Consider the following 107,196-nt stretch of genomic DNA (forward strand, 5'->3'; position numbering starts at 1 on the left):
ACTTTTAAAACCCATGCTCTAGGGGGAAAAGGTTAGCACTAGCCTGGGAGCAAAAGAGTGAGTAAAAGGAGGGAACTGTAATATAAACATGAACAAGAGGCACATTTAAAAGGGAATTAACAGCAATAAATACAAGATCCAATAAACAGAATGTAGGTCAAGCAGAAGTTAATCAAACAAAACTGAAATGAACAGAGGTTTCAGCGTGACACTTCAGGATGCTGACAAACAAACCAAGTTTAATGCAGGGATTGATTGCCGTGTGTTTCTCTCCAAATGAAGCTTCTTACCGAGCAGGTAATTAGGAAGTGAGCAGATGCTAGTATTGAGCGCTCCGAGCGCCTGAAAGAGAGGCAGTAATTGTTTTCTGTTGATTACAGGGCCTTTTGACAGAAAAATGGGTCACTGCAGCAGTGACCACTGGCTTGCCTGAGAAGACCTTCCAGGACACTGTTATAACAGTTAATAGTGGGGAAGTGAGAGGATCTCCAAAGCTGATTTCACGTCCACATGTAAAACACGTGGCTGTATAAAGTGCCAACATGCTTTGCTTTTAACATGAAGTAGCATTTATGCAACTTATATACTTTTTCATATTTATTAAAGTCATGGTTTTTGCTGTTATTTGCTCTCATATGACCAATAGTTTGGTATTTATAATAATCTGACAGGTTACTTGTGTCACTGTTACACTCACATACTTTCACTTTAAACTATAGAGTTCTTTTTTTGTCCTTTCCTTTCTTTTTTGTCTATTTCCTTGTGTCTGCTTCAGTATTTCAGTGGTAAAATTTTGCTTTTTTGTTTAAAATAGTGTGAAATGCATTGTTTTTCTTAAATAACTATACTATTACTAAAGGTATAATTTTGTGAAATCCCATAGAAGGAGCTCTAAGCTTTTCTTTTTGTTCTTTTTAAAAATAAAAAATGCATTTAGCTCATGAAGAGTAACAACTTGTCCTGTACATGGATCGGCATGGAAGACACCCTAATTTGCTTTTGTTGAATACTAGCTCCATCTGCTGGTTACAGTTTCACCACTTCTAGATATCAGCAGGCAGTCCTCCCTTACAGCGACCTGTCAGACTCTTATGTTAAGGAGAATTCGTTAACTTTAAAGGTTTGCAGGCTTGTCGCCGCTTCATCTCTGTGACGTACTTTTACCGCTATCACAAAAGCAAACGCTTTAATTTATGCTTGGTAATGTAGCAGATTAAGAGCTCAAAGATAAATACAGACGCTCCTTGTTCTTTTACTGCACTTCAACTCCTCTTGGTTGCACTAACTGTTGCCCTGACAACCTTATGTCACCCTGTGAAAGTTACAATATCCCTCTGTCTCAGCTCCGCTCATCTGCTCAGCTGATTACGTCTACAGTATGTGACCCTGAACGGCCCTTTTATCTGACTGTGAACCAATTTGGCTTCCTTTCCCTGTAGAAAATCTGTAATCTATCCATGACTTCAGAGGCATTATATGGCCTTGGATTCATTTCCTGCAGACTTACTCTAATCTAGGGAACTACTACATCCCTAACCTTAACCTTAAGGCATGCCGTCACCTTTAAATTTAAGGATTTATGTTATAGCGACTTGTTTATGTTCATGAAAGGAAGCCATGTGCCCAGAATGTAACAATGTAAACAAAATGAGGTCCCCACAACATGAGTAAGACCTGCTCACCACACACACACACACACATTTTCTTGTCTATCTTTGTGAGAACATTCAGCAGTGTGATATATTTTCTAGCCCCTTAACCAAGTCCTAGGCATCCAACTAAGAAGTGCGTTTGGTTCACTTGTTTAGGCTATACTTTAAACCTATTAAATTTACTTCTAAAACAGTAAAAGCATAACAGTGCCTCAGTATTTTGCTTATGTTGGAAATGTTGGCATAAGATCCCATATACACATGTGGATTTTTCTGTCACTGAAGGAAGTCTGGATCTGATTATTGTGAGGCAAAATCTGAAGTTATATAAAAAAGAGGATTTTTTTTTTTATATCGTGATGATGAATCAATTTATATGACGTGGTCTTGCCAAAGACGGGTGTGGTCTTTTGTGAGGCTGTAGGGAAATATTTATATAATCATATTTTTTTCTATTAAAGAAAAGGGTCTGATTCAATGTGGTCCCCATTAAGACATCATTTAGGCTATGAAAAGATAAGAAGGAATAAATTGCTTTACAATGTTGTGGTGTGTAGATCCTGTTGACCCTGTCCTATTAATGCTTGTCTACTGAGGAAAGAGGTCCAGGCAGTTTTACTGGAATGCCTATCAGCGGGCAGCTGGCTTGTTAAATACTCTCCAGAGATTTGGTTTTGGGGTTGTTGTTTTTTTACAAACATATGGCAGTTTGTTTCCTTTTTTACTCAAACACAACAACAATGCTTTTATTTGTTGTCCTCCAAATGGAGCAGCGGAGTCATAATAATTAACATTTTTCACATATGATGTTCTGTTGTTGGGAGGGAACAAAGGACGTTTGTTTCCACAGCACTGCAAAAACAACTCACATGTCTGCTGATTCAGAGTTTGCATAGGATATGATGTACAAAGCTAAACTAAATCCAAGGTCAGCGTTTCATAAATGCTTTTCCCAGTCTTTTAAACTTCATCCATACTGGAGAAATATTCTTGAATCTGGAAGAAGTAAGAAAAACCACAGTTATGTAGCGAGCTGGGCCGTGGCTTCTATTTTGTGGCAGATCCTCCCCCTCGTCTGGAAGCTGTTGAATTTTTCTCCAGATGTGGCGGCCCGATCTCTTTAATGATACACCAGAGTGCAGTGCAGGCGGAGAGTTAACAGAAGTAGAGGTTGAAAATAACATAAACGAGACTGCTCGAGAAGCAGGGCTGGAAAGTAAGCTTGTTGTTTAAGTTTTATGTTTGACTACTGTCGAAAAACAAGACTTATTTTCATTTAAGGAGATTTAATTTACATTTGGGAGAGAGAGGCAACATCTGCAGTATACATGCAATTTATTGCACAATCGGGAAGATGTCTCAGTTTTCCAGCTTAGCTCTGAATCTCCATTTTTTTCCCCTAAAAGGCAATCTCTGAGATTATCCAATCTTTGGACAGCATCACTGAAATGGAGAGAGTCAGTAGTAGGAGGTTTTCATACTACTGTAAATGTGATCAGGATGCCACACAGGCTCTTCTGTCATGATGAGATGTAGCTAACTGCAGCTGAGAGTGTATGGAAGAAGAGCTATTTTTATATTTCAGTATCATTTTACTTTTAAAAGTTTGCAGGTTAAGTAAGATTTGCCGACATGCTGCGTGTGTTCTCTAATAATCAGTGACCAAGACAGGAATTTCCTCAATGAGACATTTGAGACCTGCAGGCCGACTTGCTTTTTTTCTACTCTCACATTGCCAATTTCCTAAACGACAGGTGTCTTTGACTTGGTCAGCCTCCAGAGAGAACAGGTTGCACAGCTGTCTGGCACACACTTGCATGTGCACACACACACACACAAGTAAGAAAAGAGAGAGAGAAAATGAGGCATTTAATGAAAGATGGCAAACAAGTTTTTTTTCTTTGCTTTGGTGCACTCTGGGTTTTTGTTGGACAGCTTTGGCACTGAGGTGCTCCTGTCATGTCTTTTGTATGCGCAAGTGGACCAAACAAAAGCTTATTGAGGAATCTCTGGGAAGCCTGAGCTGTTGGAAAGGAATGCCCTCTCTCATGGTCCAGCACTTTAATCTTAATCATTCACTGGAGGAGGGGGGCTCCTGCATCAGGGTGACAGGAATTCACTCACTGTTGGCCCCAATAAAATCTATTAGGTGAAGAAGGGAAATAGGCTGGTCATGTTTCTGATACAGACAAATTGGACTAATTCTTCCTGTTAGCCTTTCAAAATGACTCCCTATCTTTAAAGGGAACACGTGAATATTTACGTATATTTCCCTTTTTTGGGGATTGGTTGCTTAAATCCATGAGAATACACAGGCAGATGTTATTTTTTTTAGCAGTAGACACAATGGAGGATGTGTGTTTCCCCCTATAAGAAGGCGGAGTTTTCTCCCTGGGGTCCTGAGCCAAACTTGGTTATGTAAGGGATACACAGTTTCTCATCTTGATTTGGAGTTACTCGAAAGTTTACTGCCGTTTATTTTAACAACCTGTCTGTAGAAACATTTTAAAGAAAAGCTTCGTTTTTTGCCAAAGAACTGCCTTCCTATCGTAAAACTAATTGAAGACTGACCTTAACCACTGCCAAGGACCACGCTTTTGTTGGTTAATATTCAACTGCAAAAGCGCTTGCCGTGCCTCAGGAGCAATTTGGAAATGAGACTACACTAGCAGCCCAGACACACGGACATGGGCTCGGGTACAAGCCGAGGAAAAAGAGTCGCACCTGCTTGTGTCAGCGAGGTAAACGTGACCAAAACGGGGACCGATGTCGCTTCACCTCAAAAGGACAGCCGTCTGTTCAAGCCTCTTAAAATTCACTCAGTTTTGCGCAATGTGCGTAACCGCGCGCAACCTGACTGCCACAGCGAAGGGCAGGATTCGGACTTTTCTGGGAATGAGGAGGATATTGATGGAGAACTGGACACAGTTATGGCAGATTACACAGAAAGAGAGAGCGCTTCGGTAAAGAAGACCCCTCCGAAGAAGACGTTCATCAGATCCAAAACATACGGACTGTGTCATTTCAGCCAGGAGGACGCTGAAGACGACTTCAGCTCTGCTCCGAGGCTCCGAGCGTCAGGAAGAGACCAAGAGCCACGTGTCGCACACAGTGTGTCAAGAGATGTAAACAAGAAGGGCAACTCTGCCTTCGCACACGTTAAAAAGCACACATCTGGGTGTACCACCGAGCACAATGTAAGGACTTTTAAATTTCTACTTTTAAGTACTTTTGCCAGATTGTAATCCAGTTTATGAGAACAAAAGTATGCTTTTAAAGTAACAATAACCGCGAGTTATTATTGAATGAAACACATAATATCCATCCTTCCCTCTCTGCTTTATGTCAGTCCTCCTCACAGGGCTGTTTGACAACAGAGGCTTTGTCGGAAGACGTCCCCACATCAGAACAACAACCGTAAGTAGGCAACTTAAATAAATTATTCATTCCTGACCTCAGTGGAGGAAAAATGCGCAGAGCCAGATCAAATTCACCTTAAAGGAATCGAAATACCAAATCCATTATTCTCAGAGCGTATCAGATACGCCAGATGTTTGCAAGCAGGGGAGAAACAGACAAGTGTCTATTGTTGAAGAATGCCAAAAAGAAAAACATTCATATTTCCAACTTTATTCCAACTTTCTCACAGCGCCATTTTTGTTTTGTTAGTTTTGTTTTGTTTGGGCCTCTACACTCTGAGCGTTGGGTTAAACTGTTTAAATATGTGTCACATTTTCTGTTTGTAATCTTCACCTTCCTGATGTGGGTCTCTACATTTCCCAGGACGTTTGATAGCTGCCATGGCTCTTCTCTCACCACGCCAGTCATCCTGTATGATGGATCAGAAGAGGAGCTGATGGATACCATTGAAAGAGAGTTTAGTTGACCCTCCGAGCTAAGAAAGCTCTTTTAGCAAGCTCTCATGACAGGAAACCGTTTGTATTCAAAGAAAGGGAACCAGGGTTTATTCTGACAAATTTCCTGCTTGCTGGAAAGGCTGCACAATCTATATTTATGCAGGGTTGCCAGGAAAAAAATAATGAACACAGTCTGTGTTGAACTTAAAACAGCATCACTCCCAGTCTGTGCATTTAGCCAAGTCTTATTTAACAAGATGCAGCAGTAATTACAGAGTTAAAACACCAGCTTGAATATGTGCCAGGAAGTTCTCCTCACACTCACAAGGGTTGGGTTTCTGAAGCAGGTAGGGTGTTACTGTCCAGCTCGACTCCTACTGAGCACTCATTTGCTACCTATTACTAACATGGTTTAACATGTCTGTTTAATGAGACAACACAGACCCTTTCTGCCAGTTCTGTAAATGTCAGCAGGAGAGGTACATGCTTGTGATCTTTTAGCAGTAAAGATGGACTTGTTTCCACCAGCGGTTTTGTGTGAGCATAAAGTGTTCAGGGCTTTAGTTTCTCATGTAGCAAACCCTGCCAAGGTATGAGCAGAGAATGTTTACCTAACATTTCCTTCCTGACCGCAGCTCCTGCACTTTCTCCACCCTGCGAGAATGTGGCTACAGAGAGACTTTTAGTTGGGCAAAGTCTGTTTCTGCTGACACAATTCAGCCATTGAAACACTTCAAAATAAAAGCCTGCTGCCACTTAGTGGCAGAATGCAGAAGTTGTGTGCATGAATACAAACGTGAAATTTTATCAAACTTTTTAGAGGAAATTTCCAATATGAAAATTTGGAAGCAGAGTTAAAAAAAATTTGTGTGTGTTTGAAATAAAAAAGCAGAAAATGTCGAGTTGTTGGTCATGTGACTACTCTGGGAGAAAACGTGTCTGTAGCTGCTCTGTTCTGCTGACTGAGTTATCTGCGTATTGTAATAATCTGCATCAGGCAAATCAAAGTGTCAATCTGTCATTTATTCAGCGCAGTCATCGCAGGGACTGTAGGCAGACTGTACAAAATAAAATATTAATTTGTAAAACAATAAAGGAGAAATATAGCACTTTAAACAGCATGGCATTCAAGGTCTTTTTAGCTAGTCATTTGCTTTTTCGAAGGCCTGTAGAAAGAGATCCTTCTCTGTAAGAGCTTCAGTAGCTTGCGAGGCAGGAGAGGAAGTTGATTTCGGAGCACCTCGTTGTTTCTCACATTCTTTGCAATGTAATCCTCACAAATCCTGTCAGGAGGAGGAAAAAAAAGCCTGTCAATTCTCATTTCTATTTTGGGAGACGAATGCATATTTAAAGTAACGTGCCCTACAAAGCAGCAGATACTTAGGACAGCAGATATTTTACTTGTCTCTAACAGAGCTGCTGCAGGACAAACTTGTTTGTAGCAATAAAGTGAGAATCACGGTAGGTCAGGCAAGGCTGATGGCGCCTGTGAAAACTCCGCCTCCATCCCACTTTACATCCTATTCATTTTGCATCGGACTTAATAAGTGCTGCAATGCTCTGTGTCGTACAAGGGATCTCGCTTTTACTTTTCTTGCCTTAGTTTTTTGACATCTTGCTGGTAAAGGTATCACAGAAAGTTTTTTTACCTAAACAGGGGATATGGTTGCGTCTGAAAAACAAGTGCATCATTGCAGTGACCCTGAAAAGAAATGCACAAGGTTTACATAGATTCACATCCATAGACATATTTGTAGTCTTCATTTATTCACAAAACTATGTTCATTAGATCAGTTCCTTTAGCAAACATTCTCCGTAGGTTTTTTAATGCCTCATTGTCAGGTGTAGACTGCTCTGTAGAGAGAAAGAGACCTGATGCCTTACAAAGCAAGATTAAGGGCTTAGTTAACTTCATGGTTAACGCTGAGTTTTCAGTGTTAGAAAGGCAGTTCACTTCATGTTAGGGTACACTGCCACGGTAACTTGTACTTCAGACCTAAGGGGAGTACTACAAATCAGGATTAATGGGTTAATTTGCGAAGTCTCGAAATGGGCTGACTTTTTTAGTAATCTATGTTGAAAACACCCAGACAGGAACATGTTCGGTTTGAAATCATCATAAAGTTCCAATTTTTTCCCTATTCTATTAATTCAGTTTGCTTCAGTTTTATTTATATAAAGTACTTAGTGTACTAGAAACAATCCCACAACACTCTATGAGCAAGTATGTGGCGACAGTCGGAAAGAAAAATTCCCTTTTAAGAAGAAGAAATCTCAGACAGAAACCAGGCGTAGGGAGGGGTGACCCTTCCACCATGACCAGAAGAGGGAGAGGGGAAATTTAGAAGGGAGCCAATATAGGGCAGCTCATAAGGGAGAAATATGGTCTCTCTTTCAAGTCCCTGTCAGTACACTCTCTGCACCACTTTGGATCAATTGGCTTTTCAGGGAGCTTTTGGGGCAACCTGATAATAATGAATTAAAATACAGGAGCCTCAAAGTAATAAAGCATTAAATGAAATGTAAATTCTGATGATTCTGAAATTTTACAAATATTTTATACTCGATTTTAATCAGTTGCTAACACTCGTTTACACATCTGGAATTGCAGCTACTAGAACACAGAGCAGAAACTGTTCAGGCTTTTTATAACCAGGAACACTTATTCAATCAATAAAACCTGCTTCACTTTGATCTGCAGACAAACTAACTAACCTCTGATATAGCTGTGTTGAACTTGCTACCTCATATAGCACTCTGACCTGCTCTGCAGGTTATGTTTCAGTTAAGAGATAAACAGTACAAAAATACCACCTGATCACAAATCAATTCTCTGGAAAACAGTGTCACCATTCCTGGAAGAGCCCATGTAAAGGCAGATCTATAGTTTAAAAAGACTGTTTAAAGTCTATGTTTTTTTGTTATAAGCATTAATAAAAAACATAGATCGTCAAAAACAAGCTCTAATTTGCATTGGCTGCAGCCATTCAAACCCACTTACACAGTGCTGCTTCGGCTGCATTTGTGTCACCTTTAGCCGATATTATATGTTCAGATTTTTCATATTTTCCTAATATGAAGAAAAAGTTTGCCCTTTCTTTCTGAAATATGCCACTGTGCTACCAGCAGACTTGTCCATGTCTACGATTGTTGTCTTTCATGTCATAGCTTGGAAGCGCTGGGTTGACTTAGTTAATTACCACCTTTGTTTGTGTCAGTGGAAGTGAAGCCAGATAAGCAAATGATAACTGTGCACGTTGAACTTGCTTCGAAGTACAAGCCCCTGCAGTATAGAGTAAACCCTGTTTAAATTTTACATAACATACATGTAAACAAAAACATAGTTTTCATGTTGCACCTGTGTCATGATTTCCAAAGACGTGGAAAATTAAACTAACTTCACCTTTGTTTTTAGCTTCTACATGCGTCTCCCTCTGATACTTACAGTGTCAACAAGCAAGATGTAGTCACAACTTCCACCAAACACAATCACATCAGCATCTTTGCCTGGATTAGCTGTGTGCCACAACCTTAAACAGGAGAAGGTACCACTTAAAATCTGATCACAGTTTACAGCAACGCTTTATAACGTTTGTTCAGAGTAATAAATATTACATTCATAAGTTGTTACCTTGGCTTATTCTTAAAGGGATGCTCTAACTCTTTCCACTTCTTTGTTTCGACATCAAGCAACCACCCATCACCTAATCGAGCAAGGTTTGTTTTACTAAGAAGAAAACAACTAGAGGACATAAAAGGACCAAAGCAGCAAAGGAAATAAACTTGAATAAGAGGATGCATTTTCTTACTCATTGGTTTGCAGTCAACACTCAGACCTCCAAACAGGAACAAGGTGTTGTCTGATACTGCTGTGAGTGTGTGCCATGATCTCCCCACCGGAGTTGGGGACAACGGGATTCTGGAAAACCGATTTGGCATGATACACACAGTTAACTTAAAAACTCACTGTGAGCTCAGGTTCTGCATACACCACATGACAAGGTACAGTATAGCAATGACACATGGCTACATACATTTCTGACCATGTCCATGATTCAAGGTTTAAGCAATGGATGTCATTTGTCCTGGTTTCCTGCATTTAAAAAACAGCACAAGTAACTTTCTCTGATCAACACAACATGCATCCATAAACACTACATCGAAAACCAACTGGGACTCTTACCATAACTCTACCTCCACAAATGTATCCTCTGTAACCGAGCGCAGCACTGCCATGGGCTGCCCTTGGAGCAGGAGCTCGGCCCTGCAAGCAAAAACAGTGTATAGTACTGTGCAAAAGTCTCAGGCTACTCCAACATTTCTTTATTTTTTTGCTTCCAGGGACCCAGATGTTATTGGAATTGTTTTTAAAGTTCTTGATGAGTTCTCCAGACTTTCTGAAAGTCAAAGTTACCTTTTCTGTACAACATTGAGTGTCTAAGAGCATTTCAACCAATGGTGTTTTCAAAATAGATAGCATTATGAACACAGAAATGTACTACCTGATTTTGTTTCATTTACTTATTTTTTAGCCATTCAGTGATAGACTTTCTAATGTGATCATTGTCCCTGCTGCATAACCCAAGTATGCTTGAGCTTTGGTGCACAAAACTGATGATCTGACATTTTCTACTCAATCTGCTCTCCATTAATTTCGGTAAGTCATCCCAGTCCCCAGACCATCACACTACCACCACCATTTTTGACTGTTCTGTATTGAAATGCTGTGTTAGTTTTATGCCAGATGTAAAGGAATTCAAACCTTCCAAAAAGTTAAACTTTTGTCTCACAGAATATTTTACCAAACATCTTTGAGCTCATCAAGTTTCTCCTTGGAGGTCTCCCATGAATGCTGTTTTTGCCCAGTTTCTTTCTTATTGTTGAATCATGAACTCCTAACTGAGGCTAGTGAGGCTGGCCTCTCTCTCTAGATCTCTAGATGTTTTTGTGACTTCTGTTCTAACCTCCTGGATGAGTCATCAATGAGCTCCTAGAGTAACTTTGGTCAGCTGTCCACTTCTGGGAAGGTTCACCACTGTTCCAAGTTTTCTCCGTTTGTGTATAATGGCTCTCATCGTGGGTCACTGGATTCCCAAAGCCTTATAAATGGCTTTTCAACCCTTTCTAGACTGACATATGTCAATAATTTGACTTTTCAGTTGTTTCTGTAGCTTTTTGAGATCTTTTAGCCAACTTCACTTTGTTAGACAGACTATATTTCAGTGATTTCTTGAGCCAACAGGTCTAAAGGTCTTGGGGTTTGATAGTGAAATTGAACTCAGATTGCGGTTTATCACAGTTAACTCCTTTTTAAAAAGGGGAAAATTCTGTTTTTCAGGTAGGTTTGGATAGCCTTTTTCCCTTAATAAATGAAATCATAATTTAAAAACTGCCGTTTGCGTTTACATTGGTTATCTTTGTCTGAAATTCCAATTTGTTTGATGATCTGTAATGACAATCATGTAATATGAAAGTAAATCAAATATGCAAAAAAAACAGCAAAAGGGCAAACCCTTTTTCACACTGTACATGGTAGCATTTCTTACAGATTGCACTGGATAAGAACAACACGCATAGGTGATGATGAAATATTGCATCAGCTGTTTCTGTTCAGCTGTGTAAGCATGCCCTGCAGGAGCTGCAGTCAAAGATGTTCCACATTTCTTATACACTGTCTCATCAAAGTGTTGTATAAAGATTGCATGTGCTCAATTTTGGAACATTTTGAGAGCAACAGTCAAACATGCCTAGCCTTAGGTCTTAATAATTATCTTTTATTTATATTTCCACTTGTGAAGTTACTAATTAAAGTTTTATAGCATCAGGGGAAAAATCCCACACATGAAATTCCTGACTTCAGTCAATACCAGCATGAATTAATCTCAAACTGACTCACGTGGGTCCGCGGTTCACTCCAGCTGGACTGCATGGGGTCAAATATGTGAACTTCATTGTTCCATCCCCAAAAGACATCTCCCACCTGGCAATAACAAAAGAGCTAAGCAGGTGTAAAGAAGCTAACTTTTCTAACAAAAACCTTCAAAAAAATCTCACAGAGACAGCTAACAGACTTGTAGTGAGTAACAAAAAACCTACCCATGAAGTTTCATCCACAATAAAGCTTCCACTCCTCCGGTCGAGATCACTCAGTAGTTTGTGACCATAACCACCAAAGTAGGCGAGCCTGGAAAAATATCACACAAAAAAATAATTTCCAATTAACATAAAATTATACATCCAATCAAGAACAGACGTAACGCTGAATAGTTTTCAAAACTCAACACAGGTTGTGTTTTTGTTCGGATGATGACTTTAAGATAAAGAATGCTAAAAAGATGTTGAAAGCCTGACAAAACCTGGATTTAACGTCAAATCCAAAAACAGTAAAACCAAGATTACAAGATTAACTTGTTAACAAAAAATGTTGATTGTGTGGACATCCAAATCTGCTCGGAAATTGGTGCAGGAAACAAAGACACATGGATAGCCTCTTCACTTCATGTATCAAAGTAAGATCAAACACCCAGCATTCAATTTAAAAAATGAAAAAGACACGGAAACCTAATTTATCTATTTATCTGTCCATTTTCTTTCACTTTTCCAAACCAGCGTCATGCGGGGAAAATTCAGTATCTAATCCTCAAAATTTCTTTAGTACCAGTTTTTGACAAGTAATCTTAAAAATAGATTTTAGTTCACAACTACTGATTTCCTGTAGTGATTTATGTGGTAACAAAATGCTGAAAATTAAACTTGATTAAAATTTCACTGTGCTCACCGTCCATTGTAAACCCAGCAGGACAATTTGTCTCGGGGAGAGGGGGCTGAGCCAAACTCATGCATTATCCTCTTCCATGTATATTTCCCATCTTCCAGGTTGACGCCGTACATCTGTAGGATGAGAAACACTGATCAAATCTTCATTCCTTTATCTCTTTGCTGCATTTATTTATCAACATTTAACATTTTCTTTCAGCGTCTTTCCGGTCTTTCCACCTTAAGTTCATGCCCATAGATACTTCTGTTTCGCACAACATTATAAGGTTTATGTGGAGTTTTTGACCACTAGAGGCACTACAGAGTAATCTTTAAATGATCAATACTTCCAGCTACTGATCATGGACACAAAAAACATAAAATGTACATTATTTTTAAAACACTATCTCTGCAAATTTTACATAAGGAAAGAAAGCATCGGGAGTGCTTGCTAAACCTTAAGCATTCACACAATGTAAACATAACTATGTTTACAAAAAAAACACGTGTCATTAACAGTCACGTCCTCAGATATTAGTCAAACCTGATTGGTCTGTCCATTGTCATCACAACCTCCAAATATGTACATGTGTCCATTCATGTAGCAGCTGCAGGTCCCAGACATGGGGGGAGGGACGTCCCCATCCATGTGACACACCTTCCTTCAGAAAAAAGGAAAAAGAAAAGAAAAATGCAGAAAAACTGCTTATATTCACTCACAACTCAGAAGTCAAACAGCCCCAGGAGAGTGCTTGTAAGTTCAAACATAGCTGAAATGTCATATGACTCCAACACAATTTCCACGAGTTGAAAAACAGAGTGAAAGTCAGGGCTTAACAGGCATTGGTATTTTTTGTTTTGCAAACAGAAGCAAGCAGGAATTTTTTCAGTCTTCTTACCAAATACCTGCGTCTAGTTCATACACCCAGATTTCATCATTAGGTAAGAAAACTTCTTCCTCAGCAACAGACTGGAAAGAACAAAATAATTAAATAAATTAAGCACTTTAGCATAACGTCTCATTTCATTTTTATATTTTCATTTGTCTCCAGAGAAGTGTCAGGTGTTTGAGTCAGAAATGAAAAACAAAACGAAATTAAATTAAACTAAAAAAAATATTTTATATTAACAGATGTTTAATCACTACTGACTTATTAACATATAAGAAGCATTATAATACAGGTGCAGGCGGTGGAGTTAGGTCATGTGGTTTGGGAAATGAAAGCAAAAAAAAAAAGCAAGAAGCTGTTACATATAATAATGCACAGCAGTCCTCATTTATTTATGAATGTATTTTTATTTTTAATTTTACTAGGTATAAATTGGCATATACAGTTAATGCCACCATTTAAATATCACATGTTTAATACAGTACTGGAGAAATTTCCCTTCTCTTCCTTGTCATTTGTGTCTTTTATGTTTCAGTGTTTTCTCACCATATAGCCTCCCCACACATACAGGAGATTGTCATGCAACACAGCAGTATGTCCGCTTCGTTCCCGGGCGACCAGCTCCGAGCAGTGCCTCTCAAAGGCGGAATCCATAACTGACTGCTATTTACACACAGAGACGTGAAGGCATGCACTTGAACCTAAAAATCACACAAAAAAGGAAAAAATGTCTAAATGTCTCACCTATGCTCAACTATATGTATTTACGAGAACAAAAGCAACAGCTAACTGTGAGTAGAAACTCGAACCATCCTACTGTCTTCGGTTTATGCTAAATATTATTTGGGTATGCGAAAAGAAAAAAATGGTAGTCTACTAATTCAACCGACAAAAGCTCGGAACAGGTTAATACATAACCACAGTACAAAAACACTGAAAAACTAACGTTTAAATAACCATACTTAGTGCATACTCACGGGACGCAACGCGCTGTTAGCTGTCGGATATTATTTCTTCATGTTTTTAAACCTACATATTTTGGACAAGAAAGCCTCGGTGCCAAATACTGTAAACACAGCTACAAAATAAAATACTACTTCCGGTGAACCTCTTCCAGCATAAAATTTCTATTTGGTTTTTTTTTTTTTTTTTTTATCTCACAATAACTCGGAATTTTGAAGTTATTGAGTCAAAATTTCGAGATATTAAGCCAAGAATTTTACTCTTGGACAGCATTTTGTCTTGTTATTTATTTATTTATTTTTGTATAGATTTTTGTTTTGGTTTTGTTTGTTTCAAAAGAAGACCCAGAAAGGCACAGTTGTTCAGCTTGTACAACATGGACAGTTTCTCTGTCCATCCATTCATAAGCACTAATAACCAGTACTTATGACTAATTACACTATATAGTCAGTAATATATTCAAAAGGATTTTTTTTATAAACTTGAATTAAGGCCAAACAAACAAATATTTTCCAAAATCAATTTCGAAATCAAAAAATACCATGAGACAAATCTACAGTTTTGGAGCAGAATTGTTTGTGTCATCGATACAGTTAATTTGTGGCAATAAACAATTACTAACGTATGGTTCACTATGGTAGCTTACTGACAAATAATGAAACTACTATGTTTTATATAATTATCACAGTCTATAAATGGCAGTAAAATATAAGGTGACACGTGATAGAGTAATTGTATTCTGTTTTGTCAAATCACTATTAACATGCTAAGAAATATACAATATAAACAATGTAACACCTTTTGCGCTTCGTTTTGATAACTTCTGTTATTATTGCTATTATTTTTGTTATTCATAAATAATTTATCCTTAAAAAGCTAGGTGATGTTTTATGCATCTTTAGCCTGTATTAAAAAACACAATAATGGAAATTAGAATAGACTTAAAAGAGAAACTCACAGTCAAAAAAAACATAATTTTGTGAAAATGATTCGGCAGATTTGTTTTCAAGTTCGCTTTTTTTAATAAAATAGAGGCGGCCCCTAAGACGGAAGTGACGACACTTGCGGAAGTTTGCGGAAGTTGACATTTAGCGCCAAAGCTTGAGTCGGAGCAGAAATAATCATGGATGTTGCACGCAGAATAAAGACGAAAGTGTCTTCTGGCTTCAAGATGAGAGGACTTATACTGCGCCCGTATGTATTCTTGTGTAGATAAAAATGTTTTTTTTCTGCTTTGAAAACTTTCGAAAACACAACGACGTCTTTTGTTTCATCTTGAAGTTACGAACAGGCAGCTCGCTGTGCAAGCCTTCTGTATTTTGCCTTATTAAATACAGAAAAAATGTTTTTAAAAACGAACAAAGAAAGCTTTTTACACTTTTGTTAGACTTCATTTTTATTGGATGTGCACATATAATTCGATGTAGTTGGACCGTGTTTAGTCATGTAGTTGTTATCTTTGTTTATTTATTTGTTGATTGGCTTCTTCTTGTTCTGCGCTCCAGTGAGGCCAGCAGGTACCTTGTAGAGGTGCTGGAGTCCGTCAGTCATTCTGAACTTGATGATATTATTGAAAGGGTCTTGGATGCAGTGGAAAAACAGCCATGTGAGTGCAGTACAGCTTGTTGTGTGCTCCTATGTTTGTGCTCCCATGTGAGTTTTTTCAGACTGTGACTGTACTGATTTTTCGCGCAGTGTCCTCCAGCATGATCGAGATGTCCGTGGTGGAAAGTGCCGTGCAGGATTGCACTCAAACTTGTGATGAAACAATGTAAGTTTAAAAAAATAGCATTGTTCTAATATTTTTGGAAGGACTCGGGGTGTCCTTTGTACATCGACTGAAATGAAATATCCACTGGACTTATTACTCATGTAGAAGCTGACACAGTATGCTTAATTAATTGATCATAAAGCATTTTAATATAATGAATGCCGGTAAAAACTAAATGCTGGGACAGAAATCATTCAGTTGCAGGTTCTTTGTAGAGTAAGGTTGGGATTAACTTGTTTACTTATATGAGTCGTCCCTTCCAGAGATAATATTTTCAACATAATTGGAGCCTTTGATGTGCCCAGATACATTTACAGTGTGGAGAGGAAGAAATTTGTACCGTGAGTAAAACAACTTTGGTTTTTTTTTTTTCTCTTTTGTTTTAAAGTTAATGTAAATTATTGTTTAAATATAAATGTTTCTGCCGTTTTGCAGACCGCAGTGTGTCTGGCAAAGATTGTAAAGCTTTTATTTTGACTTTTGACTTCCATCCAGCATCAGTATGACCAGTCATCCAGCCCCCAGTCTGTGTGGCCTGGCCAGAGAAAAAGCTGAACTCTTCAGGGAGCGCTATACAATCCTTCAGCAAGTCAGTAAAATCTGTCTCATGATTCCAGGCTGACCTGCTGTCTTTGCTGCCATTTTTAATATGTATAGTGTGCATGTCGTATTCATTTCTGCAGCGAACACATCGCCATGAACTCTTCACCCCGCCAGCGATAGGAGCTGCTGTTGAAGAGGGTCAAAACAAATTTCAGGTATCACATCTAAGCTACTGTAATGGACACTGTGTTAAACGTGTATTACCTCATGTCAGCTATTTAAAAAAACAAAACAAATTTAACTAACCATTTTTAGCATTATTTGTGTTTCCTAGCTGAAGACGGTTGAAGCATTGCTTGGTAGCACAGCTAAACTGGGAGAGGTGATTGTACTTGGTATGATCACACAACTGAAAGAGGTTAGTGATCCAGATAAATATAAGAGATTATGTTTTGTTTTGTTTTCCATTTCACTGAATGCGATGAAAATTGTGACTTTATGTTCAGTTTGAGGATTTTGTTGTTGTTGTTGTTGTTGTTGTTTAATCTGGTTCATTTAACATTTGAAAACCATTCTTTTCAGGGTAAATTTTACCTGGAGGACCCAAGTGGAACAATACAGCTGGACTTGTCCAAAGCAATATCCTTTGATGTTAATAAAAGTCCTTCATATTATGCAAAATCACATGGAATATAAAAGATAAATTCCTTAGCTCCACTCTCACCAGTTTCATAATGGCCTCTACACAGAATCCTGCTTTGTACTGGCAGAAGGTAAGATAATTACTCTAGTAAAAATGGCAAAATGTGGATTTTATACACACATCCAAGCCTATTTGTGAATTTGCAACTCACGGTTTGTTTTCTAGGTTGGTACGAGGACTCTGTGTTCCACGTCAATGGTTTCGGGTTCCCACCAACAGAGCCTTCATCAGCCACAAGGTCAGAGGAAGAGTAGTTGTACTACAAAATATACATTTTGACATTACATTCTAGTATAAAGTATGAGTTTCTGTGTGTGTGAGATCATGTTCAGACTAAAAGTTAAGGAGCTTCCAGTGAAGTGAAGTCAGTTTAACTTGTCTTCCTTGTTAATTTGTGAAAATGCCACTGAATTAATATGAAGGCAAATACTCTTTAAGTTGGAGATCATCGTCATTATAAGCTACACAGACATGCCAAGATCACACTTCTCAACAGCAGACTATAAAGACTGAATACAGTCACAGTATGTTACAGGAGGGCTTAGTTCCCCAGCCTTATTGTAGTCAGAATGCAGGACTTAAAAATGTTTTTTTAGGAAACTTTTAAAGTGTATAATTTTAATTCAGTTACCATCAGGGGATTGTTAAGAAACAGCATCTTATGAGAACACGATGAGCAATTGTGGATTTGGGCTGTCCTGCTTGGGTCCACAGTATTATTTCATGTTTTACTTGAATTCCTTGATAACTACGGCTCTATTATATGAGGTCCCCAGAAAATGATTCTGATTCCTTGGTGTAATTGTTATATTATTTCCAGAGCATACTACGGAAACATTAACTTTTTTGGAGGTCCATCTGCCACTTCAGTGAAAACGTCCGCAAAGTTGAAGCAGCTGGAAGAGGAGAATGAAGACGCCATGTTTGTTATCGTCTCCGATGTCTGGCTGGACAGTGTGGAAGTGATGGAAAAGCTCAACATCATGTTCTCAGGTCTGATAGTGAACTTTACAAGTCAACAGTACACTTTTGCGTGACACCAGTAACATTTTTGATGTCATTTCTAAATTGCAGGATATGCTGCCATGCCCCCCACCTGCTTCATTTTCTGTGGAAACTTCTCTTCTGCCCCGTATGGGAAGACACAGCTCAAATCACTCAAAGGTAAAGTCTCATAACACACTGAACATCTTGAAATCTCTGCTTGTGAGTTTTGACAGATGCTCTAAAATTTTATTGACATAGTTTTTTGTGTAAACACTGTATGGATCAATTGACTGGCCGTGATATGGAGCTCACGCTGAACGTAAGCACAGCGATTTCCTGTCACGTATGTCCTGTGACAATTCCAGGAATGTTTATTTAAACAAGACAGCTGTGAAACGACGTGTCCTCTGCTGTCCGCTATTATTTTGGTGTCTGAATCCTGGTGTGTGTCCTCAAAAAATTCCTCCGTGGAATGAAAACATTAGTGCCCCTGACATACTGCATACTCTGACCATCTCATACTTCAGTGCACGTTATTTATGGAGCAAATATGGCTGCTGTGCAAGTCATTAACTGTTATAGGAAACAGAGAGTGAATAAAGAGCCACAAGCCAGTGTTATTTGTTTAAAACGATAAGAAGAATAACAAGCTGCTGGAAACACTCCTCAGAGATTCTGGTCCATATTGACATGATAATATCACACACTTGCTGTAGATTTGTTGGCTGGACATCTCCCATTCAACCACATCCCAAAGGTGCTCTATTGAATTGAGGCCTGGTGACTGTGGAGGTCATGTGAGTACAGTAAACTCACTTTCATAGTCATATCTTGTTGGAAGCAGTCATCAGAATATGGATACCCTGTGGACATGATCAGCATGATATTCAGGTAGGCTGTGGCATTTAAAGTTGATGCCACAGCAGAAATCGAGACTCGACAGACCAGGCAACATTTTTCAAATCTTCTGTTATACAATTTTAATCCATTGTAGCCTCAGTTCAGTTTTTAGGTGACAGGAGTAGCAATCAGAGAGATCTTCTGCTGCTGTAGCCCGTCTGCTTTAAGGTTTGACATGTAGTGCATTCAGAGATGCTCTTAAGGATACAGGGTTGTAACAAGTGGTTATTTGAGTTACTGTTGACTGCCCATCAGGAAACAAGCCAGTTTTGTCCAGAGTTGGTTGTGTGGGAAAATCCCAGTGGATCAGCAGTTTCTGACCAGCTTTTTTGGCACCAACAATCACATCTGCTTAAATCACCTTTCTTCCCTATTCTGTTGTATGGTTTAAGTCTTAAATGCTTCCACATGCATAAACGCATTCAGTTGCTACCATGTGATTGGCTGATTAGATGGATATTTTGAATAGCTATACATATATAATCGGTCAATGCTAAAATCTGTAGAACATCTGAACAATTTAATAAAGGGACAAAGACAAAGGTTTTCAGAGGTTTTACTCATTTTTTTTATTATTATTAATTTTGTTTATTGTTTTTTAGAGTCACTGAAAGCCCTTGCTGATGCTATATGCTCATACCCCAGCATTCATAGCAGGTAAGCTCTAATAGATTTTTCACTCTGTTCTGCTATTGTTTTGTTTTCTACTTACTCATGTTTCAGTGTGTTCATCTTAAACCCGCAGTAGTCGCTTTGTGTTTGTTCCCGGTCCTGAAGACCCTGGTCCAGGCACCATCCTGCCACGGTAAACCTTAATAGACGCTTAGATTTCAACTTTACTCTGTGAGATTTTGATTCGAGTGGTTTGAACAAATGTGGGTAAACTATGTTTCAGACCTCCCCTGGCAGACCACATCACAGAGGAGTTCAGACAGAGAGTGCCATTTTCTGTGTTCACAACTAATCCATGCAGGTGAAACAAACATGTGGCTCTTATTTGATGCACAAGTATCTGCTAGTGTGTTTAATTAAGCTTGGAGTACAGGTTTTAGATATGATTTTGAATAGTTTTAGTTAAAACCATGCAGATACATAATGTAATGATGCATATTTCTCTGACAGGATTCAGTACTGCAGCCAGGAGATTATCATTATCAGAGAGGACCTGGTCAACAAGATGTGTAGGAATTGTGTCCGATTGCCCAATAACAATCTTGACATTCCAAACCATGTGAGTTTCAACTTTTCTTAACAAACCTGTTCATACAGGAAGAATCATCACTTCAGCATTTATCATGTTGTCAGAGGTTTATAAGCCTTTGTTAATCATTTTTTGCTAATATTTTTAAAGCAAAAAGTAGCTTTTAGTAGTGATAGTAGTATTTTTCTTTTTCTTTCTCTTCTCAGTTTGTTAGGACAATCCTATCCCAGGGTCACTTGACTCCACTGCCTCTGTATGTCAGTCCTGTATTCTGGGCCTATGACTTTTCCCTACGAGTCTACCCGGTACCTGACGTCATCGTCTTCGCAGACAAATACGACCCCTTCAGCATCACTAACACAGACTGCCTCTGTGTCAACCCGGTATGAATGAATGACAGATTCTTTGTCAGAAAATCGTAGAGGATGCTTTCTTCTAATATAAGTAAGCAATATCTTTTTTTAACCTGTTTACTTTGTCAGGGTTCCTTCCCAAAAAGTGGATTCAGTTTCAAGGTGTACTATCCATCCAACAGGACAGTTGAGGACAGGTGGGGTTTTTCCTCTCTCTTTGTTTTTGGTGTATTTAACAGTGACAATGGTGGTTTTAATGGTGATTGTGCTCAAACTAAACAGTTTTCTTATTTCTTCTTCACAGCAAACTTCAAGGGCTGTGAAGAAAATCCCGGATTTGCAATTTGACTGTACATTACTTTTGTATGATATTAGATGTTGAAAATTGACTGGTAATCAAATAATTTTATGGTCTTTGAGTCTTTGTTCTATGAGGAATAATAAAGTTTTTATGCTTTGTACTGAACTTTCTGACCATTTTGTGTCTATTAGGGCTGCCACAAACGATTATTTTGATAGTCGACTAGTCACCGATTATTTATGCGATTAGTCGACTAATCAGATCATCATCCACTGGACGTAAAACTACAGCTTATTGCACCAGCAGCATCTGCTCTTATATAACTATCATTAGCTTACAGCTTTAAGCTTTTAAGGTGCTAACTAAAAATAAAGACAAGATGATAGTTTATTCAATTTTAATGAAATTTGCAGATTGTTTCGGTAAAGTTTAATAAACTCCTTGCTATCTAAAATATAACAGGACACCGGAGTATATTCTCCAGCATCTCACACTTCTGATAATCAGCTGTCTGCTTGACGTTTATTCAGCTGTGTAAAAACTATAACTTTAATCTCAGCCAAACCGATTTACTCAGGAACAAATAAAATACAAAAAAAAAAAAAAGCCAAACAACAACATTTTTAATTTATCTAAGTGACTCATATATATTTAACCTGAGTCGCGAAAGACGGCGGTGGGTTTGAAAACAATTTGCCGGGAGTCCGGTGTTCTCACGGCGCTAGTGACCTAGCCCCCGGCTAGCTATCGAGCTAGTGGGTAACAGACGTCTCCGAAAACGTCGGAGCGCTTTTGAAAATATGTGGTGTCCTGATAAACTGAGCCGATATTTGAGGTTTACACAGCTACATTCTCGCCTGAAAATATGTTAAACGTTTATTTTGTGACCCAGAAAGAATAATAAGAGTAATATTAAAACTAACTAGCTACCGCCATTGTTGGAAACTAAGCTGGGCCGCGCTATGAATTCTGGGACACAGCTGCTTCTTCTTCTTCGGGGTTTAACGGCAGCTGGCATCCTTGTACATGCTTTGCTGCCATCTTCTGTTTCAGTCCGTTATTACACTCTTAAATCCTGCTATTATTCCTGCGTCTTTTGCGATCTTACAAAGCTTCAAACGACACGTCGACTATTAAATCAGTCGTCGACGATTTTGATAGTCGACGTAATCGTGACTAGTCGACAAATCGTGGCAGCCCTAGTGTCTATGCATTGAATTGCAACTTGAACCATCCTTAGTAGTCAGTAGCATTAAGTTAATAACATTATCAACTCCTATCTGTTTTACCCTCTATAGTCACTATATCGTAGCTTTGTGAAATATGTTTTTCTAAAATTGTTTCAAAAGGACCGACACATTTTTATATGTGCAACCAATTTTACTCAATTAATGTGCAAGGTAAATACCAAAGAGTGGCTCTTGTGATAGATGCATCCTGTCCCTGATACAGGCATATATGCTGTTGGATTCAGCACAGTCAGAGCTTTGAGTTCTGCTGTAGCCTCTCCCATTCAGCTTGGCAATTTATTTATTTATTTTTATAATTTTATCTTTATATAACATCCATTTCATATGAAACTTTAACGAAACGAAAAGCGTTGTTGCGCTTTGTTCTGCGTTTGGGAGTCTTAAATTTTGGGGGTACTTTTCCACCCTACTATTAATGAAAACAATTAAATGTGGAGACTTTTATTTTGAAAAGAAAAACGTCTCCATTTGATTTTGACCTAATTGTGTGTACCTGTTTCTTATATGAGAGTTGTCCTGTAGCAGTAGTGACTTTGTAGTAGTAGTAGTAATTATAACAATAATAATATAAATAATAAAACCTTTAGACAACGCAGGACGGCCTAGCCCGTTAATTCCGACCTTATAAAGATGGTGGATTTAAAAAGTCTGTCATTTCCGGTCGTGCCCCCCAGAAGATTGTGATGACCTTACATAAATGGCGCATTGCTACTGAAATTTGCAAGGAACCCTAGTATCTGATAAGGTAAAGCGATGACAGGACTGGCTAGATTTTGTGTAGGATATTTGAATTCTGGTTAGTTTAGACAAACGAGGTAGATATATCTGAGCGATATTTAGCGCACAGTTTTCGGTGTGTTTTTCTTCTGCAGAGGGAAATAACTGTTTGGTGCTTGCTAGCACGAATTACAGCAAAGCAATGAAGAGAATTTTAGACAAATATATGAATTAACAGCATTTTGTTAAGCTGTTATTCACTGTAAGTCTTCCATGTAATATTAGAGGTATGCTTAAATGCCAGCGTTGGGCTAGTAGCCTAAATAGTTAAGGTAGAAAAGTAGGTCAGCATTTGTCGTGCTACTTGCTAACATGATACAATCCGCTGCCATGGTAAATGATGATGTGACTTTGACCTAGAAACAAGCAAATCTCTACTTGACACAGAGAGAGCATGTTCTATTTTTATGGCTAATTTTGCTCACCTCCACTGTTTTAAATGTGGGTCATTTCCTTGATTGTTTGTTTTTGCTTGTTTTAAAGATTATTTTTGGCCCGGGATTAATGCGTTAATAGAATAATCCTATTGGCAATAACCTAGTCGATTTCTCAGTACCTTACGTCTTGCTTTGATAGGAAACAAAAGAGGCTGGCATGGCAGAGGGAAGGGCAGAGATGGAAGAAGACAGGGGAGATCTGCCCAACGGAGAGGATGACAACGACTCGGATAGAGATGAAGATAACAGATTAGTTGGTTGGATATTACATGAAGATATGGATGAGGACGAGGAAGATGAGGAAGTGGACGATGAGCAGTTATTAGACGCTGAAGCAGTTGAGCAGGACGCCCCAGCTGAGCGCAGTGGTCATATAGCAGTGGTTGACAGAAACATCATGTATGTGTGGGGTGGATACAAGGTATGCTCCTAAACTGCATTGCCATTATGTTTCTGTATCTTTCTGCCGTCTCCATAATTGTCTAAATTTCACTGTGTTCATCCTCCTGAACAAGAATGCTGAAAACCATGGATTCTTCGACTTGTATCTGCCGAGAAACGAGATCTGGACCTACAACATGGAGTCAGGAGTCTGGTGAGGGCATCTGGCTTGCAAGCCAATCATACCTCTACTTTGTAATTGTGTACAAAAATGAATATAAACATATATATATATTTATTTTTTTCTATTTACAGGACAAAGCATATAGCTGGAGGTAGCCTCCACACATCGATGTCAGGCAGCTGTGGGGTGTGTGTTGATGGAGTTCTCTACCTTTTCGGGGGGCATCACGCCCGGGGAAACACAAACAAGGTAGGGTGTGACTAGGGTTAGACTAAATTTCCTATCTGCTTCTGGTGTTTTTAAATAGGTGCTTGCATCACATTACCTTAAAAACATATCAGCCAGCTGTGCGAGCGGACAGTCTTTACAAAACGTCTTTGCTCGTATAGATTTACCGCTTGCCCTTGAGAACTCCCAGCCTTGTGTGGGAGGAAATGAGGGATCTTAAAGGACTTCCGCCATCATCCAAGGACAAGCTGGGCTGCTGGGTTCAGAAAAACCGGTAACAGGATAAGGGTTTTTTTTAATGTAGTTACTCATTGTGCTTGAGAAAATAAGGCTCAGTTTCACCAATCCTTCATTTCTTTTGACAAACATGTTTTTAGATTAACTGTGAAATGGTTTTTTTTCCTATAAAAAGAGTAAAAACAATAGATTGATCTTGAGTTTACTTGAAAGTAAAATGGCATTAATTTTGACACAATGATGGTCGTTGTTTTAGAAGTTTTATTACTGTATAGTTTACATACTCTAATTGTAGAAATGAATGTTGTGGTAATTTTTGGCTTTTAATGATTTCTTTTTCCAGGATGGAATGATTGTACGGCAGACATCATTAATGACTGAGTGCACAAGTTTGAATTTATTTTGGATTTCCTCTAATCCAAACAGGGTCAAATACATACATACACCCCCGCTTAAAATTTGATAAACTCTCCTTTGACTAGATGCTGTTTCTAGTCATCAATACTTGCTTCATTGTGGTTGGTGACACTAGCACTCCAGCAGTTTCCAGTTCATGGCAGGCTTGAGCCTTGGTGGTTCCTGGGTTGTTCGTAAACATCCTAACCAATTTCCTCTTATCTGAAGGTGACAGTTTGGTTCTTCCTCTAGACACTGGACAAAGTGGTGACACATCTGAATGTGTGTGAATCTAAAATTTTCCTTCTTATATCTTCTTGAAGTTTCACATTGTTCTGAGTATTGGTCAATCCAATGACTGCTGTCAGGCAAATCCTTTTCAATGCTGCACATAGAAACTACCCGTTGTAGTCAATCACGATCACTAATGAGGCCTTTGCCTTCAGAGCCACTTATTAAAAGATTTAAGTGAGTTTATATATATGTTTGAGCTTGTATGTATGCTTTTGACACTGTGTGGATTAGAGATTTGTTTGTTTTTTAAGTCATTAAAGACACATGTACAATCCTTCCACGCTGGAAAAACAGTCCAAAGAAATCATTAAAAGTCCAGAGTTCATGCTCATGATAAATCTGTGGTCATTTCTGATCACAACACAATGAGAAATGCATAAGAGAGATCATTTCTGTAAGATTTTAAATATGTAAGTAATTTGTCTGAATGATTGCAGAATTATCTACTTTGGGGGCTATGGCTACGCTGCACAGGGCGCTCATCGAGGGACTTTTGAATATGATGAATCCTCTTCTCTTGTGGTCTGTAAAAACAAAAATCTTATGACAAATGATGCATTTAAACAAAACTATTATAAAATTGTTTTGAAATCCATTAGATGCTGTTTTTGCTAATTAAATGTACTTTTGATAGCTGGAGCTTCTTGAATAATTACGGCTTAATATCTAAATGTATCCCTCTGCCTTGTCCTCTTTGTTTTCACCGCTACAGTGGGACAGCCCTGGGCGAGGCTGGAACAACCACATCCATATCCTGGATCTGGAGACGTCAACGTGGAGTCAGCCAATTACCACGGTAAAAACACTTCCTTACAACTTCAGCACATTCGATTTTATGCATACACACAAATGCGTGTGTCACATTGCCCTGCAGTAAAACTTGGAAACATCCTCTGTAATCAAACAGCCTCTCCCTTTTTCTTCTAATTAAAAAAAAAAAAAAAAAAAAGAGAGATCTTAGTGATCTTTAAACAGTATTTTCAATTTGTCTTGGTTTGGCCTGATGCAGGGGGACACCCCTTCACCCAGAGCAGCTCATGCCTGCGCAACAGTTGGCAACAGAGGCTATGTGTTTGGTGGCCGATACAAGGTAAGCATGGGCAAAACGTGAAATTTCAAATCAAAGCATCACTTTTCTTCTTTTTTTTTTCCACTCCTAAATTATGTGCATAAGTGTGTGCACTCATTTAAAGATGAAGATGTTTTCAAAATAAACAAATGTACTTTTGTTTTGTTCACAGAACTACAGATTAAATGACCTGTACTATCTTGACCTGGACACGTGGGAGTGGCATGAAATGTAAGTGCTTCTTAATGTGCTGTGGTATGTAATCCACACTATAAAGGTTTTTATTAATCAGATTATACATATTATACGGATCATAGCAAAGGTTTTGAATTGAATCTTTTTTTCTATTTTTTTTATATCACGTTTCGAATTGCAAGACTATCTGATCTGATTATTCCCCTGTGACCCACTCTGCCTTGTTCTAGGAGCGTTCCCCAGCAGGGTCCAGTGGGCCGTTCCTGGCACTCCTTCACTCCTGTGTCACCAGACCACATCTTGCTATTTGGAGGTTTCACCACAGACAGGGAGACGTTGAGTGAGTCAGACACTCGACCTCAAGGAGCAAATAATCAGAGGTCCTAAAATAATACCTGATCTCAAAGAGATTATTTTTCTGTCTTTTAGGTGATGCTTGGCTGTACAGTGTGAGCAAAAATGAATGGAAGCCTTTCAAACACAGTCACACAGAGAGCCCCAGGTGACCATCTCACGTTACTGTGAACAGCTGGCAGTGCGCTGGCAGTTTTTCCTGAGCTAAAATGTGGACAATGTTTGACTTTGTGATTTTTAGGCTGTGGCACACAGCGTGCGCTGGTCCAGATGGCGAAGTGTTTGCGTTCGGAGGGTGTGCCAACAACCTGCTGTCGCAGCACAGAGCTGTAAGATGGTCATCATATCTCAATTTAACCTGCAGTTAATGCAAATTTTCACTTGGTGAATTAGATTTTTTCCTCCACTTCACAGGCACACAGCAATGACCTGCTGGTTTTCAATGTTCAGCCCAAATCATTAGTTCGGTGAGTGCATACAGATTTGAAATCCATTTCAATTTATTTTGCCATCACGTCGTGTTCATCTAACTCTCCAATTTCCAGGTTCTGCATGGAGACTATCCTTCAGCACAGGGAGCGTTTGTCTAGCTACTGGGACTGTTTGCCTAAACACCTCCTGCACAGCCTCAAACAGAGAATGGCACGTGTCAACACACTGGGCTCTTAAGAGGACAATTAGAGGACAATATGTATGCGTGGAAGGGATACATGCTTTCTGAAAGCAGGTAGTCCTTTTCATGTCAGTGGATACTTTCATACATAAAAACCTCTCCAAGGAATGCTGAACGGCTTCGGATTTGTTAGAAATGGGTCCCGCCTGACGCATGATGGTTCACAGGCCATCCTCAAAACTGTTAATCACCTTTATAGATGTTGCCGGGACAACCATCATTGTTGAGTGGTGGTGGTGATGCGATAGCACAGAGGAGAAACCTCTCACTACATTTGGGATTAGCTTTTTTTTTTTTTCTCTCTAAACATTCTTTGCCCATCTTAATTTTGATGAGTCGTTTCGACAGTAGTGATGAAAAGCTTAAATGATGGCGTCGTTTTCTGTCCAGATTAGATGAGTCTTATGACGACAAACGTGAACTAAAAACAAAACTTAAATTCATTAAGACAGTGATTCTGTATCAAACAACAAATTAAAAATAAGTTTGCTGTAATTATTACTATAATTTTTGAGAATATCTTGAATACAGTGTTTATTGATGTTGAATGATTTTCCGAAGTTCTCACAGACCTAAAACTCGTGCTTGATGCTACACATGACTATCTACTTTAAGGCACAGAAATGCTAACTTTAAGTTTTTATGTGTATATATGATTATTTATGTGTGTGTGTGTGTGTGTGTGTGTGAGAGTGAGAGAGAGAGAGAGATTCTGTACGTTCAAAGAGGTTTTTAAAGCCTGAAATTGGAGAAAATAAATTGTTGAAAGTGGCTACTGTAGCATACGAACTTAATTTAATCAATAACTCACTGCAAGTTTATTGGGGCTGCGGCTTTGTTTGGAATTGCCTGGTTTGCACAAAATTCCCTTGATTGATTTAGTTTGTTTGTTTGTTTTTAAGTGTGGGATTAAAAAGGCATATTATTACTGCAATGCATAATTTGTACTCAGAAAATAAACACATGACATATTCAGCTTTGTTACATGTTGTGGTTCACCAAATACAATCTCAAGAATTCTGAGAAAATAACCACCCATGTCTGAAATATAGGTGAAGTCGGCAGAGTCTCAGTGAACCGGACTGAGGTGCAGTTCCGTGCTGAAGAAATGCTGTAAATTTCAAAAGTCTCTCCGGCTCGTGTCTTCTATCCTTCATTTTTTCTTGGCAGCCAGCAGGTTTGGAGCAGACACCTTGACTTTTCCTGGCATGTTTCTGGATAGGTCAGAATCCTGCGGCAGAGCGTCGTGAGAAAAGGGACAGTTTGAATTGTAACACAAGGGAAAACTGTGCTTCCATGCCGTAACAGTTTCAAACAGTTTTCGATAAGATTATTCTATTTTTACAGTTTGTTGGGTGGAAAATGTGAAGTTAAAAAAAAAACCCTGAAACATCTGTTTGACCCTAAACGTAATCCAATAAAGATTCAGCAACAGGTGAGATGACCTACAAGTGAGGCGACTTTATTAAAATGCTTCTTATTTTGTGTAGCATTCCTTGATAAATGACTGGATTGTAGTTATTTTCTAATGGATACTAACTATGTAAATTTAGCAACACAAATTAACAGAAAGCACTCTTTAAAGGCAAGAAGGTTTTTTGTACCTTGACGCTGCGGAACAGGTCTTTTTCTCTTGGTGACACCTCTTTGGCTTTCATGAAGCTGAACACTGCAGTGCGTGCAGCTGGTAGGAGCACGAACAAGAATTTACCATCAGCTTGAAAGAAACTATCTTTACAGTAATGTCAGTCAAAAGCTTTCCGAATTACCTTTGCCTTTTTTCTGAGAACCTGGTGTCAGTTTCACTTTGTGTCTGCAGAAGACAAGCAAGCAGTTAGGCTTTGGTCTCTTCAATTTGACTAATACAAGGAAAAGCTGATACCACTCACTTGTAGTTGGAAAGAGCAGTGTACGGAGCGCAGACTGGCACTGCAAACAGCATCACATCCTCCGGATGCGGCTGGCCTGTTAGAGAGGTGAGCAGATTCTCTGCTTCCTAAAGTAACAGACAAAAAGAAATCCTTTAAAATCAAGCTATTCTTTTTAGTAGTATTTTTAAAGGGCATACAGATTTCTTTTTTAGGATTAATAATCCATATTTAAATATTTATACTGCAAACTTACCTCTGCTCCAGGATTGTCCTGGTCCACCTCATCTTCCTGAAAGAGAAGAAAGCTTTGTTGAACCTTTCCAGGTACCGGTCTGTGGCCATGAGTCACCAAACAGCCACAGATAGGTTTGTTCTAAATACAGTATTGTGTAAAAGTCTTGAGCTACTCTTAATTTCTTTATATGTTTCTTCTAAGGAGGCAGACTTTGATTATTTTTTTATGCAGATAACTTTGTAAACATTATTATACATACACATACTGAATCCTTTCATTACCTTATCCTCCTGTTCTGCAGCACCTCCCTCCTCTCCGGGCTGCCTCTTCTCCTCCTCCTCCCCTGCACCCTGCTCTGCTTTCTTCCCAGCAGTCTCCACATTACGAGCTTTCTGATGTTGTTTTTGAGCGGCCGGTTTCCTGACGGGCTCCTCTTTCCCCTTCCCTTTCTTTCCTTTCTTCCCTTTATCTTTCTCCTCCTTCGTGGAACCAGCTGACTAAGGAAGCAAAGCAGCTGAAATGTTATTTACTGCGACACCATCGAGAACCACGTGCGCTGCAAGTACTAGTGCCAGCTGCATGTAAGGGTTTTTCTATTCATTCTCACCCCAAGCAGCTGCATCATCAGCTCTCTGTCCTCTTCATCCTGATCTTTATACTTTTCTTTGATCTTCTTCAGTTTGTTCTGTAATGACAGAAGAGTGTGGCTGGTACCTTTAGCCCATTTTTTAAACTAAATGTAATCTTATAATCTTCTCATTTAGTAAAACTTCAGCTCTCAATTAAAAAAAAATACTAAAAGGTTTTAAGACCTCTGATGCTTGCACAGCACAAAAAATGCCAACTTCATCCGTCCGTCTCACCTTTTGACCTCTCTTTAACGGCTGCTGAGAGGGTCCACTGCCACTTTTGGACCCCTGATCCCCCACCGGTCCACCGGATGACTTGTCAGGCTTCTCCTCAGTCTCACAGCCCTCCTGTTTCTGCTGCTGCTTCTTCTTCTTCTCTTCTCTAAGGGAGGAGGCAAAAACACAGCAACCGGTCATCTTTCTCTGCTCATGCTGTCATCATCCGCTTGTAATATAAAACAGGATTTTCATTTGGGTTATACGCTCACCTTCTCTGCTTGGCAGTCATGTGTTTTTTCCCCTGTGAATCTACGTCATCCTGAAAGTCAATGAATAAAAAATTGCTATTTATTGTACTTTAAATGAGATGGAAAAAACTTAAATGTCCAAAGATGGTAATATTTGCCTGAGCAGTTGTTTCTTTTTTGAAGCCGGAATTCTGGGAGCTCCTAGAAATAAGGAGAAATGTTATTAAAGTACTTTTAATTCTGCAAATATACATCTGTTTGGCTTTTCTTTTGCTTGGTTAGTGGTACTACCTGCTGGGTTGTAAATGAGAGAGGGTGATGGTCGTATCTGGAAAGCTGAATTCTTCACTCTCTTCTTCCATACCACTGTCACTCCGCTCTGACACCTTCGCTCCTGTATCTGCTGCAGAGTCTACTTCTCCACTCGCGCCATCATCCTCCTCCTCTGTGTCATCCTCCTTTTTCACCTCCACCTCCTTGGTCTCTCCATCGTCTGCTCTTTCTTCACCCTGATCTTCATTACTGCTGTCATCCCCTAGAAAGGCAGCAGAAATGGCTCAACAAATGCATATAGATAGATATAGACAGAAATTACATCATTGATGGCTTCTTCCTACCTATGAGCTCCTCTCCCTCATCTAATAGCTCGGCAGTTCTGGATGTGGCCTCCTCCATGTCTTCCTCTACGGTTCTCACCTTCCTCTCCCCTTGGTGCCGAAACACACTCTGATCATCCACCTGTAAAAAGCAGAAGAAACATTAGCGAATTCTTTAAAAATGATAAAGGCTTGAAAATACACTCACAGCTAGTGATGGTACTCACCTTGAAGAGGAACCCAAAGCCCATAATTAAGTAAGAAGGTGGCAGAAAATTTTTCTTTCCTAAGGGAAAAAAAATTACAAAAATGAGTCCCATCGTATCTCTTTGTAGTCGGTCTTTCGTGCATTCGAATTCTGCTCTTTGATACCTCTGATCATGAAGCTTCCAGTTGTCAAGTACTCGCCAGTGGGAGCGGTTTTAGACACCTGGGGGAGAACAAAACACATAATACCACTTATCAATTTATTAATAAACAATTATACTATAAAAAACACCACATGCCTGTAAGTTCAAAGGTCCCAGAGAGTGTTTAGACTTTAGTATGGAGCAATTTTGTGAGTGTATCCCTGATTTAATTACTGCAGTCTTTGACTGCTAACAGGATGGCTGCTTTAAAACTAACATATCTGTGAGTAGCTTCTCATTTCTTAAACAGCCATGTCCAAAGTCATATCAAAATATATCAAAAGACGTAATTATTGGCCTGCTTCAAGCAAAGGAAACAAGTAAGGAAACTACAGAAACTACAATAACCTGGAGAGATTAGTGGTTAACCATCTCTTAGGAAGAGGGATTGTAATCAGTGATCGCATATCAAATCAGAAAAATACAACAGAAGAGCTCACAGCTTTGATTAATAGTGAAAGTAAGAACATTTCCATGCGGACAATGCAAAGACAACTGGAGACTAAAGAATTAAAGTAGGAAAACCACTTATCAGTGTGGCTAATAGGGAAAGGAGTCTTCAGAGTGCTAGGGAACATAAAGATTGGACTCTGGAGCAATGAGGAAAAGGTCATGTGGTCTGATAAGACCTGTCCTGAAGTGATGGGTGCGTCGAGGTAAGAAGCAAGGCGGATGAGGTGATCCACTCATCGTGCCCAGTGCCTACCACAGAAGCTTGTGGGAAAATGTTATGATCTGAGGCTGTTTCAGTTGGTCAGGTCTAGATTCACCAATGAGGCCAGCTGACTATCTAAATGCACTGAATCACCAAGTTTTTCCTTCTCTGATAGCGCCTGTATATTCCAAAATGATAACGTCATGATTCATTGGGATGAATCGTATCACTCTCCTCAATGATAATACATACATAAAAAACATGAAGAGTTTTCTAGACTCACCTGATGATGATGAACCCACCAAGCACTGGTGACAATCTTGGCATCCCAAGCAGCACTGTAGCACACAGCCATGGTGCCAGCTTCTGTCAGAGTACGGGGAGGGATGGGATTCCCTGGAGCAAGACGATGAGCAAGTGGAGGGTATAAGGAGAAACTAGTTTAACTCAGAGAAACCTAAACTAGTTTAGTGGGGGGAAATGCATTGAAAGCTGCATTTTAAGTTTACCTGAGGGGTTTTTGATGACACAACTAGTTGCTCCATGGAGGTCAGCATGAACATAGATGTCACCTGAGAAAGTATAGAACAAGTGATAAACCAGATTTTGACGGTATTTATTTTCCAAGAGAAGTGTGTAGAAGCTTCCTTACCAGCCCGGAGGTACCGTTTAACGATCATCTCGTTCTGCTGCTGGTCCCTTCCTGCGATGACGAGATAGTTCTCGGAGCTGATGAACCACAAGAACTTTTCAAACCTGCCAAACGGGAACAGACAGTTAAAGCAGACTCAACAGATCAAGCACATTATAAAGTTCCCACACATACACATCCATGTCTTACCAGTAGACTTTCCTGGCCTTCTGAATGGTGGTCACTGTCTGGACTTCTTTCAGGGTCTGCTGTGTTTTTTTCTCAGCTGATTTCATGGCCTTTAGTGACATTAAGTTAGAAAAATTATCAGTAAAATCTAAATTTAAGTATAAGAGTATAAAGTATGTTATTCTGTTATTTCACAACAGATGTAGCCTCAAGGCATTTTATTGTAGCGTGAAGACCTGGCAGTAGTAGAAAGAAACTCATACAATCAGTTGACCCCTTGTGAGCAAGCACTGTTCACAGTGGGAAGGAAAAACTCCCTTTTAACAGGAAGAAACCGCCAACATAACAAGGTACAGGGAAGAGCAGCCATCTGCCGTGACTGGTTGGGGGTATGGGGGGAAAATAAAAAGAGCAAACAGAAAAAGGACAAGAGAGAAACTGTGAGAGAGAGCCCCAGAGTTTAGTGATAACTTATGATTAAATACAGCAGTGGTGTACAAACACGTGGGAAGCAAAAAGAGATGAGTGAAGAAGAGCTGAAGGTGACGGCTAGTCGGCTTGAGTACATTCATTTCTCTACTGCAATTAGTTCCAGGTCATATGCCAGGCAATGGTAGCATTTTATTTAGTGGTGGTCGCTTCAGTCGCCCCGTCTCAGAAGAGATAAAAATGTATCTCACACCTACCTCCCATCACCAGTGGTATCATGCGCTTTGTACAGTCAGTGGTCGCTTCCAGTGTGGACAAAGCTTAGTTGATGGTTCAGGGTAACCTGATCCAGCCCTAACTATAAGCTTTACTAAAACAGGAACGTTTTAAGTCTAATCTTAAAAATAGAGAAAGTGTCTTGGCTCCCCCGCATAAAAAAACTGGGAGTTTGTTCCACAGGAGATTTTTTTAATGCATAAGAAAACAACGTTCCTTAGAAGAACAGATCTGGATCTTGCTTCCTGCTGATCGTACAGTCACATCATGGCATATGGAAAAATGAAAAGACAGTTTTCTTACTTTATCTGCTGCTTCAATGGTTTTCTGTTCCTTTTTTTCAGCGCTGCGTTTGGAGTCGTAGTACCTAAAAAAACACAATAATAAAGTCTATCAACTTTCCCCACAGAATGCATTATTGTGTGCACATCACACATCAACCTACTTTTTGGCATTGGCATAAGCAGACAGCCCAAGATCCACATCCACCAACATGGGTTTGTTCCTCTGCAGCTTCTTGTTCTGTCCTTTGTCTTTATTTTTGTTTTTCTTCCCTTTCGTTTCCACAATTTCTTTCTTTTCTTCCTCTTCCTGATCCTCCTCAGAAATATATGGATTCCTGGATGTGACACAACACAACACGCGTATATCAATCTGACTTCACATAAAAATTACGACATTTAAGTTCATTGCTTTTTGGGGTGATCTCACTTTAAAAGCATGGTGATGTGGTTGGTCTGCAGCTTGAGCTCTTTGATGGCACAGGCCACGGGGTCTCCAGCAGCTTGTGCTTCTTTGACAAGAACACCGATCTCAGTCCAGTCCACCTGATTGGCCAGTGCGCTGCGCACCACCTGCAGCGCCCTCTCCACCACAGGCAGGTTCATCTCCACTAGTTCACCCTTTATTCTGTCCACCTCCTGCAGCACACAGAACGAGATTTCAGTCACGATCAGCTGAGTGGTTATTGTCCTCAACATCTCCTTGTGCGTACAAGCAAGAATTATTATGTAAAGCCTTTGCTGCTAACCTGTGCTTGGTGCAGGGCCTCCAACCTCTGCTCATGGTCCTTCTTAACATTTTCCAGCTTTTTCAGAGCCTGTTTCTCCTGCTGCAAGGCCTTCAAGTCAATTTTTTGACTCTCCATCTTGGAAAAAAACTCATCTACCACCTGTGTCAGATTATTGTGGTGGATTAGTCTTTATTTTTCTTGAAAAAATAACTTAATTATGATCCCCCAGGTATGTAGCTGCGCTAACATGTACCTTGTCAAAGGTATCAAACTCCAAATAGGGGCTTTTTGCATGCTGGGCAAAAAGGAATGGATGGAATTCATCGTATCTGCAAGTAGACATCATACACATGAGCTAAACAATCCTTTACTTCACAACCAGATGAAAAAAGGTACACCTTGATGTAAAAGCAGAGTCATACGTGAGAAGCTCTTCACTGGGTTTGCCAGGAGTTAAACTTGGTTTCTTCTCAGTCTTTTGAATGATGTAACCCTTGTTATAATAAAGAAGAGTTAGTGAATTCAATCAGACAACTACAGAATCTTAATCTAAAAACTGCTTACTTTGCCACTGAAGTTCTCAGTTTTTTCCATGTAAGTTTCTGCAATCTGCAGAGCCTCCAGGATTTTAGGAGCAACTGAAGAAAAAAGCAGGGAGACCAAATTTAGTTGGAGATTTATAGAAAAATATAAGAGAAATAAAATAGTCTAACTGCCCTACTATACCTTGGGCAGAATCAACTTGACTGTCAATTTTGATAGAGCCCGACAGTCCTGCTTCTATCAAACTGTGCTCTATCAGAGTGGCTCCGTATGCTGTGGATGCGTTAGGAAAGGAAAAAAAGATTCATAGTCTTTCTACATGTTGAAACAAAAGATTAAACTTGTGTATCTTTTGCCTGGATACTTACGAAGGTGAGGATTCAGGACCCTTTTCACTTGCTCCCCATTTGGTGCTTTGCTAAGGATTTCAGTCAGCCTAAATAAAAAAAACAACAATAAATCACTGATATAAGGTTCTGAGTTTTGTTTTGTTTTTTTTAACTAAATTTTGAACCATGTTCAGTTTATCCAGAAACTAGTAAAGAGGTCCTTGCCGCTCCAAACTGATGAGAGGTTCGGGGGGTCTGGCGCTTTCCACAGGGTAGCGCTCTCTCACAGCAATCTTAACGTCTTCTGCCTCTGCTGTCCGAAACCGCAGCAGATTCAGGATGGTGTACTCATGATCTGCAAGGATGATGTTACCCTGAAAATGGAGATGAACACCCCGACAAATAGGCATAAACAGATATGCGGTTGCACGTAAGTAACAGGTTTTGAATATGAACATGAAATGTAAAAAGCATCTGAAATGTTTTCTGACCCTGTCATATAGTTCGATAATCAAGTGGTAGGCAGCTTCATCTGAGCCAAACTGGATGTCGACAATCCGGTCAATCCCAAGCTGCTTAATCTGAGTCAGTCGGCGTGTCTTCAGGTGTTTTCGACACTGAAAAAAACCTCTTTAACATCAGTTTCATCACAACAAGTGATCCAAAAACAAACAAACACAAATGTAGTATATAAATAAATCACAACAACCACAAGTCATTGTAATGACATTTACCGTACAGATCCATCTATTAGGGACAGGCAAATCAATACAGTCACTGAATTTGTGCAAGTAAGGATACTAATTAAATTATTTATCCACAGTGAAGCCAAAGGGACAATAAACTCATTACATCACAATAAATATCCTAAAATATCAACACAATTATATTATTTTATGTTTTTTAAATAGTCTTACTTTCATCGCAAATCCTGAAGGCATCATGTTCTTGGGCCATTCAAAGTCTGTGGAATGAATACGAGTCCCAGACTCGATCAGGAGAACAGCTTTGCTGTCAGGCCTGCCGATGCAACACTCTGTTATTCTCACTGATTCAAAGTGCTGGAAACAATTCAGTAAATTTACTGTTTAATTTTAAAGTACTTTACTTGAGTACTTCCATTTCCTGCTCTGGTAGGAAGGAAAATATCATAAGTGTGCAAATGTATTGCGCCGTCCCTAATTTCTATATACTTTTCCAAGTATATCAGACTTTACTGACTGACCTAAGGCTCTTTCAAAGTTTCCCTTGGAGACTGGTTGCCTTGTTATTTATTTTCAGTTCAGTCCTTGTACCTGACCATTTTCACAAGAATGTTGGTTTTTGTTGTTGTTTTTTTAGGCACTTGACACTGATCTAACAGGCCAACACATAACTCAAAGGATAAATGAGTGATGTGTCTAAAATCAATTTTAAATTCTATTTTTAACTCTGTTACTAGCAACCTGCCACAAAAGCACACATCTGTCCCCATTTCTGTAGCTGAAGCTATGCAAAATACAGACATCACAGTTTGACGGGCATAAAATTGTGTTTTTCCACTAACAAGGTGATTACTAAGGAACTATTAGTCAAAAGAACAAAAGAAGAATTGACAAGTCTAAAAAAAACTATCTACAGCAGATGAACAGCAACTGACTGGGACACACTTGAAACATATTTCCGAAGACGATGCATTCACTGAAATGTGGCAACTTGTGTATGAATGCATCAATTGTCATTAGCATAAATGAAATGCAAAACCTAACAATGTCATTCTGCTGCATAGCTAGTTTTGTGATGTTTCTGTTGTATTTACTAGCTTTATTCATTATAAAAGAGAAAAACTTTCAGAGGACAGTTTTCTTACTTTTGCAAACGGATGAGATACGTCTTGTTGTCGATGTCATACACATTATAGACTCTCATGCCAATGTAGCTGCGGAAGAAAGAGGTAAAACTTCATGAATAACTAAAAGTGTGTGAATATGCAGTGGACAGCCAGTCAGACGAGAGTTAATTTTAGCTTAGCTTAACAACAAGCACCTACTTGGCATTGATCTCGGCAATAACGGCCCTGATATCCACAGTAGTAAATCGTGTTTTCATCGTGATTTTAATTCAGGGTACAGCAACAACAAAAAAAGAACTGTTCAAAGTGATAGGGAAAATATTCACATTTCTACAGCAAAATCGGCAAAGACAACATGCAAGTAATTCCTGAACATGCGCACATATGGCAGTTTTACGGAAACTGGTAAGGCACAAAAATGATCAGGTCCACGCCTTTTGCGCACAGTGGTCGTGAGTGAATAGGACTCTTATCTGGTAACGTTATTCTTGTTATATGAATGTAGGTGAAGCGGCTGCTTTGCTCCAACGGGACTTGTTTCTGTATGCTTTTAAGCTAATGGTCTAGATTTTACCAATAAATGTGCAACAATGATGCACTACTCAAACTGGCTCATTGACGTAAAAAACAGGGCAAGCTTTCGAAATGAGTACAAATCACCACCTAACACCGACTGGATTAAGAGGGGGAATATTGCGGACATGCAGAATAACAACCCGCATCTTAACGAAAAAGCATCCGAACTAGCAGCTGCCATTCATCTCTTGAAAAAAGGTAAGAAATCGATTTGCAGCTATATATCTGGGCCTGCTGCGAATAATTCAGCTCGAGTGGCACTTTTCATACGTGACAGGCCATATTTTGTTGTTTCTTTTAATTCAAACCATGTTCGGACTGATGTGAGGGAAGCAGCTAGAGTTTCCAGTTTCCTCCTTCAGGTCAAAGTGGAGGGCGAAGGCGTGCTCCGTTACCAGGGCGACGGTCAGCTAACAGGATTCACGCTAACGGCGCTAGGCTAGCACCCTCAATGCGACTTCAATGTCCTTTTGACGCAACAGTACGCTAAAAAAATATATATATATATATATATATATATATTTTTTTTTTTTAAACTTATGAGCGAAATGAAGCATCCACATATGCATGTTGTGGATAGTCGACGCATAAGTGGTGTCTAAAACTCAAAGGAATGCATCGTAAGTAACTAGTTAGGAGCTGAGCGGAGTGATGACAGGTCTGTCTGGGTTACACATCGATTACGTTTCTTTACAAATGTCTTTTATGTATTTGCTAACTATGAGCTGTTTTAACTGTAACTGACTAAGTAAATGTTATTGTTAGTTATATGTTTTTCCCCATACATTAAATCAGCATTATACCGATAATTGGTAACGTTAGAGTTGACCTACACGCCCGCCCGTATTTGCCATTTCTATTGCCAGACATGCAGCGAGACAGAGAGAGAGACTATAAACAGTAGTCAGTAATTAAAATAAAAAAATAAAAATAGACAGCCTATATATTAAAAAATACTTTTCTTATTAATTTTGGATAGTTAAGACATTAAAAATCAGCTTTCTTAGCAAGAAAGAGCATTAAAAAATGATGTTATCTGGTTTGAATTTAGCTATACAGATTGTCAAAGCTGCAGTCACACAAAAGTAAATCTCCTTTATAGACGACACGAAGTGATTTTGCTCTTGTGGGTTCTTTCGTGTATTTATTATGTGTGTGAATTAGAAAAAGACAGATACAAAAGGCGAGACTTCCACTTTTGACATTTCCATACTACAGACGTTACAGCTTTTGTTATACAAAATGAGTTGGTACAAAAGATGAGGATGCAAGGAGTAGAGGTAGTGAAGGTAGATGAGTTGGGATCAAGCGTCCAAAGCAAGGAGCAGTGACCAAGAGGTGACCAAGAGAGTTCAGGCAGGGTGGAGAGAAGTGATAGAAGGAGTAAAATAGTTATTACCAGTTAGTTAAAATCATTAAAATTAAAGCTACATTTGTAAGTAACAAATTCTGAAAGACCCTAGTTTCTATATGGGTAATAGGTTGACCTCTGCATTCATAACACACTGACTATCTTTGGGTTTTTGACTGTTGGATGTATGAAAAAAAAAGATTTTATACCAACTTACATGTTTGATAAATTAATAGTCTTCATTGTTTTCTCACAGTTTTAAGACAAAATGTCTTCAATTGGATGTTGAGGGCTATAAATTAGAGAATGACAGCTCCTTGTCTCCCACCAAAATTATCATGGGCTTTATTGTCCAATGGGGCGTGTTCTAGTTTTTACTGTCTGTGGAGCACAGGATTCCCCTCTAGATTAGGCAGACTTGTTTTTTTCCTGTGCAATTACACACACAATTTAAATTATTCATAATATTAATATGAGAAATAATGTATTCTTGTTTTTTGAAAACCTTTTATATGTCTTTTTTATGAATTGTTGCAGGCTACAAAATAATCAAGAAAATTGGGGAAGGCACATTTTCAGAGGTCCTGAAAACTCAGAGCTTAAAAGATGGGAAGTTTTATGCATGTAAAGCCATGAAGCAGACAATAAACAGGTATGTACTCTGGAACTAGCTGTCAGTTAGTAATGTGCAGTTCCCCCATACTCTGCTTTGTAAGGGCAATTGATACATAAGTCAGCAGTTGAGTATTCTGTTCACAATAATGCACCAATTACGGTCATTAAATCTGGTAAGCCTGGTGTAGCTCACTGAATTAAGAAAGCAACCCATATATGTAGGGGTATCGCCCCAAGGCCATTTACTGAGTGTCTTCCTCTGCACTCCCTCCCAGAGTTCCTGTATTATCGCAATAAAAGCTAAAAAAAGAAAAGAAAAAAAAAGTACATCCTCTGTCATATTAAATGTGCTAATGGTTTACTCTGTTGTTAAGTCTTGAGCAGGCCAACAATCTGCGGGAAGTCCAGGCAATGAAGAGACTGAGCCCTCATGCAAATATTGTCCAGCTACATGAACTGATTTTGTAAGTGTTGCCTGTCACGTAGTTAAATGTATGATATGGTACGTCATGTTAATTTAACAAAATGTTTCAGTGACAAGGAAACTGGAAGGGTATCTTTGATTTGTGAGCTGATGGAAATGAATATCTATGAGTATATACAAGGTAAGTTTAAATCTGGCAGGGAGTCACTTTAACTTTTAGGCTCACTTTGTAGCTGTTTAAGGATCAAAACAGTTTTTATTCCTTGCAGGAAGAAAAACACCTCTGCCCGAACATACAGTAAAGCACTACATGTACCAGCTCTGCAAGTCGCTTGAACACATGCACAGGTAAAAAGGAAACACTCAAGTTCACATGAAATGATTAAATAAAGGCATTATTTGGGTATCCTGAGGCTGTGTTCTCTTTTATAGCTGTGGGATCTTTCACAGAGATGTAAAACCAGAAAACATTCTTATAAAGGTGAGATGCATCATTGCAGTAATCAGACTTACAAGAATGTAATAGTTGCACTTTTATTTTCAGTGTCATTTTTAACATATATTTGTGCAACTTGCAGCAAAACATTTTGAAGCTTGGCGATTTTGGCTCGTGTCGGAGCGTGTACTCGAAGCCCCCGCACACAGAGTACATCTCCACACGCTGGTACAGAGCCCCAGAGTGCCTGCTCACTGACGGGTATTACAGCCTCAAGATGGACATTTGGAGCGCCGGTTGTGTCTTCTTTGAAATCATGAGGTATCCTGTGCAGCACAGAATTTCACCTGTAATACTTGAAGTTTGGCTAGAGGACATTGCATTTCAATTAAACTTCATTCCTTGTACAAGAGCATTGCCTTTGCCCTTCTTTGCATTCTCAGCTTTCTGTGTAATTCGACCTCCTGTCTTCCCACCCCCAGCATAAACAAATGTGAAATGAAACCTGTGTGAATGGCTTTGCTGTGTCAATAATACCTGTGTGTTTCAGCTTGAATCCTCTCTTCCCTGGAACCAACGAGTTGGACCAGATTGCCAAGATTCATGATATTTTGGGAACACCAGATCAAAGTCTGCTCCAAAAGTTCAAGCAGTAGGTGGTCATTATGTTTATTACAGTTCATTATGGTAATTACATGTGACCGAAAGCGGCACAAATAAATTGTGAATACAGGTCCTTCCATTAATGCTTGAACTGTATAAATATTTTAGATTCAGCTTATTTTTTTTACAACTTTAAGAAATGTAATGAAGTACTCCAAGTACACTAGGGTGGGAGCTAGGGCTGAAAATACATTTAAACTCTGTTACAAACTTCATCCAAATTACACACACAAATTTATACCCACTCCAATTATCACAAAATTCTGCATGGCTTCATTAAATATGCTAAGGTTATTACACAAAAAATCAGCTAATCAGTACAGAAGTTTAATGTGCTCAGCTATGCTTGTCCCGGTGTTGTAATGTCTGTGCAGGTCTAGAGCGATGCATTTCAACTTCCCTCCAAAAAAAGGCACTGGCATCTCATGGTTAGTCCCCAGATGCCCAGCTCCAGCTCTGTCTCTCCTCTATCAAATGCTTGCCTATGACCCCGATGAACGAATCGCTGCTGAAACAGCCCTAAGGCACACATACTTTAGGGAAATAAGGTGAAGTGCTTAATTGTATTTATGTATCTTAACTGATAACTAATATTTTCCAGAAGTTAAATTATAGCCTTCCTTAGTGTCAAAGTCACAGTTTGAGTGTATTGCTTAAGGGTTTTAAATAAATATGCTCTTGTGTTTCTTCTCCTAGGATGGCAGATAAGAAGGCCGAGAGTCTTCACAGAGTTTCTGGGACTATGGATGTAATCGGAAGTTGTGTGACACAAAACTCAGTTGACCATATCTGTCGACCAGCTCGAGTTGGGAAACAACTGAGAGGGAGACACACAAGACAAACACCTTTAATGAGTGTAAGCTAAAGCTCTAAAAGTTGGCTCCAATAAAATCCACCAAATTACATCTGATACTTTCTCTATTTCCAGCACAACATGAAGCATGTAGCAGACACCCTCATCCGACGGAACATCCCTCATTATCCAGCAGAGCTGCCCAAGCTCAACGTGGTTGTACCGGGACCGCAGATCTCCTTCCCAGTCTCCACTATGCCTGCATTTACAGTCACTCACAGAGGCACACTGCCAACTATCACATCCAAAAAGTGCCAGTCACAGTTGGCCAAGGTAAACACCAGTATGACAGACACCAGGATTTTCACATTTTTGAATTCTTCATTATACCTTCTGGGAATAACATCTACCAAGAGCATTACACAAATGCAGTAAAATAAAAAAACAAAAGGCATATTAATGGTCACTAGAAAAAAATGTGAAGAATCAAATTAATACCACTAACCAAGTGCCCTGATGATGCTTTTTGATATGGCCTTTCATTTGGCTGCATCTACTCTCTTCACAGCCCCGGGATGACTCACACCATGCAGCTTTCAAGACCTACTATATGCCACCTCTGGATAGAAAACATGGAGGCTGCTGAGAGCCAAAAAAACAGGAAGTATTACATTAAGAAGAAAAAAAAAAGAAAAAAATAAAGCTACTGGCTAGACCTGTACTGAAATGGATAACTTGAGAAGACACGTCTGTAAAACATCACAACTGTGCTTGAGACGCGAGTCACAGAAGACCATAAAACCTGTTATCTCAACTGCAAACTGACAACTGAAATTCATAAACGGCATATTCTTTAATGCCGCGGATTAAGAGCATGGAGGTTTAGTTTTACTCTTAAAAACTGAACACACTGTACAGTGGGAACTTCTTGTAAAGCAATACGACACCTGCAAAAAGCAGCCACTTGGGCTTGAGCTTTATTATTGTACAACTTTGAATCAAATGATTAAGCCAATTTTAACATCCCCCCCCCAAAAAAAAGAAAAGTGCACACAGATGTCTTCAATTTGCTACCCTGCTCTGACCTCCCAGCTATTTTTACAAAAACCACTTTTAGAAGTTTAAAACGTTACTTGAATGAGACTGAGACTGCCTCTATATAATTATAGTTTGACTTCACTGTAATACTCTGGAAGTTTCAACAGCTGGGTTTTTTTTTTTAAAGACAAAGGGACATTTCAAACAAATCTCCACTAACTTTGTTGACTCATATTTTTCCAGAAGCTGACATAAATATTTTTGAGGAAAACCTGAGATCAGGGAATTCCCCCCAGTAAGATAGGAGAGGTCCAGTTGGAGAGTGCACTACCTTACCTGGAAATCTTCACATTCCACACAGTAGCTTTGATTAATCTGCTGGGATTCAAAGTTGTAAAAAGTAATAAATGTGAAAACATTCAGAGGTGGTGTTAATTTTTTTTTTTTTTTATTTCTAGAGATGTGATGGAAGTCCTTGAAATAAACAATTTTTTAAAAAGCCCAGTCTTCCTGTACAAATGTCAAGAACAAGAACTTAAAACAGTCCTCAGCATCAGTGTTGTGGTTGGAAACAGATTTTGCACAGTTATGCTTAAAAACTGACTGCAGATTAGGTTTAAAAAGGATATTTGAATGTTTGTTGGATGCAAAAATGTAGCTTGGCCAGTACCTCCATACCCCTTCGCTCGAGGGACTGTTGCTTTTCATTTCTCTCAGAGCTGTGAGCTCTTTAAATCAGACTGTGACTCAGTCTGCACATCATTGTGAAACATTACTGGAGTAAAAAGAAAAACTCATCAAGCACCATTTGTATAATGTTGTATTAACCACTGCTCAAAGCTCGCATATTATCGACAAACTCCTGATGTGCTGACAGAATAAACTGATGAGAAAGTGGGTAATTTAAGCTCCATCAGCTTTCCATCTAATGCAGGGGTCACTTATGGCATTATTATCAGTGCATTAAAAATGCATAACTGTCAAATGGAAAAGCCTCCTCCTTTGTTGTGTTTGTCTGTTTTTCATTAGTTAAAATTTCAATCTGGAGAAAAATAATAAAAATTAAAAACAGCAGTTCTGAAGTTGAGCAGCATTAAGATTCAAGTATCTGCCAGACTTCCACTGGAAATTCCACACAACACACATTACAGCTTTTTGTTATACCAAATGAATTAGGCGTGAGTGCAGGAATGAATGAAAACGGCAAACAGTGTATTCAAGATTATTTTAATATTATTAATATGTATACTTTAGAAATATAACTATCAATGACAAAACTTCCACTGGAGTAATGGTAGTTTGCTTAGGCCCCCATCAAATCAATTAATTACAATATACACATTATGATACAGAGCAGATTTAAATCTGAAATAATATTAAAATAAATGCTCAATAGATAAAGGTTTTAATTGTATTTTTTTATCATTTTCTTGACCTACTGTTAGCCATCTGTGAGTTCTGAGCACACCCAAAAAATGTAAAGCCATATTCTTCTATAAACTAATTTAAGTGCAAACCTTTTTTTTTTTTCTTTAAAAAGACTATGATTGCAGCATCCAGCTATATAGATTCAGAATTCAAGACTGAGGATGGTAAAGCCAAGTGGAACCAGGCAATCCTCAACTCTCTTTTTTTGTTTCATTAGAGAAGTTATAAAACAAAAAAACGACAAAGTAGCTAACAAAAATCAGTGCAAAGTCATCAACGGGGAGATTCTATTCAAGAAAAGAGAAGTGGTGGGTGAATGTGGATGGATGCAAAAATTTCAGATGCTTACGCACTTGGTCATAAAAGGATAGTTCTTCTAAAGTTCATATTTTAGTCAGTAACCCTAAGTTGGGTTAAATGACAACATTAAAATAAAAAAGATGATTATGAAAATTAAATGAACTATCCCTTTAGTCTCAAGCCACAGTTGTCTGGTTTGCATCTAACAAAGCCAAGCATTAATTCCAGAAAAGCCTAATGAGATTTGACACGCGCGCACACGCACGCAAACACACACGCACAAACAAACAAAAAAAAGATTTAAAAAAAGAATTCTAAAATGTATTAAAACTCGAGAACAAAAGCACAATAGTCCACAATTGCACCACACCTTTTCCTGTTCCATTCCTTCTCTAGGTCGAGTGAGTGATAAAACAAAAAACAACAGAAAAGCCATTAACAAAACTGGGAGAGGGAGGGGTAGAAAAGAAAAGGAAAACTTGCAATGCTTGCAGGGTGAAGAGCAGCATCAGACTCTGGGTTGCAGGGTTCTTTAGCAGCAGAAATATTGTGGCTATACTACTGTTCCACTGGGAGAGCTGGCTTGGTTTTGGGATGACAATAAACCCTGAAAAAAGGAAAACAAGGAGATTTGCATTGGGAAAGTCCACATACTGAAGCAAAGAAAGGAAAAAAAAAAAAATCAAACAACAAACAGCTCATTAGAAAATGCGTCCCATCTTTCCATATTCCAACCGATGCAAGAAATGAAGAGCCTGTGCACAGCGGTTTAAATAAATGCTTGGTGTAATAACATCCGCGATAAAGGCACTTCACTTTATAACTAGCCTTATGACCCTCCTGATGGGACCTTTATGAACATTTGACATTTTATTACAATGCACCTGGATCCTTAACACAGCACACTTCTCTGTAGCCGTGGGTTTTGTATTAAAAAAATAACTTTTCCACAGCCTCAGCATTAAAGCATTTTTTAACCATATGTCTTTTCAATACAAAGTAGACTTTTAGTTATGCTGCATATTCCAGACTATATGTGCAATTCTGGATATGCAAGTGTGCACAAACATATTTTGCTGTAAGCGTGTGGGGAAGTGCAGAGAGCCTGGGCAAATACAGAGCTATTAGCATAAAGGGTGAAATATGAGCAGGGTTGGGATTCAATAGCAGTTTATCAAATCCAAACAGTTTCAGTTTAGGTCTCCGATCAGCTGGCCTAAACTGGTCGCAGCTTTAATGAAGACTAACAATGATTAAGCCAACCTGTTCACAACCTGCATCTCAAACCTGAAAATAAGATCTAATGTTGATAACTGATATCACAGCTCAAACATACCGACACCACAAAATTCACTTGCTCAAAATGTTAATTTGATAGATAATTGTCTTCTGGGCAACAAAAATCAACATAAATAGTGGTTGCAGAGTGATAATGTCTTCATCACAAAAAAGTCAGTGGACTGAAGAAAGCACATTAACCAAGAGACAGCTTAAATGGAGCCTTTACAGAATTAACAAAGTAAGTGTCACTAATGGCAAGTCATTTTAACTGGAGAAATCAACAGACAGCACTAGCAATAACGGAGAAGCTGCTTATATCACCTGCATGATTTGATCATTGCTTTGCTAATGGGAAATAAAAACTCTAAGAGATAAAAACGAAAAAAGCAAAAACAAGTGTGCACGAGATTTGAGAGTGTCTGAGCTTGATGAAATTTGACCATCTTGCTGAACGGGAAATGCATCTGATGACAAGAACCCAACCATAACCCTCTGAATGTGACCACATATGCAAATGACTTGTTGGCTATGCATTGCGAGATCATTATGGCGAACCAATGAATACATCTTATGTCTTCCTTCACCTGACAGGTCCACAGAAAATTCTATCTTATTATATAACCACAAACTGTATTGTCATAGCATAGGATGTTTTTTTTCTCCCACTGAAACTTGGGCATTGGAAAGCAGGTGTACATTAAACCAAGTCTTATAACTTATGTTTATTACTTCAGTGGCAATTTGACTATAAAAGCTATAAATCGTATTCCAAATATCCACAGTTTAACGTATGCGTTCAAAATAAGTTTAGTTTCTTAACTGCTTTATCGACTCATAAGCGCCATCATTTCAAATTTCCTCCCATTTCCTACATTAAAAAGAACTTACCACTTTGCCTGGCCTCGCCCATGTGCAAATAAATCCCTCCTGACAAGCAGTCACTAAACAGTCCTCTAAAAATATGAGTACAGTCAGTCTCTCGTGTGCTATTTTTTTACAGATGAGGGGCTCGAGGAGGGGCACGTCCTCCATGCGCGGGCACAGCAGAGTGCCCAGAGTCTTGGCAGGGTCTGTTTTGGTTTTTGTCAGCAGGTTGAGCTTGTCGCTACTCTTGCTGCTGATGTGACCCATGCTGTGGTTGCGTTTGTGGTCCTTCTCGTGGTGGCGCTCCTTCCGATCATGGAGTGACAGTGTAGCAAACTTACTCACACCTGTAGCGATGGCGCTGTCCATAATACCACTACTGATTCCACCGCCACTGCTGGCTTTGTTGGTATTGTTTGCCGTCGTTGTTGTGGTGCCAGCAGAATGGGGAAGGCTGTTGGAACGTGGTAAAGTAGTAGCGATGGAGTTAATGCCAGGAGTATTGGCACCACTGTTGTTTCCATTAGTAGTGTTACTAGAGGTGTTAGTGATTATTGTAGCACCTGCAGGAGGGCTGGTAGCATTCATGACATTAGTATGTGTCCGTGTCCGTGAGAGGGGAAGATGCGGGAAAAGGATGTCCTCAGTGAGGTCCCATAGGCACAGCTGAGTGTCCTGCCCCACTGAGCCAAACCGGTATGTAACACTAACAGGCCGGCTGTCTGTGGAGTTACGCTTAGAAAGTCGAGACTGTGTACTGTTGGCCCGGTCTCGTCCAAAGTGGATCATCTGATCCTGGAAGTCCTCATCGCTGCCACTGAACTCCATCGGGTCGCTCTCCTCCACACTTGTGGTGTAATGGTCAAAAGCCACCACACTCACCCACGACTTGTGGCCGTGACCTCGAGCAATGACCCTGCAGTCCAAGAACGACCACACAGTCACTAGATCGTCCTCTCCACCCGCAACTATATATTTTCCATCAGGGCTCCAGCACACGCACAACAAACCACCAAAATAGCTCTTCATGGTGCCGTGAAGCTCAACAGCATCAAAGTTGAACACCCGTAGGAAGCCGTCTTGGCTTACACAGGCGAGGAACTTCCCATCTGGAGAGAAGGCAAACTCATTCAGAGCTCCCTCTCCTACAGTCCATTTAAGGAGAGGGTTCCTCGTGGATTTACTCTTGCAAGTGTGCACAGAGTAATTCTCTCCCTGTTTGAGTAGCTGGTAGTGTGGCGCTGTGGTGCCGCAGGTATGCTCCACATTGTACAGGTACATATTCCCACTGGCATGAGACACTAGAAACAGACTCTCTGAGCCTGGCACCCATTTCACACATGTTACTCTGGACTTGTCTATTAATCTCTGTCAGGAGAAAAAATAGGTTGAGGTTTGAGAGGCAGGAGAGAGCAGAAGAGAAGGGGAAGACAAAAAATAATAATTTTAATACAGTAAAATTGACGTTGGTATGCTCAACAAGCTTTAAGTTTTTAATACAACAAGCTTTGGGCCATTTGGTAATGTTATTAGTAATTTTTACTTGACTTTTTTTTTCATTAAGATGCATTAAATACATAAGAATATCAATGCATTAATCACACAAAAAATCTTATCAGTTGTAAATTAATTGTGGAGTAGAAGATAATCAATTCTGTGGGATTGGATGACATGCAAGCACCATATTGTCACTTCCTGGTTCCTAAAAAAAAATATGTACGGTGACGGTAAGGTGCAACCTTAAACAGTACTACAAAAATAGTACATAGATGTTATTCCAACCTGTGTCCTTTAGACTTACCTCCTCATTGAAGAGCTTGCTTGTCTCCTTCTTGATAGGGTCAATGAGCTGTACCTGTCCTGCTGAGAAACCCACCAGCAAGGACACGCTCTCTGCTGTAGCTGTGAGGTGGTTGAAGTCATGACACGTGGGCTGCGTTCCCTTGTAAATGCGCTTGTCTATGGGCTTGCTCAAGTCAGCGGCCTGAAAACAGAGACCGAGATTGCAAGGGGGGAATGAATGCATACAGATTGCAGCAACCTTCAAATATCTAAAATGCCCAACTACTCTACTGCATGGCAAAGTCTATACTTAGTCACACTACCAGTAATAAACCATAGCAGCTGAGAGTGCCGTGTTTTATATCAAACTATCAAACCTTTAAGACTGAGGCAGTGCGTTTTAAATCAAGCATCTTGAACCGCGTATAAGACAAGTGCCTGGAAGCAAAATACTAAACATTGAAAAACACACAGAAGAGCATGAAGAGCAAGGGCATGCCTTTTCTCTATAGAGAAACTGATCAAAAAGCAGTTGTTTTAGCCATTTTAAGGAAACAGTATTATACTACTGTAAAGAAGCTGCAGTAAATACATTGCAGACAGTTAATATAACACAACAGTTAAATTTGTTAATGATTAACAGTTTGAACAACTGGTAGAACGGAAAATTCTTTTCAGGGTAAGGTGATGACTCAGGGGTTCCTCCATTTCCATGACATGCGACTGTTTTTGTCTTGCCTCAAAGAGCAAACGTGTCAATGGAGGTCTTGATCAAGAGTCCACTAAAAAGTACAAAATCACAAGACTTCTGCCTCACAATGGCAGAAACAAAGGCTGAAAGAAAACTTCATCATGTTACAATACAACTAAACATACCTGCTGTATTACACATTGGCTTGAGGGCTGACATGCAGATGTTTTCCAAAAACCAGTATGTGCCAACAGTGATGGCTACTGTACAACTCTAGCTACTGTACATTTCTAGTTTGTGTTTTTTGTTTTCAAAAAGTATGTCTGCTACAATATATCAGAATACATTTCTTACTTACCAAGCCTTCCAAAATATATGACTTGAAGTAATTGCCAACTGTGTAGTAACCTGGCATTTAACATTTTCTAACTATGTTAACTTGCACATATTAAAAACCCTGAGGTCACACGAGTTTTTTCCTTTTCCCAATTGCTTCAAACAGCTCAAATATATGGCAGACCTTCAACCAGGATACAACTATTTCCCTCTGAAAAAAAAATGGCTACACATGACATGTTTGTGTGTAAATATGGAAAATGCTTTTATACCCAGGTTCAATTGAACAAAGAGCTCATTCAATCTGTGATGTCAAATCAGGTATCCGTTAATAACCACATTAAGGTGCGACAACATATTTTTTATCAACAGTAACGTGGACAGTTAATTTTGATACTCAATGACAGCGAAGACCTGTATTCATATTAATTGCTATGTGATTTCCACATTATGCTCAACTATGGGGTAGCAGATCACAATAACACTATGTGCCCATTGATTGTTATTAAATACCAAAAATATACCAAATCAGCTCAGTTTGATTAGCTCAGCCTCTCAAGAAGAATTCTTAAGCCAAAATCAGAGTGCCATTACGGCAGCAGTTAGCCACATGAATCCGCATCACCGTGATTGTCGATATCTGTCAGTCAAAAGGTCTTCTACAGGTGTCAAGGGTGGCAACGTAAATCTGTCAATGCTGACACGGACAGTTTTATTACAAACCAAGCCCGTTATAAACACCATTTAAGCTCTGTCAACTTGAACCGTTACAGTAGGTCAACTTCACCAACATGATATTTGCAAAACTACAAAAACCCGCCATCAAGTGTAAAGAGAGTGACGGATAGGAGACGGGAGTTTTAGCCCCTGGCCTCGGGGTAGCTACTGGCTTGCTAACGTTAGCCAGTTACGCTGGCTAGCTAACTAATAGGCTAGATTTGAGCTAAGTAGCTAGCTGCCAGCTAATTTCAAAGTCAAGCACCTGTCAGAGTGACTTGACACGCCTAAACTCCTGCAACACCTCACACAGCACTGTGGCATTTTAACTTGCAGCATAGCGAATTTCCTCAGGCATAAGCCACATTAGCATGCTACCTTTCTAACGCCTTTGTAGATGTAGAAGTAGAGCTCACGGCCCACATTGAAACAGATCCTGTCGCCGTTGCCTGACTGGTCGTTGACGTTCACGAAAGAGACCTTGACGGGGTTGGAGCCTTGTGAATTGAAAGGCACCCTATTAGGACGGCTGTATTCGGAGTGAGTGAGAAGTTTGTAGACGCCTTCCCGAGTGGTGAACTGAGTTTTAATTTCGTTCATCTCCTTCCCTCCTCCCTCCGCCGCCATCTTTGAAATTAACATTCATCCCTTTCCCCCAGGCCGGATCTTACGCACGGATGTGAGCGGCCGTTCCGACTCTCCCGTTCCCCCCAACGGCTCACGGTGGAACTGGTGGAAGGGATGCGACTGGTTTCAACAAGTTGTGACAGCTTTATCTAAGACCTTGCATTATCAACTTAACACAGAAGTTTGATTCAGCCACAGATTTTAATTTTGATTTTAATTTTCGCCCGTGAGTGAACATTTACATATCTCGAAATTTCAAATACTCAGGAATAAGTTTATTTATCAAATCAAAATCAAATCAAATCACTTTTATTGTCACATCACATGTGCAGGTACATTGGTACAGTACATGTGAGTGAAATTCTTGTGTGCGAGCTTCACAAGCAACAGAGTTGTGCAAAATACAATAATGTAAACAAGCAAAATACAAGAATGGCTACATCTGAAACTAATAAATATATGTACAATATATAATAGTATATGCATTTCTGGATGTGTATACTAAATATTTTTCTACGTGTGTGTGTGTGTGTGTGTGTGTACACATATTTTACAAATTAAATAGAGTAAACAATAAATAAATATATAAAAATATACAGAGTTGAGACATGTTCAAAACAGTGGCATTACTGTACAGTAATACATAATGTTGAAGTTCCAGTAGTTAAGGTGAGGTGTCTATGACGTGTTCAGCAGTCTGATGGCCTGATGGAAAAAGCTGTCTCTCAGTCTGCTGGTACGGGACCGGATGCTGCAGAACCTCCTTCCTGATGGAAGGAGGTTTATTTATGTTATTTATTTATTTTTGTTGTTTTTAGTTTTTTTCAGAGACGGAAACAAGCTCCCATAAACTAGGCTTGATTGTATTAAAAAAAAATAAAAAAATACATTTTGAAAAATAAAAAAATACAAGTTTTAGATATTTGCACTGTTTATATATAAATATATAGTAAGTTACTACTCGATCAACCACACGTTTAAGCTTATGATCAAGTTGCTGTTTTTGTTTTCTTAAAGTACAGTTTACAATATATATTTCATACAAAAAAAATATATGTTTACATTTTAGTTAGAATAAGCTTTAAAACTTAAAAAAACGCAGGACCGGTACACGTTTTATTTTGAAAAAGCAACAACCGGACGTATTATTTTGTCACAATCTTGAAATTAGCAAAGTCTGTGGTGTTTAAAACTTGTGACAGTGCAGTTGTGTAGACTGCTCACCTGACTGTGGCCACACTTGGCTGTTTCTTATTCAAGGCACCTGCTCTTTAATTAAGCTGCCAGCATTCCTGACCATCTTATCTCGACTTATTTGCGTTATTTCCAAAGAAAATTTGTTTCACGCGCCAAATGTCATGGCACACAGAAGAAGAAGAACACAACGTCCACTTCCAGGTATCAGTGATTACTATTTAATTGTTTTTTCTCCTTAGACGTGGTATTTTCCTAGTTAATTCATTTTCATTTGTGGTGTCAACGTAACATGTGCACAATCTTTTCCAAATAAATAAAATAAATAAATCACCTGTATATGTTATTGGCTGTCTTTTGATTTAATCATTATTGCAATGTAACCTACATATAGTTTTCTACATTCAGACAGCACTGATAGACAAGCACCCAGCAGTATGGACCAGCTTACTTTAAATTACATGGTAAGAATACTTACCCAATGCCCATCTGCAGGTGCTCTGCATTCTTCTTAGACCACTTGCATACTGTTGGACTAGTATGACCTTTGTTTTTTGTTAGGAGATGTGCAACATGGAGTCCAGCACAGATTCTGACTCTGAAATCAGTCCAAGATGGTCCGACACCAGTACCATGGTACTGCTTGAATTCATCAATTGGGCAATACATGCACACTGACATAATAAGCAAATTTGGAAGTATATAGTATAGTTTAAGCATTTTTCAAATAGTAGGGGAAAAACAGTTTTAGTGATCATTTAACATATAAAGCCAGACATGCACCGATCTTTGTAAAAATAACTGCCAACTTATTGATGTTGAACCTCTGGTGGTTGTGTTTAGGGATGTGTGAGCAGTGCACCAGAGAGTGGTGCCTCAAGGAGGGCGTTGCCATTAACGCTTAAGCCTGCAGAAAGGCATGGCTGTTATTCTTTGGTATGCACTCTCCTCTCATTCATCCATTTGTGTTGAAAATGCACATTGCTGATCATGAATTAAAATGTGTGCACTTGTTATGATTGTAGGATTTGGACCCGTACGATGGGAGCTCTGAGGATTCTGACGAGTCAAATGTCAATGTCTCCAGCAGGCAATCGAGGCAGCAGGCAAAAGGTGGTGGAAAAGGAGGATGTCGACTCTCGGGCCGAAGCAGGCGATGTATCTGTAATCACTCTGCTTCTGTTGCCCTCAGAGAAGGGACAAAAAATGACAAGAGAGACTGTCTGAGAGAACAGCCGAATCTTCTGGATGTCCAGATGAAATGTGGAAGTGACTCTGACCGGTTGGTCTGCGAACTGGACACTCTTCCCTCTAACAGTGACAGGGATGCTTGTAAAAATCTTCCAGAAGAAAGGGTAACTGATTCAGTAACACACAGACAAATCTCTGATATGGAATTGCAGCTTGATGATTCAGGCTTGCGTATTACAAGATCCTCCACACTTCACCCACCTAAACCTCAAAGCTCAGTGGAGGGGAGTTCATCTCACATGCTGGGTTGCTTCTCTGAGAGATCTCCCTGCTTGTGTAACCTTGGATCTCTGTACAAGAGAAAGCTGAGTCTCCCTGGAACAGACATGATTGAGTTGGGACACAGGAAGAAGCAGTGTGTCTTCAACATGGACGATGAACAAGAAGGAAACAATTCTGCATCTGAACCATGTTAGAGTTCTTTAACAGTTGAGATTTAAGGTGGACTGAAATACTGTAAATAGTTATTTGGAATTGCACTCTGTTTATTCATGAATAGTTAACTTTGAGCACCTCCTGATCGTTAAGGTGGCATTTGGTTATCACTTGCTTAAAATTTAGTCACAGGTGACTCATCAAAACCTAATTTTTGTTCAAATGAGCTGCTTAAATCCAAATGAATGAATAAAGTAAAATATTTAAGTTTCCAGTGGTTCATGGAGGTTCAATGAGTGTCTGCAGTTAGGTCAGTAAGCATTTGAACAATGTAATGTTACCTCAAACAGTTAATGTGATTTTAAGTGCAAACCTTTAGCTTTACTTAAAGGGTTTTAGCAAAACATGGCCTTTTGGTGTTGTGCTGGTCTGTGCATTCCTTCCTTTTAACCAGATGGTTATGTTGATTTGACTCCTTAGGTTTGAGTAACAGGGAAACTAGGCTCACCTGGCCTTGTCAGTCTATTGTCTTCTACTTTTGACCCTCTAAAAGAGAGTGAGTGTATAAAAATGGTTTTGCCAAACAGTTATTGCTGTAACAGATATTTTATGCATATTGTCATGAAACTTTGGTAATATACTTACCCCTCCAACCAGCAGGTGGCAGTAATGGATAATTATATAGTTGTGCCTGGCAGCTCAGTGAAGGTTTCATTACATTTCATTAAAAAAAAGTAACTAAAAGGAGGACTGTGACAGAGGGCAAAAAACAAGTTTACATTTGAGATTTCTTGCTGAACTTTGCTTTTGTCTCATGTTCAGTCCAGATGTCTTTATATAATTTGGAAAAAAAAAAAATCATTCAGGAAAAAACTGTCTAAAGTTACAATGCTGATATTGCATTTGGGACAATCCATAGCAGCTTCACAAGAAAGAACATTATGTCACTGATGTTTCCTTTGGCATGTGTGTGTGATTCACTTAAACATTTCCTTTAGAATACTTCCCAGTCTGAACAGGCTCCTAAGAAGAAAAGAGCTCCATAGCAACAACCATGCACGACATTAATTAAAACACAAAGACCAAGCAGTTCATTCCAATGAGCTTTATTCCATCTAAATACAACAACGTGCTGGTTCTTCCATTAAAACATCTTTTTTCCAACTTTCCTTTCCAAATTTCATTTTCTTTTCATTAACCATCAGACAACGTCTCAACCTTCCAAAACACTTTCTAAACACTAAGAACTGTTACAAGTTCACTGCAGTTCCACAAACATCTCTACTACAACTACTATTATGGGGTAATGAATGTAAGTGATTAAATGTGGTTTGGTTATAATCAAGATTAAATGTGGTTTGATTATAATCAAGACTTAAAGTGAGGAAACGTCTCGTTTCAATTACTCTGTGCACAGGATGGCAACTCCACGCTCGTAGAAGCTGTGAGGATCTTCCTTGGTGGCGATGTCGAAGTCGACGGTGAAGATTAGGTCAGACCGGGTGAAGTTCAGGTACACGGGTAGAGTGACCTGCAGCGAAAGGAAAACACAAAAGGTGAGAAGGACAACTCCATAGCTATATTTCAAAATCTAGCTTTTTAGATCCCAATGGGGCTGGGGTTTTTTTTTTGGGGGGGGGGGGGGTTACCATGTGTCTCTTCTCAGCATTACTCTGCTTGATCCAGCGGAGCTGAGTGAGAGGCAGCTCAGTGGAGATGGAGGTGGACAGAGACAGCTTGTTGTTGGCACAAGTAGCTCCCTGAAGCTTCAGACCTGAGGGTGCAGCAAGCAAGATTGGAACGAGAAAAAGAAATTCATGTCTTAACAACTCACTACATTAGACCACAAATACAGTTAGTAGCATGTTTTAGAGTCCTGCGAACACCTTTTTAGGTTAGATTTCAGTCCAGATTAAACAAACAAACAAAAAAAACATGTTAAATTCATATGGATATGATTTAATTACAACGCTGTCTGTTCAGTCTAAAGGCCGCATTGTTATCTGATTTGTGCAGTGCTTTTGCCGCCAACTAGAGCAGATGATATGTGTTAAGTCTAACCTTTGATGCCGAAGCTGCAGGCATCCAGTGAGGCGCCCTGAGCAGTGGTGACGTTAACCTCGAGACACAGCTCTTCCAGGGACCAGCTGTTTGCCTGTGCCACATACTGGCGGGTGGCGGTAATGTAAGCCTCTGGCACAAACAGGCTGCCCAAGCACACATGGATGTTCTGGAAATGATGAGAGGAAGAGACAAGGGAGTAGAAATAAAAAGAAAATGAAAACACATTTTGTTTTCATTTTTAACCAAACTATTTAAGAACCAAAGCTTGTTTGAATGTGTGCACAAACAGTACCTTCAGTTCCTTTGCACCCCCGCTGGCAGCTGCCTGGGAGATCTGCTGCAGCTGTTTGATACGTTCACTGAAGTCTGACACCCACTGGATTACAGTCATGGAGACGGGGACTGTGTACCGACACCAGCTGCGAGGGAGGATTCCTGAACAGACAGGTGTATACCACAGGTATATAAAGTATTCAAACAAATAAACAAATTCATTAAAGTACATCAAATAGTCTGAGTGAAGAACCTTTGACAAGGTCACTGATGAGTGTTCGCAGGTAGTTGGTCTGCTTCTTCTTGCCCTCGCACACTTGTACCACGTCGGACAGATCCTGACGGACCTCCTGAAGCATCTTACCTCCCATTTTCACTTCACGCTCAAAGAACCTGAACAGGGGGTCCTGGTATTTGGACAAAGATAATATTAATGCCAAAACAAAACCATAAATTAGAAGCCAGACAGATGTGCTTTGGTGAAACTGAAAAAGAAAAATTGTTCATTTACTGAAAATCAAACTTTTTAAAGTCCGTTATACCCGATTACCTCACATTTCAGGCACAAAGATTGAAAATCACCCGACGGTGAAACAATTCCTTGGTTATAAATGAAAGAAGGATATTGTCAGCACAAGCCTGCTTGCCAGTCCTCTATTCTCTGTCATTACCTTGATGTTCTCCACTGTGCGTTTGAGAGGATTAACCGTTTGCGGCATGAGCTGCAGCCAGTTGCAGGCGGTGGTGTGGAGGGTCCTCATCCAGGCTGGCTGGGTGTCAGATGTGGATGAAGTGCGCTCCTTCTTCTCAGTCTCGTAGGCAAGGTCATCCTCATCCTCCAACATCTGCATTTTCAGCATCTTACCCATCATGTCAGTGCCTGCGCAGCCCGGCAGAGGGAGTGATTGGGCAAGGAGGGAGGTGGAAGACAAGGCCATGGTGGGATGTAGGAAGGGAAGAAGAAATTAATCACAGAAAAGAAACAAACACCTTACCTCAAGGATGGGTTAAAGGGTTTGTTTTATCAAAAATAAAAAAAATAAAAATAGGACTACACTGGGTCAGACAAAATACACAAGGCTTCAGGCAATAATTCCAACACATGTAACCTTAAACGAAATTGCCAAGTGGATAACGATCCACATTTCTGAATGACTGGATCTGTAAAAGAAATCAGCACAACCCCAAAAAAATAAATAAATAATAAAAGGGGCGGGTTTTAAGGGAGAAAGTTTGTGGTGGAGTGGGGATGAAGGAAGGGGAGACTGGACCATGTGCTCAAGGGATGGATGCTTTGGCAGCCATGACTGTGGAGGTCAGAGAGGGGGAGTGAAAGGATGGGAAGCAGGCATGGTAGGATGTTTGAAGTCCTAATCTGCAGGTGGGACAAGATAACATCTAAGCAAAGCAACATGATGGCTGTGAAATACAGCTGCTGAAGGGTGAGGAGACCCACACCCATCCTTTGGGAAGAAAACCTTTAAAGTAAAATGGCTATGACTACAGCTACGCTGCACATTATAGCTATGCTACAGAAGGTTGCTTCTGAAAACTAACTGGTAAAGAGGGAAGAGAACTGATGGAAGGATGAGAGATGAGGAAAAGGAATGTTCTTAACATGTTTTTTGACACCCGGCACAGTGTTCTGTCCAAAGTAGACGCAAAAAACAACTAAATCTAAGATTTCGACCTCTCACTGCACGGCGACAGCCTGCCAAAGTACGAGTTATGACACTAGAATAGAGAGAGAGTTGGTTAATGAGCTACCCAGTGAGAATATTCAATCTCAACTTGTTAAGTATAAATGGAACACAGATGAAAAACAAGCTGTCGTTCAGTAACAGCAACAGCAGCATACCCTGAGTGGTAAGCAGGACCTTCTCTGCATTGCTCGGTAATCCGAGCCAAGATGGCGTCTGAGTGTCAGGAAGCATCTCCACCCAGTGCATGAACTCCTCACGTCTGTAACAAATCAAAATGATCAGACGCTTAACAGAGAATGTTTATCAGAGAACAACAAAAGCTAAAACTTATCAGATACTGACCGAATGCCATCAGGCATCTTGATGTCCTTGTGTCCGTCAACTTTGAGAGCCAGTTTGAACTCGCTGTCAAAGCTTCCCTTGGTGAAGATGCGGTCCAGGAAGGTGTTGAGCAGCCGCTGGTCAAACTCGTTGTCGATCCGACCTCCATAGATTGACTGGGCCATCAAGGTTTTCAGAGCTGCCCAGGGGATCTTGTCTGGAGCGATGTTCTGACGACCCTGTGTGTGCATGAGTGTAACGATTGGAGTGGAGCAAGGTCATATTATTTAAAACTGACCATTATCTAATAGATTTAGGCAACAGCTACAAGGAGGAAAGGATTAGTCATACAAAAACTAGAAAACATTTAAAGTGTTAATTCTCCAACCTTAGCAGTGTCATCCAGCCAGGTGTCAACCGTGTCACAAGCAGAACGGAGGTCAGACTCTCCAAACTCGTATTTCTTGGACCAGCCCAGTGGTGCGTAACGCAGGCGCTCCTGGATGACCGCATGGAACCAAGCAAGCAGGAAGTAGAGACGCGCACGTTCGTTGGGGGCCTGCGTGGATATGGGACAACATGATTTACATGGAGAATGTTTGGACAGCACTGATCGTTTATTCTTCACATTTGTGTGTGTCCATTATGTTACCTTGCACATGCGAGCCACTGGGATGCTGCTGAAAGTTCTCAGCATGTTAGCCTTGACGCCGGGAGGAGGCTCAAACACAAAGATACGGCCAGCACGAAGCAGATTCACTGGCACCTGGTGGTAAAACACAGCGGCATGAAAAACAGGAAGTAGTGAAAACTGACAATGAATTAATCCAAGTCTAAATGACAAATCTAATGAATGATGTGATATACCTTGGGGTTGATCTCCATTGTGAGGAACAGCCTGAAGCTGGCATGAGGCTGCATAGAGTGAAGTTTTTTCTCCAGCTGCATCAGCCACCCAGGGGCCAGATGGACGTTCTCCAGCATCACCCACCTGCAGGACAAGGAACAGTCAGGATATCAGTACAAGAACACAAACTGTACAGTCTCACAAACACAAAGAAACCACATTAGTCACCTGCCAGACTTGACAGCAGTATTGATGTCTCTGTCAGCCTTATTGAAACCTTCAGCAGAACCTGTGGAAAACATCAGTAAGCAGTTATTTACAATATCCTCAAAATTTCTCATTAAGCACTTGATCTACATTACTGGTAAACCAAAAGTTACGTTTATTTCCTTCTTACCGATAGAAATTGAGGTGATTTGTTTGTTCTGCTCAGCAGCCAGATCTCTGACAAGCCCACTGGCATCATAACCTGGCACAGAACACATCAGCACTGGAGTGCTGGGCTTCACCTACAGACACAAAAAAATAAGAATTATCAGCAAGAGTGACAATGGGAAGGTCATTGATCTGAAATAAATAAGTGATCATTACCTCACTGTCGATGATATTAGCTAGATCAAGAGGCTGCTCAATGATGCTCATGAATGTGTCTCCCAGCACCTTTGATACAAAAATGTGTGACATGGCCAGGAGACGGTCGGGACGGAAGGCCTGAATCAGCAGGAGCTGGTGCAGAGCTTGGCCAATGGTAGCTGAACATATAATGGACAGTTCAGGCAGATATAATTTATACAAATATATACACTGTAGTGTGTTTGTTTTGTTTTTTGCTTGGCCTTAATGTTTGTACACAATGTATATACTCACTGGACTGCTTCTCCTCTGACCACAGGTATGGAACAGCCAGCTCTGGAGTGTTGCTCTCAATCCACATGAAGAATTGCTGAAGTAACAAGCAAAACAAATGATTACTAATAGAATTTCTAAGAGTCAAACTACAAACTACCCATCGGCCTACCATTACTCACCTCGTCAGCCTCGACTTTTTCAACCAAGTCTTTGAAAGCTGGCAGGCGGCTGAGTCGAACCATGGCCTCACTCTGCTCAGCGGTCAGACCTTTCACCTTGGGAAGTGGTGTGCCTGTCAGTACGATCTCCTTACCACGTAAGTAGTGCTGGAACTCTGGATCATATGGCAGCTCACTGGAAAAAAGGAGAAAATAAATAAGTAACGGTGCTTCATGCAGTATGCCATGACTGCTTGTGCTCCATTAGTGTAACTCAGGTGTTCTCTTACCTGGTCATGCCCTTTATGCTGATCTTAGCCAGCAGCATGGCAAATGTAATGTGGTCCTGGTGCAGCATACCTCTGGCAACCCTGTTGAACGCCACCTAATGCCACACAAATCACATATAAAGCTCATGACTGTTACATTCACCCCCCCAAAACAACCCTTATTCATAGGAGTTATGTTATAAACCTGGAAAAGATCCTTGGTGATGACAGCAAGCCTCTGTGAATGATCACTAATGTTCTTGAGGTTGGCGTTCTCATACAGCACTGTGTGATACGTGTCCAAGAAGAAGTGAAGAGAGTACTGGTAGAGGAAGTGCATCTGAAGGGAGAACATTTGCTCAGTTTATTTCTGAGTTCCTATCTCTGTGTGCATTGATGTTACAGCAATTTTGAGAAAAGAAGACAATACTACCAACAGTACTAGTTTAAAGAGCAAATGAGATGTGCCCAGACCTGGTTCAGAGCCTCCATAGTAAAGTAGATGCTGCTGCAGGCAGAGGACAGAGACAGGTACTGCTGTGACACGGCCTCCACCTCAGCCATGATGATATCAGTCTCCTCCACCTTCCTAGTCACCTCAGCTGCCTCCTTCTTCAGATTCTCCAGTGTGGTGATGATGGTGTCATCATCAAGGATGCGACCCTTAACCTCATTGAGGGCCTGCAGCAGAGATTTCTCCAGCTGACGAAGACGCAGCTGGAACTCGCCTGAAAGACAGTCATAATATAAGAGTTGAATCATTAAAATTTCACCAATCTCTTTTCCCACCACCTGTGTCTTATCATTTTATCACAGAATCTCAATGTTTCTGTCTCACCCTGCAGTTTAAGGAGGTCTGAGCGTTTCTCATCCACGTCAGGTCTCTCAGCCTTTAGGACCTCGTTGAGACACTGGCTCTGAAGGCTGCTGCGTGTCACAGTGAAGTTGACAAAGGTAACACGAGAGCACAAGTCTGGTGGGAACTCAACCTGCAGACACAAGAGACCATAACAATGCAGATAAACACTTTTGTATAACTGTTTTGTTTTGTACTTTTTAAACAAAGCAAATAACAATGTTAGTTGATCAATACTGATACAATAAACAGTGCCCTTACCGTTGGGTCTCGGGTAGAGAGGAAGATGACAAACGAAGGTGACAGATCAATGTCCTGGTCTCCAAGGGTGATGAGAACACGCCCTCCAGTCCTGCGGACCTCTCTGTTCAGCACTGGGTTTAGGATGGGGTCGTAGCTTTCTACGTCCTTTGGAAATAAATATTTCAAATTTAATCTCCCTTGAGATTAAAATCTATTTTCCAAGTTGTTTTTTATTACCCCCCCCCCCCCAAAAAACTCTAAACAAACTAGTCCTTTGATTATGGCAGCTTTAAGAAAATTATCAAGCAGCAAGCACACAAGGAAAACACTGGCAGTTGGAGAAGGTAGCTCTTACCTGAACCAGCAGTGGGTTTCCAAAACGCAGAGCACTCTCCAAGTTCTTCCTAAAGGCATCATCCAGGAAGCTGGTTCTTGTGATCTTGCGGTCTTTGTACTCATTCATGATGAACTCTGTGGCTTGGCCTGATGGATCGATTATTAGTGGGTACCTAATAAGAGATAAAGAAAGATCAAAGATGTTTAGAAGTAAGTTCAACTGAACACACAGCCTAAAGGAGATAGGTGAGGTTTGCGGACCTGTTGAACCGTTTGAGCATGATGGCATTTTCAGTACAGAGGTCATCAGCTGGGAGAGAGTTTGCTTGCCAGCGGAGCCTCTCATCTGCATTGGACAGGTACTCAGTTCTAGCAATATCTGTGCGGAACTGCAGGAGAAAATCAAGTCAGTGAGCACCTTGAAATTTGATCTATTGACAGCACTCTTGCTGGTGACTATGGTTTATATTAGTAATCACAATGAGGCTGACATTTGGAGACGTGTTGATCAAAAATGACTGGACATGTGGACTGGAGTAGGAAATACCTGAATGTTGGCCTGCTGCAGGTGATGAGACCATGTAGTGAACAGGTTCTGCCTCATCTGTTGTTCAAAGTAGCCGGCATACGTGATGAATGCTGCAGAAAGCAGACAGTCTCCTGCGATGGTGGACATCTGGTTCTTGAACGTCTCACTGGTCTTCTCCCAGCGGTCTCTCTCTGCTGACAGACTCTTCAGCAGGGCTGTGCTGCGGTTCACCTGGGAGTAAAGAACATAAGAAATGAGATTTTTTTTTCCTCCAAGAAACTTCTGTTTAGTCCTGAACAGATGATCTGAACAGAACCAGGCATGTTTTATGGACAATTACCTTTGCCTCGACTGCTGCCAGATCAGCCTTGATGGCCTGGGCCTCAGAGATAAGGACAGCGTATTCCTCCTTGTACCGAGCAATGCTGGCCTCCAAGTCTCTGATCATCTGCTCCACCTCTTCTGCCTTCGTCTTATTGTCCGTGGCATCATCCTCAAGCTTCTGCAGCTCATTACGCAGAGGCTCCACTCGCTTCAGCATGTCAGCATAATTAAGCTAGAGGAGTGGTAGAAGTGTACATTAGACGAAAACCCTCATTACCCAGTTATAGTCCTTATTTTCATATTGTTCAGGCTTCTCTACCTGAGCAATCGCCCATTTCACCATGGGTCCACAGGCCAATGATGCCCTATTCACTTGGTCATAGTTGTAGCTTGGGTTGGAGAGATAGTTCTTCTTCATCTTCTCACGGATGGAGTCGCTGGAAATAGTTGAAATAGTCCAAGGAGTTACAATACAGCAGCACTCTGTGCAGTCAATAATCATTGAGAAAATCAAACTTGTGGAACAGTGTGGAGGATTATTTTGAATTGGGTTTGGAGGTGGGGATGGGAACAATTTCTACCAATTTCTGGCTGCAAGAAATCACAAGCACAGTAGTTTTTACCATCAGCTTATTCTTAGATTTAAAACCAGCCGATTACACTTTGTTCCAGTAGATTAACACTGATTGCTAATCACAGGTGCCACTTGTACTGATTAAATGGCATTTGTGCTTCCATTAGAAAACAAAAACAAAACACACTGACACATATACCTCATTTCCTCAGAGGAAAAGTTGACTATGCTGCTGATGAAATTATCCCTGATAATAACTTGTCTGATTTTTTTCCAGTCATTTGTCTCCTCGCCCAGCATAAGGCAGATAGACTCCAGGGCCAGTTTGACTGCAGCTGGGGGGTTGGTCATAGCCCGTACTTCTACTAGGTGCTGCCGCTTAATAGAACTCACGGCTAGTTAAGTGAAAGGAGGAATGTGTTTGCAAGATACAAATAGTAGTGTTTGGGGGGGGGGAAGAATTTGGAAAGAGGTTCAGGGGGGCAAAGACAGAAAAACATGAAGGAGGGGGAGAGAGGGAGACAGAAGGGGAAATTTTTAGTAAACAATTATAAACAAAGATTCTCTCATGTCACCTGATCTCTTCAGCAGAGAAGTTAACAATGGTGGGGATGAAGTTCTCCCTCATGATGATGGAACGGATCTGCTTCCAGTCCGTTGTGCTCTCTCCCAGGAGCAAACAAATAGACTCCAGAGCAAGCTTCACCGCTGCGGGTGGATTGGCCATGGAACGCACCTCCACCAGGTGCTGCTTCTTAATGGACTTAACAGCTATCAACATCAGGTGAGCAAGGATGAGGTTTTATGATGAGGGAAGGGGGCATGATGATGGGAGGATGTAAGCAGAAGATGTTAACAAAGTCTACATAACAATTCAAGTGCTGTTGTACTGGTTTTGCTGGTTTTATGACATCAAATGACTGAAAGAATAATCTTAAATTAATTTTTTTTTTTAAAGACACTGATGAATAAATGAACAAGAATCACTGTACCATTCTGAGCCTCAATAACAGCTGGCTCCACTTGGTCCAAATCCTGTTTGACGCTCAGCTGTTTGTCCTTAATCACCTCCTGCTGCTTGTACACAGCTTCCTGAATCTCCTGGCTCATCACCTTGAATCACAATGACAGAGTAAATAAATTAAAATCTTAAACACTTAAACACGTAATTGCAGGCCTAAGCAACAATGTCTAAAGTCTTTAAAAACTAGTCATTTCAAAGTTCAGCCTTCCTACCTTTTTCTTCTCGGCCTCCTGCTGGTCTTTCACCATCTTCTTCAGCTTGTCATTGGCAGCAGCATTCTTTGCCTCCAACTCCTGGCTCTTAATTCTCAGGTCACGACGAAGTTCCTCCACCTGTGAAAAGAGACAAACACAAGCACTTCTAACAAGCTGACAAAATTTTCATTAGAGAAACTAATCTGATGGCTTTTTAAGATTTCATGAAACGAAAAGGCTACTTCACCTGATCCACAGTCTCCTTGATCTTGCGGAGACCAACGTTGAGGTGCATCTGCTGCTCCTCCAACTCGCTGCGTTTCTCATTGAACAGGTTGGCATACTGATTGATGAAGTCAAGGTAGTGACGAGGAGTAATGGCCATTGTGTGACCGCCACGCTTGGCCAGACGGTTGTTTGCCTGAAAGAAGTTAAAAGTATTATTTATGTACGTCTCAGTAAATTTTACAATCATTTGTATCCAAGAACGTTTGCAAATTTGCAACTGCTGTTGAAATAACAATAAAGTAGCTCATTTGCTGGAAACAGCTCTACCTGATGAAGTGTCTGATGTACAAACACACAGCCATTGACGATAGCTTCTCGGTGAGATGGTGGCTGGGGCAGTTTGTCGTAGACGATGGGCATGTAGTCTGGCACTTTGTAGTTGGGCTTCTCCAGATCCATCTTGCTGGTGAACTCCTTACCCACCTGATATAGGGCCTCTGTGGACCAGTCTCCAAACCAGTTCAACACACACCTGACGCAGAGGAATGTTTTCAGTAAACACGGAAACTCAGTGCAGTTTTCTTTTTCCTCACATTTATTACAATCATCCACTCTAAGTGTCTGTACCTGTTGAACAGGGCAGGAGATGTGGCAGCTCTATCCTTCAGGCCCTCTGATGAGGGGTTCATGGTGAAAACCACGTGAAGGTTTCTGATAACCTGGCTGGTGAACCACTTGTACAGCTCCTCATGTGTGTCAAGCATCAGACCCTCTTTCTGGGCTCCTTCCTTACACTGAGTCATCAAGGTGGCATACTCATCTCCCTCAAACAGCCCAGGAACCTATTAAAAAAAAAAGAAGAAAAAAAAGAAGGGTAACATTAACACAATAAAAGCCAGAAAACAATGGACATACATTAACCTCAGAAAACTAGGGGCGGTGTTGTCTTTACACTCAAATGAATAAAGCACCACAAATAAGAAACTAGCTGTAAGTTACCTCTCCATTGGCCAGAAGTGTGTTCATTCTCTCAAGGAAACCAGAATCCAGCACATTGGACTCATCCATGATGAAGGCGATCTTCTCATTCTTACAACCTGAGCGACGCAGCACAGTACGCAGGTCTTCATCAAAGTCCTCCCCAGTGTATTTCCTGTGTACCTGAAAACACAAAAACACGCTCAACAATCCATGCAAAAGGCAGGGAAATGTTCTATGACTACAAATCACTTGTATCTACCTTAATCTGGTAGACGCTCAATCCGTTCATCCAGGCTACAAAGCGGGACAGCGTGGTCTTTCCTGCTCCACTCACACCAATTAACAGTAGATGTCCCTGAGGCTGACGGAAGATTCTAACAAAGGATAAAGATTTTAAAAATGTAATCCAAAATTAATATTTATTTTTGTCATTTATAATTAAAGTAACACTGAGATGACAACGCTCAGAAGCCTTTACTCACCGGTCAATTCTGAGGACGTGGTCCAGAACCTCATTAAAGAGCACCAGAGGAACATCCAGCTCCTCCTCATAGAAGACCTTCAGACGGGCCTTCACGTAGTCTCTCAGTTCCTCCTGTTCCACTGGGATGTAATCCTACATACACAAAAACACAAGCTCAGTAAAATTCTTACTAGAGCCATTAATGATGAAGTCAATTCTTACAACTCTTTAGTAACTTAACAGCAGCAGGATCAGAGTTTGGCCATCATATTTGAGTACATATGGCCACATATGTACCTTGGAGAGCCAGTTACTGTAGAGGATAGGCCTGTTGAGAGCCTTCTCCTTATCAATGTTGGGGAAGTGTTTGAGAGCGACCGTGTCAATGTTTTCATCTGTCCACCTTCTCTCTTCATCACCTACAAGCCTGAATGACACAATCAGATATGATCACATTTTAAACGTTACTATCAAAAATGTTACACTTTATAGCTGATGCAGAGCAAGCACAACTAGCCTCACATCAGTGAGCACCCACCTATCCTGGAAGAGACGAAGGGCTTCGTGGGCCCAGATGCGGATGAGCCCTTCTACAGGAAGAGTCTCAAGTGGCCGCAGGGCCTCGAAGATACCCCTCACCCAGCGGGTCATCTCTCTGGGAGAGTAGATGTAGTGGGGTTGTGTGTCCTGGGTGAAGCGCTCCTGAAGTGGAAAAAAGAATAATATTCAATATTTTTATTTATATGGAAAAAAAAGTCTCCAATAAAACATGCATATTAAGAGAAATGTAATCATCTTTACCTGAGACATGGTGTAGAACTCAACCATAGCGGCTGTAAGAGGTTCAGCGTAGGTTCGCAGAGAGGGGATAAGGCGCAGCATGGCACGGTTAAAGGTTCCATAAATCTGGGTAAGGGAGGCTGGGCCTGGATAGTCCACATACACCACAGGGACGTGACGCAGGAACCTAGAAAGATTATGTGGTAATATGACCACTGTTAGAGCCTGCCTTTTGCATTAAACATTAATTATACTACAGTTCTAATCAGATGTTCAGTCTGAGAGCTGTACCTGTGTGTGAGAGGCTTTCTGCCAGGGTCAGTGGGAGGATTACAGGCTCCAACAAATTGAATCCTCTCCAGTTTGACCCAAGTCTGGTCTGAGGTGCGGTAGAAGCCTCCGTGTTCCACCATCTGCACAGACATAGGATCCCAATTTGATGCAGCAATGACTTAAATGAAGTGCTTAGACATACTTAAAAGTACAAAGGGCTTAACACAGAATCATTTTGTCATACCTGTCTGATGAAAGAGATAACTCTCTGTGTGCCGTACTTGTCCATGTCTGGCAGATTGATCTCGTCGCAGAACAACACCAGCCACTTCCCCAGCTGGACAGGGGCGAGGACCACACCATTTGGAGTCCGCCGGTACTCGCAGTAGTGGTCAAACGTCTTCAGCAGCAATTCTGGTGTGGTGGCACTGGAGAAGTTCAAACCAACAACCTGGTAGAAAGCAGCAGTAGAGATTTTAGCTATTAGATGGGAACAGCTTAGTTACAACAATAATGCCAATATCTGATTAGAACTGATTGTGAATATTTCAAAGATCAGGCAATTAACGTGAAAATGATTTCATAGCCCAGTACCTCCATATCAGGCAAAGCCCTGAGGGCACTGAACAGGGTCATGGTCTTTCCAGAGCCAGGTGGTCCACACAGCACCAGTGGTTTGTGCTCGGCCAGCCATGTGTAAAGCAAAGCTTCATGGCGAACAGTGTCCAGGGTAGGAACAACAACATCTGGGGATGCCACCTTGTGGGTTTCCACTTCAATCTGGGGCACTTTGCCCTGCCAGGATTGCCACTCCCCTGAGATGCACACCTAAACACAAATAAAAACATAATAATTAATCTCTAAAAAAGTGGATATAGGGAATTAATAGCAGCAGCAACTCTTTGACAAAGAAAGGATGTACCTCATAATCAATGATGGGAACATTGGGTGCAGTGGGAAGTGGCACAGTGGTGATGCGACGGATATACTCCCCAAGCTCTGCCCTCATCTTCAACCTTCCATCACCAGAGAAGGACCAGAGCACAGCGTAGATCAAATACCTCTGCAAAGAAATTCCATGAAAACAATTAGTTTTAGGAAAGCACAGTAATCATGTTGATGCAACACCTCAGCATTTATACTTCTTTCATTACAGAGCAAGAAAAAGGAGAACATTACCTGCATGTACTTCTCCAGCTGATCAATGGGCATGGGGAAGTCGGGGTGGTTGTTGTTGTACAGAGCCACATTACGGCAGGCCTGGTGCAACATTGAGAACAATGAGCCCAAACATCGCATGCGGGTGAAATCCATGATGTGTTCCATCTTCGAGGCATGCTCCAAGGCCTTGATCACGAGGCCGGTGGAGGTAAAGTACGGCTGAAGGACCGATGCAGCATCTCGCTGGATCTAGTTTAAAGCAGAAAGTGGGGACAGCATTAGTGTGTTTTTTATTTGTTTGTTTTTAAATACAGCATGTGTTCTTCTCTAGATTTACCTGCAGCATTGGTGACGCAGCCTCGTCCTCATCCTCTGTGCCTTTCCTCTTCCGCTGAGCTTCATCCTCTCCCTCGTCCAATGGGATGCTGCGAATGCGAGCCAGGAAGTTGTTGAAGATCATGTCAGTGCTGAGAACATCCTCACTGAACCAGACCATACCACACCGGGACACAGTGGCTAGGGTGGCATACTTCAGATCCTGCACTTCAAACATCACACGCACCTGGACAGAAAAAGAATAATTTGGGTTGAATACTTAATGAAGTCTCCAGGACAGACTTCATTAAGAAAAGAGAAAAATAAATTTGTGTATAAACTGCCATGCTCTTACATTTGGTGGCAAGCTGAGACGTTCTCCATTGGGCAGGGTGAGCAGCTTGTTGTCATCCAGAACAGAGTTCAGATTTTCAACCCACTCTGGGTCAACGTCGCCATCAAAGATGATCCACTGACGCTTCTGTAGTTCACCTCGGACATTGTCAATGATCCTGAAATTGAAAGAAATCGTTCATTTAAAGATTAAAAAGAAATTAATTACAACAATTAGACTAGCTTGGAAGATGTGTAATTACTCAATTATTACAGAACTCACTTCCTGAGGATGTGTGTGAACAAGCCATCAGTCCATTCACGAGTGTTGGGGTCCAGGGTTCCGTACAGGTGGTCTTTGCTGATGGCCTTGGGATCGATAATGTGGGCCACGCCCTCCACACCCTCCAACCTTTCCAGGGCCTTGAGCAGCACCCTCCATGCCATGGTCTTCCCACTTCCTGAAGGTCCCACCATCATCAAACCGTGGTTGATCTGTGTGATCTGGTACAGCTGGAGCACCTGGAAAAGGTTGAACGACAAGTTAAATGTCAGTATATATGAATCTTATAACAGGAAAATGTTTAAAGCCCATTGAACTAAAGTATATCAGTTCCACTCAGCTTCATACCTTCTCTACCCACATGCTGCCTACATCGTCCCCATCTCCATAAGTGAGGTACATCTCTCCGCAGACCTTCTTCAGCTCCTCCCTCAGAGCAGTCATCTCTCCCCTATGGTACTGAACTCCAGGGAAGACGTCCGACAGCAGGCTGAACAGCAGAGGGATGTCTTCTGCCACCAGCTTGGGAACCATGGTCTCACACACACTCTGGATCAGGATCTAAAACAAAAAAAAAAAAAAAAAAAAAAAAAAAAAATGACAGACAGACTGAATAAAACAACTCATTTTCTAAAATAAGTTTGTTATACTTGCAAAAACTCTGCCCTGAATAAACATGACCTCCATGTCCAAGAGTCTACTTTACATACCTCCTGTTCTGGAAGGTTCTCTGCAATCTCATTCTCATCAACATCCTCTCCACGCTCAAGCTTCTCTCTCTTGATTTTCTGGATTCGCTCACGCTTGACATTGCCAGCACTGATCAGCACGCTCTTGAGTGCTCGGAGACCGAAGTCGTAATGGCTCTGGGAGGAGAGCTGCTCGTCGCACAGTCTTTAAAGAAGCAAAAGATTAAGTTGTCATACCTCTGACTTAAAGTCCTGTCAAAGTTACTAACTAAAACAATACATACTTGAAGAAGGGCACAATCTTTTTGGCAAGGGTCTCAGCTGTTCGGAAACCTTGAGAGTAGAGCATGACCTGTGCAATGAGCTGGCGGTCAGGCTTGGTCATGGCCAAGCTACGGAAGAGCTTCTTCAGATTGTCAGGCAGGTTGGAACGGCCAGCATAGCCAGGGTTCATGGTGATGAAGATGGCCATGTCTGGGCTCACCTTGACCTGCTTGTTCAGGAGCTCTGTAGTGACAGGTACGCCTAGGAAAGTGACCAAAAGGAAAAAGAAGGAAAAAAGACTTACTTATAATACACTCCCCTGGAAAAACCTAATCACTGGTGATGAATATAGTGGCATATTCTGGTGATATTTTTCCTCAGCAGCATGAAGTGTTGAAGAATATTTGCTTTGCTGCGTTTTATTCTCACAAATGTCTAAGTCTGGATATTTCTCATTAAAAGGACAGCCATCTTTCACAAATACTGTGCATACTTCTGTCTCTGTTGGGGTTGCTGTGCTCCCTCAAGGCGACCTGGATGTACTGGACCTGCTGGGAGACGGCCGACAGCATTCTCTCTTCCAGACGGTTGAACTCATCGAAGCAGCCCCAGGCTCCTACCTGGCACAGACCCACGAAGATACGGCCCATTGCCTGAAGGAGAAAACGAAAAATGGTCACTGAATTAATAAGCAATAACAGAGCACAGTGTTTAATCTCTGATGGTATGCTGGTGTCCTGTTATAAAATTGCTAAAATGATAAATTTACCTGGAAGTCAAAAGTCTCATCACAGTTGAAGACCAGGACAAAGCGTCCAAGCTGGTGACCGAGGGCTTTCACTGATTCAGTCTTCCCAGTGCCAGCAGGACCTAGATAAAGGACAAATTCAGTCAAGGTTGGGGGGTTGTTTCCCTCTTTGCCATGTTGTAAAACAAAAAGTTAAATAGTAGTTCCATACCAAATGGAGATCCACCAAGGCGAGCCTCCAGGGCCTGGGTCATGGTGAGATAGCAACGGTCAGTCAGTGGGGTCTGAACAAGCTTGTCCTGGACACCCAGGTACTCAAAGCCATAGTTGAACTTGGCATTAGCCATCTGAATGGACAGCTGCTGCAGGACATCTGTCTGCTTGGGATCAAAGTAGAAGCGCATCTGGCTGAGCCACTCAAAGGACTTGGGGTTGTCGATCTTGTTCTTGATCAGAGTCCTGGTTACATCACGCTGGTGCACCAGCTCTGTGATCTAAGAATGGAGAGCGAAATGGATTTTAGACAATTTTTATCCAACAACAATTTTTCACAAATATCAAAAAAAAAAAAAAAAAAAAAGTCCAAACTCACCAGGTGCTCCAGTTTCCTCCTGCGGATTGGAGGCTGCTCCATCAGCACAGTGTCAGCCAACACGTTGAGTGTGGCTTCCACATTCGACAGAACTCCCTGCAGTGGCGTCATGTCCCCACCACCAGAGATGGTGGTCAAGGCAGACTCGATGTTCTCAGACCAGGCAATCTGGGCGGACAGGACCACCAGCTGGGCCTGTGAAACGAGAATAAAGATAAGGCGACATTAACACAGTTCCAGATTTCAAGAGTGTATCGAAATTAAAACAGTATGGAATTAATTATTTAAATCCCAACCTGGTAGCGATCAATCCAGTTGATGTATTGGCTCAGGTCAATGGCTGTGCCCTTGTTAAAAGTAGTGACCTCTGTGACAGACTCTGCCAGCAGTTTGGCCAAGGTCACCCTCATCTCCTTCTCCACCAGTGTCAGCCACTCATTTATCTTCGGGTGCTCTGTGATGGAGACTGGTGTCTTGTAGATAATCTCTTCACCCTCACGTGATGAGATTCCCAGCACCTCAGTGTTGTCCTCATTGAGGAGGATGCTGGAGACACCAGCAAACATCTTTTTGAAGTGCTTCTGGAGTTTGGCCACGTTCTTGCTGTTGCCAATTATCTCAAGCAGGTCCTCGTCTCCCACAAAGTAGAACCTGCCAACAAGAAAGTAATTGATCAAATCATTGTATTAATAAATGCATTCAAAATATCCGATACACTCTTTCACTTTTAAAATACATTTGAAGACATGTTACACATTCCTCCTTCTGTTTGCTCAGCTTTAGTATGCCCTTCATACCTGGGGAATGAGGATCTTTCTCTCTCCAGGTATTCGCCAAGGGCTTTCTGGATTTTTCCAAGAAGATCAGCCAGTCGCTCCAGGGACCTCTGCACTCCCTGTATGTTCAGGACATCCATCACCAGAGGAGACTTTGTCACCTTCTTCATCAGTGCCAAGAACTCAGTGCTGATACTGGAAAAAGACAGAGACAGATTACACAAGAAGTTAGTAGAAAATATTTTTATGGAAGGAAATGGGGACTAAACATGAGTGCGCCAAATAAATCAGGTTATGATTCTTAAAGTTAACTTATATTTTTTTTACTTATATTTTTTTAATATTTTTAAAATGCTGACACGATTTGGCAGCATTTAGAAAGACTTACCTCTGGAATCTCTGAGTTTCTACAGGCAGAAGATGTTTGATGTCAGCACTGCCTGTAAAGATACCTTCCAGATAGACCCAGCGACGCTGCACATCAATCCAGACATCAAACAGAGCCATGATTCGATTCAGCTTGTCTTCCCAGCTCAGGGCATCTTCTTCAAACACCTGGGAGAAAACGGAAAGAAAAACACTGTACTGATGTATGCCATCCTGACTGGCTGAAATATAAAGGAAAAAAAAAAAAAAAAAAGCTCAACTGCCACCTTAATAAACTAAACGTATAGTTCTGTTTACCTTGTAGTAAGGAGACAACTTCATGGCGGACACACTGTTGATATGTTCTTTGACCTTGTTGAAGAGGTCATCCCAACCTCTAATCAGACGGCACTTGTTCTGGTAGTTCACCAGGTCGAGCTCGTAGGAGTTCCACACTTCACGGATCTGAAAACCAAAAGAAGCATAAGTACAATTATAGCATAACAAACCACAGAGCTATTTCTAATGATGTAGGCTATAACTGCCCATCTCTTGCAAATCTTCTTTACCTGTTTCAGGAACTCCTCCAAAGCCATTTCTCCCTGGGCTACCAGAAGAACATCCTTCACCACCATCTCATTCTTCTGCAAATCCACATCCCAAATCTGTCCAAGAGTCAGCTCTGACGGGACCCAGTTCACATGCAAGCGCTTCATCAGCTGCTTCCAGTGGCGGTCCTTCAGAGCCTCTGATTTAAGCTCAATCACCAACATGTTGACCTGGAGTGAAAAGGAAACCACAGGAAATGTAAAATGTAAATTTGTCGTGTAAGTTAGAACTTTTGATTAGTTTGAGTGAAACTAGTTTACTGACCTTCAAGTAACCTTTAAGCATCCTCTGTACGTACTCGTATGAAGCATACTGCCTCAGCCTTGCTTGGAAGTTCTTCAGCTGGTTCAGAAGTGCATCAAGACTCTGACGGAGCTACATGTACAAATAAATCAACTAATGTTATATTCTGTGAAGAATTTAAGGATCATACAGAACGGCACAGGGATTTAATCTAAATGTTTGCTCTGCTTTTGGTACCTTGCGTGGTTGTACAGAAACCCATGGCTGCTCTTTCATTTGGTCAATCTGCTCCCAGATCTTCGACAGTTCAGACCACACCTCTTTCAGGTCATGCAGCTCCTCCAGCGCCACCTACAGGTCACCACAAAGACAGAAATGGTTCAAAATGTTCAGTTAATGGTTTAATTTTTAGTTTATGGATAATGAAATGCAGCCAGAAAACATAATGAATGAATTTTACATTTATCATTTTGTAATTTAACCATTTATGTAAATGTGCGCTGGCATTACCTGCACTCTCTCCTCACTGCCACTGAGCAGACCAGTATCAGTAAGCTCCAGGGCCTCTTTGGCACGGGCACACTTCTCCCTTTCAACCTTCAGACGACCAAAGTTGCCTTCATAGATGGTCAGAGACTGAAGGGCCTCTTCAGGACGCAGGTTACCCTAAGGGAACAGATCAGACATTTAAAAAAAAAAAAAAAAATGTAAGTCAAATTTATCTGCCATTTCTTTATAACTAAGGCATCATGAAGTTATGCATCTAAAAATATTAACTACATCTAGCATTAAATGTGCTATAAATAGAAAACTAAATTTATTAAGATAAATATTTCTTACAGCAACTGGTTTGGTCTTCTCCCAGTCATTAAGCAAGTCAGTGGTGCGGTTTTCCACAGCTTTGTCCTCTTGGACAATCTTCATCTGCAGGTTGGCCACCTGCTGCTGGATAGCGGTGTCCTTGCGCTTCATTATGTCACTGAACGCACCCCATTCGCCTTCAATGTTGTCAATGTAGAGCCAAGAAGGAGGGAACTGAAATCTCTGCTTCTCCAGCAAACGCTGTCCGTTACGGAATAACTACGGGTAAAAAGGAGGGAGATTGTGATTAGAAAATGATTTTAATTTAACCGATTTTAAAAACAAAAAACATAGTTTGGAGTACTTACATCCACATTTTTCTCAAACTGTTTGATCTTTCGCTTCAGAGTCTGGACATATGTTATGAAGTTGACAGCATCTGAAGTACTAGCCGTGTCCACAGAATGTTGTTCGAGATCTTGACGGGACTGATGAGGAACAGCAAAGCATGAGTCATCTGTCCTGAATAACTATTACCCTGTGTGAAAGTGATCCATCCAACTATGTTGGTAAAACCATACGTTACCTTGGAGATCTGAGCGTGGAAGTCCTGCATGTTCTGTCCCAGCATCTGACCAAACTTGCTGAGAACCTCCTTGTGCCAGGAGTCATACTTCAAGTTCACCTTAGACTGGACCTGTTATCAGATAGAAATATGAAAATTTAATGTATAGCCAACACATGGGGGTTCTGGATTGTCAAAAATACAACTGCACGAAACAAATAAGGGAAATTTTAATGTGGAAATGTATTTCTCCTCCTCCTACTTAAACACAACACTGCGAACCATCAGTCATTACTACCTTGCCATAGTCGATGACCACTGGTCCAAACTCTTTTCGAGTCTCAGCATTGTCAAAGGTTCCCCTAGCTTTGCGGATCTGGACCAGCAGGGCTTGCCACTTTGTGAGGTCTTCACCAAGACGGTTGTAAATGTTTTCAGCTTGCATGTCCCACAAGCACTGGTACTGCAGCCAAACCTGAACAGCAGTAACAAAAATAAAGCATATAAACAGTGAAATAACCACAAATGTATATCCTGTATGTCCGAAGAGTCATAAAAGCTAAAGACAAACAATAAAAAAAAATAAATAATCAATAGCTATCAATTTGTAAGGTAATGTTTTATTTTAAAATAGGTGCCCCTTACCTTAACATACTGCTCCACCTCATTGACGATGTCTTCCACAGCATTGTAGGCCTCCTCTAAGGCCGCAGGTCCATCAGGCATCCTTGTGAGGGCATTACGGTAGAACTTTTCCTCCTCTGAAAGCTCGTAGTGAACACCCACCTAACAAGGAGGGACAGAGTGGCTTAAATAAAAACAGTACAAAGTACAATAGGCCAAACCATCAAATATCATTCCTGCCTGAGTAAAATAAAGACATTTTGTCTAAAAAGTGGTTTTACACTACATGATTACCTACACCAGATATTCACCAGTGCAAACAACAACTGTTTTAAGATGGCTACCTGGTATCTCTGACTCTGGATCCTGGGCAGAGAAAGTATAACCATCTTCCAAGCAAACATCTCCTGGTAGAGCTTGTAGCGACAGTCTTCAATTGGTGGGTTCAAGTAGATCACCTGGTTAGTGATCCTCAGCTCATGGACCACATTCTAAGAATAAAGAAATAATAATAAAACAGAAAGCTGTGCTTAGATGTTCATGGTTTTCCAAGATGTTAAAAGAAGTGTATCAACATTTGAAAAGCGTGACAAAGCAACACAGTACCACTTCACAACTCTCACCTTGATTTTGGGCTCCCCTCCTGGTTTGTGGCTGACTTGTGGAGCCTCTGTGTCCATGTCCACATCAGCTTTGTCTTCTACCTGGCCACGGAGGACCTGAGTCCAAGCCTTAAGACCAGCCTGAAGACGCACTCCCAGGATACGCTCAATCTAAAAGAACATCCATTTTAATAACATAGCAACAAGCACCCTATAAAACAAAACAAAGGTTCAACTATACACCAAAACATTCCAAGTATTTCTATTACTTTATATTCGTTACAGAACAATATGTAACTTTCAGTACAGACCTCAATGTCAAGCTTGTTGACCCAGATGGGCAAATTGGAATAAGAATGGAGGTTAAGGTCATCCACAGCTTTCTGCACACGGTTCAGGATGTCGGAGAAGGTCTTGTGGTCAAACATGCAGGTCTCCAGAGAACGAACCTCCAAGTCAATCTTCTCTTCAATCAGTAAGAGGTCATCCACCTGAAAAACAATAAGACAAAATTGTTTGATACAACTTGTCATTTAAAAGTTAAATGACAGTTTGGAGTCTGTGTTCGTGCATATCTGTAACATCTATTTCACACAGACCTTCTCCTGGAAGTTGAAGACCGTCTCAGCTAGTCTCTGAACATAGGGATCCAGCTTGTAAGACTCCCAGACGAGAGTAATGCCCTCAGTTATGAGAACCTGAACCTCTTTCTTAAGTCCAGCAACCAGCAGGGAGATGGAGGACCGCTCCTCTACTTTCTCACAAGTACGCTCGTAGGTGCGAACGCTCTCGATCAATGAGATGGCAAATGGGTACAGCTGATTAGCTTGGTGGGCCTTGTTGACAATGGCCAAAGGAACACGGAAACTCAGCCACTTGAGGTTGCGGACCTCTTTGGAGAGGGTGATGATCTCAGGAAGAAAGTTGACTTTAAGCTTAAGCATGTTTCCTCCCCTTCCACGGGCCCGGGTACTTTCAATGGTGAAGATCCGACCAGACACACCAAGGTTACGCTGCTGAACCTGATTTAGAAAAGAAAGGGATAACAAATATTTTGAATTTGCAATTAGCCCAAAACAAAGGAAGCAATATGTAAGAATTACAATCTAATATTCTTCCAAATGTCTGAATCGGTGTTGAATAAAATACCTTCCGGGCCCAGTCATCAAATATCTCTTGAGTGTTGAGTTTAGCCCGGAAACTATCTCCATCCTGCTTCAGCTTCAGCCCTTCCACATGGTTCTCCCAGCCTTTTCCCAGAACATCTTCAACCCTCTTCATGTACGCAGTCAGCTGACGGTCTATCTGCTTGGCCCAGATGATGGAGCCAGACACCGGAGGCAGGTCCCGGACATGACTCATCTTACAGGCCTGGCTCTGAGGATACTGCACTTTGAACTTGTCGTGCAGCGATTCGATGTCATCTTTCACACGCTGGATGAGCTGTGTCTGATACTCCCGGATGGCACCACGGATGTGGGGGCGCACGAAGAGAGCATTGAAGCGGGAGAAGATGCGGAACATCTCATTGGCATTCTTGGCAGTACCCAGCTGATCACGCAGGCGGGCCGTGATACGGGTCTCCACGCGGTCAATGCGCTCATCATAACGTTTCATGGCGGCTTCCCAGGCCTCCGTGCCCTCCTTGGACACATCCAGGCCATCAACCTCTTTCACATTCTCATATGCCAGGTTGACCTCCTCAATAGCATTGGCATCAGCAGCATCAAAGAGAACTCCAGCCACCTTCATATCTTGAGGTTCAACTGTCTCTCCAGGGGCATGCTGAGGCACTGCAGATACCTTAAAAAAAACAAAAAAACAACAACAACAGAAGAATAACATTAAATCTCTTAGTCAAGATGTGATTTAAAAAAAAAAAAAAAAAAAAAAAAAAAAACACTATTTAAAGGTTTACCTGAGGCCTCAGCACACGGACGATGACAGCCCTCAGCTGCTCATGCTGCCTTCTGAAACGCCTCATGTGGTCCAGTCGGGACTGAAGTTTCCTATGAGCAGGGCTCAAACGCCACACCATCTTCAGGTTCTCCTCTCTCTTCCTCTTCACGATGTCCCTAAGAAGCACCTGCAGTTTCTCATACTCATCCTCCCAAGTCTGGAACACCTCGAAGCAAGCCACCATCACCTGCACAGAGAAGCGTAAGGGCATTCAGGAAAATGTATAATACTGTGAGTGGCCAAGGTGTGTGTGTTTGTGTGTAATTGTGGGTGTTATTTTATGCTGGAGACAAAAAAAAAAACCACACCAACCTTTTCAAATTCCTCATAGGCTACATGCATGAGCTTCCTGGTACCCAACACCTTGAGCAGCTGGGAGCTCAGGTCCCTGGAGATGGCCTCTACTAGGCGTAGTGCTCTCTGGATGGGATACTTTGTGTTCCTGATCTTTTTCAGGTGAGTAAATATGGCCATTAGAGCCTGGCGGATCTTATCAAGCTCTGAGGCAGAAAGCAGGTCATTAAGAGGGAAGTCTTTCATCAGAGGATTGTAGTCATTGACCGTTTCCACTGCCTGTTTCAAACCTGCAGGAAGAAGTGGAGGAGAAGTGAACATTTACTCGCGCTTTTCTAAATGCAAACATGTGTTGAGCCAGCCAAGTAAAAACAGCAAAGTTATAACTTACCAGTGTCTGTATCAAAACTGACAGTAGCATGGAAACGTTTCCCGTGTTTCAGGATGTCCAGAGTGAGAAGAACCTCTGGGCTCTCTCTCTTCTCTTGGATCCTGTTAAGGGCTCTCTCCAGATTCAGCCAGAAACTAATTTCCTGCAAGGCTGTGCCCGAGGCCGGGTCACGATCGAGCTTAGTCACCTAGAAGGGCGCGAGCAATGATGATAGCAACCATAAATCAAGGGTTTTTTATTAGAGAGGTTTTTTTTTTTTTTCCAAAGACTTGTTTTGCTTTGTTATATACTTCCATCATGGACTTTTAAATTGGGACAAATATATAGAAATTCCTCTTACCTTTTGGATCTCCCTGATCCAGCGGTTAACTCCAGATTGCAGCTGGTTCAGGAAAGTAGGATCTTCCACCTTGTCGCCAAAGTCAGTGACTTTGGGCTTCTCCCCACGCTCATAGCACTGCTTGGCGATATTTGTGATGATGGGGTGGATGAGCAGGCTGATTTCAGGAATCTCAATATTTTGCTGCAGGTGGAGAAGGCCCATCTCCAGCTCAGCAATCTTCTTCTCGACAGAGGGGGCCATTTTATCCCCATCTCTAGAAAGTTGTAACAGATAACAATGTTACAATGTTTTTTCCTTCCATTACATTTCCATCCATTACAATTCAATGCAAGTTCAGGATTTAGTTTATTTAAGGAAGGCTTTGCAAAGTAACATTACCTGTCGGCTTTTCCAGACTCACGAATGTAGGACTTGAAGAAAGGTGCGACAGCATTGCTGATGAAAGAGTGAAGCGTCTCGTAGGGAGAATCCTCGCTCAAAGTCAGCACTCGCACCTGGGTTGATATCGGTTTGTCTGCATCAATGACGCCTGTCCTCTTGATCAAAGCCAAGCTACAGAGTAAAGAAAAGGTGAATGTATTCATCCAGAATAGCCAGAATTTAAATAACTGAAGGATCATATGCAGTATTACTTTTTCCAGTGCATTATTTACCTGTTGGACTTGATCCCATAGTGGATGTCAATGTTAACATTATAAGTGATGCACTCTTTCTCCTCCTCACTTTCATCTCCGACCTCCTCTGTGAGGAAACAAATACATATATTAATTAACTAAACAGATGACCCATCATTGAATGTGTGCATCAGGTTCTTCATACTAGGTGTAAAACAAGGTCAAAGTAGCACATTAATACCTTGTCTATGTCAATATGAGGACACCAAAGTGCAAATAGTCTTGCTTTATTACATTTCCATTTGCCTCATGTACAATAAGGTAGGGCATGTGACTGCTTTTATTTTTAAATTATTTCAAACTATTTAAAGACATGCATGATTGACTCCTTAAGGCCAGTGAAGTTGCAATGCAGCTAAAAAAGAATTAAACTATTTGGACTCTAGATAGATGTGCACAATGAGAAATGCTGCAGCAGATGATGGTGCAGCTATTCATGTCCACACCCTCCCTTACAAGTGATGAGTGGGCTGCATTGCAGTATCAGTATTATTAATGCAAAACCGCGAATAGGCCGGGGAAGTGACTCTTTGGGCTAGGAATCCAAAACCTCCAGGCTAAGACTGGTCATGTGTGGTATCAAAGGATCAAGATTCAGCACAGATATAGTAGGAAAGCAGCTCAGAAGCTGAGGATTAATTTGCCTGGGGAAACTGAAGATAATGTGTTTATTGACACAAGCTGGTTCACATGATAAAATGACTTACAGCTATGACAAAGGAGCCATTCTCTTTGAATTCCTATAATTATGCTTCATGTTTTTATTATGACTGTGTATCTGTCTCGTTATTTGTGCACCAGGCCTCAACGTGATATGCATATATAATAGCTTTATATAAATGCAGAAGGAACACAAAAATAACGGAGTTACGTCAACATACAGCTCCATTTTTTTATTGTTGTGATTGATTGTTTTATCGTCCCCACCCAGTGTGGCGCAGTTATCTTAGTAAGTAGATGGACAGCTTTAGCGACATCTGTTAATATCGTTGTAAAAGCAGCAGTTAACGATGAGTTTCCAAACTATTTGGCAGGTGGTTAACAAGAAAAGCTAATTTGCAAAGACGCCGACTTTATTCTAAAGTAACTGGGTGAACAAACAGTGTTGCTATTAAAATCATATTTGTGAGCTAGTCGAGTTCTCTGACGTACCTTTCAGAGCGCTTCTCTCGACCAGGATGGTGTGAATCTGGGGATCGGCCAGGAATTTTCTCATCTGCTCCACGGAGCTTTTCTCTTCTAGGGCGGTTTCCAGCGAGGCCGGGGCCTCTCCGCCATCTTCCAAAAGCAGCGGTACCAGCTTCCGAATGTGCTTCTGCAGCACCGAGGTATCAGCCACCGTCTGAACGGCCGACACCTCCATAGTGCCGGAGTTTTCCTCCGTCCCCCCGCCGTCGGACATCCTTCTAAGAGCGTCAACGACGACTAGGTGTTGTGTGAAAGTGAACAAAGAAAAAAGGATGACGGTAACAAGCTGACTGCAGCTTCTACCAGCGGGTCATAGGTTGACTGACTGCCGCTGTCAAAACGTTGCAACTGACGCAATCTGTTTTATATGCGCAAAGGATTATGGTATTTGTCGTTCCTTAAATGGGGAGTTCACCGAGCTGTGGTCGTCAAAGACTACAATACCCATAATGCAGTTGAATTAATCAGTTTTTTTTTCTGTCCTTTTGTTAGTACCATGTGCGACAAATAGGGGGAGAAAGGGAGTTGTCTCGAATGATGCAGCTGAAATAGCTTTTAAAATACAAACTTTGATTTGTGCTATTGTTAATTCAATAATAATGTAATTTTAAAAAATCAAAGGCATGTTGAGGCCCATGTTCTATTGGGGACTACGAGTACCAAAATAAATTTGATAAATAGATAATTAATGAATTAAATGTACCATTAATAAATTATAATTGAAAAAAATGAATAAATGAATTTATGGAATGTTTTAAAGAAATTAATTGACATTAATTCATTATTTACTCATTTAGTTGATTAACTATTTCCTATTTTAATTATTAAATGACACACTTTAATATTCATTTAATTCAAATCAAATCAAATCAAATCACTTTTATTGTCACATCACATGTGCAGGTACATTGGTACAGCACATGTGAGTGAAATTCTTGTGTGCGAGCTTCACAAGCAACAGAGTTGTGCAAAATACAATAATGTAAACAAGCAAAATACAAGAATGGCTACATCTGAAACTAATAAATATATGTACAATATATAATAGTATATGCATTTCTGGATGTGTATACTAAATATCTTTCTACGTGTGTGTGTGTGTGTGTGTGTGTGTGTGTGTGTGTGTGTGTGTGTGTGTGTGTGTACACATATTTTACAAATTAAATAGAGTAAACAATAAATAAAATATATAAAATAAAATATACAGAGTGAGACATGTGCAAAACAGTGGCGTTACTGTACAGTATGGAGTGCATAATGTTAAAGTTCCAGTAGTGAAGCTGAGGTGTCTATGAAGTGTTCAGCAGTCTGATGGCCTGATGGAAAAAGCTGTCTCTCAGTCTGCTGGTACGGGACCGGATGCTGCAGAACTTCCTTCCTGATGGAAGTAGTCTGAACAGTTTATGGCTGGGGTGACTGGAGTCCTTGATGATCCTCCCCGCTTTCCTCAGGCACCGCTTCCTGTAGATGTCTTGGAGGGAGGGAAGCTCACCTCCAATTATCCGTTCAGAGCACCGCACTACTCGCTGGAGAGCTTTGCAGTTGTAGGCGGTGCTGTTGCCATACTAGGTGGTGATGCATCCAGTGAGGATGCTCTCAATGGCACAGTGATAGAAGGTCCTGAGGATGCGGGGGCTCATGCCGAATCTTTTCAGTCTCCTGAGAAAGAAGAGGCCCTGCTGCGCCTTCTTCACTGTTTTGTTTGTGTGTACTGACCACGTAAGATCCTCAGCCAGATGTACACCAAGGAACTGGAAGCTGCTCACTCTCTCCACAGCAGCGCCGTTGATGGTGATGGGGGTGTGTACTTCTCTGCACCTCCGGAAGTCCACTATCAACTCCTTTGTCTTTGCGACGTTGAGGGTGAGATGGTTGTCTTGACACCAGTGGGTCAGGGCGCTGACCTCCTCCCTGTAAGCTGTCTCATCACTGTTGGTGATAAGACCCACCACTGTAGTGTCGTCTGCAAACTTCACAATGATGTTGAAGTTGTTAGTGGCCGTGCAGTCGTAGGTGTAGAGTGAGTACAGGAGAGGGCTCAGTACACACCCCTGTGGAGCACCAGTGTTCAGTGTGATGGGGGATGAGGTGATGCTGCCCAGTCTGACCACTTGGCGTCTGTCAGACAGGAAGCTAAGGATCCAGCTGCAGAGGGAGCTGCTCAGTCCTAGATCCTGCAGTTTCCTGTCCAGCTTCGAGGGAACGATGGTATTGAATGCTGAGCTGTAATCTACAAACAGCATTCTCACATACTAATTATGCATTTATTTAATTCCCTTTGGCACTCTGGGCCCTCCATAATGTGCAACCCTGTGACCTACTACATATTTATTATCAGTACGTGAAACGTGGAGAATTGTTTTGTGTTGAATTACTTGTGTTAAAGTCTTTACTCAAGAAAAAGTTATAATCCTTGTTAGGTAATACTTTAAAAAAAATTGGTTGCTTATATTTAATAATCTATATTACACCTATATAAAAAGTGAATACTCCCTTCTTCTTTTCAGGTTATTGTCGCTAGGGGTCGCCACAACTGGTCATCCTATTCTCCCTCTCACCCTATCCCTAATATCCTCCTTTGTTACACCAACTATCTGCATGTTGTCCTTCACTACATCCATGATTTGTCAATGTGGTCTTCCTCTTTTCCGCCTGCACGGCAGCTCCATGTTTAACATTCTTTGCCCAATATCTAAAATATACAATTGACTGAATTAATTGAAGGTTTTCAAAATAAAGTCATAGGACAACACGGGAAGGCCAAAGAAAATTTGTTCCTTGAGATCATAACACAGACGAAAGAAAATATTAAACAGATCTATAAAAGGACTGATTAACTCTTAGGAAAAGAGAACTCAAAAGTGTACCCATAAATGGGACAATACAAAATGTTATAAATGTAAAAAAGTATATATAACCTCATATTAATTTGTTTTTAGAGCTTAGTGCTAGTCCTCCAGAAATGCAGTCCCAGATTGGTTTTAACTAGCACAAATATTTTGACTTTTAACCACACAGATGATGTGAAAATGAATCAGATTCTCTCAACACTATCAAACTCAAAAGCGAGAAAAGTATATTCCCTGGCACATGAAAGTTGTTGTGGTAATTCCATAAATAAGGTGACAGACAGGAAATCTGAATGCAATGAATCTTTCTTTCTTTCTCATTTCTGCATGTCATGCTGCTCACAGGTGAATAAGACTGACTTAAAGTTCATCAGATCACTTTACAAACACATTCTACTATTGAATTCAGATATGCATTTAGTACATCTGAATACAATACGAGATTTATCCAGCCTGTTCTGGGCAAATGAGTATAGCAACAAGGTCCGCCATGTAGGTGTGCCTAAGTAATGCATCATTTTTTGCGCAGTCAGCTCTCTCCTAATAAGCAATTAATGACTGGAATATATTTCCCCAAAATTTGAAAACTTGTATAGATTTCTATCTTTAGTCATGATATATATTAAAAAAATGATTTTGAGGACTTCGTCTTGTGAGCATTCATTTCATTATGACTGCTTAATTTTTTATGTAATTCTGTATATATGTGATTAAAATTGTGTGTGTGTGTGTGTGTGTGTGTGTGTGTGTGTGTGTGTGTGTGTGTGTGTATGTGTGCCCCTGTTGATAGATTTTAACTTATATACTTTAACTGCAGATACAAGTTAGCTAAACTTTCTTTCCTTTTGTGTGTAGATTTGTATCTAAAGTTCTGTAAAATAATAACTAAAGCTTTAAAATAAATGTTATGGAGTACAAGGTACAGCATGTGCATTCAAAATGGAGCAGAAAAAGAAAGTAGCCTAGCATATTTTTAACTATATGAAAAGTGCGTTTGAGTAAAGTACTCTTTCCATCCCATTGTTAGACAGTAATAGTGGCATGGTGGGAATGGGGCCTCTGGACATGTGCTCTATCGGCACTCCATGGGATCACATTTAAATCAAGTGTCATGAGTGGGCCCCACCCCGGCAGGACAATGTGAGAAGTATCGCCCCAAAAAGTTTTCAGAAACTGCTGGAAGAACAGGACAAAGAGCCGGAACAAGTCCCTTCTACAGAGACCCCACCCACAAACCCACAGGACAAAAAAAAAAAAAAAAAGATCACATCTCAATCTCCCTTTGCCTTTTCATCAAGAAGGCAGACCCACCAGCACATGATATTACACATTTGATAATAAAATAAAATGTCATGTACCAAATTGAGCTTTTTGAGTATGATTATATATGCAGAATAAGAAGTAGGACACAATCGTTCTGGTCATGTTTATTTAAATAAATACCAACATAAAGTAAAGCATGAGTTTCAAAGAGTAAACAGTTCAAACTGGAACAAGTTAAGAGAAAATATAATTAGGGGCTTAGCCTATACACCGCATCCCTGAGTAACAGCAACATTTGCAACTTCTATTACACACCCCACAGATTAAATAGCTTTTCAATGATTTATGGCTTTAATATTGTTACTGAGTTAAAGTGAGAATGCAGCTCAGTTTTTGATGACAAAAGCATGTTTTTAAGAGGTCTGCTGGCAATGACTATTTGTTGGCTAGACAAGTAAAGGATTAGTTTACAGATGTGCCGGTGGACAACTATATATACCAACATTTAAAAAAAATAAAATAAATTATGCTAGCTCACTAGTTGCATGGAATCAATACAGTAACATCAGCATCAAGTCCTTTGAAAGTTAAAAACAGACTTTGTCTGCACCTCCGGAGATAAATCTTCATACCCAGGATAAAATACGTAATTTGAGCATTTCACATGAGGACTAAACCGCACCTTGATCACCTCATCGAATGAAGGCCAAAAAGACGGAAAGGATAATTGAAAACGTTGATCGAGTCGATACATCCGCTGAAGTCCATGACAAGATGCTCATTCCTCATCGGGGAACTTGAATTTAGCATAGACGATGAGCATAACTACGGACATCACGACACACAGGGAACCAATCACGAGGTAGGCAATGCCGAGGAATTCATTGCTTCCACCCATCCAGGACACATTGCTGAACACAATCTTCTTCGCCCCATTAAAAGCCCGAACAGGATAGTCTGGGGCACAAGTGTTAAGGATATACACTGAGAATAGATACAAATGGATACCAGTTGTGGAAAACAATAACACTAAAGCAGAAAAGACATAAGTTATATCAAAAAGTACATTTTTCATTCCATAAAAATCTGTCTTGCTTGTATTGCAAACAAACAAATATATTTAAATGTTGTATTGAAAGTATTCAAACTTACAGCCCTGTTTTCTAAAGTGGGCGATATGGAGAACTTTACATAAGTCCTGCCTTGGCACAGGACAATCAAAAGCTATTTGCCTAGCTTGTTTACCTATGTCAGAAGATTTGCCTGTTTTTTTGGTCACCTTAAAGAACTCCTGAGTCATTGTGCTCAAGCCAGTGCTCTGGTGAACAGAGACACACCCAACCCGTTGAACAGGTTACGAATACACTGCTGTGGCTGTAACACGACACTGGAGCCTCGTAAATCTTTAAATCGTGGAATTTTTTATTTTTTAAACAGCAGGCTATTTTGTAAGTGTTAAATATCATTGGTTTCATATCATCATTTATACATGTGTATAAATACATATATTATAAATATGCATCATCCTTTAAATCATCGTATATTCTGTAATGAGTACAAGGATACTGTAGGTGATGTCAATCGTGTAGTTTCCAGCTGGGAGACCCTTTTGATAATCCCCGCTTGCATCGATTCGTCGATACAGCTTTCTGAAATTTGGCAGTGCTGCCCTCCTCATCCACACCAGGAAATCTTGATTCACAAACCCGTTGTTACTAGGGTCTGATGCGTCCAACTCATAAGCAGGCTTGGCCCAATTTATGGGTTTCACAGTACCTGCAAGTCAAAGTAGGCCAACATTTACCAAAGTATGTTAAGTTCCTGGAATGTGCACTTTATTACCCTCTATTAAACACAACTTAAGATAAAATTAAACTAAAGGTACTACCATTGAAGGCATTCTTCAGAGGTGTAACGCTTGGATTTCTGTATTTGATGTTGTAGTCTGTCCACCACGCTATTCCTTTTCCATCCAAGGTCACGCTATTTGTTGTCCCATTGACGGTCCGAGTCAGCGTGAAAGTGTCTTTAAAAGAAAAAAAAATTAACACTTCCTTTTATAGAAGATACTTTAATCTCCACAATTACTAGAGATCCCATACAAACCATTGAACATGCTGTTTGCTATTGATCCACATGGCACAATTGGTTTTTTGCTGCTGTCGTAGTCATAGGGGGAACAGGAACGACTGGGGCTCTTCAAGAGATACAGACATTTTTTTTAAATTCATGGTCTGTAAGATTTACATGAATTACAGAACTGTAAAAGTAAATTCAGCACAGCTTTAGAAACTGCATGTTTTTACACATCCAAGTCTGTGCATGTCTGTGAAATACTGTGTGTTCTTAACTCACTGTAAAGGAACTCAGGTCTCCATATAGCTGATTATCGTCTTTGGATGCCCCATATCTTCTGTAGTTTTGGAAGTAGTTTGACAATCCGTAATAAAAGAACACAGGGCCCTGGATTAAGGAAAACAAAACCCACATAAAAAAAAAAGCAATAACCAAAAAACCCCACTGAATTGAGAGGCAGGAGTACAGTTATGCTGGCATAAATTATATAAAATAAGGATCCATCCCAACCTGAAACAGAGTAGTGAGGGTGAAGTTCAGTGAGCACTTGCAGTTTGCTATAACTGACTGGGAGCAGCTAGAACATGGTGATCCGTTGCTATCCCCAGTGTAGTCCAACTGTGTGGGAAAGAACATCAAAGTATGAATTCTTACTTCTCAAAAACACCTATTTTTATTCTTGTAATCAAGTCTGTAAGCAGACAGCATGGTCAGTAACTGTTTATAAGAATGATCCCATATATCAATTTTAATGTTTAAAGACTGTTTAATAACAGGGGCGGATCTAAAGAAATTTTCTTAGGGTGGCATGAGGGTGGCAGAGAAATCAAATGGGGTTGCAAAATCAAAGCCTTTTTTTTTTTTCAAACACATATGCAGGTGATGACATATGGTTAAAATGATTCAAATGCAGTAAATATACATGCTTTTCATATAAATATTGTCTATAACTTAATTATTTTCTGTAGCCCACATAATTAAACATGTTAGTTTCACATAGAATCCACATAAAACACGTGAATTTTGATTCTATGTACTCTATAGCCAGTTTAATAAATAAATATATAGCACAATATGTATAAAATTCAGAAAGCTACACAACATGGAGCGGTGTTGTTCAAAATGTGCTCTGGCACAATCATAGGCATGGCTTTCTGCTGAAAACAAGAAAAAAGCCGGTCCTGCTATGAGCTGAACCATTTGTTAATGGTGTAGGGCAGCGGTCCCCAACCCCCGGGCCTCGGACCGGTACCGGTCCGTGAGTCGTTCGGTACCGGGCCGCGAGAGTTGAGGCTCGGGTGTGAAATGTATGGTTTTCAGGGTTTTTAATCGGTTTTCAGCGTTATTTTGTTATCGTTTTTATCGTTAACTCGGTTTTCCTGGGTCTTTTCACGTGTGTTATGAATAAATCTTCTTTTTTTCGGTACCGGTACTAGTTTTATTTTGTTGTATTTTTCCGTGACACCTTAAAGGCCGGTCCGTGAAAATATTGTCGGGCATAAACCGGTCCGTGGCGCAAAAAAGGTTGGGGACCGCTGGTGTAGGGGGCTAACACTATTCAATAAATTCAAAGTTAATGGTATCTTATTTTAATAAACAACACTGTCATGTGCAAAACTAGGGTGACACTTGGGGTGGCAAGAGATCATTTTAGGGTGGCACATGCCACCATTCTAGATCCGCCCCTGTTTAATAATTATAATTATTTAAAAAAGTTGTCATTTGATTGTTCATCCTAGGCATATGCTTTCAGTGTGGAGGTCATACCTCTAACACCTGGATGCTCCTGGAAGTGACAAGGAGAGCGACTCCAATGCCGATGAAGGCCAGCCCAATGAGGACAAATCCTGGGATTACAATTCCAGCAGAAAGTATAGGCTGCCATGCCGGAAGCCTTTGCTGGGTGAAGGCGGTGTTGTCTGGCCGGTTGGCTGACTCTGACTCTTGTTTCACCATTTTCTCGCTTCTGTTAGATTGAATCATTATAGGTTTACAAGTATGATCCAGTTTATAGCATTGCAAATGTGTCTATCACATCCACGGCAATGTATGAACCCCCTACTAAAAGTATACTAGCTCATTTGTTCACCAAAGATTTATACGGTGTGTTGACAACTGACGTCACAAAACACTGTAGCACAGCTCGACATAAAACACAGCGAAAACCTTTGTAATACTGTACACACGAAATCTAAAACCCCGACCCCAACGGTATACAGATTGTTAAAAGTACACCACTGAGTTTTCGCTCACTTTTAAATGGGTTTGTTCAGATACATAGTTTACCCCAAACAAAATGCTTTATCATTATATTCACGCCTAACACTTGGGTTTATATGTTTAGCCACTTACGTGCAATCAGCTCTAAAACGAAGACACAAAAGCCTCAAAAGCAGAACATCGATATGCTTCCCTGAGTCGTAAGCCCGACGGAGCGGAACACCTTTACCTGCTTACCCCGCCTACTCTGCCACTGCTCTTTTCTTTTCTAGGGATGACGTCAGTTGTTTGCAGGGTCGGGGTTTTGCGGACAGAAAGTAGGACGGAAACGCGGAACTTGCAGGCTTGTTTTGGCCACTAAAAAATAAATAAAAAGCCGTGATACTGGGTTGAACTATGTCAACTAGGCCTATGCAAATTTGAAACTCCGAGGGTATCATATTTGAGATTTGTGTGAATAAACTCCACAAAAAATGCCGTAAGTAGCAAAAATTATGCAAATTAAAACCGAAATGGGCAAACTGATATGATTTACTTTTATTCAACAAATATTTTTTGAATCAGGCTTTACAAGGCTGACTTAATTTAAAAAAAATGATAAACTGACTTGTAATTTTGACTCAGTATAACATATGCTGTAATTTAGTAATAAATGATTTTTTTTTTCTTTAAAACGCTCTTTCCGTGCTGGATTCAGAAGCTGTTCCAGAGCACCAACATAGTGTTCATATCTAAAGGTAAACAATATTTCATCCATTGCAGTAGTTATGATCCATTTAACCACGAAAAGCGCCCTCGAGTAATGGCAGTAACAGTAGGAGCTATTCAAAGGCTCGGCATTGTTTTAGATTGGCAGTTATCTCAACCATTAACTACACAGGGCGGCAATTGCGTAACGTTTTCCATTCACCAATCACAGAGAAGTTCGTTGTGCAAGGTCTAATAGTGTGGAGTCTTTGTGTTGACATCTTCTGGGGGATTGAGAGGTATTATTAATATTTTCAGTATTTTATAATTTCCGGTTGCCTTAAAACAGTAGCAGTGTAGTGCAGAGTAGTGTGAGAACGTTTGCAAACGATTTCGCGAACAGTGTATCAATACGCATTAATTTCCAAACAAACCGGCGTACGTGCTCTTATGCTACCATTGGTGCTAGCCGGAGCTTATTGTTAGCATTGGCTAACCTAGCATGGTCGCCAATGAGAAATTAGAAAGGAATATATTAAATTCAGTTAAATCTATATGGCTGCAGTACATTGCGTGTTTAGCAGTAGCGTTAAATGGTTACGATATGAAATTCATATGGTGCATTTAAGGCTTTGAACAGAAGAAAACCTGCTGTTGGCAAATGATTGCTAAGCTAGTTTTGTCGTTAGCTTGCTAGCTGAAACAAGTCAGAGAAAGACGGTTCCTGACTAACGGGATTGGGCATATTTAATCAGAAAGTAGGATACAGACGGGCAAACGGCAAGCCATTTCCTGTTTTCTTCAGGAGATATCTCGACTTGATCGACAGACATTGTGAAAGACCTTCGTCCCACGCAGGGTCTCAGTATTTTACGAAGTAATTTAGCTAAGTTAAAATCAATTTAAAATTACACAAAAGGCCGATATCAAACAGTCCTGTTCGTAACCATATTTCTGGTTCTGTCTTTATTTCTTAGTGTTTGAATGGATATTACCAGGTGCACGGAGAAATGGGTAAAACAAGACAAGGTTACTGTACCTTGGTGCCCTCATTTCATAAAGTCATGACATCCATGCACACGCAACATTGTTTAAATCATCCAGTTATAGAAATAAAAAAAAAACGAATTAATGTCTTTATTTTGGGATGATGTATTTTCAAACACCAGGCAGTATTTTGCAGTTCTTGCTTCAAATGGCAGGAGGATGTTCAAATGTTTATGATGAAAAATAATTGTTAACCAAACCTTCAATTACTGACAATTACACTTACAAGGGCTTTTGGACTGACGGTGCAAAGACTTGCAGGCCCTTGTGCATTGTTTCTTATCCCTATGGATTTTGTACTTTTTATATGTTGCTTTAAAGTAAATCTTTAATTTTCATATATTTTGCAGTAGTATAAGTGCAGTAATGTGTGCACACAGTTATTTACCCAGTGCTCAAAACCACATCATCATGTTCATCCAATATTTTCTTTTATTATTATTATTATTGGTTACACTGTTGCTAACGTCTAAATTTCAACCATTTCACTTTTTGTTGTTGTAAGCATCATCATTAAGGAGTACATCTCATTCCTGTTCCCTTTTTTGTTTAGGAGAGGCCTCCAACATCCTCCATAATGCTGTCTAGCAAGAAATCAGATGCGGGTTCCTCCTCCTCTTCTTCGTCTTCTGCAGCGGGAGGTGATAGGGTCCCGGGTTCTGACATCCAGACGGGATCTGCAGCCTCAGTGGCTGGAGCTATGGATTCAAAGAAAAAGGACAGGTCTTCCCCTAGTGGGGAACATGGAGGAGCCTCTTTGTCACACCAGTCAGGCCCCGGAGGGGCAGATCAGGACTCTGCTGAAGTCCGTAGGACGAGTCGACGCAAGCGAGCAAAAGTAAATATTTTAGGTTTATAGATGCTCACGAGGGAAGGAAAGGAAATAAGTTTATTGTGGCATCATGAGAATTGATTATATTCTGTGCTTCAGGAGCGTTCATTATCCGAGGAGTGTTCATTATCCCAAGACACAGGTATTTTTCTGCGTCTGCACCTCCGTGAAAAGTTAGAAGTGGCAGTTGTTTCCCAGTGTTTACAGTGTGATATTTCTGGCAGTTGTTGGTTATGCCTGAGAAATGTTTCAGCACTTCTAAGAGAAGTGGGAGTAAATGAACGATTTACACAAACGCCGGTTTTAATGATGCTTTTATTGTGCCTACTGTTGCAGGTGGAGTACCGCGAGATGGACGAAAGCCTGGCTAATCTTTCGGAGGATGAATACTACTCAGAGGAGGAGAGGAATGCCAAAGCAGAGAAAGAAAGAAAGCAGGTCATCCCTCCTCCACCCCCACCTGTGGAGGAAGAGAATGACAGTGAACCAGATGAACCGTCTGGTGTGTGAAACACTTGCATGTTAGAGCAGTAAAAGAAGACATGTTCTGCTAATTGGTTGCAATTCTTAACTGAGTGGCGTGTTAAACTGATCTTAGACTTCATTTCAACAGAACAGAAATATGCGTGTTTATTTTTAGGTTTGGAAGGTGCTGCTTTCCAGAGCCGTCTTCCTCATGACCGTATGACATCCCAGGAAGCAGCCTGCTTCCCTGACATCATCAGTGGTCCCCAACAGACTCAGAAGGTCTTTCTGTACATTCGCAACCGCACGGTATGTATTCATATAAATGGATTAATTTGAGTTTCTAGATAAAGGGCAGTACTGTAATTCATGTTATTCTCATCCAGCTCCAACTGTGGCTAGACAACCCTAAAATACAGCTGACCTTTGAGGCCACAGCGCAGCAGCTTGAAGCTCCATATAACAGTGAGGAATTAAATAAAACACTTTTTCCCCATTATTTTTATTTTTGTCCTCATACAGAAAGAGAAATTTGATGTCCATTTGTTCTCTTTGTAGGTGATGCTGTGTTGGTCCACAGGATACACAGTTACTTGGAAAGGCATGGTCTCATTAACTTTGGTATTTACAAGAGGGTCAAGCCTTTACCCAGTAAGTTCATCCAGTTATTCTACTGCTGAAATAGCACTAGCAATTAACCTAATTTTGGTACATTTTATGTTTTCTACATGACTTTGAGTTGAAAAATAAAATACTGCCTTGTCCTGCAGCAAAGAAGACTGGGAAGGTTATAGTCATTGGTGGAGGTGTGTCTGGCCTGGCCGCAGCCCGGCAGCTGCAGAGCTTTGGGATGGATGTTACTGTGCTGGAAGCCAGGGTACATTACTAACAGTATTTCTGTTAATCAGATGTTGGTATAAGTCATTTGAGATTTTAAAATGCTCACTATAACAAGCCTCTAAATTCTATTCATGTATACTTTTAAATTTCTTTTTGAAATGTTAATCTTTTCATGCAGGACCGTGTTGGAGGCAGAGTGGCCACATTCAGGAAGGGCAACTATGTTGCAGATCTTGGAGCCATGGTAGTGACAGGGCTGGGTAAGAATCAGATTCTTTTTGTTGAGATGCTGAAGTTAATCATTTTTTGCATTTAGTAAGTGTTTAGCATCTGTGTGCTGTAGAGGTGTATATATTTTAGTATACAATTCCTAATACTCCAAAACTCAGAAGCGTTCATGTGTTCAAGATGCAAATAATTTTTAGTGTCACATGATCTGAGATCACAGTGTTAAGAGAGCTATTTTTTAATTATAGTTTTATATTGGTTTAGTTTTACTTTGATTAACCTGTAGAGGGTGATAACAGCCTGTGTAATGTCATTGTATTTTGGGTCTGTGTGTGCACTTGTTCAGGAGGAAATCCTATGGCAGTTGTCAGTAAGCAGGTTAACATGGAGCTAGCCAAGATCAAACAGAAGTGTCCACTATATGAAGCCAATGGACAGGCTGTAAGTACAATGAATGATCTTAATAATACTGAGGTGCCTCTTGTCTATTATCCTGTTGCAGCAAAACTCAGTGGGGCTCCTAAGATATTTGTAAATATATATTTGATTTAATTTTAATAACAAACTTTTTGTGTGTGTTTGTTGTTGTTTTTTTTGTTTTTTTTTGTAAAAATCCAAATTTTGTTACAAAACCACGATGTGGCAATAGGCTAACAGCAATAGAGGCATGCATGCTGATGTGTGAAATATGTCTGCTTGCTTCAACCATGCTGCTGTTCATACTGACACACCCATTAAACATTCCCAGTGATGGTAACAGAACTATGTGAACCATTTGATTTAATAACACAGATAACCTCCATGTACAACTTATGTTTGCCATAGCTCCAGACCAGACCCACACAATGTTCAGTAGACATGTTAAAGTCTGTGTTTTCTGTTTCAGCTCAGTGGTCTTGTGAAGATGTTTTCAATGAATGCCTTTCTTGGGGTCATTTCACATGATTTCTGTTGGGTTACCTAACTCTAGGAGATGATTTTGTAATCGTTTGCAGCTTTAATCATTTAGTAATTGATGTGGAAATGTGGTTAAAGTTGGCAAATGTCTCGTGAAAACAAACACGTGGGAAGCCATAATTTTTATCAGTTACTAACAAAAGGGTTCAAATCACAAAGTAGCTTCACCGTGCATCACAGGGTCAATTTATTATGTTTTTTTTCTCACCTGGCTGTTCCCCATCATCCCCCACAGTTTGATAACCACTGCTCAAAACCCACCTCCATGCTGGTTTATTTATTTGATTTCTGTTCCCGATTGTGGGTCTGGTGGTTCACTCTGAATGTTTGAATAAGTCTTTTTATTATGTCCAACAACAAGTCAGTGGTTTCTGAGTTTGTTGAAATTGATTGTGTGTTTGCACTTGTAACTTAAACGAGGGTATGGCCATGCTTTTAGACACATTCATGCATAAATGTCGGAAGCGCCACAGAGTCTGCTTTTAACATGTACAGATGTGTAAACCAGAACATTCTGTTAGGATTTTCTTTTCTTTTCTTTCTTTTGATACTTGCAGAAAAGGTGAACTCTTGGCATTAAAGTGCTGTGTTTGCATTCCTAGCTGGTACTTGTCCCTTTTATGGCTTTCAAAGATTCACCGAAACATGGTGGTAGAGTTTTTAACTACATACTGTTGCGTCTGATCAACAACAGCTCTAGTTCCTCTAGGAACTGAACAGCCTAGAAACGGATCTAGCCTAATGTCATTAAATTGTTTTTTCCCCCTTTAGTTTGTGTTCTGCCCATTAAACTGCAGCAACATTAGTAGGATGTTTAGGATCCTTTTCAAGGCTCTATTTTGAAATCTTTTGAAGCAGTCACATCACATGTAACTAATTCCCCCCCTGCAGGAAAAGGCAAATTAAGTGTACATGATTTACTTTTGTGCAAAACCGTTTGACTTTGAAAATGTTTACTTAATATGTTGTCTCTCTCTTCCCCTCTCTCCTGCCATGTTCATCTTTTTGGTGAACTACTAAAGGGTGAACGGTGCACAAGTGTATGTATCTGTTTATTTGCATACTATTTCTCTTACTTCCTTTTTAACCAATTTTAGAACTAAATATTGCTGCTCATCCATTTGAGCTTCACATCATGTAACTTTTTTTTTAAAATCCCTGTAGTAGTTAAAGAGAACAGCAAATAAGCAAAGTGTCATTAACTTTTGTGTTTGGATAAAAAATGACAAAACACTATATTTAACATTTTTAGCCTTTATTTTTTTAAAGTAGTGAGTTGATAAGAAATCAGTTTAAATGTTTCTGGTTTCAATTTGTGAAAAAGTAACTTTGGTTAGCAAAAAACGCATTACAAACACGATATTTTAGCTCATTTTAATAACAATGCTATGCAGAAAATCTAGTTATATCATTGGCTATATTTCTACTAAATTGCAGTAGACGAGGCTGGCTGTGAAAAATATTCAATGCATTAATCAAATCAAATAAAGAAAGCTCCATTCTTTGATAAATGTACAGCATCCTCATGTGTTTCACCCCAATCATAATGTGTAATGTGTTCTACTAATGCTTAGCCATAGATCGAACTCTTTTCTTGCATTGTCTGTGTTCTGTGATTTTGAAACATGTCATAAATCTCTTTCTGCATGTTTATCAAGGCATCAAATACTGTAATATTTCTAAGTATTTTTTAAGGAGACATGAATAACTTTTATTAGTGAATCAAAGTTTTTTTGTCAGTATTGATTCCATTATTCCTAAACATCAAAAGAGTTAAGTGTAGTTTTGTTTATTTGACTAGTGCCATGTCTCGTGTGCCTGTACTTTTATTATGCTGTCTTTTAAATGCCACCAATGAGAAATTCTCCTCATGCGATTGCTTGGGTGTCCAGGTACCAAAAGAAAAAGATGAGATGGTGGAGCAAGAGTTCAACCGACTGCTGGAGGCCACCTCTTACCTCAGCCACCAGCTGGACTTTAACTTCCTCAATAACAAACCAGTGTCTCTGGGTCAGGCTTTGGAGGTGGTCATACAGTGAGTAACAGAATCTGGTATCAGTATCAAAGATGCTTATAGGTACTTGAATACACCTCTAATGTGTCTGTATGTGTGTAGGCTGCAGGAGAAGCATGTAAAAGATGAGCAGATAGAACACTGGAAGAAGATTGTGAAGACTCAGGAAGAGCTCAGGGATCTTCTTAATAAGGTGAGCATAAATTACTTTATCAATTTCCTTAGCTGCCACTTTCTTCCCCTCGCTCTGCTTACCTACCTCAACTCTTTTCTCCACCTTTCAGATGGTATCCACTAAGGAACGTGTTAAGGAGCTCCATCAGCAGTATAAAGAAGCAAGTGAAGTAAAACCCCCCAGAGATATCACAGCTGAATTCCTGGTGAAGAGCAAGCACAGAGACCTCACCGCACTCTGCAAAGTAAGTTCGATGTTTGTTTGTTTTTTGAGAAATGGAAAATAGACACTGGACAGATCGCCAGTCTAACACTATTTCAGATCAAAAGCAAATGTATTTCACATGGGATAAGGGGAAGAGGATGGATGGTTGGATATGATCCAAAAATCACTAATCAGTGTCATAGAAGAGCATTATAGCTACAACTCCTTACACTATCCTACACTTTTGTTAGTGTCACATAGTGTCTGTGTTTTGTTTTTATTTTCTGTAGGTTGAGCTACTATGAGGCAGTATTAGACATTCTAGGTTTATTATAAGGTTCATTCATTGGTCGGGAAGTTGACCCACCACAGTGTGTAGGAAAGAACTTTCAATATTTAACAAGTGATTTTAAGAGTATTATAGTGCTAAAGAAGTACTATCATCTGAAGGGGATATTTTATGGACCACTAGTTCAGGGTGGATGCCTCGCAGAATTTTAATGCTGTGCTGTCTAAGTAAACCAGACAGGCTGTGTTTAAGTGGTTTAATGCCTCAGTTGGACGTAATATTAGAGTGAGTGCCGCTGTTTTATTTTTGGTGAGGATAAATCACCTCCACTACTGCTGTGTGTGTATTTAAAGGGGAAGATTTAGTTTAAACACAGCTGGTATCTGAACTGGATTTGTCTGCGACCCATCCGCTCTCTGAGAGACCACTTCAAGGGTTTGAATCACTGTCTTACAGTCTTTCTGTCTGCACATGTGTATACATACACTTTTAGCAAGACAGACTTGGCTTTTAAGAGAGTGTGTGTGTGTTTATGCACATTATATTCTTTTATGACTGCACTGTAGAAAAAGATTTTAAAGCCAGTGAAATTCTTTTTGTTGAGAGATTCTGTGGTAGTCTTGCCACTTTTTGTGTTTCCTCAGGTCAGCTAGTTTAGAGGCGAGGGATCCTTAAGACTTAATGTAGCTTTGCCTGGAGCTTCGACTGCTACGTGGTAATACCAGACTTTGCACTGTCCTAGTTTTTTCTCTTGTGGTGAACTGAACAGGTTAAGTCAGCTCTTTCTGTCAAAGCTGCGTGTCCTTTCTGCATGACCTGAAACCCTCAGGGTGTGTACCGTGTACACACATGTACATGCATGTGAAACTCAATCTCCAAAAGTCTGTTGTTTGACAGAAGTACTGGTGTATTGCTAATTTTGGGTCCTGAAGTGCATACTAAATGCAAGCTGAAGTAAAAAATTATTAAGATAGTGATCGAGGCCAGACTATAAAAACACTTTTAAAAATCATGTATTTGTGATAATATTCCCAGTATCTGGAAGCATAAGAAGTTTCCTACACTGTGATTGTGATCCCTTGTGACACTGAATGAAATCTACATTACATGACTGTGCTGTTTGTTTGTAGGAGTATGATGAGTTGGTGGAGATGCAGGTCAAACTTGAAGAGAAACTCCAAGAGCTGGAAGCAAATCCACCCAGGTAAGACCCCACCCTCCATCCCAAAGAACCCCAACAGGATTTGGATTTTTTGGGGGGGGGGGGTTATAAAAAAACGATTCTAAACACTGAGATGTTGTTTTTACATTTGAGTTCTGAGCTAGAACAAATACCCAGAGTTGGCTGTACTTTGTACCACTTTGGTGTTTAGTGGCAAAGTAAATCCTGTTTCCAGGTTTACAGTGGTGATTTATTATTAAGCAATTGTTTTTTGGTCCTTTAATGAAAGTCACAGTTGGGTTTGCAACACTAACCTGCGATGTCATTACTGATGTAAATCTTCAGCGGCTTTCACAAGTAAAAATACTGGACTGATTATGTTGAAGCATCATTTGCTAAATATGGATTGAGTGAAATTTGTTGGTTAAATAAACAACACTGTGTGTTTAAAGAAATATTTTAAAAATACAAACCCAGTCACGAAAAATTAAGGGACGCTTTCCAAGACATAAATAAAAAGTGATTACACTGATTTGCATTTTATGAAGCAGTATTTATAAGAGAAAGGGCAACAAAAGGCGGGAAAAGTAAGTGTTACTAAAAAGAAAATGAATTGGGTTACCTGGCGACGCGTCAGTAACCTGGGTATAAAAAGAGCTTTTTAAAGAGGCAGAGTTAGAAAAGTAAAAATGAGCACCACAAGGTTCAGCAGTTTCCAAAACGTCTCTGCACGCATGAGACAAGACCAAAAATCAACGGACACGGTGGTAGAAAGGGCTCTATCTGTTATCAGTTTATCAGATAACGGGTTTGTGTTTTTAGTTATATTTTTGTGTTTAGTTGTATTTTACACAGCATCCCAACTCTTTCAGAATTTCATTTGAAAGAGCAGCCTGAGTTGAGTTAGCGTGAGCTGTCAGTGTACCTCACTTCTCATTGCCTTCCCCTTCTTTCCCACAGTGATGTTTACCTGTCATCCAGGGATCGGCAGATCCTAGACTGGCACTTTGCCAACTTGGAGTTTGCCAACGCTACACCCCTCTCCACCCTTTCTCTCAAACACTGGGATCAGGTATGTACACGAACACATTTTGAAAAGACTTAACTGTGCAATGCAAGACTGCGGTTGGTTTTAATGAAGACAGTCGAGGTTCTTGGCTTTTTCATATGCTCAATAAGCTATTGTTGCTTTGAAATACTTTTGGGGAAGTTTATTATTGTGCTGACATAAAATGTTAAATTAATGTTTCCACAGGATGATGATTTTGAGTTCACTGGCAGCCACTTAACAGTAAGAAATGGTTACTCGTGTGTTCCTGTGGCCTTGGCTGAGGGCCTGGACATCAAACTAAACACAGCGGTGCGGCAGGTCCGATATACAGCATCTGGTATGTGTCTTATGTCATTTGGCAAAAGTGGAACTGAAGGAACTCAGTATTGCAGTTCATATAAATGCAGAATGTTTAAGGAGCACTCTTGTTGATTCTGCAGGCTGTGAGGTTATAGCTGTGAACACTCGCTCCACGACTCAGACATTCATCTACAAGTGTGACGCTGTGCTGTGCACGCTACCCCTCGGGGTGCTGAAGCAGCAGCCCCCTGCAGTCCAATTTGTTCCCCCGCTGCCAGAGTGGAAGACATCAGCTATACAGAGGATGGGTTTCGGCAACCTCAACAAGGTTGGATTTAAATATATGGATAAGCATTTGTTAAAGTGAAAAGGATAAACTCTGCATTGTTTAGGTTCTACTCATAAAAACGGAGTCGCATTTTTATGCTGGAGTCCAAAGATTTTAATTTTAAACTCATTCACAGTGGGGTAACACATGTGATGTGCCCAACTTTTGCTTGACTCCTAACACATGTTGTCATGTTCAGCTTCAGCGCTCAAGCTATTTTAAATCATGTAGCGTGTTTTCAGCAGGACTGAGGAGCTGGTTTCTCAGGGAGATGACCCTCTGTTTTTGCTGCAGCATAATTATGCTGAAAACCTGACCTTCAGCTGCTGGAGGGATATTGCATTTAAAGCAAAATCATTATTCAGGATTTATTGATTGTAGTCCCGAGGGGTTTGTTATTCTGCGCTCAAATTGCTAAGCTTGCACTTCTGCTGTAGTGAGCTGATTTCTTTTGTGTTTTTTATTTATTTATTTATTTAATTTCATAAATCAGTCTAGGATTCCAATTTTCTCTATATATGTCTATGCTATTGTTGTTCTATTCCTCGTGTTAGTTTGGAAGATGATGAGTGGTGACTAGAGGAGAGCCATGTATGTGTAGGTGGAACAAAGCTGGATGGCGTGCACACCAAAGATGCTTTTTGCCCCGTGTTAGTAATCCGATCAGAGTGCTCATTCTGCGTCACTCCTGACCCCCACCAGCTCCTCTACTCCCTCTGTTGTCGTGCATCATCCGCAGCAGAGTACTTTATTTTCTAATTCTGCTGCATCACAGAGGAGAGTACTGCATTATTATGCAATCTGAGCTGCTACTAGCGCAGTTACTCCAGCAGGAGGAGCTCTACCATTCACATGGCCCAACCTATTCTGAGCTGTCAATGTGCTGAGCATTAGATGTACTTCACAAATTATTGAGTTTTGTCTTAAATAAGCTGCCTGATTGTTAGGTGACTGTTCTTAATTTATCACCCTCCCTGTTTCTGAAGGTGGTGCTGTGTTTTGACCGCGTGTTCTGGGATCCGAGCGTTAACCTGTTCGGTCACGTCGGCTCCACCACTGCAAGTCGGGGCGAACTATTCCTTTTCTGGAACCTCTACAAAGGTGGTGTACACATCACATATTTCTAGCCGTTGATGCTATTACTGCTTCAGTACTTTCTTAAGGGCTTTTACGTTTACTTAAGAGCTGTTCATATGAGTAATTTGTTTCTTTAAAAACAAACCAAAAAACCCCAACCATATTTTGGCCTAAATAACGAATTGTGACTCTTTCTTTTAGCCCCGATCCTGCTCGCTCTGATGGCTGGCGAGGCTGCTGGCATTATGGAGAACATCAGTGATGACGTTATAGTCGGACGTTGCCTGGCCATCCTTAAAGGAATATTTGGAAGTAGCGCTGTGCCACAGGTAGAGCCTTTTGTGTGTCGTCTTTTGTTCTGTCCCCTAGTTTTGATCAGACACATCTTAATATTATGTTTGAAGCCTCCAGTGAAGTAGTGGTTGGGGCTTTTTTCAAGCTCAAACATTTGGGTTTTCTCAGTTTTCCAATACTTTAAGTGGAATGTCAAATTCATTCCTGAATTGACCCCCATAACCAGCAAAACTTAACAGAGCGAGCATATGTGAAAGCGCCCGCAATGGGGGGGAGTCGCATCCAAACCACCTTTCATTATAAATCATTTGCTTATGGTTTCAAATGGGATAAAATCACATGCATGCATGCCAGCGTTGGAGCTGTGCACCATCCAGCTGTTTACAGGTCCCTCTAATATCATCATGGAAAATTCTTACAAAGCGTGTGCTGTTTTTGTTGTGTGTTGTCATGGCAGCCGAAGGAAACTGTGGTCACCCGCTGGCGTGCCGACCCCTGGGCGAGAGGATCCTACTCATATGTAGCAGCAGGTTCTTCAGGCAATGACTATGACCTGATGGCGCAGCCCATCACGCCTGGCCCAGCGATACCAGGAGCCTCCCAGGTAAGTGCTCAGCAGACGGCTGCTTATTATTCAGGAGTGTGTGTGTGTGTGTGTGTGTGTGTGTGTGTGTTTGTTTGTGTGTGTGAGTGAGAGCGAGAAAGTAATGAGGAAAAGTTGCCCACAATATTCAACCAAACCAAAGCAGAGCGGTTTATTCCCAGCACAGATGTTTTTGGGCTGTTTTGATGTTGGTGTGCTGATTTGATGTGAACAAGTCGCATGTATGTGTTGACTGATGAGCCACAACAATTTACTACCACCCCCACCCTCCCAATCCCGTCTACTTTTAACCAACTCTAACGGCGGAACATTTTAAAGCTTATCTCAAAGCGTTTTTTTTTTTTCTTTTGCAGCCTGTCCCTCGTCTCTTCTTCGCTGGTGAGCACACCATCAGAAACTATCCTGCTACAGTTCACGGGGCACTCCTCAGTGGTCTTCGAGAGGCCGGCCGCATCGCAGATCAGTTCCTCGGTGCCATGTACACACTTCCCAGACAAGCCACTCCCACTGGCACCAGCAACCCTCAGCAAACTCCGCCCACCGCCACCGTTTGAAAAGCTTCTCTTGAGTTCCTTCCTACTCAGGACTGGATCTACTAAGACAATTTGTGATTAAAATGTAAAAACAAAACAAGGTTTAACCCATAAACTGGTGACATTTCTGGATTGGTCTTTTTACACACAAACTCTGGACAGCATCTAGTCACACACAGCAGGGACGGATGCATTCTCACTACAGGAAATGTTGGTTTTGATGAGGGGTGGTGTCTGGGTATAGCATCCAGCAGGCAGGACAGGTGACACCCATCTGCTGTGAATTCTCCCTTCACACTCTAGATAAATCTCTTGGTCAAAGCTCTGTAAGGTCTAAAGTCCCTTTTAGACATGGATAGATAAATAACGATGGCATTCAAACTTAGGGCAAACCTTAATGTTCCTCACAGCTTCATTCAAAACCTACCAGAGTGATGGTGATTTGTGTCTGTGCCTGTCCACACAGACAGAAATTTCTCTTCTGTATTTGGAAATTGTGAAATTCATTCAATTGCATTAGAAACGGTGTTAGGTACAGGGTCATTATGTACATGCTATTTCTTTGTGGGATAGTCTCCACTGAGCTGATAAAATCACAAAGATGCAGGAGACACTTCCCCAGTAAGGATCTATCATAATAATCTTTCAGACCTAGTGAGATAGACGACTATGCCAGAGTTTTACAGAAAAGTGACCAGACATGTGCGGATGCCGTCAGATTGATAGAAAGTAGTGGATAAAATAAAAGGGGGCTCATGAAATTTTTTTTTTAAATCCCCCAATAAGTTTTGCTATTAGAATAAAATAATGAGACTTCTAGAGTTTTCTGGACATGCGTTTAATTAAGATTCTTTTGCCTTAGACCATTTCTTCAGACATAGTTTGGCTCTTAAGAGGTCCCAGAAAAATGTGAAAATATGCAGATAGTACAACTACAAACTACTACCAGAATAGGATATGACCTACTACATAGACTGGGTTGCTAGGGAACCGTGAGGGGAAAAATCTTTTTTGTTGTTGTTGTTTTAGATTTGCCGGCATGGAATTACTTTCGGTACTTGGAGTGATTCGATGTGGAGCTATCAGAGCCGAATGTCTTATTTATGTGTTCTTTTGTTCCTCCAGAAGACTTTTGTTTTTGTCTTGTTGTCTTAAAGCTTAACATGTTACTATATACTGTAACTGTGTGCCTGTTAAATTTCATTTGTTTAGGCTGGAAAGTGTATTGAAAAAGACTTGTATTACAAGTTAAAGAGAGCTATTCAAAGAATTAACTTTTTTGTTTATTGTGATCAACACTTTTTTTGTATTGTCAGTTTCTTTTATTAAAAGAAGAAAAGATATATTAAAGACTCTTTTTTTGGGGGGGGAAATCTTAGATTTAAATGTGTAGATTGTCAGATTTCAGGATTCATCCCCCCCTTTTCTTGAGCTTCTACTACCTGCAACTGTGTCGTGATTGCACTTTTACATTCATTTGCATGTAACATGGCTGCATCTGCTTTGACCCTTCGGTGACCCTCCTTCATTGCAGGTCTGGCCGCCTCCCAGGGTCTGTGGTACTGTTTGTGTTTTTGAGAGAGAGATGAGGGTCCCTGGCAGCAGCTCCACATAGTGGGGGATCTGATGAATGAAGGGGGAGATTAAAATGGTCAGCCTTGAGCTATGAGGTTTTTTTCTGAAGTTTCAGGGCTCGGTGCCCCTCTGTTTCCATGCACTCTTGAGCGTCATGGGCCTTTTTTTCCCCTCCTCAGAGCTGTGGTTATTATTATCGTGACCAAAGGAGATGTTTGATGTAACAACAGTAATTTGAGCTGGGGTTTTGGACTGCTGCACTCAGATATTTTCACCTCCCTGGTAAACCATAGACTCAGAGCAGTGTGTAACTGTTGACTGGTGAGGTTATTTTTTATAATAGCCTGTAGCCCACATCAACTGATTGGTTTATAGAGAGGCAGAAAGTATTATAAAAGTCTTTAAGTAACTACAGCTCCATAGCCGCTGGGTGGAATGTGTGCTAATGCAGGTACAAAACCTCCCACGTGCTGTTCATCACATCTCTCCTTTAGTATACTTTTATGACTAAATACCAGTACAACGAATTATCTTCCCATCACTCATGGTTGTCTAAATTAAGTACAAAAAATAAATAAATAAAAATCACTCTAGTGCCACTTCTAAAACTTATATAATTCTGCACAATTGACCTCTGACCCTTTGCATGTTCACTCAGTAAACATCCCACTCGGTTTTCTTTTCACACCTGCTGTAATGTGTGATCTCTATCCTGCTTCACTCCTCCGCTCGCCTGGAGTGCCACTGAGTCATTTCTACGGCTGACTTCACAGCACTAATTCAGGTCAGCCATCAGAGCTGAGGCTCAGAAGTACCAGGGTCCAAACAGGCACCACCTCCCATCCATCTGAATGTGGGGCAGATTAAAACCACAACAGCAGGTTAACCCATGACTTTCAACGAGTTTGATTCCTGCGGGTTTGCTAGATGTGACTATTTGTCTCTTTATTCACATTGCAGAAGCAAAACCACAGGTGTGACTGACAATAGCAGTGACTCTTTAACACTAGGACTATGAAACTGAATGGAAATAAGCAACTGTTACTATTTTTTTCAACTGTGACATGTCAAACATTTTAAAATATCTTCACAATTAACACCTACTCATTGGACACGTAAGGTACATCTCACCAGTACTTAACTGGTCCCCCTTTTTGATTTACTGGATGCACAGTCACCACATCCCAAAGGTGCATCGGAGTACAGTGAACTCAACACCTTCATGGTACATTATCGTGTTGGAAGCAGTCATCAGAAGATGTGTGCACTCTGGTCAGAGCTGGTAGGGCAGATTCCGATCCTATCATCTGTTCTTCCATGTAAACTGTAACCTCAGTTTTTTTATTGTTAGCTGACAGGAATAGTAACCAGTGTGGTCCTCTGCATGCCCTTGTTGTAACGAGTGTCTGTAGAGTTACTGTTGCTTTCCCATCAGCTCAAAGATGTTTAACAACCCTCCTGTGTCATGTGATGCTACCATGTCAGCTGATGTTTGCATTAATAAGCAACTAAACCCAATGATGTGGCTGATGGAACGATTGAACCTTAAAGCAATATTACATAATCACCATCTATACAAATTTATGGGATGTCAAACATAAGGCCAGGGGGCCAGAAATGGCCCCGCACACTCGATGGCTTTGGAAAATGTGAAGGAGGGCATAAATTTGGAACTTAACTGCACTTTCATAAACTTTCACAGCTTTTCCTCCTGATTAAAGGGATGCCCCATACACATTCATACTACACCAATGAGCATAATGAATAAATAAGCAATTATAAGAGAGAAAAACTCCAGTTTTCACTATCTACTATAAAAGTGTATTTTTTATTGAATTATATTATTATTATTATTATTATTATATATATATTATATTAATTCTTTAATACAGCAGCATATCATTGTCAGGTAGAAAAACTGAGATGATTGTTGAAATCACTTTTTTTTTTCTTTTGCTAACATATATTCTTATGCAGGGATTAAATGTGTAGTCACACTTCTTTACATTGACAGAAATGGGAATTTCATTCATCTGAAGTGGGCTGTATGTATCCTGTGATGTAAAAGGAGTTTGATATCCCTGGTCTATGGTACATTATATGAGACATCTTTAGTTCAGTCCTGCACCTGAAAGTCTGGCAGCTCGACTGAACGTGTTGAGGCTTGTACTCTGGAGGTGCAAAAAACTGGCACCATGCAGCTCAAGCTGGAAAAGGAATAGGAATTACAACTCCTCTGGGATTCAGCCAGTGTTACCCATGATTTCCAAAATAACTGAGACTCGGTCTTTTTATGGTAATCATCATAAAAAGAGTGACTTACTGAGTAAGACGGGGCTATTTCAAAGCAACCTACAGCTGCAGGAAAAGAAATGCTGGCTTTCACAAAGCAAGGCGTAGCTGTTTAAGAGAAAGATGTGTGTGCTGACTTTGCATTCCACAGCAGCCTGCGGTTTCCCCCCCCTTTGTACCTGACCAATTTTGCCTCATTTGTCTCCCTGCTCATTTTGCATACCATCAGGTGCGGTTCTCTCCACTCCGTTTAAACCAGGATTCTCTCTTGCACACGCACACACACACACACAAGCGCACCACGCACGCACAAAATGGGTGTACCGCTATGAAATCAAAACTTGCTGAGCTTGTTGGACAAAGAACATAAAACGAGATTAACATACACGTTTGCATTTTTACACAGGTTCCAACACGGAGACGCTTTACAAACAGGTCGGTTTTTATTTTTATTGGAATACATATGGTCTGCTGTACAGCTTCAAGAGACCTACATGCAGAGTGCGCCAGCCACAGAAAGGTTAAAAC

General features: G+C 40.5%; 11 protein-coding genes across 27 annotated transcripts; 6 read left to right on the forward strand and 5 right to left on the reverse strand.

Annotated features, from left to right (window-relative positions):
• Positions 1–4,049: 4,049 nt before the first annotated feature.
• Positions 4,050–6,411, forward strand: LOC146686383 (uncharacterized). The gene is made up of 3 exons (XM_085441095.1): positions 4,050–4,849; positions 5,002–5,069; positions 5,436–6,411. The coding sequence occupies exons 1-3, from the start codon at positions 4,340–4,342 to the stop codon at positions 5,536–5,538; spliced, it is 681 nt and encodes a 226-aa protein (XP_085297221.1). The 5' UTR covers positions 4,050–4,339; the 3' UTR covers positions 5,539–6,411.
• A 100-nt stretch (positions 6,412–6,511) lies between these two features.
• Positions 6,512–14,252, reverse strand: LOC146686384 (kelch domain-containing protein 1). 2 transcript variants are annotated; one of them, XM_085441093.1, is made up of 14 exons: positions 14,133–14,252; positions 13,702–13,818; positions 13,165–13,235; positions 12,810–12,927; positions 12,288–12,400; positions 11,606–11,693; positions 11,406–11,489; positions 9,693–9,773; positions 9,544–9,602; positions 9,319–9,428; positions 9,141–9,213; positions 8,955–9,039; positions 7,159–7,211; positions 6,512–6,792 (listed from the first exon to the last, which is right to left on the reverse strand). In XM_085441093.1, the coding sequence occupies exons 2-14, from the start codon at positions 13,807–13,809 to the stop codon at positions 6,648–6,650; spliced, it is 1,188 nt and encodes a 395-aa protein (XP_085297219.1). In that variant the 5' UTR covers positions 13,810–13,818; positions 14,133–14,252; the 3' UTR covers positions 6,512–6,647. The 2 variants fall into 2 exon arrangements, with proteins under 2 accessions (XP_085297219.1, XP_085297220.1); XM_085441094.1 differs by lacking the exons at positions 7,159–7,211; positions 14,133–14,252 and having other exon boundaries at positions 6,725–6,792; positions 13,702–13,809.
• Positions 13,825–21,042, forward strand: pole2 (polymerase (DNA directed), epsilon 2). 2 transcript variants are annotated; one of them, XM_085441092.1, is made up of 19 exons: positions 13,825–13,946; positions 15,624–15,724; positions 15,814–15,889; positions 16,153–16,230; positions 16,385–16,478; positions 16,573–16,647; positions 16,767–16,850; positions 17,015–17,071; positions 17,157–17,205; positions 17,301–17,373; positions 17,956–18,128; positions 18,210–18,299; positions 19,625–19,679; positions 19,768–19,827; positions 19,918–19,995; positions 20,145–20,253; positions 20,430–20,606; positions 20,706–20,773; positions 20,881–21,042. In XM_085441092.1, exons 3-19 carry the CDS (start codon positions 15,825–15,827, stop codon positions 20,897–20,899), a joined length of 1,404 nt encoding a protein of 467 aa, XP_085297218.1. In that variant the 5' UTR covers positions 13,825–13,946; positions 15,624–15,724; positions 15,814–15,824; the 3' UTR covers positions 20,900–21,042. The 2 variants fall into 2 exon arrangements, with proteins under 2 accessions (XP_085297218.1, XP_085297217.1); XM_085441091.1 differs by lacking the exon at positions 13,825–13,946 and adding an exon at positions 15,168–15,312.
• A 1,569-nt stretch (positions 21,043–22,611) lies between these two features.
• klhdc2 (kelch domain containing 2) lies at positions 22,612–28,327 on the forward strand. Of its 3 annotated transcripts, none has more exons than XM_085442242.1 (14): positions 22,612–22,872; positions 23,481–23,762; positions 23,857–23,936; positions 24,038–24,155; positions 24,296–24,408; positions 25,499–25,583; positions 25,774–25,857; positions 26,071–26,151; positions 26,303–26,361; positions 26,556–26,665; positions 26,755–26,827; positions 26,921–27,008; positions 27,094–27,146; positions 27,225–28,327. In XM_085442242.1, the coding sequence occupies exons 2-14, from the start codon at positions 23,499–23,501 to the stop codon at positions 27,346–27,348; spliced, it is 1,332 nt and encodes a 443-aa protein (XP_085298368.1). In that variant the 5' UTR covers positions 22,612–22,872; positions 23,481–23,498; the 3' UTR covers positions 27,349–28,327. The 3 variants fall into 3 exon arrangements, with proteins under 3 accessions (XP_085298368.1, XP_085298369.1, XP_085298370.1); XM_085442243.1 differs by lacking the exon at positions 22,612–22,872 and adding an exon at positions 23,008–23,106; XM_085442244.1 differs by lacking the exon at positions 22,612–22,872 and adding an exon at positions 23,266–23,345.
• On the reverse strand, positions 27,689–37,846 carry nemf (nuclear export mediator factor). The gene is made up of 32 exons (XM_085442237.1): positions 37,654–37,846; positions 37,474–37,542; positions 36,542–36,644; positions 36,116–36,241; positions 35,850–35,998; positions 35,664–35,731; positions 35,479–35,568; positions 35,317–35,390; positions 35,175–35,245; positions 35,006–35,081; positions 34,771–34,911; positions 34,452–34,660; positions 34,186–34,359; positions 34,044–34,107; positions 33,057–33,145; positions 32,868–32,971; positions 32,725–32,787; positions 32,499–32,611; positions 31,523–31,580; positions 31,378–31,436; positions 31,172–31,292; positions 30,846–31,089; positions 30,713–30,755; positions 30,576–30,625; positions 30,322–30,469; positions 30,066–30,143; positions 29,740–29,955; positions 29,477–29,512; positions 29,242–29,348; positions 29,122–29,165; positions 28,957–29,036; positions 27,689–28,583 (listed from the first exon to the last, which is right to left on the reverse strand). Exons 1-32 carry the CDS (start codon positions 37,710–37,712, stop codon positions 28,506–28,508), a joined length of 3,204 nt encoding a protein of 1,067 aa, XP_085298363.1. The 5' UTR covers positions 37,713–37,846; the 3' UTR covers positions 27,689–28,505.
• Positions 37,847–37,905: 59 nt separating this feature from the next.
• mok (MOK protein kinase) lies at positions 37,906–43,773 on the forward strand. 3 transcript variants are annotated; one of them, XM_085442239.1, is made up of 12 exons: positions 37,906–38,229; positions 39,920–40,034; positions 40,372–40,461; positions 40,532–40,602; positions 40,691–40,769; positions 40,854–40,902; positions 41,000–41,178; positions 41,408–41,509; positions 41,895–42,068; positions 42,217–42,376; positions 42,449–42,646; positions 42,882–43,773. In XM_085442239.1, exons 1-12 carry the CDS (start codon positions 38,046–38,048, stop codon positions 42,957–42,959), a joined length of 1,479 nt encoding a protein of 492 aa, XP_085298365.1. In that variant the 5' UTR covers positions 37,906–38,045; the 3' UTR covers positions 42,960–43,773. The 3 variants fall into 3 exon arrangements, with proteins under 3 accessions (XP_085298365.1, XP_085298367.1, XP_085298366.1); XM_085442241.1 differs by lacking the exon at positions 37,906–38,229 and adding an exon at positions 38,482–38,689; XM_085442240.1 differs by lacking the exon at positions 37,906–38,229 and adding an exon at positions 38,482–38,651.
• Positions 43,774–44,562: 789 nt separating this feature from the next.
• On the reverse strand, positions 44,563–51,481 carry wdr20a (WD repeat domain 20a). Its single transcript, XM_085442238.1, has 4 exons — positions 51,129–51,481; positions 49,026–49,208; positions 47,249–48,592; positions 44,563–45,686 (listed from the first exon to the last, which is right to left on the reverse strand). The coding sequence occupies exons 1-4, from the start codon at positions 51,390–51,392 to the stop codon at positions 45,633–45,635; spliced, it is 1,845 nt and encodes a 614-aa protein (XP_085298364.1). The 5' UTR covers positions 51,393–51,481; the 3' UTR covers positions 44,563–45,632.
• Positions 51,482–52,411: 930 nt separating this feature from the next.
• LOC146686390 (uncharacterized) lies at positions 52,412–54,467 on the forward strand. Of its 3 annotated transcripts, none has more exons than XM_085441516.1 (5): positions 52,412–52,775; positions 52,980–53,035; positions 53,133–53,207; positions 53,415–53,507; positions 53,597–54,467. In XM_085441516.1, exons 1-5 carry the CDS (start codon positions 52,736–52,738, stop codon positions 54,236–54,238), a joined length of 906 nt encoding a protein of 301 aa, XP_085297642.1. In that variant the 5' UTR covers positions 52,412–52,735; the 3' UTR covers positions 54,239–54,467. The 3 variants fall into 3 exon arrangements, with proteins under 3 accessions (XP_085297642.1, XP_085297644.1, XP_085297643.1); XM_085441517.1 differs by having other exon boundaries at positions 52,730–52,775; positions 52,966–53,035; XM_085441518.1 differs by lacking the exons at positions 52,980–53,035; positions 53,133–53,207.
• Positions 54,468–55,287: 820 nt separating this feature from the next.
• On the reverse strand, positions 55,288–81,645 carry dync1h1 (dynein, cytoplasmic 1, heavy chain 1). 2 transcript variants are annotated; one of them, XM_085442360.1, is made up of 78 exons: positions 81,271–81,645; positions 80,098–80,185; positions 79,823–79,996; positions 79,442–79,697; positions 79,102–79,288; positions 78,729–79,000; positions 78,376–78,603; positions 77,607–78,260; positions 77,057–77,479; positions 76,769–76,948; positions 76,479–76,628; positions 76,200–76,346; positions 75,877–76,017; positions 75,530–75,706; positions 75,253–75,363; positions 75,035–75,154; positions 74,706–74,945; positions 74,376–74,531; positions 74,103–74,216; positions 73,887–73,997; positions 73,583–73,792; positions 73,332–73,478; positions 73,036–73,202; positions 72,669–72,842; positions 72,168–72,522; positions 71,872–72,066; positions 71,491–71,773; positions 71,301–71,401; positions 71,025–71,184; positions 70,552–70,792; positions 70,289–70,472; positions 69,927–70,139; positions 69,579–69,817; positions 69,318–69,474; positions 68,985–69,209; positions 68,666–68,896; positions 68,409–68,549; positions 68,081–68,314; positions 67,731–67,937; positions 67,505–67,626; positions 67,235–67,400; positions 66,972–67,135; positions 66,731–66,860; positions 66,453–66,586; positions 66,230–66,344; positions 65,989–66,150; positions 65,617–65,831; positions 65,317–65,521; positions 65,009–65,182; positions 64,780–64,899; positions 64,536–64,656; positions 63,743–63,938; positions 63,289–63,406; positions 62,986–63,201; positions 62,664–62,876; positions 62,378–62,505; positions 62,136–62,289; positions 61,799–61,945; positions 61,520–61,670; positions 61,156–61,409; positions 60,887–61,021; positions 60,703–60,797; positions 60,434–60,608; positions 60,273–60,348; positions 59,997–60,157; positions 59,803–59,914; positions 59,634–59,694; positions 59,426–59,549; positions 59,211–59,324; positions 58,947–59,117; positions 58,580–58,797; positions 58,393–58,496; positions 57,206–57,414; positions 56,788–56,941; positions 56,554–56,696; positions 56,259–56,427; positions 55,847–55,971; positions 55,288–55,728 (listed from the first exon to the last, which is right to left on the reverse strand). In XM_085442360.1, exons 1-78 carry the CDS (start codon positions 81,518–81,520, stop codon positions 55,600–55,602), a joined length of 13,923 nt encoding a protein of 4,640 aa, XP_085298486.1. In that variant the 5' UTR covers positions 81,521–81,645; the 3' UTR covers positions 55,288–55,599. The 2 variants fall into 2 exon arrangements, with proteins under 2 accessions (XP_085298486.1, XP_085298485.1); XM_085442359.1 differs by lacking the exon at positions 63,743–63,938 and adding an exon at positions 64,119–64,314 and having other exon boundaries at positions 81,271–81,644.
• A 3,925-nt stretch (positions 81,646–85,570) lies between these two features.
• On the reverse strand, positions 85,571–89,970 carry tmem30b (transmembrane protein 30B). The gene is made up of 8 exons (XM_085440838.1): positions 89,847–89,970; positions 89,262–89,460; positions 88,005–88,112; positions 87,774–87,881; positions 87,525–87,615; positions 87,307–87,444; positions 86,985–87,194; positions 85,571–86,375 (listed from the first exon to the last, which is right to left on the reverse strand). Exons 2-8 carry the CDS (start codon positions 89,448–89,450, stop codon positions 86,197–86,199), a joined length of 1,023 nt encoding a protein of 340 aa, XP_085296964.1. The 5' UTR covers positions 89,451–89,460; positions 89,847–89,970; the 3' UTR covers positions 85,571–86,196.
• A 57-nt stretch (positions 89,971–90,027) lies between these two features.
• Positions 90,028–104,142, forward strand: kdm1a (lysine (K)-specific demethylase 1a). 8 transcript variants are annotated; one of them, XM_085440837.1, is made up of 22 exons: positions 90,028–90,192; positions 90,412–90,451; positions 92,002–92,286; positions 92,614–92,782; positions 92,921–93,054; positions 93,132–93,210; positions 93,304–93,396; positions 93,516–93,622; positions 93,764–93,845; positions 94,160–94,254; positions 95,793–95,810; positions 96,663–96,805; positions 96,887–96,977; positions 97,069–97,203; positions 98,583–98,656; positions 99,575–99,686; positions 99,870–100,002; positions 100,106–100,293; positions 101,280–101,394; positions 101,572–101,699; positions 102,122–102,268; positions 102,622–104,142. In XM_085440837.1, the coding sequence occupies exons 3-22, from the start codon at positions 92,026–92,028 to the stop codon at positions 102,820–102,822; spliced, it is 2,505 nt and encodes an 834-aa protein (XP_085296963.1). In that variant the 5' UTR covers positions 90,028–90,192; positions 90,412–90,451; positions 92,002–92,025; the 3' UTR covers positions 102,823–104,142. The 8 variants fall into 8 exon arrangements, with proteins under 8 accessions (XP_085296963.1, XP_085296956.1, XP_085296958.1 ...); XM_085440830.1 differs by lacking the exons at positions 90,028–90,192; positions 90,412–90,451 and adding exons at positions 90,527–90,700; positions 91,379–91,430; XM_085440832.1 differs by lacking the exons at positions 90,028–90,192; positions 90,412–90,451 and adding exons at positions 90,527–90,700; positions 91,379–91,430 and having other exon boundaries at positions 92,617–92,782.
• The last annotated feature ends 3,054 nt before the right edge of the window (positions 104,143–107,196 follow it).

The sequence above is a fragment of the Copadichromis virginalis genome, linkage group LG19 (genome assembly GCF_057382275.1).
Source record: "Copadichromis virginalis isolate Kocher_CV1m ecotype Utaka linkage group LG19, C_Virginalis_male_GT1.1, whole genome shotgun sequence".
In the NCBI taxonomy this organism is placed as follows: Eukaryota; Metazoa; Chordata; class Actinopteri; order Cichliformes; family Cichlidae; genus Copadichromis; species Copadichromis virginalis.

Coding starts and splice junctions, on each gene's coding strand:
- LOC146686390 (XM_085441516.1), top strand. CDS start 52,736: ATGGCACACAGAAGAAGAAGAACACAACGTCCACTTCCAG. Junction 52,776..52,979: donor AACACAACGTCCACTTCCAG/GTATCAGTGATT, acceptor TTCTACATTCAG/ACAGCACTGATAGACAAGCA. Junction 53,508..53,596: donor GGCATGGCTGTTATTCTTTG/GTATGCACTCTC, acceptor TTATGATTGTAG/GATTTGGACCCGTACGATGG.
- tmem30b (XM_085440838.1), bottom strand. CDS start 89,450: ATGGTGAAACAAGAGTCAGAGTCAGCCAACCGGCCAGACAACACCGCC. Junction 87,882..88,004: donor CCCTCACTACTCTGTTTCAG/GTTGGGATGGAT, acceptor TCCTTAATCCAG/GGCCCTGTGTTCTTTTATTA. Junction 86,376..86,984: donor CACGATTGACATCACCTACA/GTATCCTTGTAC, acceptor CTTGTGCCCCAG/ACTATCCTGTTCGGGCTTTT.
- LOC146686383 (XM_085441095.1), top strand. CDS start 4,340: ATGGGCTCGGGTACAAGCCGAGGAAAAAGAGTCGCACCTGCTTGTGTC. Junction 4,850..5,001: donor GGTGTACCACCGAGCACAAT/GTAAGGACTTTT, acceptor GCTTTATGTCAG/TCCTCCTCACAGGGCTGTTT. Junction 5,070..5,435: donor CCCACATCAGAACAACAACC/GTAAGTAGGCAA, acceptor TACATTTCCCAG/GACGTTTGATAGCTGCCATG.
- dync1h1 (XM_085442360.1), bottom strand. CDS start 81,520: ATGTCCGACGGCGGGGGGACGGAGGAAAACTCCGGCACTATGGAGGTG. Junction 69,475..69,578: donor TTCACACACATCCTCAGGAA/GTGAGTTCTGTA, acceptor TTTCAATTTCAG/GATCATTGACAATGTCCGAG. Junction 68,550..68,665: donor AGCTGGAGAAGTACATGCAG/GTAATGTTCTCC, acceptor ATTTCTTTGCAG/AGGTATTTGATCTACGCTGT.
- mok (XM_085442239.1), top strand. CDS start 38,046: ATGATGCACTACTCAAACTGGCTCATTGACGTAAAAAACAGGGCAAGC. Junction 40,903..40,999: donor CAGAAAACATTCTTATAAAG/GTGAGATGCATC, acceptor TGCAACTTGCAG/CAAAACATTTTGAAGCTTGG. Junction 42,647..42,881: donor GCCAGTCACAGTTGGCCAAG/GTAAACACCAGT, acceptor CTCTCTTCACAG/CCCCGGGATGACTCACACCA.
- LOC146686384 (XM_085441093.1), bottom strand. CDS start 13,809: ATGGATTCCGCCTTTGAGAGGCACTGCTCGGAGCTGGTCGCCCGGGAA. Junction 11,694..12,287: donor TGCTGGGTTTACAATGGACG/GTGAGCACAGTG, acceptor ATATTTTTCCAG/GCTCGCCTACTTTGGTGGTT. Junction 6,793..7,158: donor CAACCATATCCCCTGTTTAG/GTAAAAAAACTT, acceptor TCCTCCTGACAG/GATTTGTGAGGATTACATTG.
- nemf (XM_085442237.1), bottom strand. CDS start 37,712: ATGAAAACACGATTTACTACTGTGGATATCAGGGCCGTTATTGCCGAG. Junction 31,581..32,498: donor GGTGGGTTCATCATCATCAG/GTGAGTCTAGAA, acceptor GTTCTCCCCCAG/GTGTCTAAAACCGCTCCCAC. Junction 29,037..29,121: donor TTCTCAGAAAAAAGGCAAAG/GTAATTCGGAAA, acceptor TGCTCCTACCAG/CTGCACGCACTGCAGTGTTC.
- klhdc2 (XM_085442242.1), top strand. CDS start 23,499: ATGGCAGAGGGAAGGGCAGAGATGGAAGAAGACAGGGGAGATCTGCCC. Junction 26,152..26,302: donor TGTTTGGTGGCCGATACAAG/GTAAGCATGGGC, acceptor TTTTGTTCACAG/AACTACAGATTAAATGACCT. Junction 26,666..26,754: donor CACAGACAGGGAGACGTTGA/GTGAGTCAGACA, acceptor TCTGTCTTTTAG/GTGATGCTTGGCTGTACAGT.
- wdr20a (XM_085442238.1), bottom strand. CDS start 51,392: ATGTTAATTTCAAAGATGGCGGCGGAGGGAGGAGGGAAGGAGATGAAC. Junction 49,209..51,128: donor TCTACAAAGGCGTTAGAAAG/GTAGCATGCTAA, acceptor CTCTGTTTTCAG/GCCGCTGACTTGAGCAAGCC. Junction 48,593..49,025: donor GCAAGCTCTTCAATGAGGAG/GTAAGTCTAAAG, acceptor TTCTCCTGACAG/AGATTAATAGACAAGTCCAG.
- kdm1a (XM_085440830.1), top strand. CDS start 91,386: ATGGATATTACCAGGTGCACGGAGAAATGGGTAAAACAAGACAAG. Junction 92,783..92,920: donor TGAACCAGATGAACCGTCTG/GTGTGTGAAACA, acceptor GTTTATTTTTAG/GTTTGGAAGGTGCTGCTTTC. Junction 99,687..99,869: donor CTCTCAAACACTGGGATCAG/GTATGTACACGA, acceptor ATGTTTCCACAG/GATGATGATTTTGAGTTCAC.
- pole2 (XM_085441091.1), top strand. CDS start 15,242: ATGGATGTTGCACGCAGAATAAAGACGAAAGTGTCTTCTGGCTTCAAG. Junction 16,648..16,766: donor AGGGTCAAAACAAATTTCAG/GTATCACATCTA, acceptor TGTGTTTCCTAG/CTGAAGACGGTTGAAGCATT. Junction 20,254..20,429: donor ATCTTGACATTCCAAACCAT/GTGAGTTTCAAC, acceptor TTCTCTTCTCAG/TTTGTTAGGACAATCCTATC.